The sequence below is a fragment of the Puma concolor genome, chromosome E1, assembly GCF_028749965.1.
Source record: "Puma concolor isolate L17-30 chromosome E1, mPumCon1.1.hap2, whole genome shotgun sequence".
NCBI classification, from domain to species: domain Eukaryota; kingdom Metazoa; phylum Chordata; class Mammalia; order Carnivora; family Felidae; genus Puma; species Puma concolor.
In genome coordinates, this window is record NC_141680.1 from 37,392,183 (window position 1) to 37,513,939 (window position 121,757).

Genomic DNA, 121,757 nt, shown 5'->3' on the forward strand with positions numbered 1-121,757 from the left:
CATGAAAAACGGTTTCCCAACAGACGGTTTTCCCAAAGAGAGCGGTGTAACTGGGCAGGCATCACCGCAAAACTCCAGCTCTTCTCGGAGGTGGCGTGGAGTGGAGGTTGCAGAGATACGCCAGGAGAGTAACCCACCCAAGTTCATTTCTGATTTTCTCCTGGCCCCTCCCGCGCCCTTTATCTGGGACTGTCAGCTTCAGCAAATAAAATCACAGGATGGGGGCGCCTGGGTGGCTCAGTCAGTTAAGCGTCGACTTCAGCCTCAGGAGTTCCAGCCCCCATCAGACTTCGGCTCAGGTCATGATCTCACTCTCCGTGAGTTCGAGCCCCACGTCGGGGGGCTGTCTGTGCTGACAGCTCGGGGCCCAGAGCCTGCTTCGGATTCTGTGTCTCCCTCTCTCTCTGCTCCTCCCCTGCTCATACTCTGTCTCTCTCTGTCTCAAAAATAAGTAAACATTAAAAACAAAACAAAACAAAACAACCCCCACAGGATGCCCAGCTGAATTTGAATTGCAAATAAGCAACAGGTAATTTTTTTAGTTTATGTCTCATCCATACTACTATTAAAAATTACTTGTGTGATATTTGAGGCATACTTCTATGTGTTTTTTATGTGAAATTCAAAGTTAGCCAGTGTTGTGTATTTATCCGACAAGACTGTGGCGTTAGTACTGAGTACACATGTTCTCATGGGCTCTTAGATACATCGCCCCTTGCAATCCTGTGTACTTCCGTTCAGGAAGCCTAACATTTTATTTATTTTTAAATTTTCCTCTTAATTTTTAGAGACAGAGAGAGAGCATGAGCAGGGGAAGGGCAGAGAGAGAGAGAGAGAGACACCGATTCCGAAGTAGGCTCCAGGTTCCGAGGCATCAGCACAGAGCCCAACGCGGGGCTCGAACTCCTGAACCGCGAGATCACGCTCCGGGCCGAAGCCGGCCGCTTAACCGACTGAGCCACCCAGGCGCCCCGAGGGCCAAACGTTTTGTAATTTCCCCTTTGGCCCAGAGGAGCTGCAAGCCTAGACTCAGTCGGCAGGGGGCACCATTTTCTCAAAATAGATCCCCCAGTGGCCTTGCAGGGGCCTCAGAATGAGGAAGTGGGGCATTGAATTGAATTCTATTTGCTGTTCCTGTCTTCCCTCTGGAGCTCACTTCACATCTCGCGCCTTGCCAGACTTCTCTCCGAAACAAGAATTGTGATCCTTCAATCACTTCTCGGGGTCCGTGGTTACGGTCATGACGTGGCATCATAAAAAGCGCTTCAGGTTCCCCCTGGAGTCTATTTTTCCCGCCTCAACTCCTGCCAGGTGCTCCCACCCCTACGTGATCCCACCCACCTCACACTTGAGCTTCCCTGTACACTATTTACTGCCGTGCCTTTGTGCCCACACCTCCCTCTGCTCGGAATTCCCTTTTCCACCGGTGCTTCTAGAGTCCCCATTCATTCAACACATTTTGCAAGCGTGTCCTGAGCCGGGCCGGGTCCCAGGCACTCCGCTGTGCGCCGGGGGTCGTGGGGAGGAGGCGGCCCACCGCCGTCCTTCCCCTCTGCAGCTCGCGATGAGGGGGAGGGGAGAAGCAATACACCGGGCATCGAATCAACCAACTCCTTAAAATCAGTTCCGGGGTTAACCCGTCTGACGTCTTCGAGCAGAATTGACGGTTCCTCTGATGGCTTTTCATTTGAAGGGTCCCAGATTCGAACACCTGCACCATTGTGGCAGGAAGGCACGAGTGAATGAAGCGAGAGCCTGGTTGAAGTCAAGAGGGAAGGGGGTGGGGTGGAGAGGTGGGGACACAAGCTGTGGCCTGCCACGGACCTAGAGGGTGTGTCCCATCTAAAGGGGACAGTGGCTTATCACCTCTTTCCGATTGTCGCCAAATCTGTCATTTCAAAAAGAAAGACAGAAGTACTCATTTTTACGTGAACTCTCCCAGCCAAAAAAAAAAAAAAGTTTTTTTTTAATGTTTGTTTTTTGAGAGAGAGAGACAGAACGTGAGCAGGGGAGGGTAAGAGAGAGAGGGAGACACAGAATCCCAAGCAGGCTCCAGGCTCTGAGCTGTCAGCACAGAGCCCGACGCGGGGCTCAAACCCATGAGCCGTGAGATGGTGACCTGACCCGAAGTCAGACGCTTAACCAGCTGAACCACTCAAGCGCCTGTCTCCCAATTTTTAAATTTTTTTAATGTTTTATTTATTTTTTTGAGACAGGGAGAGACCGAGCATGAACAGGGGAGGGTCAGAGAGAGAGGGAGACACAGAATTTGAAACAGGCTCCAGGCTCTGAGCTGTCAGCACAGAGCCCGACGCGGGGCTCGAACTCACGGACCGCGGGATCGTGACCTGAGCCGAAGGCGGCCGCTTAACCAAATGCGCCACCCAGGCGCCCCTCAATTTTTAAAATGTGTTGCTAAGCTTAACGAAACATGCTCACGGGGTAGATCTGGCCTGTGGCCACTAGTCTGCCGCGTACCCTGTCGTACCGTGTCGCAACACTGTGTCGCAGCCTCGCATCTGAGTAATATTTACGTACCGTTTCTCCCCCAAGACCGTGTCTTTGTGTCATCAGCCCCTACCCACGGTGACCGGTAGGCGGTAGGTGTCAACCATCAATCAGTTCGGGGAAGGGCCGAAAGCAGGGAGGGAGGAGGGGGACCAACCGGGAACCACAGTTTGTTGATGGAAATTCTCGTACCACTGCTTTAGGCGTGGGACAGATGGAACAAGGAAGCCTGAACCAATTTATTGCCGAGTGTGTGTGCGTGAGTGTGAGTTCCCATGTTGGCAGGTGTGACAGCTGGAAAATGTGCCTAAGGGCCATTAGCTCCTTTCTTGCTGGGCTCCCAAGCCGTCCCTCCCCATTCTTGGCGGAGGGGAGGGAGGGGAGGGAGGGTCGTCAAAATGACCCTTCACCCTGCAGGGGGGGGGGAGTCAAAACACGCAAGGCAGTGAGGAGGACAGGGGTGGCTTAGACTCCTCACGGCAGCCCCTCGGGGACAGAGCGGGAGCTTGGGAGCTTGGCCACCGGAGAGGTCTGCAGATTTCTGCTGATGGAATGCTGTCCTTTTTTTTTTTTTTTTTTTAAGCTTTATTTATTTTTGAGAGAGAGGAGTGTGAGCAGGGGAGGAGCGGAGGGGGGAACACAGCATCGGAAGCAGGCTCCAGGCCCTGAGCTGTCGGCACAGAGCCCGACGCGGGGCTCGAACCCACGAACCGCGAGATCATGACCTGAACCGAAGTTCAACCGACTGAGCCACCCAGGCGCCCCTGTCCCTTTTGTTTTTAATCGACAGAGGACATTGCCTTGGGACCCCATTGCGCATCTCGTGTGCATTCTAACCGCCCCCGACGAAAAAGGCCGTGTCTTTGGCAAATAGACACCCGGGGCTTAGAAAGTATATTTTGTCTGTATTTTCAGGAGAAGTTCACTAGATGGTGCAGGAATCAGAGCCTCCGTCTCGGCCCCCAAATCTCTCGTGAGGTCTGGAAAATGCGATTTTCTGAATCAAAGCGTGTGGAGAGTCCTGGGGACAGCCTGAAGAACGCTGGCGTCAGCCTTCAAGCAGGACTAAGGGAATTTCGGCCCCAAGATTCTCTCTGTGGTGAGACGTATCTTGAACACCAAGGTCACCTGCCAGCCTCCGGGCAGGGCGCCTCTTTCTCCCTACCAAGGGCTTGGCCAGGCAGGAGCTTTGAAGCAAGACTTCCAGGAAGCAACGTCTCCCACGGGCGGTGCTGACTCAGCCTGGACTCCAAGCTTTCAGTCTGGTCCCTGTCCCAGAGTAACCAGCAAAGCAGGGGTGCCTAAGGGACTGTGGCCCTGGGCTGCACGGCAGCTGCTGCGAAGAGGGGAACGTGGGGCACAGACAGTGGGGCACAGACTCTGAAAGTTGTTCAGGCTTTTGCCAAGGGAAAGAGGGAGGGGACCCAACGGTGGCTTGAGTCCTCCGGGTTCCAGCACCCTTTGATGAGCTCTATCTTTTCTCCCTACATCCCTGGCGGCAGGGACGGTGGCTAATCCAGTAGTTTGCATGTGGGAACGAGAACGTATCTGGAACGTTCCCTGGCCCTCGTTTCTAATCTGATAGGGGCGGGGGTGAGGTGACTGGCCATCTCTCGGACTCTCCAACATCCTCTTTCCCCAGATGACCCCACTTGGATGAAAAGGAGCTCCCTTCTCCTTGTAACCCTCCTGACCTTCCCCACGAGCTACCCAATTCCTTCTACCTACCTTCTCTCTCTCTCTCCCTTCCTCTTTCTTTCTCTCTCTCTGTCTCCGTCTCCGTCTCTCTCCCGGTGGTTCTGACAGCAAATCCTTTCCCTGGCACAGGCCCTCAACTTGTTCGCCAGCCCTGCTGGGTTACGCTCCTCATTCTGTGGTTTCTATCCAATTATCCCTCTGGCCGGGCTCGTTGGGAGCCCTCTCCTCTGGCCGCCCTGCCTCCTGCCTTCCTGCTGTCGCCGCTGCTATCACCCATAATTCATTTCCACTTGGGGATGGGGGTGGAAGACCGTTCGCAACAAACTGGGAAATGTGTGGCGATCCCATCTGCCTTCTACTCCGAGGGCCCCAGAAGAGGTCAGGGAACCTTCGGGGAGAGGACATCATTTCACGGCGCAGGAAGGGCTGCAGGATCTAGTCTTAACGAACGCGGGATCAAAAGGGTTTTTTTTTAGAGACAGACGGTCCTTCAAAACAAGGGCCCAGTGACAGGGCGGACCGGAGGCCTTTGCCACAGAAAACAAAGCTGTGACTCAAAGGCATCACGTAGACGCTTCCTTGCTCATCCACGTTCCTGAGTTGAATGTCTTTGGCTTGGGAATCAACTTGGAGGCTTTTCCAACATAGATAAAAATAGAGCTCATAAATGCCATCACAGGCACTTTCCGATAAGGTGGCCTTTTAAGGGAAGACTGAACTCCCAAGCGGAGGGTGTGAGTCAAAGAGCCTCTGAGTGGGTGCCCAGCGATGACCAGCCTGCTGACCGGCCTGTGGCCAAACAGTGGAGGAAGGAAGGAAAAGCTGCTGGAGGCGTGGGTGCCTGAGACCGTAGGAACCAACGTCCTGAGACAGCTGTTTATTTCACCCATCCATCCCTTCATTCATCATACGAGCATTTATCTGAACACCTACTGTGTGCTAGGAAAGCCGCTTGGCACTTGACACGATAGAGACAAAGAAAAAGGAAATCCCTTCCCCCATGGAGCTTACCACCCAGGGACACAGAGAGGGGCCGGGCAAGCACGATTCAGGGGTCGAGTGCAGTGGGAACGGGAGATCCAGCTCAGGGTTGGGGGGCAGGCACAGCTTCCTGGAGGAACAGAGGGTAAACCAGAGCCTAGAGAATCAGTAGAGAATTGGCCAAGGGAAGGTGGGGGTGGCGGCAGGGAAAGGCGTGGGGAAGATTGTTCTGGTAGGGAGTAACGTAACGGCAAGTGCCAAAGAGAGAACCTGGCTTCCTCGGGGGAATTGAAAGTAGTTCTGTGTGTGACAGGGAAGCGGTGCTGCTAAGTGGGGCAGGGAGAGCAAGACAGCCCCTAGAGACAAAGGCAAGGGTCCCTGGTAAAGACCCTCTCGCCCTATCAGAGAGTACGCGGCCTTGATCCTCCTGAGGGTGATAGAGAGCCGTGGAAAAGTTGCACGCAAAGGAGTGAGTCCATCGGATTGGCATGTTAGAAAGCTCACTCAGGCTGCAGAGCAGAGAATGATCAGGAAGGGGGAGACCAGAGGCTGGGAGGCCAGCGAGGAGACTGCCATGATCCAGGGAAGAATTGGGGCAGCGTCCGTGAAGATTGAAATAGGCGGCGCCGGGCCGCAACCGAGGTACGGAATTGCCAGAACGCGGTGTCGCATCGGGAACGTGTCAGAGGAATCGGGGACCGTTCCCAGTTCCCAGGCTTGCGCTACGTGGTGAGACAGAGAACCCTGGAGGAGAAGCACGTTTTAGACCCACCATTAGGTGCCTAGGGGGCATCCACCCGAGGATGTCAGACGGCCGGTTGGGTGTGTGAGTTGCAAGCTCCAGAGAAACACCTGGCTCAAGACGGATTTGGAAGATTCTTTAGCAGACGGGTGGTGGTGGGGCGGAGAGAGGGGGGGAGCGAGCCAGGGGCAAATGAAGACAGAGGCACTGAACAGAATCTAAGGAAAACGGATCCAAAAAGGATGGCCAAAGACAGAAGCCCCAAAGGAGACCAAGAAGGAACAGCCAAAGAGGATGGAAAATGGTCTTCTGCTGTGGGCCTCCTTCTGCTGCAAGAGGGCCCTGACCTGCCTTCAAGAATTCACCCCTCCCTGTTCTGGGCCCTGGGGTCCGGATCCTAGGGGAGCGATGCTGGCTCGCTCTGCCTGACCCTCCTGACCCACCTCCCACACCCCTACCACTTGCTTGCTGTGCCCAACCCACGTTCATTTCCCTTGAGTTTCACAAAGACTCCATGTTCCCTCTGGCGAGAAGCTTCATGTCTCTGGGCTCTTTTCCTTCCTCATTCGCCTTCTCCACACCCCTCGCCTACTGATCTTCCATGTATGCCACCAACCTCTGCTCAAGCCTTCCCTGACACTCATTCATTCATTCATATTTGTTCAGTGTGTACTCAGCACCTTCCACCCACGTGTCAGCACCGCGCTGAATGCTGGGACATTATGGAGAGCAGAACAGGCTGCTATGGAGCTGACAGGTGATTAGGGGAGACCGATAATAAGCCAATCCTCGAAGAATTAAAAATTGTTGTTAGGGTTACGAAGGAAGTCAACCAAGCGCCATGGCAGAGGGTGACCTTATTTGGGATAGGGTGGGTGGTCAGAGGAGGCTGTCGGCGGATGTGAAATTAAACTGAGACCCGAAAGCAGCAGCCATGCGAGAAGCGAGGGTGGAAGTGTTCCCCGCAGAGGGAACAGTAACCGAAAATGCCTATGGAGGCAAAGAGCTTGATGGGCTTTACCAGTTCTAGGAACTGACGCATGGCCGGCACGGCGGAAGCAGAGACAGGGGAAAAAGGGACACGAGACGTGGTTGAGTAGACTACGGCAGGCGGTGGGACCAAGTCTGGATTTTATTCTTGGTGCAACGAGAAACATTCAAAGGTTTCGAGCAAGGGGGGGCAGCACAATCTGACTTACGTTTTAATTAGATTGCCCCCGTTGCGGAGTGAAAGAGTGGATCGAGGGACGAGCCAAATGTTAGGAAGACTAATGAGGATCTCCTCGTTGCGGTTCGGGAAAAAGAGGGTGGTGGCCGGGTCTTGAGCGGGACTGGGAAGATGGGGAAAAGCAGGTAGCTTCAAGGGATACTTTGCAACCAGAGCTCCCAGGAATTCCTGATGGATTCGCTAAGAGGGACGAGGGGAAAAGAAGAATGATGCCTGGTTCCTGGCCTGAATGAGTGGAAAGGGAACCAGGCCGGCTCGGCTTGGCTGAAGCACATCTTCCGAAGCCCAGGGCTTAAGAAGCAAGTACCAACTGAAAACCACTGGGTTGGAGAGGCTTCGTGGTCCCTTCCGGTTTGGGAATTTTTTAAATTCTAAGCTGAGAACTCTAGGGGCGCCTGGGTGGCGCAGTCGGTTGAGCGTCCGACTTCAGCCAGGTCACGATCTCGCGGTCCGTGAGTTCGAGCCCCGCGTCGGGCTCTGGGCTGATGGCTCGGAGCCTGGAGCCTGTTTCCGATTCTGTGTCTCCCTCTCTCTCTGCCCCTCCCCCGTTCATGCTCTGTCTCTCTGTGTCCCAAAAATAAATAAAAAACGTTGAAAAAAAAATTTAAAAAAAAAATAAAAAAAAAATAAATAAATAAACGTAGAAAAAAAAATAAAAAAAAAATAAAAAAAAATAAACTGAGAACTCTATGTGAATAGGGAAAATATTTCTGTTTCTTTTGACTTCTCCTATAGTTAACGCTGGTAGAGCTCTGTACCCAGGGAACATTCATTAAGTGCTCGTTGACTGTTCATTTTGGCAGGGACCTTCTATAATTTAATTTTAGATTAAATTCTCTTCTTTATTTTTTTTTAAATTTTTTTTCAATGTTTTTATTTATTTTTTTTGGGACAGAGAGAGACAGAGCATGAACGGGGGAGGGGCAGAGAGAGAGGGAGACACAGAATCGGAAACAGGCTCCAGGCTCCGAGCCATCAGCCCAGAGCCCGACGCGGGGCTCGAACTCACGGACCGCGAGATCGTGACCTGGCTGAAGTCGGACGCTTAACCGACTGCGCCACCCAGGCGCCCCTAGAGTCCTAGTTTTAAAGAAGAGAATTTAGGGGCGCCTGGGTGGCGCAGTCGGTTAAGCGTCCGACTTCAGCCAGGTCACGATCTCGCGGTCCGTGAGTTCGAGCCCCGCGTCGGGCTCTGGGCTGATGGCTCGGAGCCTGGAGCCTGTTTCCGATTCTGTGTCTCCCTCTCTCTCTGCCCCTCCCCCGTTCATGCTCTGTCTCTCTCTGTCCCAAAAAAAATAAATAAACATTGGAAAAAAAAAAAATTAAAAATAAAAAAAAAAAATAAAACTAGGACTCTAACCTAGAGTAAACTTTCAGTTGAACCAAACCACCTTGATAAAGTAGAGCCATGGCAAGAATAAGCTAAAGCTGTAAAATCCAGACTAATTTCTACTTGAGTTGAGGCAGAGGGGGAAAAAATGTGTTTTTGCTAAACTAATTATCTACATTTGGGTACACATTATTTTAGGGCAAAGGCCAACAGGCGGTGCAATCCCATTCACAATAGGACCAAAAAAAAAAAAAATCACTGAAAATAATTCATAACAGTGAATGATCTGTCTTTGCTAACATGCTCTTTGTTGAAAACCAATATTAACCTTCTAACACTTCTTTCGAAGCAACACCTTCAGGGTATTTTCAGACCAGGTTAAAGATGCTGGAGGTGGAGGTGGCCGTGTTGCCAGCCCGAGGCCACATTCAAAGAAAAGCTAGGGCTCAAACTTGCCACTTCTTCTCTTCTCTTCCCCGCGGCTGCGTCTTTGCCTGGCACTCGGCTCCTCCGAAAGCAGGTTTCCCAGCCGTGTTTCCAGGTTAAAAACTCAGAACTTCAATTCATCTGTGAGCATATGGATCACATCCTCGGATAACTACACCATGATAAGCCTTTCATTTTATTAAAGAGGGACGTAAAGTAACGTAAGGCCTTTTACATGCCGAGCACTTTCGAACAAATATCATGTCGTCTGATACCACTTATTACCCTGTGATGAACGTCCCGCTTCACAGGTGAGATGGGAGAAGGGGCCGTCCGGCCTCTGACCAGCTTCCTGTTTGAGATGAGCCTTCTGCTGTGGATAACGTCCGTGAGAAGGAGTGCTAACCACGACACCATGGATGCCATGACAACAAGGCCTTTCTTCGCGGCTCCCCATGGTGATCAGGGCCCAGGATGTTGACCAGGCTCGGCCAACAGGGTGGCTACCGCCTGGGTTTTGGGTTTGCAGCGGGAGGCACGAAGACGAAAGAAGTTGCAGCAGCAGCAGAAGCCATAAGCCTGGCGGTGGCACTTTGTGGCCGTGCCCAGCCGTGGGACCTCTGGCCGCAGTGTCCTGCTGAGGAAAGTTGTTCTTCTTCCACAAGCCTTTGGTTTTCAGCCGGGTTTCCAAATCTGATTGTTCAGCTCCTGTCAGTTCTGGAGGCCAGAGGTATTTCTCCAGTAACTTCCAGTTGGGGTTGACACAGCCAGAGCTGGTACAGTTCCGGCAACCAGAGACCCTGACCCGTCTGTGAGGAAACAGATTCGAAGGCCAAAGAGCTTGTTCAGGGACCCCAGCTAACAAGTAGCAATGTTCTGGCTGAGAAATCGGTGCTGTTTCCTTGATTCCGTGCTTTCCCAAAGAATTGGAAAGAGTTGGAGAAGAGGAATGAGAGTCGTGTACGGGTCAGAGCAGGGCTTGAAGACCGGCACCTGTATGAACACTTACCCCCCCAAACCCACATTCAGTAACACCCATAAATGAGTGTATCTGCTCTATGCCAGGGACTCTGCTATGTTCAAATAGTATTTCAGTTAATCCTCAGATGGGGGACATTATTTTCTCCACCGGGTGGATAAACTGAGGCTGGCAGGGGTTTGTATTATAATAAGTGTTGGTGTTGGGTGTGAACCGGGGTCTCCAGACAAGGAGGCTGGAGCTCATTCATTAAGCCACAGCTCCCTTGCTGTGACATTTACTCAATCAATCGATACTTTCTCCACTGCCGATTTTCCATTAACCCCACTGTGGCCCCAGCACGACCTCATCAACGTGTCCTTGATGGCATGCTTCCTTGCGTGTGGTCTTAACCCTGGGTCCCGGAGTGTTATCATCTGTCTCTGTTCCTTTAGACTGGGAGCCTCCAGAGCACAGGGCCATGCCTCCCCACTAAGGATATTCCTTCCTGAACATACGTCTCTGATGTCCATGCGGGGCTCCGCCATGGCAGGCCACCGGCCTGGGGTCCGTTGACTGGCCAACCGAATCACTGTATCCAGAGGAGAGAAGGACTTCCTCTTGCCACAGCGCTCCCAACACTGTAAGATGCGAGTTTGTCCTCCTCTTCTGTTCAGCCCTGCCTACCCCCACCTCCTTTACAGCTTCAAGGGAAATCATGCCTTTGCTTACTGGACTGTAAAATGGAGCTGAAAATCTTCATTGGCAGAATAAATACCAGATGTCTTGCAGTCTTCTGAGGCAGAACCCTTGCCCAGACCTGGCTCCTGATGGCCAATGAATACTCTGTCATTTGTGTTTTGGAATTAAGAAAACTGAGTTCGGCATGTTTCCTACCATCACAAGGAGCAGCGAATTGAATCGGTGCCATTGTAAGCTTGATGGTTGTTGCATAGATAAAGCCCTCATTAAGTCCCTCAAGAGAAGAAAAGAATTTTATTTTGAAGATAGAGGAGTTGGGGGGGGGGGTGCTTCTTGCTTGTCAGCAGTTATAACAACAAAACAGTAAATGGAGTAAATAATTAAATAACCGCACTTTCCCCCCCCATCCCCCCACACCTCGTCAAGGGGCTGGGTGAGTTTTTAATTAGTGCTTCGTTTTCAATAAATCTGTATCTGTATGTGGTGCTGATTCTTTCTTGGATAAGGGAAAGATAATAATGAGAATCCTATTTTTCAGTACCACACTAAAGGAATGCCTAGTATATTTAATCATGCTGTAGAAATCCTGGCAGCTTTCTCTGAGCCCAGCCTCTGCTCTAATTACATTTCTAGATTTTAGTAAATTGAAAGGGAAAATGTAGGAACAAAATAATTAAAACCGAAGAGGAAGTGCATATTAAAAAGGAGAAGCTGTTTAAAATTCTTCCACACGGTGTTTCCAAGGACATCTACGGTCATTTAATCAGATCCACACCAAATCAAAGCCCTTTGTACAGAAGCTGGTGGATCACATCTCAGGTGGGCGGTGTGGTCCCCACAGCAGAATGGGAGCCTCGTTGCACCAGGCTACAGATGGGGATAGGACTCATGTCCTTCCAGATCTCGGGAGGCTCAGGGCCAGCCTGGACAAGCTGCTAGCACAGACTCACTAGCCCCGCGGGGTCCCCTCCCAGGTCCCAGGCAGAAACTGACTATATGACATTGATTAGCCCCAGCTGTAAGGGAGCTAAAGGAGGCTGTCGGTGCCTCCAGTTTCCTTTTTCTGCACCCCTTCCCCCTTCTATGCCTCCCCCTCCGAGGAGTACCCATTTTCTTTCTTCCTTTGCCCGCCTGTGAATCCTGAAGAGAACAGGAAGGGAACAGCCTCAGGGACACCCAGGAGTCAGTTACTTGAGCCCGGTTACCGAGTTACCTGCGGGGCACTCTTGAGTTTTCACCAGCACCAAAAAACCTTGCTGGCTTCAGCCGAAGGAATGAATGTTTGTTGAGGGTGGTGATGAGTGAACTCAGCCTAATAGGTGACACAAGCTCTTTCTGTTTCAAGCAAGGGAGGCCCAGTGGCTCACAGCCCTGCGGAATTGAGGACCTCTGTCTCTTGATCATGTCTGAAATACAGTCAGAGCAAGCTCTGGGAGCTTGGAGTGCTTTGTGGGTGATTTCTAGGACGGTTGAAGCTGGGGGACTGCGGGGCGTGCTTGTGTACTTGAAAGTGGAAAGCGGCCTGGCAACTGTCAGGGGTTTCTTTCCCCTCCTCCCCCCCCCCCAAAGCTCTGCTCACTGGCTCCCAGCCTTCCCTAATGAATGGACACACCAGCCACCTGGCACCGGGGCACATGTGGCAGGAAACAAGCGAGCACAGTCTCCTGGAGACAGTCCCACGGCAGCAAAGCTTCCGGAAGCTGTTCCCAAGGCAGGGCCCACGCCTTATCACCCCACGACCTGCAGGTTCATCTGGTTGCTCTTTTGGGTTCAATGCCTCTGGCATTTGAGTGTGTGTGTGTGTGTGTGTGTGTGTGTGTGTGTGTGTGTGTGTGATGATACTATCTCAGTGTGGAGAAGAGACAATCCCCGCTCCGGGTTACCTGGCTGGATTCAGGAAGAACAATTTTTGAAAGTTTAAGCTAAAGGAAAGAATTGTAGCAATAGCAAATATTCGTCATGGACCTTACCACTCTAACGTGGAGAGGACTTTTTTTCTCCCAGGGCCAAGAGGCTGAGGCTTTTTTTCTTTTCTTTTTTTTTATATTTCTTTATTTTTGAGAGACAGAGTGAGAGTGGGGGAGGGGCAGAGAGAGAGGGAGACGCAGGATTGGAAGCAGGCTCCAGGCTCCGCGCGGGGCTCGAACCCACAGACCGTGAGATCATGACCTGAGCCGAAACCGGATGCTCAACCGACTGAGCCACCCAGGCGCCCCAAGGTTTTTTTTCTTTTAGTCAACTCAAGAGTCGTTGATGGCCCTTGGGAGCTAGGATGTGGGGCCGACTGGGGACCCAGGTGTCCAAGACAACAAACTGTCATTGAATCTGCTTCCTTTCAGTTAAGCCACCTAATATGCCCGCCTTGCCCCAAAAGCACGGTCCCTCTTGATTGTTTCCAAAGGCCAAAATTTAAAAAGCTACTTAAAAGTCTTCAGCATTGTCATAAAGTCCAAAGGCGATTTTACTGACACAAAGTTGGTTGGAAAAAGTGAGGGAACGCAAGTTACGCTTGTTGCTGATCCATAAACTGGTTGCAAATACACGTCGCTACTGTTAAGTGCCTCCCTTGTTACGCTGCCCACCCTGATCCCCCGTTGGTAGGCCTCTATTTGGTCCTCGCACCTCCGCGCAGCCCGCCGAGCCGGGCACGTCACCCCCTCCGAGTTCCCGCCTCTTTCTTGTCAGGCCCCTCCTTCTCCTCAGATTCCCCCCTCCCCCCCCCCCCCCCCGTCCCCCCGGCCCTGGGGAGACGTCGGGACGCATGCGCAAGAGGGGAGGTAGGCGGAGTCTTGAGGAAGAGGGAGGAGGGGCAGGAGAACGCTGGGAGGGGAGAAGAGGGGCGGAGGCCGCGCGGGGTGGGGCCCGGCGGGTACGCGCTCGCTGCGTCGACGTGCTGACGCCATGACGCCCCGGCCGGTGTGTGTCGGTGTGTGTGTGTGTGTGTGAGTGTGCGCGCTCCGAGTGTGTGTGTATTTGTGTATCGGCGGTCCCGCAGGTCCCGGATGTTGCGGACAGTATGAAGCGAGCGCAGGGGGACGGGGACCAGCAGCTGTCGCCGCCGCTCTCAGGTGAGTGGGGGGAGGAGAGTCAAGGGAGAGGGTTGTCCTGTCGGAGTGGGGGGGGGGCGCCTCCCTTAAGAGGTGACTGACCCCCCACTACCCCCCCCCCCCCCCCCCGCCACACATATACTCTTCTCTGTCCCATATCCCACATCCTGGGTTACGTGGCCTGGGAATGCCAGAGCCTAATCAGCCGTTCCTTCTCCCAATCCCAAGCATTCAGGAGACACAAACGCGCCCCCTGCCTTCAGCCCCCCCCCCCCCATCATTTTCCCAGCCCCATCCCCCTTGCCAAATAGTGAGCTGTCGCCTGCGGCGAGATGGGTGACTGCGCATGCGCGAGTGTGAACGAGCTAGGGGTGCTTGCTGGCTGCCCCCGGGGCGCATGCGCATCGCAGTGTTGCAGGGACCTGCGGGATAAAGAGCCCCTTGACCATGCGCCCGCCTCTTTCCCAGGCAGTGGGCTGCCCGATAGTGAGCCTGTTGCTCCTATCCGGAAGGGAGAGTGTAAATGACTGGAGGGACTTACTGACAAAGCACCATTCGCATCTGGTGTTGCCCTAGGGACTCCCAGGCTACAAACGCCTTCCAGAGCCAACCGTGCCCCACGCTGACCTTTCTTTGGAAACTGTCACTGCAACTTCTAGTTCCAGCATTGCTTCCCCCCTCCCCCCCCCCCCGCCATCGTCATGTTGTACCTGTAATACAAACATCCCCTGAACTTACCAGTAGGTGCCTCAACCCATTCAGTTATTCTGGCAGGGGATTTTGGTAGCCTTTCTTAGGAGGACTAAGGGTCACAGAAAAGAAAGTAAGGGTGACTGCCTTTTAGCAAAATTCTTAATTATCTGCATAGAACTAGATAAAGATAGAGATAAAGAGAACACAATGTAAGGGTTAGAGCAATAACTGTAAATCAAGACATCAGGGTTCTCTCATCTCTAGCCATCCCAGTTCGTGTGACCTATTTGCCTCTTTTTTTTTTTTTTTTTTTTTTTTTTGGTATAAGATCTTCCTTTAAAAAAAAAAAAAAGGATCTTCCTTAGCGCTTTCGTTTTAGCTGTACATTATTGATGATCTGTGAACATCACATGAAAACAAAAGTGATCGGAACCTACTAGTGGATGATAACTTACCCAGCGGAGGTTTTAACTTTAAGCAGTGGGAGTGATAGTTCTTGCACATTTGCAAAAACAAAGAGCAACATAAAACAAGGAACTCAGGAATATTTCAGTGATCTAGGACCTAGGTTTTCGGTTGGCAGATTCTTCACGGCCCTTCATTTGCTGCCGTGTTGCCACTCTTGGCTACTTTGCTGCTGCTCACCTTTGCCCTCAGAACAGGGCGAGGAAATGGTAAACTCTTAAAAATAGAAGGTTTGCTGAGTAGCATTGAAATGAATAGCTGACTTGTTGGGAGGGGGCGGCTTTTTTGTGTTTTCTCAGTTACCTTTGCCAACCCTGTTTCCTATCTGGATAACGGGATGGATGGGCTATGTTAGTAAGCCTTATTTTCTATTTTCGTTCCTTTGTTTTCTTTCTTTGGTATTCTGTCAAGGCTTTTTTCAGCTGCCATTCTTAACTGCAGGACCTTATGTTTTGGGGCCTCAGTGTGTATATATTTTTTTCACTTCTCCTTTTAACTCTGGCCTTTGCATGGTTCAGTTGTCTTTTGTGCTGTTTTCTGTTGCCATCGTTACAGTGGGACCCAAGGGACGACACAGAGGAAGCACAGGAATTTGGGGGGCATAACTCATCCTGTTTCCAGGAAAGAGCTGGAGACTCATCTTCTATTTCTTGTGTGAAGAATGAGGGGTATAAGTTCTTGTGATCGCTCCACACTTAGGGTGAGGGTGGTTGTTTGCATTGGCACTTTGGTGACTTCCGTCAGAGCTCTTCATAGTGGTTAGTGTACTGGGAGATGTTTGATGTCGTCTGTGTCCCGACTTGCATCAGGTTTTGGTAAAAACCTTGAAACAAAACTATGGGGGTAGTTGGTAGGTATCCATCTCTCAGGAGGCGTCTGTCCTCTCTGATGCTTTGTTTTTATCTGGAAACATTTCATCTGGTTGAATTTACTGAAGCCCTGTTTAACGTTTTTGTGGAATGAAGGCATGATTGCTCTTAGGATTAAGAGGAGCATCGTTAATTAATTTGCATTGGTGCAGAGCCGTGTTTCCAAATGCTATGTGAAATGGGTAACGTACACATGAAACAAAACTCAAAAGGTACATAGAGGGTGAAGAATCTTCCTTCTCCTGCCCTCTTTTCATCTGTCTAGTTAAACTCACCCCCACCCCCCCAAGGAAACTGTTGTTACCTGGGTCTTGTTTACCCTTCCAGAGATAGTCATGGCTTTCAAAAGCATACACAACTATGTACTGTTTGAAGTTCCTGATTTTATTTACTGTTTTACACAAATGGTAAGACACTATAGCCATTATTCTGCATTTTGCTTTTTTTACTTTGTATATCTTGGCCATCATTCCATAGAGCAATAGAGTACCTCTTCCGTTTTGAAAGATGACAGATACTCCCTTGTATAGATGTACCATCATTCAGTCAGCTCTTATTGTTGGATACTTAGGCTGTTTCCAGGGCTACAGTTAATTCTTTGTATGTGCTTTTTGTGTACATGGGTATCTTTTGGGTGAATTCCTAGCAGAAGTGCTGGATCAGAGGATATATGCATTTTTAATGTTGTTAGATACTGCTGAATGACTCACCATAGAGGTTGTACGAATTTATATTCCTGCCAGCAGTGAGTCTGCCTCTTTCCTCACCAGCACTGTTATCAACATTTTTTTTTTCCTTTGTGCAGTCTTTTAGCTAAGATTTCAAGTTCATCATGTAGCTTGTTAAGCCTTATTACACCCAGGAGTTGTGGATACATAACCGTGGCCGTTTTTGCAGATGGGAGTGGCCGGGGAAGATACTGTTCGACTGAAGAGTCATGTCATGAGAATAAAGTCATGTGCCTGGATAACACGGCATGTCCATGACACCGCTTGGAGGACATGTACAACCTCTGCTTCCTTTCATTCTTAGGTGCTGGTTTCTTTTTGCAAAATCCTGCAAGCCCATAAGTGATGTTCCATGATCTTTTGATAGCTTTGACTCAAAATTGTTTGTAGAGGCGAACTGCCATTGTGTTGAGGAATTGAAAAGCTAACCCAGTTAGTTAAAGGTACTTTACCAAGTGCCTTCACAAAATACCGGTACTAACACTTTGTTTTTAACTGTTGGTTTATTTATTTTTGAAAGCGGGAGGGGAAGGGGCAGAGAAGGAGGGAGAGAGAATCCCAAGCAGGCTTCTCGCTGTCAGCGCAGAGCCCGACGCGGGGCTCAAACTCCCAAACCGTGAGATCATGATGTGAGCTGAAACCCAGAGTCGGACGCTCAACCGACTGAGCTGCCCTGCCGCCCCGGGTACTGGTACTTTTTAAAAGTCTGCTGATTGCAGATACTTCACTGTGAGCTGTGAGGAAATAGAAGCGAATTTAAAAATGTCTGTGCCTGAAGGAGCTCATAGTCTTGGAAAATCAAATCTACTAAGTATGTGAAATAGTAAGGGGACAGTTAGAATGGGAACAGTAATACACTGTGTTCCATGTTGAGAGGACTTTGTGAAAGAGCGATTAGAGGAGAATTCCTTTGGGAGGCCTTCCTGGAGGAAGCGCATTTTGAGCCCTCTCCCTCCCCTCCTTTTACAACCGTTTATGTAAAAAAATTTACACGTACAGAAAAAGTCAAAGAATTGTACAATGATCACCTTTATACTTATACCCTAGATTCCACAGTTCATTTTGCTGTATTGGCTTTATGTATGTGTGTGCATGTGCCTTTATATATATAATATATAAATTTTTATTTTGCAGATATCATGACATCCTAATACTTTTGTACTTTAAATGCTTCAGATGCATTTTCTTAAGGAGATCGTTTACCTAATTGTTCTTAAGATATATTGTCACAGATAAGGCGATTAACGGTAATTTCCTAAAACCATCTAATACCCAGTTAATGTTTAGATTTTCCTGGTTGTCTTGAAGATGACACTTTTTAGCTGTTGGTGTTTTTTTTCTGCAAACATGTATCTTTAGTCTTTTTACATCTCCAGTAGTTTGTTTACAAGCTACAAGAAATTGCCTTTGTGAAGAGACCAGGCCGTTTCCTGTGATTGTTTCCTCACAGTTTCATTTAATTTGCGCCTTTATCATGTATTTCCTACAAACTGGCATTGAAGTCTAAGACGTGGTTAGATGCATATTAAACACATTGGGTAAGAATTCTTCGTAGGTGTTGCTCTGTACCTCATATTAGGTCATGATAAGAGAAACATAATGTCATAATATTGCATTATTAATGATGCTGAGTTTATTTTATCATTTCTTTAAGGTGATAAATACCAGATCTCCGGTGTAGACATTTTTTCCCCTTTGTAGTTAGTCATCTGTAGAGTGATATTTTGGAGCCATACTGTTCCCCTTCTGCGGCAGTCTTTCACTTAATGATAACGATCCTTGTTTGGACCAGTTATTTCTTTGGTTGCTGCAAAATGCTGATTTTCTCATTCTTTTCCTTTTACATTGATTAGCCTTCAATCTTTCCCTCAGCAGTTAGAAATAATTCTAGTTTCTACCAAAAGTTAGGTAAATTCTTATTTTCCCGTTAACAATTTTCTGAGTAACAAGGTGGTATAATAATCACCTCTAATGGTGGCAAGCGACTTGTTTCTTTTTCTAGCTTTCTTTACTCTAGTATCATTATACATGCATGGACTTTAATTTATTTCTACATGTTACTGACAATTATAGACATTTCTTGGAGCTCAAAATGTTCCATATTCGCCCTGTGGGAACCTTTCAAGCTTGGTGTATGAGTGCCTCCTTGCCCTCTAGTCCAAGAAGTTCCTGCCTCACTTTGTGTTTTCCCTGTCCCAGTTGTGGAGCCCTCATCTTCTGTGTGCGTGCGTGTGCGCGCGCGTTTATGTGATACACACATGTGTGTGTATATACACACCCATATATAGGATATATGCATCTCACATTTTCTTCCCTTCTATTATGTTGTTTATCTCCCTATAGAGCTTCTGAAGCCACAATCTAAAAACTGCAGATGCCTTTATTTTAATACAGTGCACCTAGTGTTTGAATCACTTCTGTGCCACTGACATTGCTGGATTCTGGCTCTTAGACCTTTGTCTCGAATGCACTTTGTGAAAAACAGGTAGGACCTCTGAAACCGCATTTCTTCTCCCCACCTCCCCAGTATAAGGTTAGCCGTAGCAGAGACTGGGGATTTCTTCTCCGATGAGCAACCTTGCTTTTTTCCCCCCGAGATGAAAGGCACACAAAATGGAATTTAGAGACCGAAATTGTACTTGCGAGCTTTCTTGGAGATGTGGGGTTTTGAGTGTCCCATAAAAGCACCTTTGTGTAGATATACACAAGTATGTGTTTGTCTTTCCTCCCTTTTCCTCATTTATACGTTCCTCTGCACAGTTGGAGCGTTATGTAAGATTATACTGTGATAGCATATTTTTTTTCATTATCACTAGATTTTCATCATAAAAAAAAGGAATGAGACAAATTGTCCTTAATTAGGGAAATTTTTCAGTTAGGCCATGAACCCTGATATCTAGCTGTTTTAACTCAAGGTCTGCAACAGCACTGAATCCTGTGGATTTCTGTCATGTAGTGTAGACTCAGGAGAAATGTTGGTACATCCACAGTGTTTTCTTAAAATCCATCACCCTAATGAAGATTAATACAAACAAGAGATACAGTAGAGCTGCATTCTAAAGCTGGTTTTCGGGGCTGGACTAATTCCTGCCTTAGCAGAAAATGCTTTATTAGACTCTTACCATGTGGCAGTATTTTGAGTCATCTTACTGATTTCAAGTCACTCAAAGGCTGGCAATAACAGTATTCTGATATTTATCTGAAATCCTTTCCCTTTTTTTTTTTTTAAACCATCTTGTCGTATTTACTTCCAGACTTAATAAGGTTATTCTCAACCTGGTTTCGTAACAATACTGGCCCCATATTAAATTCTGGTCGTGTATTCAGGGAAGCGCACCTGTTCCTTGTGTTTGTTTTCGGGCACGGTGAATCACTCTGAAAGGCTACACTGACACGTTTGCTGCTAAGATCCAGTGGCTTCTTTTACTTTTGTTTTTGACAAGCTTCCATCATAGGAAAAAGGATTCTAAAGTATAGCCTCTTCAGGAAACGCTTGGGCCTTCATTCTTACAGCTGTAGTCATGTTTTAATAGAATTGGCAAGAGTTGCCCGGCTGCTCTGTGTGGCAGAGCTGGTCATGCTGCTTTGGGAGAGCCTGATGCAGACAGACCTCAGAGTGGGAGTTAAATGATCAGACAGTAACCCTTACTTGCCCGGGAAGACCTTTATTCCTGACTGTTGCTGTCTTTCCTTTTTCTTTATATGTTTGTTTATTTATTTTGAGAGAGAGAGTGCACATGTGCATGCAGCGGAGGGGCAGAGAGAGACGAGCGAGGGAGAATCCCAAGCAGGCTTTGAGCTGTCAGCGCAGAGCCCGACATGGGGCTCGATCTCACAGACTACGAAATCATGACTTGAGCCAAAATCAAGAGTTGGATGCCTCACCAACTGAACCACCCAGGCGTCCCTTGACTCTCTCTTTCTGACCTCGGCACAGATCTTCCTGCTGTGGCACCAGCTAAATTAAAGAAGGGCTTGCAGTTCTCTGAAAGCCTCTAATCCCTCTTGTCTGTTGCACCTGTCTGTCTGCCTGAAAAAAAGTATATGTAATCATTCATCTTAATTTGAGATTTACATAATTTTTGGTATTTAGAGACAGGTACTACTTTCTGCTTCTGTCATTTTTGACTACTTTAGATACTTCATATGAGTAGAATCACATAGTATTTGTCCTCTTGCATCGGCTTATTTCCCTTAGCATAGTGTGCTCCAAGGTTCGTCCACGTAGTGGCACGTGTGAGAATTTCCTTCCTTTTTAGGGCTGAATAATCCTCCGTCGTACGCATATGCCACATTTTGTTCGTTCATTTGTCTGTCAGCGTTCACTTGCGTTCCTTCCACCTTTTGGCCACTGTGAATCGTGCTGCTGTGAACACGGGTGTCCGGATGTCTCTGAGATTCTGCTTTCAGTCCTTCTGGGTATATACCCAGAAATGGAGCTGCTGAATCGTATGGTAATTCTATTTTTAATTTCTTGGAGGAACTGCCATACTGCTTAATATAGGGGCTGCACCATTTTGCATTCTTACCAACAGGACACAGAGGGTTCCCGTGTCTCTACATCCTCACCAACTCTTATTATCTTCTGGGGTGTTTTTGATCGTAGCCATCCTAAGGGTATGTTTAAATTTTTTTAACTTAATTTTATCCTTTATCGAAACTAAGTTTTAAATTTTAGCAGAGTCAGATTTATTATGTTTTTCCTTTAGCATGTGTGTTTTTTGTGTCTTAAAGGAGGCATCCTCCCCTCTACTGAGATAACACTTAGATCCTGTATTTTCTTCTAAAAGTTTTAAAGTTTCACATTTAGGTTTCTAATCCACCCAGAATTTATTTTGATGTTCGGTGTGAAGTAGGGATCTAATTTTTTTTTTTTTTCCATATGGATAACCCTGCAGGAGGGATTTAACTTTTTTTTTCCCGTGGGGATAACCCAGTACCTTAGCATCATTTATTGAATAGTCATGTCTGCTCCTTACTACTTTGTAATGCCACTTCCGTGCTTCTAATAATATGATGGTTTGTGTCTGCATTCCTTATTCTGTTACATCGGTCTGTTTGCATATCTTGCACTACAAGATTTATTGTTCATATTTAGTCTCCCCGTCTTGTTCTTTTTCTGTTCATCAGCCTCCTTGAAAAACCCTGTCAGGTTGGTATATTTTAATGAAGCCATTTGCTGTCTAAAATACATTGACATAATATATAATAGCCTTCTCCAAAAAGAAAAAAAGAGAAAACAAAAAACAAAAAAAAAAACCCAAGCCATCCTTAATCTAGCAGGTGACCATTAAGCTGTCTCTTGTTCTGAATGAGCCTATCGTTTCCATTCAAATTTTTGTTTTGTTGGAGTGATTTTCATTTTTGTAAAGGCACATGATTTTCAAATGGAGGGAACCTTCTTATAATTTGGTGTCTCAGATAAGAACACCAAATAAAACACTCTTGGTAACAGTACTGAAGTTCTGTGGTGTTAAGGCTTTCTTGAGCATAAGGAAAAGAAACCTATTTAAAATAACAAGTGAAAGACTTAACCAAAGAAAATAGTTGTCGTAGAATCCAAGGAAAAGCTGAACCACAAGACCTCAGAAGGGGCTGGAACCAAAACTGTTCCAAGGACTTCAGCAATAAGAATGAATGGACTCTAGTGTTCTGCCGTAAGTAGACCTCAGTATCCGTGAGGCTTAATTCAGATTCCTGAATGATGTCTGATTTGGTCAGTCTAAGGCATGAGTTTCCTTGGGCCAGATGCCTGCCCCAGGTTCGACTCTGGTTGAGGATCGGGGAGGGAAGATTTGGTACAAACAGCAGTTTTGGAGGTGGCCGGAATCAGAGACAGATTCTCTTAGGGCAGTGTTTGCCTAACTTTTTAGTTGCAAGGTTCTATACTTTAAAGAATTTCTGAGGACCCCAAGAGCTTTTGTTTATGTGGTTTATATCTATTGATATTTACCAAACTAAAAATTAAAAACTTTTTTAAAAGTTGCTTAAAAAAATCTATTTCACGTTAGCATAAATAATATATTTTTATGAAAAATGACTTCAAAAAATTAGAAGAGTGGTTTTTTTTACACTTTTGCAAATCTCTTAAATACTGCCTTAACAGAAGATAGATTTTCATATCTACTTGTGTATTTTCAATCTGATGTGATATTTTTTTAATGTTTATTTTTGAGAGAGAGAGAGAGAACGAGCACACGTGGGAGGGGCAGAGAAGGAGGGAGACAGAGGATCTGAATTAGGCTGTGTGCTGAGAGCAGAGAGCCTCATGTAGGGCTTAAACTCATGAACCATGAGATCATGAGCTGAGCCGAAGTCGGACGCTTAACCAACTGAGCCACCCAGGCACCCCATGATTGATAGTTTTCATTGAAGTATTTGAAGAAAATATAATCACAGGGGATAAGTAGTTGGAAAAGGGAGGAGTATTTGCAGACGGTTGTGTATATTCTTCTCTGATACTACACCAAAACTCGACAATTGGTAGTTTCTTATCAGTTAAGTTGTAGTGTGGAATCTGAAATCATTGATGTTACTGTTACACTAAAACCCACTGGTCTGTCTTGCCCTTTGAATGGGTTTTTTACCCATTCATGATTTGATAATATGCATTGGTTGTTTGGGAAATACTGACTCACTGAGTTAAGCGGGTTTTCTAGATGACACATTTCATAATGCGGTATTAAAAAAAAAAAACCACATTGCTTAGTATCACCACCCATCTCATTAGAAAAGTCTGTAAGTATTGGGAATCTGTCCTGCAGCTACAAGATTTCCAAAATTCTAACTTTTGAGTAAAAGCTCGGAACTTCATCGAGAAAATTTGTTGCTTCATCAAGAGCATTCTTAAGTGAAATTGACTTAAAAAAACCCAGCAGTACGTGATGGGGAAAGACACGTGACTCTAGTACAGTTTGATGCCGCCGTTAACCTTGATTTATGCTAAAGCACCAGTAGTTTTGCCCATTGTTGATTTTGTACCACCAGTGCAAATGTCAGTGCAGTGAAAAAGGCAAACAATTTCTTAAGTATTATGAAAATTGTTTCAATTTCCTGGACTTCTTGAAAGGGACCTCCAGGGATCCATGGACTCCATTTTGGGAACCACAGCCTTATGAGAGCGTGTGCATAGGGAAACGAAGGCCTGTTGCTCAAAGTACAAGTGTTTCATGGTAGAATTTTACTGCATTGCTACCGCTGTTACTTATCATTTAATATGGTGCAGAAATGAATAGAGTACTTTAAAAGATCATAAAAAGTTTCAGATTTCTTACTGAACAGAAATGTTTCCCTAGTAATTATGATTTTCAAATAGCAGAGTTTAAGGTACTCAGATTTTCAGGCAGATATTCTTTCAAGTATGTGATAATCTGAGGGTAACCCGTTTTAATGTAGCTTATGGAATTTATGTCCTTATAGTAGCACATGCAGCTTAACATTTTTTTTCAAGCAGTTGAATACATTACAAAATCTCAGAGCCAAAGATTGCACTTGGGAAGATCTTGCCTTTTCAGAAAAGGCATAGAAGGGGAGGTTAAGGCTGGGAATCTGCCATTCCAGCTTTATATCTTTTGGTTATTAAAGATCTTGCTAAAGAAAACCTCCCTCCCCCGCCTCCCCCCCACCCCCATTTAAATATGTTTTTTGATAGAGAAGGGAACAGTGGTGTTAAATGACTTCATTTCCACAACTGTCTATTGAATGACTCTAAACAAAAGCTTTTATAAAACGTGGGAAAGGGGTATGTTCTGAAATGAGTGAGGAATTGAACCAGTATACCTATTTTGGTGTTTAGAAGAGGAAGGGGTCATGCATTTGGGGAAGTTGGGGTGGGAGTCAGGACTGTCTTTGTGAAGGTTACCTTTGAGCTGGGTTTTGAAGGGTCGGTATTTTGAAGGCTGGAATTTTGATTGGCAGAGATGGGAAGGGAATTCGGGCAGAAGGAAGGTCGTGGGCCAAAGTGCGGAGGTGAGGAAATGCAGTGTTTGTTGTTATAGGGTGTGTACTGGCAATAATGAACGGTGCAGTGTAGCTGAAGCAGAAAAAGAGGCCTGAGATAATAGGAGATAAGGTAGGAAAGAAATTGGCCCAGAACAAAGAAGGTCTTCTACTAAGTCTGGGCAGTTAGGTGTTAATGTGGTAAGCGATGGAGAGACTTTGAAAGTTTTTGATTGAATAATAACACAATCAGAGTGTACTTTAAGAAAATGTGTTCAACCTCATTCATTTATTAATTCATTCATTGACTTTTTGAAATTGTTCCTCTGTGCCACTTAAGCATGAAAAACAGTGTATGTCACTGTGAACCAGACAGAAAATCCCTATTCTCGTGGAATTTCCCATCTAGGAAAGGAGCTTCAACAAATAAACACAAATGTAATTACAAATTACTGTAAATGTTAATGAAGGAAAGGAATAAATTACTATTGAGAAATAGTGGGGTACTTCAGGTTAGGAATCTGGGAAGGCCTTGCTGAGGAAGTTAACTATTAACCGAGTCTCTCTCCCCTCTGCCAAACGCTGTTGTAGGAACTGGGGATATACAGATATATAAGGAACAAAACAGACAAAAGTCCCGGCTCTCACAAAGTGCCTATTCAAGCAGTAAATAAGATGAAATATATGATATGTTAGAAGGCAGTACGTCCCAAGGAGGGAAATGAAGCCCAAGAAGGAGATACGGCATACTGGGGTGGGCACGGGGGTTACAGTTTTAGGTGGAATGGCCATGGGATGTCTCACTAAAGCACTACAAAGGTAATATTTGAGCACGTATCTGTAGAAGGTGAAGGAGTGAAGCAGAGCTCCAGATGGAGGGCATAGCAAAAGCAGAAGCCTTGAGGAATGACGTGCCTGGCATGTTCAAGAAACCAGCAAGGCCAGTGTGGCTGGAGTTAAGTGAGCAAGGGAGAAAGTGGTAGACACGGAGTCAGAGGTTAGTGGGAGCCCAGAACCTACAGAGCAGTGGTTCTCACCCATAGCTGCATGTTGGAACTACCTGAGGAGCTTGTAAGAATCCTGGTGCCCGGGCTGCAGCATGCACCACTTAAATAAGAATCTTTGCAGGCGGGACTCGGTGGCAGAGGCACTGGAGAAAAGTAGATGGATTTGAGAAGTATGTTAAAGAATCCATTTAATTATAGATTGAATGTGGGGGTTGAGGAAGAAGAGTGTCAAGAATGACTCCCAGCTTTCTGGCTCAAGCAGTTGGATGTGTAGAGGTGCCACTTAACTGGGATGGGAGTGGGAGATAAGAATGGGAGGGGTAGGTGTGGGATTTGGAGGGAAGATCAGAAATCAGGAATTCAATTTTAGACATGTTAAATTTGAGATGCGATTGAGGCTAAGTATAAATATGTTAAGTAGGCAGATAGACGAGTGGGGCTTGAAGTGAAGTCAGAACTTGAGGTAATAAATTTGTAAATCATCTGCTTATGATGGTCTTAAAAGTATCTAAATGACATCACATAGGATAGGTTTGATGGAAAGAACTGGAGGTGTGGAAACTGGTTAGCCTGTTCCAGCAATCTGAACAGGGATTGGTGCTCGTGTGAACTAGGATTGTGGTGAAGGGAAGAGAAGAGAGAGTTGGAGATTTGAGGCCCTGGGAGCCTGTGAGGAGTGGGGGTGGACAGTAGGCCAGGAATGCAAGACAGCTTTGAGATATCAAGCCTGGATGAATGATCGGTCTGTTAGCAGATATAAAATAGTCAGGAGGAGCTGCTTTGGAAAAAAAGATCGTGTTTGGCTTTGCATGTATTGACATTTAGGAGAGGCTGCCTAGCAGGCAGGCAGTTGAATCTATTGCACTGGGTTTTCGAAGAGCAGGTGAGGTTTGAAAGATACATCTAGGTCTCATTTATATGAAATTGATTCACCGTGGGAGCGGCAAACTTTATGAAAATAAACACCCAGAGTCTTTATCATAACCTGTTAGGTCCTCTGTGATACGGTTCCTGCCTGTTTCTTGTATAGTACTTTCCTTTGTTTACCGTGATCAAGCTGCACTGGCTTGCTTTGTATTTTTCCGGTATATCCAGCTAAGTCCTCCTTCAGGGCTTTTGCATTTTCTCATCTTGATTCTTCTTTTCCACTTGGTAGAGGGAAGAAGAGTTTAGAGAAAAAACTTCAGAAGTTGGTATCTGGGGAGCAGAGAATATTCCAGGAGATCCTTGCCTCGGTGTGAGAGTGTGGATGAGCATTTGAAGTAGAACGGCTGTGGGAGCCATTGAAGTTGAAATTCTGTCAACACAAAGACCCCGAGTCTTGTGTTGGTCTTAGTGTACCCCCGCACTCAAATCAAATTGGGTTGAGGCTCAGCCAGTGGTAGCTTCCCTCCACCTCGGTGGTCTGATGATGGTGTGGTGGTGGTGGTGGTGGTGGTGATGGTTGACCTTTGGAATATAAACTTGACCTGATGCTGACTCGACTCATACCGCCCCGTCGCCGCTTACAGAAATGCCCTCTGCATAGGTGAGAAACTTCCTCCAGTGGAAGCTATTGGTAAATTGTTTCAGAAACTTTTGGCTTGAAGAAACAACATGAAGACAGCAGGGAGGTTAATTGCGTGTCGACTTGGATGCATTGTTAGGGACCGCTTCTCTTCATGAGCTGGTGTGTCGCTCCTTAAGTGGTGGTGATCGCAGTAACTGTGAGTAATGCACCACGCACACAAATCCTTAAAAAGGCGTGTGTAATTTCAAAACCTGTAGTGTATTTTTATTTAGAATAAAAAGCTTTGCCTTTTCTGATTATAAAATAATGGGAAAAATATAAAAAATAGAAAGAAAATTTTAAAAATTTCATGTCGCTAAAAATCTTAAAAAATTTGTTTTTGTTTTTTTTTGTTTTGAGAGAATGAAAAAGGCTGGGAGGAGGAGCAGAGAGAGAGGGAGAGAAAGAATCTTAAGCTGGCTCCACGCTCAGCACAGAGCCTGACACAGAGCGCAGTCTCGTGACTGTGAGATCATGACCTGAGCCAAAGTCTAGAGTTGGATGCTTAACTGACTGAGCCACCCAGAGCCCCAAAAGTGATCTTTTAAAACTCTGCAGAATTCTTCTAGACAGAGTTTTGTTATATGAATGCACCATATTTGGCCAATTCCCTAATGAACTTCCTTTTTCTCTAGCTTTTGCTTATAAATTGTGCTATGATGAGCGTCCTTATACATAAATACTTATACACTGATCAGATTGATTCGTTAAGATGGATTCTGGAAGTGGAAGCAGAATTGCTGTGCTAAAGGGTATGCAAGCTTCCACTTTTTTCCTAGTTAGTCTTTAGATATTTTTAGTTGGAAAGATATTTAGACATATTAGAGGACATTTAAAAATCTATTTTATTGGGGCGCCTGGGTGGCTCAGTTGGTTAGGCGACCGACTTTGGCTCAGGTCATGATCTCACAGTTTGTGAGTTCCAGCCCCGCGTCGGGCTTTGTGCTGACAGCTCAGAGCCTGGAGCCTGCTTCGGATTCTGTGACTTGCTCTCTCTCTCCCCCTCCCCTGCTCACACTCTGTGTCTCTGTCTCTCAATAATAAATAAACATTAAAAAAAAATTTTTTTTAATCTATTTTATTATTCTGTCAGCCATTTCCCCCTTTCCATCTGATAAGCTGTTTTGTTTTGTGTTGTAACTACCTATTCTTAGGTCTCGCTAGACCTACCTAAAGAGAATTTGGGGGTAGGGAAGGACATACATGTAGAAGAATTAAAATACTTGGCATCCCACATTAATTATCAGGTTCTAAGTAACCCCTCTTAACTGCCAAGAAAGTGACAATAAGTATGATAGGAATTCAGAGGGAGCTGAGGTGATCAGGAAATGCTTAAAGGCAAGGCAGAACTTGACCTGGATCCAGAAGGGTAATATTTAAATAGGAGGTAGAAGAACATTCCTGGCTTTCAGAAGAGTATGACCAGATATGAGGAAGGCACACGATTGTGTGTATGAGCTGACACATGGGCTTGCAGTCTAACTGATAGACTAATTGGAGAGAAGCGTTCGTGTTGTGGTGTCGTGGAGGGGCTTGTATGGGAATTAAGTTATATCCCAGAGGACCAATTTTATTCTCAGCACATCTGAAATTACTCAGTATGGAACTGTCAGATAAAGCAGATACACAGATATGGCCCAACTTGAATGCATTAAAGTCTCTTTTTTTTTTATTTTAATTTTTTAATGTCTATTTTTGTGTATGAGAGAGAGACAGAGTGCGAGCAGGGAAGGGGCAGAGAGAGAGCAAGCCACAGAATCTGAAGTAGGCTCCAGGCTCTGAGCTGTAAGCACAGAGCCTGGCGCGGGGCTGAAACTCACAAACTATGAGACCGTGACCTGAGCCGAAGTTGACTGAGCCATCCAGGCACCCCTAAACTCTCTTTCTTACAAGAAGCATAGGAGAAGGTTATTTATTTATGTAAGTGAATTATTTAAATAATGAACTTTCTATAGATCTTAAAAGTTCTTATAATAAAAAAAATGTTTTTGTAACTGTGTGTGATGATGGATGTTAACTAACCTTATTGTGGTGATCATTTTGCAGTATTACACATACATTAAATCATTAGGTTGTACACCTAAAGTTAATACAATGTTACATGTCAATTATATCATAAACAAACTTCCCAGTACTTAAATATTTATTATGTAGTTTCACAGAAGAGTGGCAACTTTCATGGATCTCAGTTTCTTCTATAAAATCAGAGGTTTTTTTTTTTAATTTTTTTTCTTAATGTTTTTATTTATTTTTGAGACAGAGAGAGATAGAGCATGAGCAGGGAAGGGGCAGAGAGAGAGGGAGACACAGAATCGGAAGCAGGCTCCAGGCTCTGAGCCATCAGCACAGAGCCCGATGCGGGGCTCGAACTCACAGACTGTGAGATCATGACCTGAGCCAAAGTTGGACGCTCAACCAACTGAGCCACCCAGGCGCCCCTATAAAATCAGAGTTTTTAGACAAGGTGCTCGCTGAAGTACTTTCTGGTGCTGAGATTGCTATATAACCTTTCAAGAATACCTTGATTTTATGAAATAAATTGGCCTGCTGTGTGGCTGATACCTTCTAGCTCCTTAGGCACAATAATGCACCCCCACATCTGTGAGAGCAAAAGTCTTTGATTGGATGATTGTCTCCTGGCTTCCCAGGTCTAGAATGATTCACCTTTGGAAATTCAGTTGTTCTCACTTTTTATTTCTAAATGACACGTAGAGATTTTCATTTGAAAGAATTTTATGGCTAAGATTGAGCTTCAAGAGGATGCTGTGAGGTTGAGAGGAATTATTGTAATAGTCAGTTTTAAATTATCTTCCTGTAAATTATCCGTAGGGATTTATTTCATGCTGGCTTCCTCCTTTTATTTTGAATTCACTCCCATGATGACTTAAATGTATGGCTATGCTATGTAAATACATTTTATTATTAGTTTAGGCCAGATACAATTTTGGATATGAATCTATAGGAAAAATTACATAATGCATTCCAAAGTAAAATGTTAAGGATTTCTTTTTTACTCTCTGTTTTGAATTTCTTATACCACTTTTTATCTCCTTTTGTGTGGATAATTGAGAACTGACTAGGACTTTTTAAACTCAGAGACTTTCTGTTTAAAGTACACAATCATTGGGGTGCCTGGGTGGCTCAGTCAGTCAAACATCCGACTCTTGATCTCAGCTCAGTTCTTGATCTCAAGGTCATGAGTTCAAGCCCCGTGTTGGGTTCTGCACAGGGCATGGAGCCTACTTAAAAAAAAAAAAAGTAAAGTGTACAATCATCACAGGGTGATTGATGTATGGAAGTGTTGAATCACTGTATTGTATACCTGAACCTAGTATGACTGTATATGAACTAACTGGAATTAAACAAAAACTTAAAAATAAAGCGTACAGTGAGGTTCACAACTGATTCGTGGCATACTTTAAGTGTCTCCCACCTAGCATCACATTCTTTTCACTACGCTGTGCTACCTTGGACCAAAACGTCTTTTAGAGAGACTCAAGGTAAACTGTCATAAGGTGACCACATAGCTCTTCTGACAAGCATTCTCAGGATGCTTTTAACATGATGCAGCCTTCAGAATTCAGGATGCATTCTGCAGTTTTGCAAGTAAACTGATCAGTGTCACCAGAGTTGATTGATCTCCGGGAGGAGTGGCTAAATGATCTCACACGGGGCTGACACATAAACCAGAATGCCATTTTATTAATGTACATTGAGGGGCGGTCTTTTCTGTGACCTAGAAAAACATGTGACTGCTCAGTCCATTCTCCTTCTAGTGTCAGGGTATTAATAGTAAAAACTAATAATCACTAATGTTTACTGCACGCTAATTATGTCTCAGGCACTGCTCCAAGCATTATACATGTAAGTAAATCATCTGATCTTCATAATAACCTTATGAAGGAAGTATTCTTACCTGTATTTTACAGGTGAGGAGTCTGGGGCACAGAGGGATTTTTTTGTTTTTGTTTTTGTTTTTGTTTTAGTAACTCTCCTGAGATCATACAATTGGTAACTACTATGTTGTACTAAGCAAAAGGTCACTTGGTAAGCATAGAATCTTAGCAAAGGGAAGTAAAAATCCTTGAGGGAGGGCCATTTTATCTGGATCATGATATATTCACTCCTTCCTTTTTCAAACGTTTATTAAGCACCTACTGTTTGCTGGGCACTACTTTGACACCAGGCTTATCAAGGTGAATATAACAGTTAAGTGCTACCCTCCTGGGACTCCAGTTTGGTGGGAAAGACAGATAATTACAGCAGCAAGAGATTTACACATTGAGAGACAGGAGCGTTTAAATCCTACTTGGAGAGATTAGAATAGATGTTACAAAGGTGAAGTAAAGGCAGAATGGGTAGAGGAAACACTTTATGCAAAGATGTTGTGCCAAACACAAGCTTACTTCGCAGGAATGAAACAAGAAAGCATTGCATTAATTAAGGTAATTATGTCTTGAACTAATCCAGCTGTTCATTGTGGGGATTAAGAGAAACAGATGAGTTTGAAATATATTTCTGAGGTAAAATTGACAAGACATGGTGATTGACTAAATTAGGGCGTGGGGAGTGGAGGTGGGGGTAGTGAGAAAGAGTGGGGAGTTAAGGCTAACTCCTCTATATCTAGTTTGAGTACTTGGGTGAATGGTAGGATCACTGAAGACAGTCAGGTTTTTGGAGGGGAGGATGGGCTTCTGTTTTGGACTTGCTGAGTTTGAGATGCCTATGAGATGGGCATCTGATGTCTAGGAGCAGGAAGCTGGTTTGCAGTAGAGAAGAGAGACGCATATACATGGTGGCTGAAGCCATGGGAATTAATAAATTGGGGGCAGTTACAGTGATCTGGATTGGCTAGAAGGCAAGAGCAAAAGTGGAGAAGGGCCAGTATTTCTCTGTTTTCAGTAAATCCTTATTTAAGTTTTTAGGTCCTGTTTTGTCTGCTTTTGACTTGGTAGAAATCTTGTCTTTTGAAGTAAGTGCTCTGAATAACTCTTTTATTTATGGTTGTTGTCTTACAGTTTATACAAAACCTGTTTTGTATTTTTATTGCAGTGATGCTTACATGTGAATTTTGTCAAAATTTACAAAGTACGAACAAAAAAAAAAGTGTATCCAGAGTTTGGATCCTTTTAAAAGGATCTGGTTAGAACTTTTTATAATCCCAAAACCTCATTTTAACAAGTTTCTCAAACTTTATCACCAGTGCCTTAACCAAGCTCACAAATAGTCAGATGGGTGGATTTAAATTTATTCATTCTCCTCTTACTTGATTATCACTACTTGAAGGCAGAGAGGTAAGAAAGGATCTGAAGAGTCTACAAACTGGATAGTGAGCACGGTACTGACTCCAGTCTCCCCTGCCCCCATACATTGTGAATGATTTCACTATAAATATCTGTGGTATTTAAAAAAAATAATTAAAAGTGTTTTTCTTTTCAAAGAAAAGAAAGTTTTATTCATCTCCTTCAAGTATTGTAGGAATTGAAATAGAGGTCATAATTTCATTCTAGAATAAGTAAGAGAACAGTATCCTCTTAATTTGCCAACTGTAACATAAAGATATTTTGAATTAGCGAACTTAACATCAGTTGTGAAAAGTTAAGAGTGTATAGACATATGAGACATTTAGAGAAGTGATTGGGTTAGTTATAAATTATGTGGAAGTCTCAACGACATTGGACATGAGATTTTGGTAATTTATTCACCAATAGCAACCTAAGACACCTCCCTTTCTCCACTGGTCGGTGCCTTGACTACTGTGCCTTGTATAGTGTTCATTAAAAACTGATACAATGAAAAAAAAAACCCAGACTGCTTACTTTTGGAAGTTATTTGCATTACATGATCTGATTGGATAAACTTTTGTGCCAAGTATGGGCAGCAACCAATAAATATGTACTTTGGTTACCAGACTGTCTGTAGCCAGTCATAAGCCATTGCTTTCTTTTATGTCATAGTAGTTTGCCATTTAACATAGCAACTCAACCAAATACTGCTTCAGTTTGTTCTTGACAGTATGTGCAAGCTCAGTTAATTGAATGTCTTTGGATTTGATTTTTGGATTAGTTTCAAGTAGTCATTTGTTTTTCTGTCCTTGATTCATTGCCACTTAATACCAGTCTCAAATCCAAGAAACATATTCTTGTGTGTCTTGGAAATAGTAGATTGCCGTGGAGGATGTAATTATTTTGTCTCAGTATGAGATCTGCCTCTTTAATTATGTGATTAGAATATTTGCTTTTGTTTGGTTTATAGTTTTTATTTGAAAGCTCTTAACCTTAAATTTTTATCTCCTAATCTGTGGACTTCAGTCTGGTAGATGGGACATTGAACTCCATTAGGTGGAATTTGCCAACACCTGGAAGACTTTAATTTTTCTACAGCTGCAGTCTTAAAGGGCCTACCCAAATCACAGGCCCACAGGTAAGGGCTTCTTTATTAGTAGTAGAATTTGCGGACCTCTCGCCGGATTTTTTGATAGTATCATAGGCAGGACCCTTGCCAGATAACCCTTGTATTTGACCTTGTGGTTCCATTTAGTTCAGCTCTCCCCTTCCCTTTCCCAGTTGATGCCTTGTTGGATACCTGGAGCTACCTGCTCTGAGTCCAGTGTCTGGAGTTGGGCCCCATTGAGCATTTTGTAGTGTAGTCAGAGCAAGGGCTGGGAAAACCACCCTCTTTTTTTTTTTTAAACCCTCATTTTGAAAAGGATGCTTCTGGCCCTCAGCGTAGGAGGTGCTGGCCTTGGTTAGTTTTGTGTGGGGGTGTATGTAAGGTTGGCCTTGATTTTGAGTGCTTCCGATTGATGCTTAAGATGGTAAAGTTTTGTGTGGTTCTCGTTAGTGTTCCCCTGGAAGTATAGAAACTGGGGGCAATTTTCTTGAGAGATTCAGTGTTGGGTGTGGTGGTTTTATTGGGTGAGGAAAGAATGTATTGAGAATTATCTCATAGTAGGTGTTCCTAAATTGTATTTCCTGAGTTCTTATAAAAGTAGAGGGAGCTCCTGCTGAATACGAAACATACTACATTAGATATACTACATTTCCCTGATTCTAGAATAGAAACGGGTTTTTTTTTTTCACATTTCAGTGGGGTTTTTTTAAGGTTTTATTCTTGAGAGAGAGAGAGGAGAGGGAGAGAATGCGAGCAGGGGAGGGGCAGAGAAGAGGAAACAGAGGATCCGAAATGGGCTCCACACTGACAGCACAGAGCCCAATGTGAGGCTCAAACTCACGAACTGTGAGATCATGACCTGAGCCGAAATTGGACGCTTAACTGACTGAGCCACCCAGGTGCCCCAAGTATTTTTTGTTTTTCCCCCTAGATGTGATAGCATACCATAATTGAAGATGTAATGCTTATAATAACAAATTATAAGAAAGTAAAATGAGAACTTTTGTATATATTTATTTTGTTTTAGAAACTTATGTACCCTACCCCCCCCCCACACACATTTCGAGAGTTGCCTGGTGTCCACACGGTCCTTTGCAAATACTTTCTATTAAACTGCAGATGATGATTTTCAAAGTGGGTGAATACTTTAAAAATACACCAAGAGTTGCTTCCTATGTGCTTTATTAACAGTTTTATCACCTGTGGAATCAATACTATCCCATTTAATTCATAGGGACTCTTTGCCAGTGACAGAGATAAGGAACTAAACTGATCTCACTGTTTTCATAAGCCTCTCTGGGTGAAAGTAGCCAGGTTACATGTGAAGGAATTTAGCCGCACGTTATTCAGTCCACATCCTGGTCTAAGAACTGGGTGTCCTTGGGATTCATAGACTCTGTAGTGTGAGTTGCTCACCTACTCTCCTTTTGTTCCCTACCCCAAATTTATTTTCTATCAGTATCTTCTTACCCAGGCATCTCAAGGAAATAGCACTTAAATCTTATAAACAAACAAGTACCACATACCATGTTTGCTATATTTTTGGCTGAAGTTTGTCCACTTAATTCATAAAAGGTATTTCTGACCTTTTTTTTTTTTTTTTGTCTGAGTCTCACTGACTCTTCTGCTTAAAGGTTTGTTTATGTCTTTCTGTTTGTATCAAGTGGGTAGATGCTCAAAGGTACAAGCAATTCAGCAATCACTCGGGGAGCGTGTATATGAGTAAAATATTTGTAGGGCAGGGTGGTAATGTCTATCAAAATAAACAGTGTACAGGCTCTTGGGCTTGCTTGCACATATGTTCAGATACACCTATTTGCTGGATGGTTTGCTGCAGAAAACACCTGGAAACCACACATCAGAGTACGTTGCAATTCTTTGCAACCTTTAGAAAGAATAGGTCTGTGTGTACCTCCAGGGAGTGTGTGTGTGAGAGAGAGAGAGAGAGTGTGTGTGTGTGTGTGTGTGTGTGTGTGTGTTTGGTACATGCCCTTTTTTTGGTTTTGTCCATTTTTTTGGTTTTGTTTCTAAAGCTACAGAACAATGGTTGTCTTTAGGCTTTGGAAAAGGAAATTGGGTGTTTGGAAGGAAACTTTTACTTTTCATCTATAGCTTCTTACAGCTTCTGAATTATTTGTTTTACATATATGTATATCTTTTAGTTTTCAGAAAGCATATATGAAGAGAAGCAGATATCATTTTAACATTATTTCCAAAGGGCATAGAACCTGCACTCTAAAAGGGACCTTGGGTGGGGGGTGGGGGGTGCCTGGGTGGCTCAGTCGGTTGAGTGTCCGGCTTCTGCTCAGGTCATGATCTCGCAGTCTGTGAGTTCGAGCCCCGCATCGGGCTCTGTGCTGACAGCTCAGAGTCTGGAGCCTGCTTCGGATTCTGTGACTCCCTTTCTCTGCCTCTTCCCCACTCATGCTCTGTCTCTCTCTGTCTCTCAAAAATGAATAAATGTTAAAAAAAAAAATTAAAAGGAACCTTGGACAGTCATCCTTAATTTAAGGACGAGAAAACACAAATTTAGGGAAGCATGTGCAAAGCCTGCACTAGAATTCAGGTCCCAAGGACAGCAGAAGCTTATGAATATATTGACTTGTTCTATTCTTATTCTATTTATTTAACTGATGTCCATTTCTCATTGTGAAGAATTGATTTTGGAAGCCCTAATAAAATGCTGACCTTTGTAAGATAGTTCTTAAAATAACTACCTCTGGCAGTAAAGAAAAAGCGTAGTGGTAGCTTACCCACATTTTGTAACTTTGGAGACCCGATTCCTTAAAAGTTAATTTATACATTCTGTAAGTTTTTAATATTTGATTGAATTGGTGTTTAGAGTCCAAAGTTTCCCTTTTTAAATTTTTTTTTTTTTTTTTTAATTTAGAGAGAGAGGGAGAGAGAGAGAGAGAGAGAGAGAGAGAGAATCTCAAGCAGGCCATACTCAGCACAGAGCCCGACACAGGGCTCAATCTCATGACCATGAGATCACGACCTGGGCTGAAACCAAGAATCGGACACTTAACCAGCTGAGCTACACAGGTCCCCCGAAGGCTTCCCTTTTTGATTTGAATACTTAGCTGACGCTTCTAGATTCTTAAAATTGATTTCACTGAGTTTTCATTCCATCTGGTATCTAGGGGTGAATAAATGGAGAAATAATTTTTGTGACTTCAAAATGTTTGGCTTGCTATTTAATTTTTTTTTTTCCAAACGTTTTTTATTTATTTTTGGAACAGAGAGAGACAGAGCATGAACGGGGGAGGGGCAGAGAGAGAGGGAGACACAGAATCGGAAACAGGCTCCAGGCTCCGAGCCATCAGCCCAGAGCCCGACACGGGGCTCGAACTCACGGACCGCGAGATCGTGACCTGGCTGAAGTCGGACGCCCAACCGACTGCGCCACCCAGGCGCCCCTGGCTTGCTATTTAAAGGCAGAGTGTACTGTAAAAGATGGCAGGAAAATTGTTCAAAGGATGAAAACTTCTATACTGGGGAGAAGCTCTCAGTTCCTGAGAATATGTGCAGTTCTTCTTTTAACTGTAAGCTGAGTCTTTTCCTGGCTCCTCAAGGCCAGAAACATTTTCTCTTTATTCAAACCAAACAAAGAAATTGGTAGTGTTAAGGCTGCTTGGTAAGTTCCCCGTGGGACTGGACGTCCAAACTGCATTCAGTGAACATTTTTTATGGTTGACTCTAGGACTCCAGCAATAGCAACATATTTAGTAGTGTTAAGATTAGTAATTGGATTTAGGATAAATATCTGTCTTTGCTTGTATAAGTGGGGAAAAGTTACTCTTCCAAAATATAATCCATAGGCCTCTCAAAATGGGCACTCTATTTCATAATAATTTGATTACGGTGATAAGATAAGTCTTTTCTTCAAAGGAGAGGGTTTTCGGGAAATAAAGGAGCCTTTTAAAAACATCTGGAGGATCAGAGTCAAATAATGTCTGTGCAGTTTTAATCAGCAAAGGTTTGGCTGAATTGAAAGGGAAGAGGTTCATAGAGGGCCAAGAACAAATAGAGTGGCAAATATTTCTTTGTAACCCCACATCCTTAGGGAGGAATGCAGTCTGTATAGCCACTGTAGTCCTGTTGTGAATGTAGACTGAGCAGTGGGATCGGATAGTGTGATAGTTGATTTAATTTGAACAGTCACATTAGGTAAGACTAGAAAGCTAGATCGGGGGATGTCAATGTTAGGTGTGTTTCCTGGTTTGTTTCTAGGATCCTTTCTAGTAATGGAGATCAGTGAGAAACCAGTTAACACCAGTTCAGGTGAGAGAAAACTGCACAGAAATGGATGAATGTGGAATGTGTTAGGAAGCAAGACCACTTGACAGGACCTGCTGATAGATGGGCCGGGAAAAGAGGGGTTTGGCTTGAGCAATTGGGTAGAACACGGTGCTGTTTCCTATTTTAGTCATGGTAGACATCTCAAATAAATATTAGGGAATGAAAGAAATTGTGCTAGCTAGCTATTTATTTATTTAGACAGGTAGGATGTCCTACCTGTTCTTTTTTTTTTTTTAACTTTATTTATTTTGAGAGAGAATGAGAGAGCAAGCAGGGGAGGGACAGAGAGAGAGGGAGACAGAGAATCCCAAGCAGGCTCTGCACTGGTAGTGCAGCGACTGATGCAGGGCTCAAACCCACGAACCATGAGACCATGACCTGAGCTGAAATCAAGAGTCAGATGCTTAGCCAACTGAGCCACCCGGGGACCCTGAAGCTGTGCTTTTTAATTCATTGAGCTTAGAGGAGAGTTTTTTTGGATTCAGGCTACAAAATTACTCTGGCATGTTAGAACATGAGACACTTTATTTAAAAAAAAAGAAATTATGGGGCTGCTGGGTGGCTCAGTCAGTTGAGTGTCCAACTTCGGTTCAGGTCATGATCTCACAGCTCTTGAGTTCGAGCCCTGCGTTGGGCTCTGTGCTGACAGCTCAGAGCCTAGATGGGGCCTGCTTTGGGTTTTGTGTCTCCGTCTCTCTCTGTCCCTCCCTTGCTTGTACTCTCTGTCTCAAAAGTAAATGCATTTAAGAAAAACTTTTAGAAAAAAATTATGATTATTAGGTGCTAAAGTATGGAAAGTCATTCTTTTTTTTTTTTTTTTTTGACTTTTTATTTTAGAGAGAGAGAGAGAGAGAGACAGGCGTGGGAGAGGAGCAGAGGGAGAGAGAGACTCTTAAACAGGCTCCGTGCTCAGCACAGAGGCTGACACAGGGTTCGATTTCATAATCCTGGGACCGTGACCTGAGCTGAAATCCAGAATCGGACACTCAACTGACTGAGCCACCCAGGTGCCCCTGGGAAGCCTTTCTTAAAGTGTAAGGACGTATGATTTGTTCCCAGGGTCCGGCCTTGAAAGTTGGCATGAGACTATCAACGATTAGCCCAGGTCTCCCTTAATGGTACTCAGAATTCATTAGATAAAAGAGCATACTTTTGCGACAGAGTTGCCACCTAAAAAATGAAATGAGAATTGAAGCTAGGGTATATAAATATATCTTCTATCAGTTATTTTTCTAGTTCCTACGTGTTGAATAAAAGACCATACCTGATCCAAGAATCACCCAGTCACAGGAATTACGAAGTTTTGGATTAGGAGTTGAAAGACTTGAGTTCTGAATTCAGACCCCTTCATAGCCATGTGACCATGACAGATTCTAACCTCCGAGTTTGTGTTTCCTTATTTGTAAGATTACTCGCTGGGCATGCCTCACAGGGCTGTTAAAACTCCCAAATAAGATCAGGAATGTCCAAGTACTTCGGAGACCGAAGCACACTGAATAATGTTTGTGAGGAAATGGTTACGTAGCCTAAAGCATTAAACACAGGAGGATCTTGGAGGTCTTTATAACGAAGACCAGGGGGATGGGGTAGTAGTGTGTGGGTTGTACCTCTGTTGTGAATCTTGAGGCTGTGGTTTCCGCTAGGTTGTCGTACCTAACTGTGTGGACTCATTGAGTGGCCTTAGAATTCTTAACCCGAGTGTCTTGTGAAACAGACGACCCCAGATATATTTCAGTGCTATAAAGACAAAATGTAAAAGGAAGTTTGGTTTCGCTGTCTTATTTGGTAGTTCAAACCGTATTCCTGGCCTTCGTTCCAAAATGAAAGGCAGCAAAATATGGTTCGTATTTTTGACTTTTAAGTTTTCTCCCCTTTAGTTGACCTTTGGACGATGGCGTGGGGGATTTTGTTTGGTTTACCTTGGGGTATCTTTTCCTTGAGAAGTGAAAAGTAAAAATATGCCAGAGGCTTGCTAGCAGTTGAGAGCAACTGTTGGGCAGCAAGAGAATGGAAGGGGGGAAAAAGGTTGGGGAAGGAAAAAAGCAAATGAAGAGGGAGGAAAAAATGTAATTGAAAGAGGAGAAAAAGCTTCAAGTCTCAAGTTTTCTCTTAAAGAATCTGTCTTTGAGTTCAGGCACTAAAATTGGAGGTGATTAAAGAAGAGGGGTTTGGATTAGTCCCTTGAGGGGAAGGAATAAAATTAAGGAAGGATGGAGGAGGAGAAGTGTTCAGGAGGTTGGAAGGTAGGATGGTGGGGAGGAAAGAGAAGGTCCTTGGTGGACACCCGATTCCTTTTATATAAGGCTTTAGTCTCTGAAGATAGTCTGGATTACTATATCAGTTGTATTTAAAATGTGCTTTCTTGGGGCACCTGCGTGGCTTGGTTAAGTGTCTGACTTTCGCTCAGGTCATGATCTTGAGGTTCGTGACTTCGAGCCCCACGTCGGGCTCTGCACTGACAGCTTGGAGCCTGCTTGGGATTCTCTCTCTCTTTCCTATCTGTCTGCCCCTTCCCCACTTGTGCGCACACACGCACTGTCCCTCTCTCTCAAAGTAAATACTTAATTTTTTTTTTTTAATGTGCTTTTGGGGCGCCTGGGTGGCTCAGTCAGTAAAGCGTCTGACTTCGGCACAGGTTGTGATCTCGCGGTTTGGGAGTTCCAGTCCCACATTGGGCTCTGTGCTGACAGCTCAGAGCTGGAGCCTGCTTCAGATTCTGTCTCCCCCTCTCTCTGCCCCTCCCATGCTCATGCTCTGTTTGTCTCTGTCTCTCAGTAGTAAATAAATGTTAATTTTTTTTTTTTTAATGTGCTTTCTTGCTGTCAGGAAGTCAGCTTCCTATATCCTCTGCTTAAATAGGCCCAGTGCTATGTAATTCCCATCAACTGGGAAAAGTACTTTACCAACAAGAGCTCGATTTTTCAATATTAAGATCGGAACTGAATTCATTGGCTCTTTGGGCTGGATTCAGACTACATTATTATTGTCTACTTAAAATATTTCTCCAGTGTCGATTTTTAAAAATCTTTTCTAATTTACTTTTCCTTCTGAATTCATTGTTTCTGAAATGTCTTTTAAAAAGGCAAACAAAAAGTATAGATTATGACAAACATCTCCAGCTGAAGTCCTCTTTATTTATTTTCTCTGTTCTTTTGCCCACCCTCACTCCCCAGAGACAACCTATTACCACAAATTTAGTGTGCATCCTTGCAGTGCGGTGTGTGTGTGAGAGAGAATATATAAATTCTGTTGTAGTGTTTTCGCTTCTTATTGTTTTTCAAGGCCTATGCGTTTGATACATATAAATCTAGGTCCCTCATTTTAGCCATTCAATTTTTATTTCACTGTGACTATTTCAGTTTTTCTAAACCTTTTGATGGATCTTTACCTTGTTTCCATTTATTTGCCATCACAGACAAAACTCCAATGGCCTCCTGTGTATCCTTCATGGTTTCCTTATCCTCCTCCTCCTCCTCCTCGTTATTGTGGCTGCTTTGGTGGTTTGATTCTTTTTTTCCCCTAAGTATCTTATTTGAATTCTCCCCCTTGGCGAATACCACTTTGGTATTCACAGTCATTTGGGGGAGAAGGAGCGATGAGGAAAACTTTTCATAACTTGGAATGCCAGCTTCTTTTATTAGAGTTGGAGGCTCTGAAAATTTCTTTTCCTATAGATTCTTTTTGGAATCTGATAAATTTGGCAACTTTTGCATTTCATTATTTTGTATTTTTATTGTCTCATATCCAGTGGCTGTTTTCCATAAACGTCAGTAACTCCTCACTTTTTCCTTTTCTCTCTTCCTCTTTAACTACTTTTTTACGGAGTGCTTCCTCCCTACTAAGGGTAGGACTGTTTAATGATCTCCAATCCAGTTCAGGCAATTCTTGTGTTAGTTTCTAAGTTCAGCATGATCCAGACATAGCTGATATTTATAGAAGAGTTTCTTGGAGCATTCTCAGCCAAATTAAACATTAAAAAATAATAAGCCTTCACCTTGTATTAGAGTTATTACCGATAAATTTTGTTGAGGGACCATATGTTTCAATGATCAGTGGTTTTCATTTGTAATGTTTTTTGGTCTGGAGTCTTTAATCCACTATACTTTATTCATTATTGCGAAGTTGAGTACATTTTTAATTTTTATGTTCCATGTCTTTCCCCCTTTAAACGTGGATGCTATTCAGAGCTTCGAGCACTTGGAATGCTGAAGTGTTACAAACGAAAACTGTTACTCTTCTCTAATAATACACTCTGCCTCCCGCAAGTGTTTGAGTAGGACTTCCTTGCTTGACAACTAATTTGGGCCGCCACCTCCTATATGAATAGATAGTCATGATATTTTCACCTCACGAGTATGTGAACTATCTTTAAGAATTTGAGAAGAATTTATATGCGAAGGATTTTTTAAAACTTTTTATTTATTTTTGGGGCAGGGAGGGGGGTGCAGAGGATCCGAAACAGGCTCTGCACTGACCCCAGAAAGCCCGACGTGGGGCTCGCACTCACGAACTGTGAGATCCTGACCTGAACCGAAGTCAGATGCTTAATCAACTGGGCCACCCAGGTGCCCGCAAAGTATTTATTTTAAACGATTGATAAGACCTTAATGTGGAAGCCTCAGTAATAAGTATAACTATAGAATATCAGATGCCTGTGTATCTTCTCTCAGGTTTGTTCATGTCTTACAATATGGTTCAGGTCCCAAGTACTGTGTTCAGAAAATAACCTTTGGATCTAGATTTACTCCAGCTTTAACTTGGGTGAAGTATTCCATCAAAAGTATAAGCTCCCGTCTGAGTGCTCAGACGTATCTGTCATGTCACCCAATGGGCGGTTTTGCTTAGAGAATTATTTCCCGTATGCCACTGTAATCACTAAGTTTGAATGGAGTTCTTTCCCCGCTCTTTATCACATCAGTCCCACAATTTATGCTGGGCAGAAGTGTTCTTACTTAAAATCTTTCTTTAGAGTAAAATTATGTTCTTACACGATGCACTAACACTATGGAGTTTTGTTTTCCCCTTCGCTTTGAAAACTCGGCCATAAAATATTTTGGTATCTAAACCAAAAGTAATTTTTTTTTTTTTTCTCCAACTGTAGTCACCTTCTTGGGATATTTCATCTGGATAATAACAGAAGTCTTCTGTTTCTGTGGGGGTAAAAATACAAAGAACTTTCTTCTTGAAATTGTATCTTGTTTACATAATTCTTTTTCGAAACACCTTACTTTCAGGGTGCCCGGATGGCTCAGTTGGTTAAGCATCTGACTCTTGGTTTCGGCTCCCGTCATGATCTCACAGTGTCATGAGTTCGAGTCCCACATCCGGCTCCTGTGCTGGCAGTGCGGACCCTGCTTGGGATTCTCTCTCTCCCTCTCTCTCTCTGCTCCTCCCCCACTTGCACTGTCTCTGTCTCTCTCACAATGAATACACTTAGAAGGAATAAAACATACTCGTTCAAAAAAACCCAAACGACGTACCAAGCATAACTAAAGGCAGCAATCGGTCTTCAAGCTATGCTCCGTCTTGTCAAGGAGTTCCCATGCGGGTATGCCAATGTACAATTGCACCGGCAGTATGAGAGGGTTCTTGTCTCTCCGTGGTCTCCCAGCACTGCTGTCATTAAAACAGGTACTACACATTTGTTAGGGAAAACGACAGCTTAGTTTGTATCAACTGTCTATAAGTTTTATCTGTGAGTCAGTAAACCTGAAACTTATTAGTAAAATGAACTTTGTTATTGAATTTGGCATGAGGGGGGGCACATTCTTCTTTTAGTGTATCTAGTTACGGTCTAACCTTTCAAGAATAGAAATCCAAAAGAAAAAGAGATTAATTCAGCCATTTATTAAATAAGTGTTTATTTCTGGCCTGCCTCGTGCCAGACACAGTCTGGGTGGAAACAAGACAAGAGGCTCCCTTCATACATTCCAGATATAGTAGGGTAGATGACTTTCTGTGCTAAAGAACAAAATGAAGTAATGAAGGAGGAATAGGATTGTGGGCTTGGGGGAGGGGATGACATCTTTAAGAGTGTCCAGGAAGGCCTCATGGAGGTGGTGACTGTTACAGAAGAACATCTAGGGGAAGAGTTACCCAGGTAGAGAAAAAGGCAACTACAGAGTCCTGCGGCAGGAACAGGCCTGTTCTGCCTCAGGAACAAGAGCAAAGAAGGGCAGTTTGGCTGGAACATAGTGAGCTCAGGAGAACATAACGGGAGGTGAGGCCAGAGAGGTAATGAGGTCCAGATTGTGCAGGCTCTTTTCAGCCATTACAAGGATTTTTGGCTTTTACCCAGAGTGAGATGGGAAATCATTGCCGGTTCCATGAATACCAAACAAATACTTGTATCTTGGCTTTGCTTTCAAAAGCTTTGGGTTATTTCTTGTAATAATTTGGGTTTTAACTAATGGCTGCTGCTGAGTAGCCATACATAGATTTAAACATTTGTGTAAGTACTGCAAATTTCCCTGAAATACAAATCTTAGGTATTGCATTTAAATTCAAAAAAAGAAATCATAATAGAAAAGATTGTCTGTAGGTGTTCATTCCTAGGTGGCTCTGTGTTTTTACTGAGTTCTCATTATGAATTGTCTTGAGAAAAAAAATCAAGGGACACCTGCCTGGGTGGCCCAGTAGGTTAAGCGTCCACCTTCCTCTCAGGTCATGATCTCACGGTTCTTGAGTTCAAGCCCCGCATCGGGCTCAGTGCTGGTAGCTCAGAGCCTGGAGCCTGCTTCGGATTCTGTGTCTCCCTCTTTCTCTGCCCCCCCCCCCCAAAAAAATAAACATTTAAAAAATTTTTTAAAGAAAAAAAAATCAAGGGTATATTCTGTGGAAAACATTGTAGTCACCCTTAGATGTAGGAAGATATATACATGTATATGTATGTGTATATATACATATGTAGCTACTCTATTAATTTTAATATATGTGTTGAGCATTTTTATTATGAAATATAAAACTTAGAAAATACATAAGATGTAACTATATAGTTTATTTTTAAAGTGAGAGTGCGAGCAAGGGAGGGGCAGAGGGAGGGGAGAAAGACTCTTAAGCAGGCTCCACGCTCAGTGTGGAACCCAATGTGGGGCTTGATCTCATGACCATGGGGTCATGAGCTGAGCCGAAATCAAGAGTTGGACACTTAACTGAATGAGCCACCCAGGTGCCCCTTTAACTGTATAAAGATGAATTCTTGGGGTGCCTGGGTGGCTCAGTTGGTTGAGCGTCCGACTTCGGCTTAGGTCATGATCTCACAGCTTGTGAATTCAAGCCCCACGTCGGGCTCTGTGCTGACAGTGCGGAGCCTGGAGCCTGCTCCGGATTCTGTGTCTCCCTCTCTGTCCCTAACCCACTTGCATTCTGTCTCTGTCTCTCTCAAAAATAAATAAACATTAAGGTGAATTCTCAAAAGCAGGTACAGTACCTATATAACCACCAACTAGACCTTGAAATATATCCTTGCCGGCACCCAGAAGAAGCTTGCTGTATCGTGTGTTCCTTCTAGATCATAACCCATACTCTTGTGCAGAGTCTGGCATTTGTGATGATCATTTTCTTTATGATTTTACCACCTAGGATTCCTTGCAGACCATTATGGTTTGGTTTTGTCTGGTTTTGAACTTCATATAAAAGGACTAATACAGGGGCGCCTGGGTGGCGCAGTCGGTTAAGCATCCGACTTCAGCCAGGTCACGATTTCACGGTCCGTGAGTTCGAGCCCCGCGTCAGGCTCTGGGCTGATGGCTCGGAGCCTGGAGCCTGTTTCCGATTCTGTGTCTCCCTCTCTCTCTGCCCCTCCCCTGTTCATGCTCTGTCTCTGTCTGTCCCATAAATAAATAAAAACGTTGAAAAAAAAAAAAAAAAGGACTAATACAATATGTGTTCTTTTGTGTCTTCTTCCAGAATCTAACAATACTTTTGTAACTTTCATCCATGCTGTTATGTAGAGCCCTAGTTTAATTTCATTGCCATATAGCATTCTGTTATACGAATATACTGTTACTTGTGTGTCCATTCTACTGTTGACGTTTTTTGGCTCTTGAGAGCATGTTTGCCTGTTATGCTGCTGTGAACATTCTTGTTTATGTGTGCTGATGGATGTGCAGGAATTTCTCTGGGCTATATTTGGGAGTGGAATTGCTCGATCTTTAGTTTTTTAGATGATAAACTGTTTTTCAAGACTGCTTGTATTAAATTGTCCTCCCACCAACAGGGTGAGAGGTGTCCCTGTTCTTCCCAGTCCTCACCAGCATTGTCAGACTCCTTAAATTTTGCCAATCCATTGGGCCCGAAAATGTTCACTGTAGCAAATTAACTGGGAAGCCAAAGCCTGAAACTTAAAACAATATTTTTAATGTTTTTACTTATTTTTGAAAGAGAGAGACAGAGACCAAGTGTGAGTGGGGGAGGGGCAGAGAGAGAGAGGGAGACCCAGAATCTGAAGCAGGTTCCAGGCTCCTAACTGTCAGCACAGAGCCTGATGCGAGGCTCGAACTCCTGAACCACGGGATCATGACCTGAGCCAAAGTTGGACACTTAACCAGCTGAGCCACCCAGGTGCCCCAAAGCCTGAAACTTTGAGAGAGAGAGAGAGAGAGACTAAAGGTATTGGTTTCTGTTTTAAGAGTCACCGATATTTCTTAGAGTTCGTTACCATCTTCTGCCGAGGAGTACTTATGAAGTCTTAGGTGTTTGTCTGTGTACCCTTAGGGGGTCAGGAACCCTGTCTTTTTTTTTTTTTTACCGTTGTGTGTGAAAGAGTGCCTTTCACAGTTGGTGTTGAGTAAATATTTATCAAACGCATTCATCCTGACTTGCTTACTCTTAAATCTTCTGTTCAAAACTGGCCTGTTCTAGTGTCAGTAGTGGAGGACCGTTTTTTGGTGAGGGCTCCTTCCATTATTGATAGTAACCAGACTGGTTTAGGAAAATAAGAGAAGCTTATTTGTACCAGGGTTCCAGTTAAAGTTAGCGTTTACGTTTTCAAGCAAAGTTTCTGTTTTTAAGGAATCACCCGCAGTGTAGGCAGTATTCGTGTCCCACAAAAGGGGGAAGGTAGTGCTAGAATTTTCTGCTTATGTTAGGCCCCTAGAAGCCTGGCAACTACTCTTATCCCTGTTTCTGTTTTCAGTTACTTTGTAGGCTGTGATAGATTATTCGTGTGGTGGTGGTTAGCCAAGATGTCTCCCCAGTCTTCAGCAGGAACCTTGTGGCCACTACTTGTTGAAACCATAGGATACGTGGCTTTGTTTAAGTGTATCTTGCTTTAGTGTAATTGACCCACAGAGCACTTTTTATAAAGGGTATTTTCCATGATCACAAAATAAGTCTTTCAGCAGTTTGTGAGTACTGACAAAAGTGGCAGTGACCCCCCTCCACCCTCCCTTGTACACGCTGACACGGAGCAAGCCGCTTATCTCATTTTTGCTGCACTCATAGGCCAGTGGATGAGAAGAATTCGTTTGGATTTTTCGGACTTTTGTATCTAAGTATAATCTTTTTGAGAGATGACTTAAAGATAGAATAGCCAGAACTAGGATAAAGTAGAAGAATGGTAATTTTAACTAGTAAATCCTAGCAAATGTATCACCTGCTTTTATAAGATTTTCCCTTTCAGAACAGCCAAAGTAAGTAAAGACTTGTAGGAGATTCAGAATCTGGTTAAGTCTGATTCATCATCTCTATTTCCAACAGAGATTTCCTGTTAGACAAGACAAATTACACTTTCTACTGACTTAACTTTGTTGAGTTTTTGCATAGTTTTATTTTAAACATCATGAGGCAAAAAGCAGAATGAAATGCACAGAAATATTTACCAAGACTTTAGAAAATGCACGTGTTGAGTGCAATCTACTGTTTCATTTCAGTGCAAATGGTATGTAGAATTGGAAGTTGTATAAGGTAAACATGTAAGGTTTTTTGTGGGTTTTTTTGTTTTTTCTTTTTTTAATAAGGAGCATTACAGTGTTTAAAAAAAAAAACATTTTTCACAGGTGGCTTCAAAAGAAGTTTTATTCTAAATATTCTTTCCTGGAGTAAACCATGGCTATTTGTTCAGATCTCTGGTGACTGTAGCATATAATACAAGGCTTTACACTAATGGTGGAAAGGAGAAAAGATGTTTGGATTTAAATTTGTAATCAGTGGTTGATAACACATGGTACGGAGACCTTAGAGTGAGATTATCTTTCTCCCTAGAAAAGATCTTCAGGGAGATTAAAATTACAGTTTATAAAAGGAAATACCTTAAAGCAAGTCTTGGGTTTCATTTTACTCTGTTAAAGGCGTTTGATTCTGAGCAGATTGCCTTTGTGTGTGAATGCAGAGCTCCTCTCTCTATGGGTAACTTAAAAAATGCTTCTGTCATTCTGGCTAGCATCTTAAAATTTTTACTTTTTTGTATGAGATTCATGCCTCAAATGTTTATGCATGTTTTTACAGAGTTTTATTGGGTAAAATGGGTATTACTACATTTTAGTCTTTTAAAATCTGACACACATTGTTGGGAGCCAGGAAATTCTGTTAAGACAGACATTCTGTCTAACTTTCCCCTGCTTTGTCTGCCTGTGTGGTTTTACTTTTTCCTTGTGTCATGAATTTTGGAATGAACATTTATTTAAAGCTGAGAACTTCCTGCCTGTCCTTTGTTCCGCTTAGTTTAGTTAGAACCTTAATGTTAACATAGGGATTGGCTTATTTTTAATAATTTTAGAAGAAGAGAGAATTTATGTTCTGCAGATGGTTTGTAGGTAAGGAACATGGACGTGGATCCATGTGAACAGTCATCAGATTTAAGACCACAGTTAAAGGAGATTAAAGCAAGAATATACTTCAGTCTCTCTTCTTCTTCCTCTTCTTCTTCCTCTTCCTCTTCCTCTTCTTCTCCTCCTCCTCCTCCTCCTCCTCCTCCTCCTCCTCCTCCTTCTTCTTCTTCCAGAAATAATTTTCCTTTTATTTCAGAGGAAAGGAAATAAAGTCAGCCACTTCCCAACCCCAACCCCTTAGCTCGGTCTCTCTTTCATAGTCGAAGGGAGGTCCAAGTGCCTCTCATAAGGAACAGTATCTCCAGAGAATACTGAATTCTGTACTTTTGGACAGTAGTAGTTAATGCTGTGCTGAAGAGAATTGGTTGCCCTTGTAGTATACCAAATCCCCTGGGGGTGGATAGGCCTTTTCAGCTTCTAAGTTAATGAACGTATTCCAAATAGTATACCCTACGACCCCTTTGGACGTTCTTTGGTATGTATTCCGTGAACTCTTTCTGTGGCCAAATTATGTTAGCAAGAAATATTTTTAAATGGCTTGACTAAAGTATAGGTGGCCAAAGAGAACTGCATGTTGAATTTGGCTTCTAGAATAGCCAGAGGACTCTGTGGGGTTACACAACCTCTGCCTGTTTGTTTCATGAAACGAGTCTTCTGTTTTTGAATTCCTTGCAGATTGGACACACTTAAATTGTATTAGGGCCAAGCCTTTCATCTGTTTACTATTGAATTTTATAAGGTTCTTCATAGTTTGTAGTTGAGGGGAGAGGGTGAAAAACTAGAACCTCCCAAATCTCGAAACAGCTTTGGGAATATAATTATATAATAAACATATCTTCTTAGCCATAAGGTTTTTTCCCTCTTCCTCCTCCTCCTCCTCCTTCTTTTTTTAAATTCTGTTCTGGCTCTTGTTTTAGAATGAATTTTCTCAACCTAGAGAAGAAATCTTTGATAACACGTGGGATGTGTTAAAATCTTCATCTTTCCTAAATTTGCTCTTTGTGGCCCTAGAGGTTTTTGCCCAAACCATCGGTGGAATCATCACATTAATATCATTTGCGAAAAGAGAGAAACTGCTGATTATTTGGTTCTGTCTATATAACTTCATTTCTAAAGGTGTTTTCCTTTAGAACTGAGACCCACTTTGAAGTGAAATAGTCCTTTTATAATCAGGTTTGTTTGCTGATTTGGATTCGTATCATTCCATTCTCCGAAATGATGGATTTTGAAAGTGATGTGTGGAGAAGTTTCATCTGATGAACCCTATCTGCCTGTTTCTTTTTTTAATTTTTTTTTTTTAACGTTTATTTATTGAGAGACAGAGAGAGAGACAGAGCCATGAGCATGGGAGGGGCAGAGAGAGAGGGAGACACAGAATCGGAAGCAGGCTTCAGGCTCTGAGCTGTCAGCACAGAGCCCGACGTGGGGCTCGAACCCACAAACCGCAAGCTCATGACCTGAGCTGAAGTTGGACGCTCAACTGACTGAGCCACCCAGGCAGCCCACCTTTTTTTTTTTTTTTTTAAAGCAGTTGGAGGAACTGGTGGTGATTGTCCCCCACCCCCCCACCCCCAGCAAGGGTTCAGTAATTAACAATAGCAGCACATCACCTGACAGTATTAGCCCAGACCTTGAGAAACATGCTTGTGGCAGCCGTGATTTGTTGTGCTGGATCCCTATCCAAGTGGAGGCAAGATGTTGCTATGTAGATGCAGTTAGCTCAGTAGTCATTTTTACCTAAATTAAAAACAAAAAAACAAAAATGCAGGAAGTCTTTAAGGTCTGAAAGGATGCGGTCCTACAAGGCTGTGAGTGGCATCTGCCCCTTTCCAGGACAGACCTTTGTGTTTGGAACAGAGCGTGCGTTGCATTCGCCCTGATATAGTTTGGGGATCGTGAACTATGCTAACATGTCTATATCAACAACTCTTACACAAATGATAGTTTTTAGGAAGAGGGATTAATTCCTTGGCCCTTAAGTTAAATCGGCAATAAATTTTTTTTTGCTCTTTTTCTGCCAAGTGGAAGAGTTTCATCCAAAGTGAGAATAATTCCATATTTTATTTATTTTTTATTTTTTTTCAACGTTTATTTATTTTTGGGACAGAGAGAGACAGAGCATGAACGGGGGAGGGGCAGAGAGAGAGGGAGACACAGAATCGGAAACAGGCTCCAGGCTCTGAGCCATCAGCCCAGAGCCTGACGCGGGGCTCGAACCCACGGACCGCGAGATCGTGACCTGGCTGAAGTCGGACGCTTAACCGACTGCGCCACCCAGGCGCCCCAATAATTCCATATTTTAACCTTTGAGCTGGCTGCTAAGGTCTCCTTGGGGACAAGGACACTTTGCAGTTATTTATAACCTGTAGAGAAGGGCTATAAGGCTGTAAACAGCCCCCACACACCGAGATTTGGAAATCAGTAGGAGCTGTCTGTTGGTTATCCCACTGCTTTCCGCGACCTGAGATTCTTTCATGTACCTTCTTGTTCGTTTATCTTCATCGTGGCTTTGTCTGGATGAACCTTACTAGCCAGGCTACTTCTGCAAACCTCGATCTTGTAACACTTAGATGGATGAGAGGGCAAAATAGCCTTTTTATGTTACGACAGTGTATCTAACTCTTAAAATCATTTCAGCGTCTCTGCTTGCCTAAGATATCTGTAAACTGGGGAATCTTAACGGTACTGACCTGCATACATGCTAGTATACTTGTTTCTGAGTTTTTCTTAAATACACAGTTGCAAGAATAATTCAACTCTTAATTTAATAAATATTTGGCTATGGAAGAAGATACGTTGTACAAATTAGTCTGGCACAGAAAAAACTTAGTTATGTGTCTAGACATGTTTCAGAGATAGCTCTGTCTCTCTATATTTATAGATGTACATGTTTATATGTGTATATATTTAATGTTCAATATCTTTTCTCTACATGCCCGTTTTAAGGGAATCAAACCTCATGTCAGATATGCAAATTTAAGATCAAACTTAAGTAAATGTTAAGGATCTGATTCAGTTTTATCAATATATTGAGATTTTATTACATAACAATTTAACCTGAAAGAACGTTCTCTTCAAGGTCTAGCCTGAGTTCCTGGCGGCTGCTATAATGGTATTTTCTGTAACCAGGATTGACTTGTTCTGGAGAATGTGCTTACGTTACTATTGTTTTGTGGATCTAGGAACTCCCCATTTAGCTGTACAGGCTTATGTTTTCTCCCAAGTTTTCTTGGACTTTTTCTTTTCTTTTTTTTTTTTTAATCAGAGGAGGGTATAGTTTTGAGACATATTGAATGAGTTCTTTAAAATTGGAGTGAGATGAATCAATACTCTTCTTTTTGAGAAGGTTTTATTGTTTTAAAAGTGTTCCTGGATTCCTGTAGTTCCTATTCACTCAACAACTCCCAAACTTTAGCCTTGTAACTAGAGCTCATTAAGGAAAAATAGGATCCCAAAAGACAGCCGTCTAGTTATCAACAACAATTTCATTGAACAAATATTTACTCAGTGCCTATTATGATACCATTTTCGGCACAGAGGGATGCTGTTCTCTGATTGAGCTAAACTTGCGGTGGGGAAGACAATAGACTAGTGAAGAACTTAAAACAAGATCATTTCAGGTAGTGATAATGATGAAAATAAAGTAGGGTAATGTAACGAGCAGGCGAGAAGTGAGGGCTTCTTCGCATCGGGTGGTCAGGGAAGGCCTCTCTGAAGATATTACTTGATAGGACACTTAGATGACAAGGAGTCAGCTATGAAAAGATGTGGGGGAAGAAGGTTTTCCAGGCTGAGGAAAGAGGCTGATACGCTCACTAAGTAGAATTAAAGGCCTGAGTGACTAAAGCACCGTGACTGTGAAGGGTAAGTGTTAGATGAGGTCAGGGACATACACTGAGATCTTGGCAATCATGACAGAATGTAGATTTTATTTGGATAGCAATGGAAGCCACTGAAGAATTCCTATCTTACCTCTCATAAGGGTCTGATTTATAAGCCATCTCATAACCTAGAAAAATTAACTGGAAAGACTGCTAATTTCTTTAAAAATTTTTAAGTTTTAGGGGTGCCTGGTTGACTCAGTCAGTTTAAGGGTCCGACTCTTGACTTCAGCTCAGGTCATGATCTTACCAGTCATGAGATTGAGGCCCAACATCAGGCCCCACGCTGACGGTGCAGAGCCTGCTTGGGATTCTTTCTCTCTCCCTCTCTCTCTACCCTTCCCCAAGTTGTGGGGTCTCTCTCTCTCTGTCTCTCTCCTCTCTTCTCTCTCTCTCTCTTTTTAAATTTTATTTGAAAAGGTAACATATTCACATGGTTTAAAATTCAAAAAGTACAGAAAGGGAAATATGATGGAAATTCTCCTTCCCATTCAAGTATCCCTGTTTCCTTCCTTGGAAGTAACCAGTGTCCCTAGGGTCTTGTATAGTTTTACAGAGAAATTATGTGTATGTTAAAATAAATAGGTATTTTTGCCTCTTTAAATAGAAAGAACCTCCCCATTTTTTAAACAGATGTTTATTAACTATATTGTCTATTTGTATCATAATTCATTAATCAAGCCCTTGTTGATGGACTTTTGGAATATTTCCATTCTGTGATTACAAATAATGCCACAGTGAAAAAACCTATTATATTAATCATGTTAAATATATCAGTAGTAGGGTACATTTCTAGAAGCAAAATTGCTGGATCAAAGGGTATGTATATTTCTTATCCATTCTGATATACGTTCCTTTTCATAGAAAGTATAGCAATTTATACTCTAATCAGAAATGTTCTCCTTAGCCTGAGCAAGTGTTATCAAACATTTTGATCTTTGCCAATTCACTGGGTGAATCAGTATGTGATTTAATTTGCATTTATCCTATTATGAATGAGAGTTGAACATGTTTTCATATATTTCAGAACCATTGGTATTTACATTTCTATAAACCATTGGTTGTTCTTCACCCATTTCTCCATTAGACTGTTGACTTTTTCCTCTTGATCTTTAGATTCATTCAATACTAAATCCTTTGGTTAAAGAATTTGAAAAGAAACAAAGATAGTGTTTGTATGTCTGTTATATCTCAATAAAGACAAAAGCAGTCATCTTTTGCCTTGTACGTTTTATAAAGCATGAACCTGATAAGGGATATAAGAGAAACCCCGGTCTTTCCTTTGTTTACTGAGGCCTCTCTTGATTGTCCTTAGTTTCATTTTAAGAAGCATCTCTAAATTTAATAAAAGGTACATTTAGTATTTTGTTAGACTAGATTGAATTGCAGTAAGTTTACATATGACAGATTTTCAAAAGTCATTCAAACCTTGCAACAGAGGAAGTCAGTATGACCTGTAATAATCTGTCCTTAGAATAATGAGAAAAAAAGTTGTTACCTCACAGGCTGTATATTATCGAGGACTCTGTAACAAGAAATATAAACATTACCTTGAGATCACATCAGTTTCTCAGAAAAATGAATATATCCAAGTCTTCCCGTAGTTTTGTGGATTTTTTTTTTTTTTTTTCTGGTAGTGTGTGTGTGTGATCGTTTTTTTGTTTTGTTTTTTTGGGGTTTTTTTTGGTCTACAATCTTTTTGGCATCTTCTGTTTTGGAGAAGGCAGCGTCTCTCAGGTTTAAAATAGTTATGACATTGGGATTTTTTCTTACTTGGAAACTGTACAAGGCTTTAAATCAAAAGAAAAAAAAAGTGATAGGCTTTTAAAAAGTCCCTAACAAACCATTCTTTTAAGGAGCGATGTTCCCAGCCATCTAACACGTGCATGTTTGTGTGTTATGTTGAACCACATGAAATTGCCGACGTTTTGACAATTTTTGGCTTATAAAACAGTTTCATGGTTCAGTCTATTATGCCACAATCTTACTCCTATAATTTTAAGACTGATGGATATATGGCTAACTTACAGATACCATGTATGTGATATGCCTGTGTTGGTTGCTGATTTTCTTTAATTCGCTGGATGACTGGATTAGATTGAAGATGGAGGAATGCTTACGTGGAATAAAAGAAAGATAAAAAAACCGCAGAAGCTGTCTCTTTTTCTTTCTTTTTTTAGAAAGAGAGAGCATGAGCTGGGGAGAAGGGCAGAGGGGGGAGAGAGAATCTTAAGCAGGCTCCACGCTTAGCACAGAGCCTGATGTGAGGCTCAGTCCCATGACCCTGGGATCATGGCCTGAGCTGAAATCAAGAATCAGATGCTCAACCAACTGAGCCACCCAGGCGCCCCAGAAGCTCTCTTTGCAACACTTTTCAGAGAGTGTTCTAGCCTTGCTCTGCATATACTACAGGTTAAACTATTGGGACATTTCCCTTTATTGTACTGGGAATTCATCTTCTGTCCTCAAAGAATCCTGATTATGTACGAGTTTAGTTCAGATTACTGATAACCTGTTTTCAAAATGAGGGAAATTATATCCAGTCTCTCTCCCCCTTGTAGAGCGAAGATATACTTGATAATGGATGAGAACCTTACTTTTACCGGGACTGATACTTGAGAGTGCCAGGCTAGGAGTTTTTGGCTTTGTGTGTAAATCATCCAAAAGAACAAATTAATGATTCTCATTACATTGCAAATCTAATATACTCAGCACTGTTCAAAGGGCTCTTTTAGAGATATGTGAGAGAAACAAGCAGAAAAGTTAATGAACTTGAATGCAACTGGATAAATGTTTCAGTCATCAAAGTATTTTTGCTGAATGTCTTGTTTTAGGCAGGCTGTGCTAGGTGATAAGGGGACACAAAAAAGAGTTGCAGGTTCCTTTTAAAGAGCTTCAAGTCTACTGACAGCAACAGAAGTGTTTGTAAGTGTAAAAGAAGACAGAGAAGAAGTGCACTATGTACGTTCGATTGAAAGCTTTGTGCATCATGACAGCATTAATACATTTTCTTTTTTACTTCTGTTTAATGTTCTAGTGAGAAATCATACTATATTGATTGACTTGAATCTCTTGTCAAAAATGATTAACTTTATGGTCTCCTAATACTTGCTAAGATGCAGTCTGTTGGTGATTGCTGTTGGTTGCTAACTTGGTACTACCTTCATTGGAATTTGAGCAGTATTACAGTTGACAGATTTTCAAAACTTTATTTATTTTGAAAGAGAGAGGGAGAGAATCCCAAGCAGGATCTGTGCTGTCAGTGCAGAGCCTGATGTGGGGCTCAATCCCATAAACCATGAGATCATGACCTGAGCAGAAATCCAGAGTCAAGACACTTAACCGACTGAGCCACCCAGATGCCCCAGTATTTTAAAGTATATTTTTTGGTGTGACTCAGAAGTGTCACCTCATGGTTCAGGACTTAATAGAAAGAACAGGAAAATAGATGGTATATAGTAGATATGTTAAGCCTCAGAGTTGTCAGCATACTGGGAAGTTTGCAAAGCTTTGGAAAAGAAATTTTTCACTAGAGAACTTGGATGGTCTTGTCCTAACTTGTTTGAAGCCAGGGACGCTATATTTTGGTGCTAGTTGTCTCCTACAAAGGTTCTCAACCCATGACCCTCAAATAGATCTCCTCTTTTCTCAAATTGTTTTTCTGCTGGGCATCTGCAGCAGTTGGCATGAAGTGCTAGAGAGTTCATGTAACACCAGGCTACTTTGCTGATGAACACTTTGCCCTCAGTGCCTGCTAGGAGTGAAATTAATTAGACTGGTGCTGTCCTAGTCAATTTCCCTCTCAGCAGGTTGTGTGGTTAGAGCTCCTCAGAGTCTAAGGCTGATCTTACTAGCTGCTGGGTTGGACATTTCTTTAAAATTGGAATAAAGGTGATATTATTTAAAAAAAAAAAAAAAAAAAAAAAAGCTTGGCTACAAAATAAATGAGAAGCAAAAAAGATAGAAAAAAAATGGCCAAGACCAAAGTAGTACTTTTTTTTTTTTTCTGGTTGTAATAATGGACCATGGTTCAGTAACAACTAAGCTATTAAAATAAACTGGTTTTTAAACTTGTCTTTTTTCTTAGGCTTAGAGAATTCTTAAATGAATTGTTAGATAAATTTGAAGTATTTTTTAAAACTTCAAAATAAACTTGTTAATATTTCATGATTCCCTCAGTGTAGAGATGCACCACACATCTCTAGAGCCAAATTTTATGCTCTTAACATGCAGAATTCACGTCTTTGTTGCCAGTCTGCCCAAAAGATAGTTTTAAGTGGGAATTTTTAAATTTCATTCTGGCTCCTACTGGCAATAATGATAATTGGGATTTGTAAAATTGCCTAAGGTGCACTTACTCATTACGAGAACTAGACCAACAGTTCTTGAGAATATGTTTTCCATCCAATGGAAGCCCACTTTGATCATAGGTGATCAAGTGTAGCATCTGGATTCTTGAGTGTATCATGGAATCATGAATTGCACAAATCGGGGAGGCCAAAATACCACTGCATTGCTTAGTTTGCTAGCTTATGTGAAATAGCGTGTCATGTGTATAAAACTGGTAACTCCATCTGTGATTACATGGGATGCTTTAGTTGTGAATTGCTGTAGGATAGTGTTTAAAACCGGTGGGGACTCTGGTAATACCAATGGTATTACTCAGGATGCAGCTGTATCTTTTTTTTTTTTTTTTAATGTTTATTTATTTTTGAGAGAGAGACAGAGACAGAGCATCAATGGGGGAGAGGCAGAGAGAGAGAGAGAGAGAGGGACACACAGATTTCAGAGCAGGCTCCAGGCTCTGAGCTGTCAGCCCAGAGCCCAACGATGCAGGGCTCAAACTCAAGAACTGCGAGATCATGACCTGAGCTGAAGTCAGTTGCTTAACTGACTGAGCCACCCAGGCACCCCACAATTGTATCTTATTAATCCATGCATATTACTTAAGTGGCCAGTGAATGTGTATGAGCTGAGTGATTTCTTTGTTCATTTATCCCTCTTTCTACAAAGGATTTGAGACAGTTTCCAGAAGTGGTTAACTTCTATATAAAAGAGTAAACAGTTGAGGCAATTATGGCAAAGCGAATTACAGTGTTAAGAAAATAATAAAGCTATTACAGGATGAGCATATGATCTGATCCTATAGTGTCAAGAGATGGCTTACACATTTGTCTCAGAGCTTCCTAGTAGCCAAGCAAAGAGGGCAACATTGTGCATAGCTGAAAATAAGCCAGGTGTCCAGGGAAGAAATGTCTGCCTTCGATATTATAAACCAGTGTTTGATATAATGGAGTACATCCTTATAGTATTCTTACAATACAATATATTTTAAAAAATGAAGCAGAACAGTAGGAAGAATGGTATAGACTCAAGTGGCTGTCATCCCAAACATCAGATATATGTATTGTCATATTTGCCTCAGATCATCCTCATTTGAGAAGAAACCAGAGAGAGCAACTTGAGCTGCCTTCTGTCCTTGTCCCGGCCTCATTCTTCTCTCCTGCTTTCCCATCGCGAATCTGATGGATAGCTTGTCACTGTTTTTTCCTTTTTGGTTTTTTAACCTCTACTGAATGTATATATCTGTAAATAATATATAAATCTTAAATTTGCATAAATAAGGTACTGCACATGCCATTCCAAAACTTGCTTTTTTTTTTTCATTAGCGTTGTGTTTGATCTCATCTCCGTGGTGCTGCAGATCTAGTTCATTAATTTTAAATCCTGAAATATGGTTTTCCATTATATGGAAATAACCCAATTTAGTTTTCTATTTCCCTCCTAATGGATTTTTAGTTTGTTCTAGTTTTTCACTGTTACAAGCAGTGCCACACTGAACAGCCTTCTCTGTGTCGTCTTCTGCCCACGGGCAGAGTTTCTCTAGGGCAGTGGTTCTTAAAATGTGGTTCCAGGACCAGCATATCAGGATCACTTGGGAACTTGTTAGAAATGCAAATTCTTGGGCCTAGTTCAAACCTCTGACTCAGAAATTCTGGGGATGGGGCCCAGCAGGTGATTCTGCTGCACACTAAAGTTTGAGAACCCCTCCACTAGCTCATATACAGTTAATGTAGAATTACGAAGTCTTAGGTTGCATGTATATTCAATGTATTGCAAACAGCAAATTCCTATCTAAAATATACATACTAATTTACAGCCTCACTGGCAGTGTATGAGAGTCCCCATATCCCCATATGTGATATGGTTGATTTTTTTTTCTTGCTGGTCTGAAAGATGTAAAACTATTTAAGAGCTATTTTATTTCCTTTTTTGTGAACAATATTTTTATATAGGGTCGTTGGCTTTTGTCTTATGGATTTTGTCGAAAATGTATATATCAATTTGTAAATTATCCTTTTGTCACACACTACAAGCTCTTTTTTTTCAGTTTGTTTTTTGGCTTTGTTTATTGTACTTAAAAAACAGGAGCTCCTGGGTGGCTCAGTTGGTTGAGTGTCCAACTTCAGCTCAGGTCATGATCTTGCGCTCCGTGAGTTCGAACCCCACGTCGGGCCCTGTGCTGAAAGCTCAGAGCCTGGAGTCTGCTTCCAGTTCTGTGTCTCCCTCTCTCTGCCTCTTACCCACTCATGCTCGCTGTCTCTCTCTCAAAAATGAATAACCAAATTCACCCATGGTCGAATGGTTTTGTGCTTTGAAAAACCTTGCAAAGGGAGAACTTTGATTTAGATTTTATTTGCTCTGGGGACACCCTGTGATGTATACACCCTGAGATGTATAGCAGTTACTTGAAAATGGTCTGAGGCTTAGGAGACGGGTCAAAGTTAGATTTGGGCATCATTTGCATAAAGGCAGAAATTTGACATTGGGGATGGATAAAATGAAAGAGAATGTAGATTGAGAAAATGTTTGAGAATGAAGCCATGGGAATAGCACTGGAGAAAGAGAATCTAATAAGAAAGATTGAGGAATGATCAGAAAACAGCAAGGAGAAGAATTTGGAAAATTGGGTACTGACGGAGTATGTATGTGAGCTCTCTACTGCTGCAGAGAAAGGAACACATCCAAGAAAGTAAATGTTGCCCTTTGAGAGAGCAGCTAGCAATGAGGTGAAGAACGGAAGACTACCCTTAATAAGTTTGCACTGAACTGTAGAAGATGCGGTAGTAGTTAGAGTGGTAACAAGGTCATTGTCTTTTAGGAATGCGGTATTTTTGCCCTCTGGGGAAGGAGCCAGTGGCAAAGTTGTATGTGGTGGTCACTGTGCTGGCTGCTCTTTGGCTGCCTTTTCATGAATGTATTTTCTGTGCCCTTTGAGTAAATTCATTTGTAAGATAATATTAGGGATTGGGCAGAAGATTAAAATAGAGTGACGGAATCGTGACTAGTAGGCTGCTTGAGATTAGGTGATCTTCTCTGAGGTTAGCATTGAATGCCAAGGAGCCATTTGAATGATAAGGTAGAGCATTCCAGGCAGGAGACAAAGTTTCCAGTCTGCAAGGTCAAACGGAAATAGGAGAGTATGCCATTAATCTAATAAAATCCTCATGCTTCTTGGGTCAACCAGGGTGAAGAGAGTAACAGAAATCTTTGTCCCCTGACTTTGGAGATCTCGTTTAACCTTCAAACTGGCGATGTCAAGGGTTCCAAGTCCTCCACCTCCGGCAGAAATGTCGAGTGGCCCCGTAGCTGAAAGCTGGTGCTACACACAGGTAGGTTCATGTTTTCACTCTGTAAATCTTGTACCTTGGGAGGATTTTGGTGCATGAAAAGAATAAGGTTTCTTTTCTTCACTGGGTTTCCTGCTTTCTCTAGGACATAACTGTCAAATAGCAGATAGAAAAAGTACTTGTCAGCTTTCCATTCCTTGGTTTTCCTCATGAATCTCCATGTCCTAGGCCAGTGTTTTTCACTGGAGCTTGAAAGAGGGGTGGGGGGGAATCTTTGAAACTAGATCCACTTCTATCCACCTTGATGGAAATGTGTTCCTCTTTGGGCAACTCACAGGAAACCAGGTTTGAGATTTGCAACCCCAGGCAGTGGCATCAACATCTCAATTGTCAAACGCTGCTCTGAGCAAAGGCTCATTTTAGGTACGGCTTTATTATCTGCTTTCCCACCCCTGTCCATGTTTTTCTCACTTTCCACCCAGTGTTTCTCAGAAGTGGAGAAATGTCATGAAAGCAGTTGGTCACTGTGAGATTTCTTAAGATGTGGGTGAGGGACAGAAAAAGCTGAGCCTCCATGCTGGCCAGACAGGGCTATCTTCCTATCATGCAGAGGGAATCATGCAGAGGGAGGGAGGGGAAATGATTATTTGATCTTCAGCCTGTGTTTTAGGTTGCCTCCTTCCTATTTAATTGCTTCTTGGTTTTCTGTCAACAGATCAAGGTAGTGAAATTCTCCTACATGTGGACCATCAATAACTTTAGCTTTTGCCGGGAGGAAATGGGTGAAGTCATTAAAAGTTCAACCTTTTCATCAGGAGCCAATGATAAACTGAAATGGTGAGGAAGAACATATCTAGCTATAAAAATTTTTCTAAAAGTTGCCCATTTTCTTGGTTTTACAACACAGCCTAGCTAGGATATAAGATCCTTGAAGGTGGAGACTTTGTTTTGTTCCTAACGTGTTCCCCGGCGCCTAGAACAGTGCCTGGCCCATGATAGGTGTTCACTGTACATTTGTTGAATTAGTTCAATGACTATGTCAGGGACCAGCAAACTCAAATGGCTGTAGGGTAATATAAATGAGTAAGGAGGGCCAGTGTTGTAAATGATAACTCATACACGATACGGTATGAGCGTTGACCCCTTGGCAGATGAGTGAGCGTCCTTCTGAAAGGGGTGGTGGCCGCTCAGCTCCAGCTGTCTGTAGCTATGTGGGAGTAAGGGCCGACCGTTGACATATTTTCTGATTCGAGAAAAGCAAGAAATTCAGATGTTAGCCCAAAAAAAATCTCAAGTTTTAAATTGCCTGCTTTTAACAATAAAGGAGATGTATTTGCTTAGGCAATCAGAATGCCCGGGGTGTAGGATGGTTTGGAAGGTAGTTGGACCCAGCAGCCCAGCAGTGAGTTTAAGGACCCCATCTCTCTCTGCTGTCCACGCTATTGAACATCTGAAGTCTGGCTTCACCCTTGTGGCTGAAGGATGAGTGGCAGTGGCCACAGGTGTAACACCTGCCATTCGACAAAAGTCTTTGAACTTTCTTTGAATTAACTGTGTGGCCAAGAATACGTCAGACATCCACTGACTGGTTTAGGTTTGTGTTCCCTCAATTAATCTTTGTGGCAAGAGGAATATGATCGGAGCGTGGAGGTCAGCCCCATCCAAATCACGTGTCCCCTTGAGGCAGCTAAGGATACAACCATATGCTCGCTGCAAAGACCGGAACACGTGTGCGAGCCACCAGTTTTGATCTCTGATAACCCAGCGAAGAGTTAAACAACTCTCCGTCCATGCATTGTTTGTTGGCTGTGTACATTAAGCAGTGTATTACTAGGTGATACTGAGAGAATGCTTTATTCTTAGGCGTTGTGTTTAAATTTGCATCTTGAGCACAACATACAGTGATGTATACGGCATATGCACACCCTAGAGAGGCACTGCATTGGGCCACCTGTTTGAGAGAGGTGCCATAACACTGGCATGGCCTAAGGATACATCTGGCCTATGGATTGTATGTGGTAGGAGCAGTGTGAACCACATGCAGATCAACTAATGACATTTACAACTTAACTCAGTCGAACCTATTAAATTCTGTCTGAAATTTGTTTTGATTCAGTGCAACAGATTGTCATCTCTGACTCTCTTTGGAAGCCTAGCTTGGAACTCTATCCTGTGGAATGGGAGTTTGCTTTTGTCTGTGCTTCCTCCATACTGCCTTCTTTATTTCAGTCTTAGAATATTATTGCCAGATTGATAAAATGTCCGTAAAAGATTATGTGCTGTTCACACATTTCTTTGCAATACTTTTTCTCTCCAAAGGTGATATTAAAGGGCTCAACAACGTTGTGTTTTTCATGGCTTCACTATAGTCCTGACCAAAGAAGGGGCAGCCTTTCCTGAGACTGAGGATTAGAACAGAGTGGAAGTAGGCTCAATTTTCAAATGTTTTCAGGGGAGAAAAGAGTGATTTGGGAGATTATGAGGAAAGAGGCAGAGATGTAAGGGATGTGGTGTCAGATTCTAGAATGCCCTTCTATTTTTATTGTTTACTCCTTAGAAGGTGACTCAGGTTGCTCCCAAATAGTGGTTCCCAAAGTAGTCTTCTGCTGAATCAGAATCTCCCACTATGGGGCCTGGATTGGTTCTCTTAACATCTTCTTCTCTCAAGAAATAGATGTTTTGTATCTCCTGTCACATCACAAAACCTACAAACATGGATGCTTTTGACCTATATTTTTTTCCCTGTCTGTTTTGGGCAGGTGTTTGCGAGTAAACCCAAAAGGGCTAGATGAAGAAAGCAAAGATTACCTGTCACTTTACCTGTTACTGGTCAGCTGTCCAAAGAGTGAAGTTCGGGCAAAATTCAAATTCTCCATCCTGAATGCCAAGGGAGAAGAAACCAAAGCTATGGGTAAATGTTCTGCTCTTCATGCAACTCTTTATTTTCACATCAAGCAACTTCATACACAGACAAGTTGTAGATTTGATCTGTGTTCTGAGTAACCCTAAATATGACTTTTTTTTTTTTTTTTTCCTACTCCAGAGAGTCAACGGGCATATAGGTTTGTGCAAGGCAAAGACTGGGGATTCAAAAAATTCATCCGTAGAGATTTTCTCTTGGATGAGGCCAACGGGCTTCTCCCTGATGACAAGCTTACCCTTTTCTGTGAGGTGAGTCCTTTTACCCCACGGTGAGACAAGCAATCCCCAGACCTGCTGGGAATCGGTAGGCTTCATTATGTTGTTTCAGGGATGGAGAGTGAGAAAAATCCCCAAGTGGTGTGGCGCAACCCAAGCGTTACTTCTGTGATTGAAACTGTCGTGATTTCGGGCTTGTTGGGCACCTCAGCTTTCTGCTCGTTGCCATTCTTAAAAACAAAGATGGTGCGCCATCTTGGTAGGAGTGATTTTTGACTTGCTTGGGTCAGGATTCTGGCTTTTTCATTGCGGGTGTTTGCAGATAGAATTTGGAAGGGCCGGTGCTGCAAGACGAGGAGAAGGGCCAGCAACTCAATATATATATTTGTCCCGTTACCCTTTCCGACTTCTTAAGTGGGAAGGCTACTTGTGTTTGACTCCAAATCACTTTCCTTTTCTGCTCTACTGGATGACTCTTGCCAGGAGTTGGGTATATCACTTTGTCTTGCTGGAGTGGTTGTGAAATTAGGAAGGTGAGAACCATTTTTTCCAGGGTGAAGGGTAGGTATAGCTCTCTAACTTGTGGTTGGCTAGGCGAGTTCCGTGTAGTCAGCCAGGAGGGTCCTTCTTTCACCAGTGACCCAGGAGCCTTTCTGGGTTTACAGGAGAAGCCTTGAGGTAAAAATCCCAAAGTGAGAGTGAGGCAGAAAGTGGTTTCTTTAATAAGCATATACTAGTCAGTCATTTCATGCCATTATCAGTGTATTTAAGATCCTCACAAACTCAGAGTCACAAACGAATGAAGCCTCCAGTCGGATGGGATCTTTGTGTTCCCTATGCGTTGTATGGTCAAGAACCACTTGCTGAGCGGCACCACTTGAGAGTGACCACTGTGTTTTCACGGGGAGGGTGCAGGCAAGTTCCCCGACTGCCAATGTGCTCTGTCATAATGGTAGGTTCACACCGTGAGTTAACGACAGGTCCAAAGGCTTATCACCACCTGCGCAGTGGGGCAGGGTGTCCCTTCGGAATCCTGCCCTTTTGTGGAAGAGGCCTGGCCAGCAGTCGCCAGCTTCTCTCCCCGGTCACAGCTTGCGGAGTGTTTCTGCAGAGTAGTTGCTGGGGATTAGAAAACTATGGACGCATAGTTTATTAAAGGACTGCACTAAATACATAAATAGTCGCGTAATAGCTACCTCCTCTCCTTTCTCATTGCTAAGTAAAAGAAGGAAATACTAGAGTGATGGCCTCTCTGTAAATACATAAAATGTTGCAGTTGTTTTTGTCTGTGAACTTGAAATTTGTATTCTATGTAAGTCCTATTATTTACGGATCGTGCTCAGTTGCCCTGGTGAAAAAATGAGAACAATTAGGTGGTTTTGTATGAGCTTTGATGTTATGAAACGTTAAGACCATCAATTTAGTGTTACCTCTCTTAGAGACCTATATTTCAGAAAGATTTTAAAATAGTGGAAAATTCTATTTTCTTTTGGAAACGAAAGCCAGTCTTTGAACTGTTCTCTGAAAGAAGAGAAATCTCTAAATATCGCCTCTGGTGTTCTAGGCAAAGCCTCAACCTTTATTGCCACATTTTCCAGTCCACAGTCGGTCCAGCCTCTTCTGCTTTGCTCCCCCTTCCAGCCCATCCCCCCAAATCCCTTCCAGCTACTCCAACCCCTGTATCGCCATTCTCGATTTGGAAACCAATTGGCCTGCCCTCACTTGGCAGTCTCTTACCCTGTGGTTAAGTCCAAGGCTTTGCTTCCCCATATGAAATTCTCTCCCTTCACTTCCCCATATGAAATTCTCTTAGGAGAAATCCTGTGGTTAAGTTTAGATTTGTCTTACTGACTTCGAAGGGAAGTGAGATGACACTTTGGAAATGAGGAGATGTTGAACAGGGAAACGTCTGCTGAGTTCTGCTGATGCCATCGGTTTCTTCCCATCGAACCAGGTGTGCCATCTGTTCCGCTCACACTTCTCTGTTGGCCACAGGTGCTGAGTGTTGCTTCTCATACTTGGGCTTGTGCCTAGTGAGACTCGTTTCTGTTCCCAGGCTCTCCGCGGACTTAGTAGCATTCAGCATTGCAAGACGGTTGCGTGGGGGGGGGGGGGGGTGTTGGATGTGTGGGTTTTAAAAATGTCTGCAGCTCATCTGAGTTCTTAGTGCTTTTCAAAGCTACATCATTCTTTGCTGCACACTCTATCCTTTTGACCTGTCGCTCCCTTTTGTCAGTGGATTATTTATAAACCGGTATTTGGTTCATATTTTTATTTTATGTATCATTGGTTTAGTTAGTATTTTTTTATTATTCAGAGGCTTTTATGCAGTCGATGTCCACATACAGATTTAGGTTATGAGTCTTCCACCGCTCCGTTCGTCACTCAGCCTTTGGCCTGGGTACTTCCCTCCTATCGGTCAGTGGATTATTTATAAACGAGCTTATTGCATCTTGGTAACAAAAGTACGGTTGTTCCATGGGTTCTTTTGGCTGTTCCTAGAGGCCACACGAGGGAATCCTGAGGTGAAAGGCTGAGAATCACGTTTGTCTTTGGGCTTTATTTCAGCGGTTAATGAACATTTAAATGAAACTAGATCGCTGAATGAGCAGTCTCGTTTATAATGCGCCACACTGGGTTCACCTCTCAGTGATGTTCTTGTCTATTAGGAAATGGGACGATTCTTGCAAGTCGCTATGGCTTAGTTAACGCATTTGGAAGCATTTTCAAAGCATTCCCTGAATTGTCTCTCATCACAATCCTCGGAGCCGGATTAGTTCTCTTACCTTCATTTCGCGTTACTGGGGGGAGAAGCAGTGCCTAGGGAGGTCAGGGAATTTTTCCTAACCTTGTACAGCAAATTAGTGTCGGGCCGTGGCAGCTGCACGTTCCCCCCTCTCGTCCGCCACGCGGCGCCACGCGGAGCCGAATGCCGTTTGGCCGAGGAAGCGTGGGCTCTACCACGTTTTCTTAACAGAGACGGTCTACTTTGGCGATGAAAGGCTCGTGGAGGCTGTACGCTTTTAATTTTCCCTTTAATAATTTGGTTCACAGTAAAATCTCCGTGAAGTGTTTCAGCTTCTATTGATTCTTCTCTCTGTTTATATTGAAAACGGATAGCTATAAACCATAAAAATGCATATATCCCTCTCTCACTGTGTGTGCCTCTGACAGGCAGAAGATTCCGGTGTCTGTCTGTAATGTTGCAATTAAAGTTGAAATGTGAAACACCATATGAATGAAATACCAAATATGAACTATCTAGACCCTAGTGGAGTCTTAAAATAGCACTTTCCTTCTCAAACATAGAATATCCTCTCATGGCCCGGGAATATGTATTTTGACCAAATTTTAAATTATGTGGGTCTGTTTTTCTTTTTTATCATCTTATTAGTGGATGGTCTGGAGATATTGGTTGAACTGTATGATAACGCCAATATTGAGTCCTCTTGACCTACGGAAATGATTTAATATGTAACGTTATTACAGGTTATAAACATAATGTTGTAAACCTAATACCCGACCCAACAGCGTCACCAGTAACTCGGAACTGGCCTGTGTGCTTCTCCCCTCTCCCCTGGGCCTCATCCCCACTCAGAGGATGATCTGTTTCAGATTGTACATTATCATCCCCTTGTTCATTTGTGTGCCTGAACAGCGACCTGTTTAGGTTTGCTTGTTTGTGCCCTTGATAAAAATGGTGTCAGAATGTACGCAGGTCACGTAGGTCACGTTGCTTTCTTCGCATCGTGTGTCTAAAATGTCTTTATGTGGCGGGTATAACTAGGGTTCTTTCATTTTTAGTGCTCTGTAGTAGTGTGCTGTGTGAACGAATATGCAACAGTTTATTTATTCGTGCTCTTCTTGGCGCGTGTCTAGATTGTTGCCAGTCTTTTGATTAGAAGTAATGCTGCTGCTACAGACCATCTCTGTGCGGCAGCCTATTGTTTCCTTGGTTGTTATCATTATATAGAAGCTTCAAAATACATTTCCATTGGTCTCACCTTGGCTTTTTATGTTTAGATAAAATGTACAAGAATTGGCACAGCCTTTAGTCTTTTATGGAATTTTCTTCTCTAAGAAGAGAAATCGACTTTAAAAGTGAGGCCCGTTTACAACTTGAAACATAGAGGGGTATATATTCCTGAGACATTTTCATGCAGTCATTTCTAAGACGACATAAATGTCACCGTCACGTCATCTTCACAGCTGCAATTCTGAATGAGTCTCCATAGTCGACTTCACAGGCATTAACAAAAAAAAAAAAAAATCTTTAGTTTTTCTCAAAATGGTCTCATTTTAGCATCATCGTTTGCAGAGGAAAACAATCCCTTCCTGAGTTGAAAGTTTGGACTCTGAAGACTCATTTGTGAATGCCATTTAAAATTTATTTTTAATTAAGCGTATTTAATGTTGGTGAGAGGTGCCAGACATTCAGAGCTCTGGAGACTCCAGGCATCCATATATCTACAGCACAAGTCTGGCTCAGACAGTAAAGGTACATTCTCCTTCCTGCTGTGTTCCTGTCTGTGTCTGGAGAGAGGAATGGCCCCAGCGAGACAAGTCATAGTCTTTGGGCCTCCCTCATTACCAAGCGCACATCCAACCAGCAGAGGGTCCGCCGGTAACGGTAGCTCGGAATTCAGCTTAGCTCTAGCCAATTCATTTTACCCAGTCTAGTAAATCGCCATCAAGTGTGAATGACTCTGGGCTCCTGTCAACCTGGTTTAATTTAAGCTTAGGAACCCACTGCCAGAAGCGTTCTCCGTTCCCTTCATTGACCATCCCAAGACGTTCCAGCCTTTCCCAATGAGGAAGTCGGATTTAATTGGTCTTTTCCTTTCTTTTTCCTTTCTTTTTTTTTTTTTAAATCTGTATTTCCAGGCTATGACTGGAAACAGGAAACTTCTACTTTTGGTGTTAGTATGAGAAAGTGGCTAGACCAAACTAGAGGTCTTAGGGCAAGAGAGAATCTCTGTGGGGTAGTTTGTGCTGGGTCCTGAGCTATTAAAATAACGTTATAATCTGGCTCTGATAAATGTGCTACAAACGTTAAGTACATTCATAATTGATTAACTTGGCTGCTTCATTGCTGGAGATCACAATGGCTAGTTTTAAACAAATGACTAAATTTCTTGAGCTGATAGTAAATATCTCACTCCTGTGCAAAAGAGACTACGGGTCACCTGGATGGGGCGTTCATTTTACCTCTGGGTTTGTGACTGCATTTAAGGGGTAACTTGCATCTTGAAGGGTGAGAGAAACTTGGGTCATTTAGGATGTTCCTTGAGCTGTCTTTCTCATCTAACTCATAGCAGTAGCAAGAGTGAGGAGCCGATTCTCAAGGTTTGTGAATTCGGCTTTATATTAACATTCCTAACCGCATACGATGGAGATGAGGCATAGCAGTGGTTGTTAGGCAGAAGACGGATCTGCTCGGTCTTACCTTCAGTTTGGTAGCTTCCGTTTATTTTGGGATGCTGTATGATGTATAGATTCTTGTACTTGGTATCCTAACAGATTTATCTGAGTTTCACTGACCCATTTGGAAGTTACTTGGGTTTTTATCTAGGCCGAACAGTTCATTCAGCTAGTTAAAGCACGCTGCTGTTGAAGTCGTCGTGGCGGGTTGGATCCCTCCGTCAATCTGTGGTCCTCATTCTGTTCCAGAGCAGTAAGTGCATGTCTAGCTGGAGCCAGCCATCTTGTATGTCATCGTCACAAAGGACCGAGTAAAAGCGTGTAAATGGTGTGGGCTACCCACCCAGCTATCACTGCTGGGGAAGACCTTCCCAAGCCCAGTTCTGTTTATTAGACTAACCTCTATGAGGAAGCGCCAATTATTTACCAGGCCCAATAGAGGCTGCATTTTATTTTCGTGGTCCAGACCTCATTAAAATAAAGTGCTTTCAGGCTTATCAGATTCTTGCTTCTCGAGAGTTTTAAGTGGTAGTTTCTGTAGGAGTTCTTTGTATTTGACCTTTTGCTTAAGGCAGAATAAGGTAAATACTTGAGGTTTAATACATGTTTAGGTCAGTGTCCCCGTTCCCCCGTGTCTTCTTCCCCCCGCCGCCCTGTGGCTTTGCCCAGGTTTTCAGGGCAGGGGAGGTGGAGCTTATTAGCAGTTGGAGGAGAAGGAGATTTGTGGGGCTTTGTGCTTCTCGTCTTAGGATGGTGTAGAGTAAGTATGATCGCGGCAGATTGGAAATTACTTGATCCACAGGATAAAGCCTTCATTTGTGGAGGTGGTTTCAAGAGAACATGACTAACGTTTGTATCTGAATGTACTACAGCATCGAGGTAAAAGTCATCTCTCTTCCTGCTGGGAAGAAAATTCCTGGTAACAGAACCTTTGGACTAGATTTCCTTGTCTTTCACAGGTGAGTGTGGTGCAAGATTCCGTCAACATTTCTGGCCAGAACACTATGAATATGGTGAAGGTCCCTGAGTGCCGGCTGGCCGATGAGCTGGGAGGACTGTGGGAGAACTCCCGGTTCACAGACTGCTGTCTGTGCGTTGCTGGCCAGGAGTTCCAGGCTCACAAAGCTATCTTGGCAGGTTGGTATTTATTCATGGGAAGCTTTAGTTTTGGTGAAACAAAGAAAAACCGTGGCTGCATAATCACCTTTTGAATAACATCACTTTTTCGAACTGGTGCAGAAAAACTGCAACTAGATGTATTTTTTTATGGTGGGGAACGTGAGTCGTCATAACCCAGAAGACTACTGTCCATATTAGGTCACCACTGTCGAGCAGTGGATGATGATGTGTATTGAATGCCTTTGTACCTAGAGGGTAGATGTCAAAACGCCGGTAAAGAGCAGGTGTTAGCCCCTAGATAGGGACTTAGGATGTAACGGAGAAGATTCTGGACCCAGGACCAAACCACCGTCTGGCTAAGTCCCCCAGCCCTGGAGTGTTAGCCCTCCCTGCAGCACAGACTATGCTATAGGAGAATGAGAATGACATGGAAGATCAGGTCTTGCTCTCATAAGAGGCCCTTGGTCCTTAAGACCAGAAAGACTGACACAGAACGGCCCCTGATAAGGCAGCACTGACTTCACCTCCCACGAAGGCATAGCAGTCAGCCACAAACTTCTGTTCAGACCATAAGCCATAAGAGGAAGTCACGTGAACTTTCAGGCAGCAAATTTCTTACCAAGACTCTCGGCAGTATCATTCTAAAACACACACCTGGCAAAACCTCAGTCTGGCTCAATCCAGCCGTCTTCCTGTTCCTGCTCGCAACTAGGTGTTACCGTGTATTGCCAAAGGAAGTCATTAACTCTTAGGTTAGCGTCTCCACGCTCGGCTAGGCTCTTGGCACCGTCAGGAGCTCTTCTGCAGATACACCGCTCCCTTTCTTTTTCATAACAATAGATACTTCAGACTGTTTACTGGTCTCCTTCGATCTCCAGCTCCTAAAAGAGATGCTTGCCGCTGCCGCTGCTGCCGCTGCTGAGAGAATATTGAGGCCCTTCTCCCTCCGCTTTTGTCTGTCGCCTTACCTGCCTTCTCCCTGCGCTCTCCGTGGGGGGGTGTTCTTCCTTATGGCCAAAGCAGCCTATCTTTTCAACTTCTGTTTCGTATCACAGGCCGCCTTCTCAGAAGCCTCACTCTGCCAGTCATACCCTTGCTGGGTCTCTCTTTCTCCAACTGCCTGTTTACCCCCAGCCTGGAAGCAGACAGGCTCGGGCTTCTCCTTCTAGTTATTCATTCATTTATTCTCTCTCTCTCTCTCTCTTTAAATAGAGCTGAGCTTCTTGAGTTAGCACATCTACTGTCTCAACTTCTTTCCTCCCACTTATCCTCAGTTCACCTCCATGCCACGAAAGCAGTTTTCCAAAGTTCTGTGACCTGCTAGTTCCTAAATCTGAGGGATTCCTTAGTTCATATAGTACTTGATTCCTTTCTCCTGGTTTTTCCTCCTGGTGCTCTGGCTACTTCTGATACGTGGCCTCCCTCTTCTTCACGCATCCCTGTCAACACTGGTGTCCCTAAGGGTCCGCCTCAGTTCTCTTTTCCTCTACTTACTTCCCCCCAAGTGATTTTATTTATTCGCATAGCCTCAGTTTCTGTCTAGCCACCGAAGACCCTCTAAGCCTGTTGCTGCTCGGACCCTTCCCTTTTTACTAAAAGCACCAACCCTTTAATCTTCAACTTCTGTGAAGTATTTTAGTACCTTACAGTTGATGAGCCTTCTGAAATAAAAGCAATGAGAACGAATATCTCTTTGGAATAGACTAAAATATTGAGTCTCAGAGGGTTGAGTGGTTTGCCCAAGATAATGTGGTTAGAAAATGACAGATCCAAAATTAGTTCTTGTGGACAGAAACTGTAGGCCAACGTTCAAGTAACCTGTTAGCTCAGAGTTCTACTATATATTCTGTCTGGTCCTCCTCTCAGGTGGAGATTGGTAGTCTCAGCTTTTGCCAAAACCTCTGATTTATTGGGCAACATGATAAAATCTGAGTTTTTTTAGGCCTTTTATCACTTTCATGGTTGAAATTAAGTGGACTTGTTTGTCCACGTTCATTAGACTACAGTGGGCATGGCCTCGAACACCGTTTCTCACCTTTTTTCATTATCCCCAGTCCTCCAAGGGGAAAAAAAAAAACAAATTATTCCTAATGGGAGACAGTAAATACCAAAGATTAAGATTTTGTCAGGAAGGGTTGAGTTTTGAAGGGCCACAAGTGGTTGTAAGATTGTTTTTGCCTCTTTGGGGCATTATCGTCTCTAATGTGAGTGCATGGCTTGAAGGAACAGACAACCTGCCATCAACAAGCATGCACTTCTTCTAGTTAATGGATGCCTTCGAGCCCTGTTCTTGACCTCCTTGCCCGCGTGATCCCTGGAACTGGAGAAAGTCGGTGTCATGGTTTCAGGCAAAAATCCGGGTATTAAAACATGAAGGATCTTCCATTTGAACCCCCACGTCTACCCAGAGGAGATCGTTGTCATCCAGCATAGGTCATTTGCTTCAAATGAGTGGTTGGAATGGAGCTAATGAGAAATTATTTTGCAAGTCATTTCAGGACACTCGGTTGGCTCAGTCAGTAGAGCATATAACTCTTGATCTCAGTGTTGTGAGTTCAACAACTCACAACAAGCTTTAAAGAGCAAAAAAAAAAAAGAGTGTCTGGGTGGCTCAGTTGGTTGAGCATTCGGCTCAGTTCATGATCTCACAGTTCGTGTGACCAAGTCCTATGTAAGGCTCTGCGCTGATAGTGTGAGACTTGCTTGGGATTCTCTCTCTCTGCCCCTTCTGCATGCATGCATGTGATCATGCACTCTCTCTTTCTCTCTCTCTCTCAAATAAACAAACATTTAAAAAAGAAAAAGAGAAGAAAGTATTGGTTTCTTTTTCCCCCTTATGTATTATTATTTGCTTATTGGTATAATAGAAGAAGAAAGGAATTTTATTATTCTGATACAATTTGAGGCTAAGACCCTTTTCCTATAGCAATGGGACAGGAAACAGAGTGGTCTCTTCATAACAGAAGAGCCAAGAGGTTTCAGTGTGATAACCTTATCTGTCTCTGTTCCCCTTTCACTTTGTAGCTCGTTCTCCAGTTTTTAGTGCCATGTTTGAACATGAAATGGAGGAGAGCAAAAAGGTATGTGACGGAATGAAGATATGTCTTTGTAGCTAGGTGGCTAGATCCAGATGATTTCCTAATTTGACACCAGATTTATTTTTCCAGTCGTGTTATTAAAATGGCGTAGCATTCTCACTTTCTCAGAGCAGGGAGAGGTGGTCCGGAAGCATTCTAAGTAAAGCAAACTCACTGTGTCCCAGGTGGATCATCCAGTTTGGAGGGAGGGTTTTAGACAGGTGTTTCCACTCAGAAAAAGTCCAAAAAAAAACCAAAACAAAACCAAAAACAACTCTTGTATTTGAGAGGGTAAAGGTGGTGCATAGGATAGGAGGAAAAGCTGTTCTCATGAAGTAGGGCAGAGAGAGATTGCCCATTCGTGTTAGGTTTCAGATGATACATGCCTTACTCCCACCGGAGCTTAAAGTCATGAAAATTGTTTGGGGGTTTTGTTCTGTTGGAATGTTTCTCATTTTTAGTTTTTCTGGCATAGAATCGGGTTGAAATCAATGATGTGGAGCCTGAAGTTTTTAAGGAAATGATGTGCTTCATTTACACGGGGAAGGCTCCGAACCTCGACAAAATGGCTGATGATTTGCTGGCAGCTGCTGACAAGGTGAGATAAGAATAGAAAAATAGGGGCGCCTGGTAGCTCAGTCGCTTAAGGGCCTGACTTTTGATTTTGGCTTAGGTCACGATCTCATGGCCATGAGATTGAGCCATGGTCATGGGATTGAGCCGTGCGTCAGGCTCCGCTCTGGGTCTGGACGGAGCCTGCTTAAGATTCTCTCTCTCCCTCTGCCCCTCCCCAGCACATGCACGCATGTGCGCGCGCTCTCTCTCTCTCAAAAGAAAAGAAAGGGAAGGACAAGAAAACCACAAGAGGAGGAGTTTTTTGTGACCTTTTGAGTTCATCACTGGGCGGCTGTGTTACATAGTACATCAGATGAACTTGTGTCTGAGTGTGGCCAGGACAGTCCTGCGTTACACGTGGGTGCCAACACAATTATTGGTAGAACCCTTTTTATCTTTCAAAGTGTCCTGCTTTGAATGAAGGAAACTACATGGTCACCCTGATTATAAAAAAGGATAAGTCTGATGTTTACCTCTCTTCCCTTCACTGTTGTGATTACATATAAGCACAGTGATACTGAAGTTTTAGGTAACGCTAACATTTGGATTTATGATTTGGCCTTATAATTTATGAAGTGTTCTGGAGTTTGTTAACTTTTTTTTTTCTAAACAGTGAGTGATTTTATTTTCCTTTTAATTCCAGTTAGTTAACATACAGTGTTATATTAGTTTCGTGTGTACAGTCCCATAATTGAACACTCCCGTAAGTCATCCTGCGCCCATCATGACAAGCAGACTCTTTCACCTCTGTCACCGGTTTCATCCTTCCACCCACCTACCTCCCCTGAGTTCCTTAACTTTCTTTGCAACTTTGTCAGTAAGAGAATAATCTTTTGCTCAGGGTCGTGGTTGGCATTTTCAACTTTTACCTAGGTATTTATTGAAATACACCATATTCAGAATTACGAGATGATGGGTCGCTCCTTGGGAAAAAAGAAATACTACTGTAATAAACATGTGTGTCGATTGTAAGATACACTTCAATTTGAGAATTATTGAAGTGTGAAAATTAAAATATGGATCTTCGAATCAAGGAAATAAGGTGATGACCAAAACAGGCCAGTGATTCTCAAAATAAGTTGGGGGGAAATGTTAATGAAGCACTGAGTTTAAACAAGTCAAATTGAGGTTTTTGTGTGTTGCTGTCTCACTGCAGGATTTCTCAGAATGTTTACTATGTTAATGTGCGCTGTGAGTTATCTAAAAGAATATGATAGCATTTCTCTAATTTAGTTAACCCTGGAATCCTTTCCTTCAGGGACCGGTGGGGATTATTGGCCCCCAAAACACACTTTGGGAGACTGACTTTCATTGTGTAGATACATCAGAAAGAGCTCGGTAACCTGTCCTCCAAGGCCCTGTGGTCTGAGGAAATACAAGCTGGGGGGTTGGGTGGCTATTCATCCTGTGAAAGTTTTCCTTAAAAGGCCTTAAACCTGGCCAGCAGTAGACCCTGTGAGAAGGACAGTTCCCTGCCGGAAGTGCTGCCGCTTCCTGCCACAATGCTGCAGCACCCATCCGAGGGCAGAGCTGGTTCAGACCGAAGGGCACTAGAGCCTTCCCGGGATTGGCCCATAGGAATAGTCTCCTTCCACCTTGCTTTGCACCTTGGGAACAGAGGAAGTACTTGTTTTTACAGTGGAAGCTTTATCTTTATTGATCAGCTCTTCGGAGTGTTTGTAGAGGATGAGGCCTGTAAACCCAATCGGTGCTACTGATGAAAACGATTGAATAATAGCTGTATCCTTCTTATCAACCTTTCGAGATTTTATTAATACAGTTAAGCACTGTGAACATGCCATGCCCTCCCAGTCTAGCCAGCTCAGCTCTGACCACAGGAATCTTGCTTTCAGTGGAGGCAATAAGAAATACACACTGTGAACTCTGGGGAAACAGAAGACACAGCTTTTAATACACATGAGTTTATAATGAGTGTGCCTCACCCGCCCTCTGATTTTCGGTGAAGTTTACACGCACCAGATTGTTTATCCCTCTCGTCTTCTAGCTCCCGTAAGGACGAGTAGTATCAAAAGGCCCACTTTTTAGATGGAAATACCAAGGCTCAGCGGTGGATATTCTCAGAGCCAGGGTTTGACATCTGCGGCATTCCTGGGGTGTCCGTTCCTGCTCCTCGGCCAGAGAGCCGACCGGGGAAGCCCCTGTGAGCGCACGGAGCGTGGGGATCAGCCTGAATTGACCTTCTGTGGATGGTATTTTCAGTACAGTGCCGTTAACTTACAGTTTTAAAAGATAAAGTAATTGAATCGCAGCAGTGCTTTAAATTTGTGAATGAGAAGTAAGCGAAGGTGCATTTTCAAATTCCATTCAGAATTTCCCATTAGACAGTCTCTGCTCCAAGCTTATTTTAAAATATTTTTACCTTTGCCCCTTGTTGTGAGCTTCAGGAAAACAGAATAAGAAATCCTTCATGGAAGGATCTAAACATCTAGAATTTACCCAAGAGGCTGAAACAGCTTCTTCTGAGCCTTTCCAGTCTCCTGGGGACATGTGTAATTAGACCAAAAACAAAACAAAACACGTCGGCCAGGCCTGGGAGACACAATTTCGATCTCTTGGGTAAGTACAACCATTAGGCAGGTTTTTCAGAAGCATAATTAAGAAAAAAAAAAAAAAAAAAAAAACTTTGTCCCTTAAGGGACAAGAATGGCTACTTTTGTCTAATTATGCAGTAGGGATCAGAATTGTTCACGGTAAAAGTCCTTTTTAAAAGAAGGCATCGAGAAAGGGTAAGAGGAATGTTCTGTGCAGCACTGTATAAAGACTGAACCATCTACTCAACCTTTTGCAGCCTTTTAAAACAAAAACGGCCACCTCATTTCTTGCTTGTCTAGTGTCATTCCTGTTTTCCATGGAAACTGTTTTCCAGTTACTCAAATGTAAAAAATTAAAGCTGCACCAAAACCAATAAAACTCTCTTTTGGCTGCAGGAGATCACAGTGCCAACAGATATGCCTCCTCACCCAGGATTCGTAAAAATGAAATTGTCTTGGTCTGACTGCCACGACTCGGCCTCAAGGAGTGTTGTGTCATTGCGTTCTGAGGTCCTCAAGGTGGGACCTATACGGAGACTGTGGCTGCCCGTAAAGCAAACCATTCTCCTGTGAACTGATTAACTACACTTTATTTTGTGCCTCCTTTTATCCCTTCCTCCTCGCTGCTGAAGTTCCTTAGTTATGTTCATAATCTCCTATTTGAGAGCACGTAGTCCAGCGGCATCAGAACAGATCAGCTAGGTCAGATGTGCCCAGTATTAACCTAGACCTTCACTTCCGGGAAGTGAATTTATACCCTTTACTCTGGGAAGTGAATTTATACCCTTTACTCTGGAAAATAGGAAGCTTTTAGATCGGAACAGGATCCAGGGTCTCTGTTACTTTGTCCTTCTGCCCTGAGAATCTTGACTTCAGCCCCAGTAAAGAGGACCCATTTATCCCTTTCTCTTTCAAAGGAGGCCTTGGGTTGACCCTCATCGAGGCCCAACTAGTGGTGCAGACGCTGCTGAAAGTCACCGCAGGGCTCCTTTTCACAGCCTGATGGGCCCGTTGGGCTTCCCCGCCGGGCTGGTGACAGTGCCCGCGTAGAAAGGGCTGTGCCTCGCCCTAGTTTGGCTCTGAATAAAGGATGGCAGAAATGCCAAACGTGATGTCCTGTTGGCCTGAAGCAGAGTTTTATGCCTCGTGGTAAGGGAGGGTGGGTGGCGGTGGTCTAAGGAACACTTGCATCCTACTCGGGGCAGGGTGAACTTGAGGTTGGGGGTCTACTCTGTAATTGCCATCTTTCTAATAGGCAGACTTGAGGACTTGAATGGCAGCCAGGCACATTTTTTCAGCTGTCTTCATTCCAGCCTTGGGGGCATGGTTATGTCTTATAATTGCAGTAGTAGCCTTCTCACGGGCCGTGCGGTTTTATTCAGGAATCCATGATGGTGCAGCTGAAGAAAACGGCTTCAGTAGCGGCAGCCGGAGCCGTTCCCGCTCTGACGGCCGCGGCACTTGTGTTTTACAGTATGCCCTGGAGCGTTTGAAGGTCATGTGTGAGGATGCCCTCTGCAGTAACCTCTCCGTGGAGAACGCCGCAGAAATTCTCATCCTGGCTGACCTCCACAGCGCGGATCAGTTGAAAACTCAGGCAGTGGATTTCATCAACTAGTGAGTTGGCATCTTCAAAGATGTTCTTTCAAGATAGTTGGGGTAGCTAGAGAGACGAGAAAGACTTTGAATTAGTGAGGAAAACGGGCAAGTAGCTTCATTAACCCCTTTTAGTAGTAAGTAGAGGGTTTTCATCTTTCCCTTCAGCTTGACAGTTTGGAAGATGGTTTTGCTCTCCCGGGGCTAATGCGATTGGTGAGTGAGGCATCTTACTTCCTCGCAGTGATGGGAAATGATGAAAACGATAAGTTGCTGGCCTGGAAAAGCTGTGTCCCCCAAACAGCAGTGTCCTCGCTGCACACTCAAGGCTTTAATAGAGGGCATGTAGATCTCTGGGAGGACCCCAGTATGTTTTGTAGGAGTTAGTAAAATGCATCCAACAGTGGATTGTGGAATGGGGACAAACGGAAGGGGTAATCAGTAGTTGAGGTTGTTAAATACCGTTTAGAGAAAGAAGTGTTCGTTCCGGTACATCTGTTCCTTCACCCGAACGATAAGTGACCTGGCCGTATTACTTTCTGCAGTAATTCTCAGTGGGGCATGTCCTGGCTCTCTCACCCGTTAGAGAACAAAAGTTAGGGAAAACCCAAAGAGGGGAAGCAGGCCTTAAAAAACCCTCACAAACAGCAGTTCTGGGCTCGGGCATGTCTAAGAGGTTGCCGGGTAGATGAGTGAACGTTACTCGGCACAGAAAATGCCCCAAAACAGGAATCCGCTTCCACTAAGTCTGTTTATAAGATTGTTTCAAAGGAGTTGACCAATCGTGACAAAAGTGGGAGAGAAGAGACCCTTAAATGTTCCTTCTAGGGACCGCTCGCTCTGTGCTGGACACTTGGCGTGGTGCTTTTTAGATGTTAACCGGTCCGTAGAGTGTGGTTATGATCCCCTCCTTTTTGAGCCATCGGGCCCCAGGCCGTGATCTGCTCTGTGGTCAGGGACTAGAAAACGGCAGAGCCACACGGAAGCTCAGAAGCTCAGAGCTGCCTGACGGAGAGAGTCCTTGCTCTTTCTGTGTATCAGCAGCGTCACCAGGCAGTCTCAAGAGCATTGATAAAGCAGAGAAGAGCCTGAGGAACATCTCACCTTTTGTATCTGAGAGCAGAGGGGCTCAAAACCCAGGATTTCAGAGTCGCAGCAGCCACAGCCCGGTCACCCGTCGGCCCGCTGTCTGACGAACTCAGCGTACATTAAGGGTTCTGCCTAAGCGTTCGGCAGAGACAGCCTTTGCGGTGGCCGCCGGGAAGTTAGACCGCCCAGGTGGCTGTTTGCTCCCTCTTGCTCGCGTGCCCTTGGTAACCCGTCTCTCCACGTTCCTCCTAGTCATGCTTCGGATGTCCTGGAGACCTCTGGGTGGAAGTCGATGGTGGTGTCACATCCCCACTTGGTGGCTGAGGCGTACCGCTCTCTGGCTTCAGCACAGTGCCCTTTCCTGGGACCCCCACGCAAGCGCCTGAAGCAGTCCTAAGATCCTGCCTGTTGTAAGACTCCGTTCATTTTCCTGAAGCAGCAGCCGCTGTTGCTGCCCGTGACCACCGGGTAGACAGCGCGATCTGTGGAGCTTTTACTCGTTGCGGGGGCGAAAGACTGCATCGTGGCCCCCAGACTTTTAAAACAGCACTAAGTAACCTTGGGGGAAACGGGGGGAGGGAAGGGCCCGGGGCCTGGGGCTGTCCAACCTAATGAAAACCCTGTTGCTGCGTCACTGTGTTCCCTTTGGCCCGGCCGAGTTTGACACTGTGGGGATTCAGTTTAGGCGCCGACCCTGAGGACGTCCCGGCGGTGGCACTTCGGAGAAACCTGTCTGCATCTGACTGAGCAGAACAAATCGTCAGGTGCCTGGAGCAAAAAGGAAAAAAAAAAAAAAAAAAAAAAGACATTTAGTTTTAAGAGAAGGGAAAAGAAAAGGCAAGAAGAAAGGATCTTTGCAGAATTTCTCAAAAATCAGTTTGTGGATCCCAGGTAGTATTTATGTTGAGAGAAATCGTAGTCCATCCAACTGTGCGGAAACTCGGATGTTTGTGAAAGCTCTTCACCACCGTGTGAGTGTCAGCAGAGCCCTCTTGTTGTTAGCACTTACTGTTTGCGAGAACGGAATACATCCTTTTATCCTTTCATGAAAAACAAGTGAAGGCGAAAGGGGAAGGAGGTTATCTGAGCTGGAAGATGAGTGTCTGATGTGGTGGCTTTTGCAAAAAACCTTTATTGGTGTTGGAAACTGGAAAAAACAATTCATCCAGAATTCCTACTGTCTTGACAAGAACCGTGGTTCTCGGTTTTTAGATATTGTGGAAAATGTTTTTTGGCCTTTTTCTCTGATTTTATTTCTCCTCCCTCCCCCCCCCTTTTCTAAAAAAACAAAACACAAAACAAAAACAGAACAAAAAGAAGAGGAAAGGAGATTTTATTATTAATGCCGTGTGACAAGAATCCCAGCCCAGATTGCTCAGCTGTTTGCACCTGACTTGCCACCTGCAGAGGAGCCAGTCCCGTCCCTTCCACTTCACCCCTTTCCTACAGGGGACAACTTCCAAATGTTAATTTTTTTCTTTTTGAAAATATAAATAATTACTATTTTGTACCGTGTGGTATCTCTGGTCTTTTGTTCCACTCACCTGGCTGGTTTCGTGGGTCTGAATTCCGTAAGGGATTTCGAAGGCCTCGTTTGATCCTTAACTTGCAGAGATATTTGAAATGTCCGTCGATGGGGATTTGTCGCGTCTCCCTGATCTCGAGCTTCCTCCGTGAGCTCCCGGCATCTCCTGGTGTCTTGTCCGTCTTGAGTATCTGTCCCACAGTCCACATCCTAATGAGGGATCAGGCTCCCACCTCTGCCGAGGCAAGTAACGGGAGGGGGCTATGCCCTACGTGTTCTAACACCTGAGTCCCAGTCTCCCTTCTCCTAGGTAATTCTAAAAAGATCAAGGGGACACGAACGTGGAGATGAAATAAAGGGAAGTTATTATCGCTGACTGGTTCTGTCACTGCCTTGATGTGTTTCCAGAAGAGTTAATGCCCGAATTCCCAGTGCGCTCACAAGAACGCTCCGGGGCTCCTCTGCCTTTCTGACAGCAGTGTCGGACAGGCCAGGACGGTGGGATTCTCTGGAAAATGCATTGGCCACGTGGCCGAGGTGTGTGCTGTTTGACCTTAGACGGGCGACTCAGCATATCCCACCCTCCCTTTCCCTCCAGTGACTTTGGCCCTTGCAGGTCTCGCAGTCTCCACTGACCTTGCCAGTCCGAGAGTGGACTGGCTTTGCTCTGGTATCGGTATAACCGAGCACAGGATCTGCTCGTTAGAAGCCACTCCGTTGTAGGACTCAGCTTCCTCCTGAGTGTCACGTGAGGAAGTGCCCAGTTCTCCGTGTTGTGGCCGCTGCCCTGTGCCGCCTCATCCTCACTTTCCGGGTCGGCGCACGGGCCCAGGGGTCCAGCACACCTCTACCCACATGGCCTCTCGGGCCACTGCACTCGCTCAGCTCTCCTGTTCTCGCTGAACCTTCACGTACAGCATTTCACTTCCCATCTGCCACGTGATGATAGCACCTCCCCGTTCTATAGCAAAGAGGAGTGGACCCCCAGGGAAGTCAAGTGACATGCCTCAGAGCGTGTCTTGGCATGAGCCACAATTCTTCTGATGTAGTGCCCTGAAGAGCTTATGTAAGTAACCGGAGGAAGTTCCATTTCTGAAAAGTTTAGGTACGAGATCTGAGTGAAAGCTTCCTTCTTAGGGAAAAGCGAGAGCAAAGCTCTAGAAAGAGGCCTCTGCCGGCCTGTTCTTCAGAGAGTCCAGGAGGACCGGCCCGGTTTCAGATTTGCTTTCCTCCTGGTTCGTAGAAAGCTGGGGGGCTGGGGGCCGGTGGTTCAGGGAATATGTCCTCGGGGAGGAGGCAGTCCCGGCACCGAGCTTCTGTCAGGACAAAGGTCTCTTTGGGATTTCCCAATATTCTTGGAATTTCCAATGTGGGCTTTACTGTGGGCACACAGCTGTTAGGATTTCGGGTACAGGTGAGGCTGCTCAGCGCTTCTCCTGTCCTTATGATATTATTTCTGGACGTGTTTGTTTTTGTTTAACTGATACAGTTGAAGCCATCTGGTTATGACAACATCAGAGCCCCAGCATACTGTTCATAAACCTCCCACTGCCGCCACCCCCTCCCTTAGCTCCCCCACATCTGAAATTTAATTCAAGTTAACTCCACAATCTGGGGCATGTGCTGTCACCGCAGAGATGTCCGTGCCAGTGGAACAGTTGGAGATTTCAATTCCACAAGGGTATAGGCTTATTTATCAAAACAATATTTCAGGCAAGTAGTTTCACAGAACCTTTGGAGTTATGGTTTCAGGCCCAAATCGAGTATCTGGCATCGCTCCCCACCTCCCCTCCTCCTCCCTGTTGTCAGCCCCCCTGTATCTCGCCATCCGTGGAAAATTTTCCCATTCCCTCTGCGGAGATGAAACCTCTCCGTGTTGCCGTGGGGCCTCTCCAACACCTTTATGGGTTTTAACAATTCAGGTAAGAGAGGCCTCTCTTTTCTTTGTCACTGGTAAGTCGGCTGGCCTTTCAGGTCCGTAGAGAGACTTCTCTTTGTTGTTGTCGTTGTTTGTTTTCTTAATTCTAGCCGGGGACATGGAGACCCTTTCTTAGGCCAAAAGATCTCTCTGGCTTCCCCATCCTGCACATCCATTTGTAAATCTGATTGAAACCTATTGTGGGTTCTCCGTCTTGTGTGAGCCTGTACAGATGAAAGGAAACAGCTTGTATGTTTATGAGCAGAAAAACAAACAGAGGGGGAGTCGGGGCCGCACTTTGAAACTGTTGCTTTGTTCCCGCTCCTCAACTCCTCCAAAAGCACAGCAGCTGACTCCCCCAACACGACTGTACTGGATCCGTCGGTTTATTTTCGTCAAAGACAAAGTCTTGGCTGGAACCCAACCTTATTTTCCACAACCAATTATCTTTTTAATCAGCCCGGGCCCCGTGTGTTTCCTTTATCTCATGACTTCTTGCTGAACTCTGCCCTACATCATTTAGATTCATTTCTAATGGCCTGCTGACTAATCTAACATTCAGGTGAGGATCGTTGGGCTGCTCTCTGTGTACGCGTTTGCATAAGGTGGAGGTGTGTTCCCCCTTTTAATTTCAGAGGTGACCGCACCACGTGGGGGCCTTTGACCCAACAGGGAGACACCTCACGGAGGCAGTGAGCGAGAAAGCAAATGGAGGAAGATCAGTGTTTGGGATAATGAGCTGGGAGAACCAGAAGCTTTGACCTCCGGATGAGAGCGGAAACTTGAATGTTGTTGACTGATGGGATCTTTATGCCGCTAAGCCATTAGCAAGATGATCACTCCCCCTCTGTAAATCCTGTAATGTTGGGAGTGGAAAGTGGCATCTGGAATACTGTTTGCTTCCGACTCCTGCAGCTCTAGGAGAAAAGAATTTTAGACTTGAGGGAATTCAGCACGAGCAACAGAAATGATTAAGGAGTTGAAGGGGATCAACTCTAGGGGGAACACGTTATGAAGATAAAATATGCACAACTCAAGTATGGCAACGTGGCATCGGGACCCACAGTTTACAGATCTCACAGGAGTTTTGAGCACTTGCCAGCTTGTCTCGCACGGTTCCCCTTCATCCCAATCGTATAGCTTGCAAAGGTGATAATGTGGCTTCCTCAAGGTCACTCAGCCTGGCTCTGAGCCAAGAAACAACAGAAGGCAAAGGAGTAGCTTTGGGGCTTAGGCCCAGGGCCCAGAGAGGAAGTGGAAATCCAAGAGTCTGCCTGGCAGTGAAGGGCACACACACCTGCTCGTAAGGCCCAGTAGAAACGGGGAGATCGTTGGCTTTCTTAAACCCTTACAGGTGAGCTCTTGACAAACCAAAGGGAAAAAAGGGCCCCCCACGCGGTTTACTCTCTTGATGTCTGAGCAAACAGGCATCCAGCCAAGTAAAGAACAGTCACGTCCAAGGTCCCAGGGATGAACACTCAGGCCAGTGATTCAGCAAACAAGGGCCGAGCACCTGGAAGGTGCCAAACCTTGTGCTAGGCTAGGGTTGGGGTGGAGGACACTCTGTGAGTTCCGTCTAATGGAGGAGGCAGGGGAGGGGCCCTCAGAAACAACGCAGAGCGGTCATGACATTGAGGACTGAACAGCAGACTAGAATTGGGCGGTAAGGAAGTCCTTTGTTACCTTAGAGCAGCTTCTGTCAAATGGTGGAGGCAGGAGGCAGAAGCCAAGACTGATGCGAAGGTAAGCAAATATAGAATGAGTATAAGCTGCTCTTTGCAGAAGTTTGGCAGGGAGAGAGAAGAGGAATGTCTCCCACCCACTCTTAAGGACTTCCGTCTCAATTTAGTCAACACGTTTATTTTTGTCTTGAAGTTATGGTGTACAGGTTGTTCCATAAAATGACACTTTAGTAACTGATATTTGTAATAAGATGTATGCGGAATAACTGCAGTTTTAAGTTGAAGAAGAAAACAATCACCTTCAGCCCTTACACAATTTTGAGGATGGTTTCCTAAATTTAAATTTTTTTTTTCAACGTTTTTTATTTATTTTTGGGACAGAGAGAGACAGAGCATGAACGGGGGAGGGGCAGAGAGAGAGGGAGACACAGAATTGGAAACAGGCTCCAGGCTCTGAGCCATCAGCCCAGAGCCCGACGCGGGGCTCGAACTCACGGACCGCGAGATCGTGACCTGGCTGAAGTCGGACGCCCAACCGACTGCGCCACCCAGGCGCCCCCGGTTTCCTAAATTTAGACACACATACGTTGCTATACTTCTTCCACCTATCCGTCTTGCAAGTAAAAGTTTGCTTCACACGCCCTAGACCTTTCGGATGTTTTAAGGAGCCAGTAGTTTGGTTCAGTGGTGAGCTTACCAAAGTTACAACATTCGGTTCCCCAAAATGTCATGGTAGCTTTGCCAGTTTCCATGGCCTAAAGACTCCCACCGTGGCCCGTTTCAAACGTCCGAGGTGACGTTACCGGACGCGGAGCTGGAAAGCACGCAGTTCACCGCTGCCTCGTATTTCCGCCATGTAGATATGGTGGACGTCTAGAACCTCAAGAGCGTAGGCCATGGTAAAGCACGAAAGAGCTAGGAAGACATGAATTTTGAGTGTTACCTTTGCTGTTAACTGTACAGCAGTGTAATTTAATTGTTAATTGGCTCTTTTACAGCCAGGTCTCAAAATTCCTGAACGTGCAACGGTTGGCCCTAGAGAGCCAGTGTGAACCAGCTCCAGCACACCACTGGTGTGGTTTCCAGTGTGGCCCGTCATTTCCTGGTATCCCATAGCACTGGAAAATGCTTTAATGGCATTTAGCTTCATGGCAAAATGAAGTGCGGTTGACCCTTGAACAACAAGGGATGTAGAGGCACCCTGTGTAGTAGTCAGAATGTTGCATATAACTTTTGACTCCCCCAAAACTTAACAATTAATATCCTACTGTTGCCTAGAAGCCTTACCAATAACATCAACAGTTGATTAGCATGTTTTGTATGTGTATTATATACTGTATTCTTACAATAAAGTAAGCTTGGGCAAAGAATATTATTAGGAAAATCATAAGAGAAAATATAGGGGCGCCTGGGTGGCTCAGTCAGTTGAGCGTCCGACTTCAGCTCAGGTCATGATCTCGCGGTTTGTGAGTTTGAGCCCCGCGTGGGGCTCTGTGCTGACAGCTCAGAGCCTGGAGCCTGCTTCCGATTCCGTGTCTCCCTCTCTCTCTGCCCCTCCCCTGCTCACACTCTTGTCTCTCTCTCCTTCAAAAATAAACACTAAAAAATTTTTTCAAAGGAAGAGAAAATATAATACACTGTATCAAAAAAAGATCTGCATATGAGGGGACCCACGCAGTTCCAACCCATGTCGTTAAGAAATCTATAGGTAGGGGGCGCCTGGGTGGCTCAGTCGGTTAAACATTCGACTTCAACTCAGGTCATGACCTCTCGTTCGTGGGTTTGAGCCCCTCGTTGAGCTCTACGCTGGCAGCGCGGAGCCTGCTTGCGGTTCTTTCTCTCCGCTTCTCTCCTGCTCATGCTCTCTCTCTCTCTCTCTCTCTCTCTCTCTCTCAGAATAAATAAACTTAAAAAAAAAATCTATAGATAGATTGACATTAATACATGGACCCATAGTCATATGACACATTTGAATTTCTCTGGGTAAACATTTTTTTCTACCTCTTGTCAGTATTGTAAGTATTTTACTGAAACACTAATGAAAAATAGGCATATCCCCTGACAACATTATCTCTTATAATCTTCCATCATTCATGGGGATGCGATCTCCACTGAAGATCCTTCCTGTCCCCATTACCTCTGAACAAACAAAGCTAAAGAGAGAAAAAGGCCTTTGAGAGCGGTCAGCATACCAATGGGTGTATGGGTATAAACCCCGGGTGTAAACCCAGGGTTTCCCGCGGTGACCTAAGTTTAAGAACCTTGCCTTGGTTTGGCCTTTAAGAATGAATTTTCTTCTGTTTTCTTTGCCAGTAATTCATTTATACATTCCGCATACGATGTGCCAGGGACTGCGCTGGTTTCTAGGGGTGGACAGCAGCACAAACTGCTCCCTGCCCTCCGTGGAGCTTAGAGTCTCTGAGGAAAGAGTGTCCTTACTAGTCTCGCAGATAACGTGCTGTCAAACTATGCCGAGCGCTGTGAAAGAAACGTGTGGGGCACTGTGAGAGCCTGTGAGTGGGGAATTAATCTGAGAGATCCAGAAGGCTTCCCAAAGCAGCTTTTGAAGCGAAAGCCAAAGGATGGAGCGCTGGAGCCTGGTGAGGTGGGAGAGGGAGGCAACATTCCGCACCGAAGGCACGAAGAAACGGCACACAGCAAGCCCTGAGTCGGGAGGGAGCTCGATGTGCTCCGGGAGCACGGAAGGCTGGGGGGCCGGAGCGTGGGCAAATGTGGCAGTGAGTTAAGATGCCAGAGCAGGGAGGACCTCCCCAGGTCACATTTAGGATTTAGGCCCTTAATTGACACCGGTGGGCAATCGTGGGAGAGTCTTAAGCGGAAGGGGGTGACAAGATTTCATTTTAATAAGATGCCTGGCGAGAGTATAGAAAAGTTAATGCTGGCAGTGGGGACGGTGGAAGGCAAGAGCTGACAGAACGTGCACAGGGAGGCGGCGGACTTAGAAGATCTGAGATTTAGAGGGCAGGTTTGGCAGAACCCGATGATGGCGTCGGACAGAATAGAGATTAAGAGGTGAGCAGGCTGGATTCGCCAAGATAGAGGCGGATGGGAAGATAAACAGGCTTGAGGGAAATAGGATCGTTGATTTCATCTTCCTTGTTGATCATGAGATGCCTTGAGAAATCCACATGGAGGCTGTTGAATGTATGAACCCAGCACCCAGAGGGGAGATGGGGACCGGAGAGAAGGTTCTGGAGATACTGGTCTATGGGTGGAACTGAAGCCCTGGGTGTGTTGGATCCAAGGAAGAGTACAGAGTGAGGAGAGAAGGGGGCTGGGGACGGAGGCCGCCGGTAAAGGAGGGTAAGTCACGCAGGAGACGTGGCGAGAGAGAGGAAGAAGAAAATCAAAGTCAAGAGTACCAACATGAAAGAGTTAAAAGTGTCAAATGCTGTCGAATAAGAAAGAATTTTAAAATGCCCCCTGGGGCGGGGGGGTGGCGCCTGGCTTCAGATCAAGCCATGATCTCACAGTTCATGAGTTTGAGCCCCGTGTCAGGCTCTGTGCTGACAGCTCGTAGCCTGAAGTCTGCTACTGATTCTGTATCTCCCTCTCTCTCTGCTCCTTCCCCACTCATGCTCTCTCTCTCTCTCTCTCTCTCTCTCAAAAATAAACAAACATTAAAAAAATTCTTTTTTCAATTTTAAATGCCCACTGGAGGTAGCAACATGGAAGTCATTGGTGGCCTTAGGCAGGAACACTCAGGGAAGGGACCTGGAGGGGTGCGGTGGGGAGCGGGTGGGAGGTGAGCAGTGAGCCTCGAGAGCAGGCTCGTGTTTCAGGCATGGCTGTAAAGAGAAGGTCCTGGCAGTGGCTCCTGGCAGGAAAGGAATAGAGGGAGGTGGGTTTACCAAAAGATGGAGCCTGTTTGGTTAAAGCTGATGGGAAAGCTCCAGGAGAGAGGGGATGATCCGTGCCCTGAGGTTCTGAGCACGCAGAGGGTTGGGGGGCTTAGGGACGCCCTCCCTGGGTGTGAGGAGAGTCCTGCAGAAACAGGTGCATTTGTGGGAAGGGGGGGAAGTTGAAGGACTTTGCACCTGGTGACTTGTATGTCTTCCAGGGTGAGGTAGGGAATGAGCTCAATGGCTGAGAATTCCTGGGAGGGGGGCAGGGTGGAGGAGTGATCTGGACTGGCAGCTGGGAGAGAGTTGGTAAGAGGGCAGCACTGAGGGTCCAGCTGGGGCCCGTGTTTGGTGGCACAGCATCTGGAGTTCGGGAGCCTGGCCCTGCCCTCCCACCACCACTCACGGTCCTGGCCGAAGTACTTGCCGGTGTAAACCTCAGCTTTCTCCCCTGTAAAATGGGTATGCCACATAGGGTTCTCTTGGGAACTTAATGAGATGACACATGTCAAGTCCTTAATACAGTGACTGCCTGTTGAACGAGGGCTCCAGAAAGGTAAACTGAGGCTAACGTTAATGCGATCGCTACGTACCATGTTGGTTCCAGCCGAAGCCGTATATATGTATACACCCTTTGGAATAGAAATCTGTGATGAGACACTGAAATGGGCACCTTTGGGCGCACGGGGGATCTTCTGAAGCAGAATTACCTGTGGAGCGAGAACCTGCACAGAGCGGCTCGCCTGGCGTCCTGTGAGCTCTGAGCTCTTACCCTGCTGTCATGTGTGGAGGACGGGGAGTCCACGGGGGTCTTGGGAAGGAGTCAGCCTGCGCCAGATCTTCCAGTCACCTGGGATAGCGCAGGTATGACCACCCCTGTCACCACTATCACAGTCTCCGAAAGTGAGCATTGCTTGACATTAGGCATTCCAGAGAGGAAGGTAGGAGGCGGGGCAGAAGCCCTTGGCCTACAGATGTGGGCAGGGGGCTTGGGGGGCGGGCGGCCGTAACTCGGGGACCCAGAAGCCCCGTTTCTTGGGCTGTCGCCGGCTTCTGGGAGGCCGGGGCAGGGGGGAAGATGGACGATGCGTAGCTGCTAAACCCAGCCCATCTCCTCTACACCATTTTTGCTTCGCGGGCTTCTCTCCTTTTTTCCTTCCCTCTCTCCTCCGTGCCCTTCCCTCCTCCCGGAGCAAGGAAGCTTCCATTTATTTCTCCCGTTTTCCTAGATATTTCTCTCTCTCCCCCCACCCCCCCCGCCCCATCTCCAGTCCCACTCGCTGGAGTGACATCTTGAGCCTGATCCTGCCGCATTAAAAAAATAAAAAGCCCTGCCTACAACGAGCCCTCCAGTGCTGATCTCTGCTGAAATGAGGCAGATGGCAGAGCCTGACTAAGCGGCGGCAGGGCCCCTCCTATCCCAGGCCCTTGGCGCTTCTCCAAGTGTAGAAGTGGGTCACTCAAGGCCCGGTCCTCGGGGACTCGCCCTCACGGGTACAGCCCCAGGTGGGCATGTTTCACACGCCCAGGTCCCAGGGGTACCAGCAAGGGACCACAGGCCATCCAGGCTGATGAGAAACGGATCTGTAGGGCGGGGGTGACAGATGGAGGTGACGGGTGGAGGTGACGAAGACAGGCAAGGTCGGGGGTAGGGACGAGGTAAGGCAGGAGGGGCCCTGGGCAGGCGGCCTCAGTGCGCTTGGCTGGCTGCTCTATAATTCTGTGCTTCTAAATAAAGACCCTGTGGCCACCTGCACTCTCTGAGCCTCGTGTTACGTTTACCAACAGAGGGCCCGGGCGGGGAATACACAGATGAGCCTCCATAGCGCAACCACAGGGGCTTCTGGAGTGCAGAAGTGGGATTCTGGGCCCAAGGAGCAGTAGTCAATGCAACCAAGGGCCGCGTTTCTTAGCCAGAGTCAAGGAAAATGAAAGTTGTTTCCTTTGTAGGCATCATCTCTTGTAGACGGTGACAGACTTCTGACCTCTCCTATGGGGTCTTCCCCTGCACCTTCTCCCTGCGGTGAGAAATGAGTGTGCCTGCAGGCCATTCTTCTCCCTCGCCCCCTCCCTCCCTGCCCGGCTTGGCCAAGATCGGGAGGGCTGTAATGTGGGACTCCACTCAGAGCAGCTCACAAAAGCCCTCTGACAGGTAAAGAGTATCCCCATTTTACAGATGGGGACGTTAAGACACAAAGGTGTTCGGTAACTTGCCCAAGGTCCACAGTTAGGAATTGGCAGCCCGGCTTCAGAATCCGTGCTGTCAACCCCTGGGCTACACAGCCTCCCCCCGAAAAGCAAGACAAGCCAGCTTTCTTCCCCCGCCTGTGAGGCTCTGAGATGCCGGTGGGCCCCAGTAGGTGGGTGGGAGGGCCAGGCAGAGCTAGATGGCAGTACCCTGACATGGCGACACCATTTACAGGGACAGTTTGTTCCTTACAGTAACCAGAGGAGCGGGCGGGGGAAAGAACTGCCATCCAAGGCCCGGAGAAACCAGGGGAGCCTGGGTAATGATCACATGGCAACTAAGACCTAAACCCAGCCCTCTTCAAACACATAACTGGGACATGGCCTTGCTTTGACCCCAAGATGGGTGAGCCCAGGCTCCCTGGGACTGAGCAGACCATTGTCCCCCAGGTGGGGGCTACCCCGTAAGCCATGGAGGGGCTCTGGGGAAGCTTGTTTTGATGGAAAGAGCAGGTACTAGGTTAGGATCCAGAAGGCCCTGGCCTTTCCCATGACGCTCGGTGATTCAAGGCAAGACCCTGTGCCCCGGGAGCTAACCTGGGTCTCTGAAGACCTTTCTAGAGAAGACAACAATCAATACTGAGGACAGGTGGGAGGAGGGGTGTGCCTCTCTCCCAGCCAGGAGGTCAGGCGTGCTGGGTGGGGACAGCGGCTTGCCCTCCTGTCATCACTTCCTCTCCCAGGCTGCGGTCCTGCCTCGGCGTGGGGCGTTTGCTGTGCAGGATGCTGGGGTGCCGACGGTTCATTAGACGGGCCTCGGAGGAAGGGCCTCTGCCTCTGGGGAGCCTCCAGGCCAGGGGCACGCAGCCCGTACCCCTCAAGGAGTCTCCACTCTGTGGCAGCAACAGCTCCTGTCCAGTCTCTCATTAGTCTGGGACGGGGGACATCCACATTTCCTATTGTCACAGCCCCCCAGGTTGGCGGGGACACAGCACTCCAGATTCAACCTGAGTCAGAGGTAGGAGCAGGGGCCTCAGAGGGAGCGGTGGCTGTCGGGACGGCAGAGGACATGAGGCAGAGCACAGAGCGAGGCCAAGCACGGGAAGGAAGGGGAAAGGATGGGAAGGGTGGGAGCCAGAAAGGCCTGGATCCCGGGGAGCGTGTTCGACTACCGGTAGAGCCTCCCCAGCTCGGCGTCAGAGGTTTTATCAAACAATATTTGTTGAATGAATGGGTACTTAGGGAGAACAGACAGGTATTAGGGGATGAGGTCCACAAGGCTTAAGAACCGTGCGGCTCCCAGAGCCTGGGTTTCAGAATCTGCCCCTGCCAAGGCTCGGCAGGCTCCGGTCTGGCCTGGGCCCCTTCCTTCTGCCTTCCCAGGGAGGAGCCAGTGGAGGCCCAGTGCCCCGGGGGTCCTTTCTGGGGCCCGGGAAACGACGTGGCCCTCTGTGGCCCACCTGAGCCACTCGCTCGCGTTCCCCTCCCCGGGGTGGATGACACCTCGAGGAAAGACCCTTGTTCTCAGGGGCATGGCTCTCCTTTGGTGGACGTGGAGGTACCCCTGTTTCTGAAGCCGGGCCGTTTGGGGAGGTAACAGAACCACGCCTGCTCTTACCCAGAGCATCCTGGGCAGGGCCAGGGTCTCCGGCAGCTCAGGCCTGGGCTCAGGCGGCCTGTGCCGGTCCCAGTGCAAGCACAAAACCAGCACGGAGAGCGTGGGTTTCAAGAGCCTGCCACTCTGCCCGCCTGTCCCCCCCCCTTCCCCACCCCCCCACCACCACCCGGGGCCTGGTTGGCCCGGCTCCCCGGCTTGGCTGCGGACCGAGCCAGAGGCAGAGGCCGCACCGGCTGTTCCGTGCGGTTTGTGTCCACCGGGTGGAAGAACCATCCTGAAAGCCCGGGGTTCACTGAGTGGTGGGAGGGCAGCCACCACCCTGCCATGCCCTCTCCCCTCCCGTCCCCGGGCCCCTCCTGCCCTGGACTTCCAAAGCTGTGTTGTTGCAGGTAATTAAAGGGTTTTAATTAAATTAGGATCCCATCTGGCTGGGATCAGCCAGGCCCTTAACGAGGATTGTGTGTCACCAACATCAGAATGTGGATGGGGACTCAAGACGTGCGGGGGTTGGATTTGGGGACGGGAGGCCTTTCAGAGGGAGTAGAGAATCCTTCTGAGCCCTCCAGGGGCCCCCCACCATGCAAAAGCGACACGCTCCACCTCCCCAAGTGGAGTCTGCGTGTCTCCGTGCCCGGCAGGCAGTCGGGGGAGGACCGGAACTTTTCCCAAGTTCATTGTCGCCTGCAAGCCCCTAAAACGTCTCCCGTGCGCGGCAAGGTCTGGGCGCATTCTCTTATTGCTACAGATGAGGAAGCGGGTCCACAGACGGGAACTGCTCAGACACATCCATTGAGTCAGGTGGTGATAGATTTACCTGTAAGAGATAGAGATCGAAAGCACAGCGGCTTAAATGAGGCAGAAGTTTGATTTTTCTCTCACGTAAAAGTCTGAAGATGGGCAGCCTGGAGCCCGTATGGTATTTCCGGTGCACAAAATACGCCCTCACACCAGGTGTTTGGGACCCAAGCCTTCCCCGCCGCCGCTCGCTGCTCTGACCCTTCTAGGATGTGACTCTGACGCCCATTGTCTGAGATGGCGGCCAGAGCTGTCTTATCAACTGTCTTTCTAGAAGTTGCCAAATAACCTTTGGCTTACACCTCACTGGCCTGATCTCAGTCACATGGCCACATCTAGGCGCAAGAGAACCAGAGAGAGATGTAGTGTTTCATCTCAGGCAGCCCTCGGCCCAGCTAAAAACGGAAGATTCCGTTCCTATGGGAAAAGGTGCAATGTATATCACAGGACAGTTAGCGGGCTCTGCCTCGGGTGTTACGGGACAGAACCAGGCCAGGAACCCGGGTCTCCCAGCTCCAGCCCAGGGCCATTTCGCCCAGCTCCCCCAGGGAAAGGCCGAAGCTAACGTACACCCCACGCCCCAAAACCCAGGAAGGAGGAAGGAATATTGTCGAGTGAATCATTTAACTTTTCCTAACGATGCTCCAGGGTGGGTAGATCCCTAGGTGTTCACCCAAGGGCATCTGGGAGATGATTGATGCTCTTTGTCCGAAGCCACCCAGCTAATGAATGACAGACCCGGGACCGGCGCAGATCCAAACTCCTGCACCACACATGTTGCCAGTGCAGTGGCAAGTTCAGGAGGTGCCAGCTCGCCCTTTGGGACCATCTAGCCAGGTGGCCCCGAGAGGACGAACCGGAAAGCTTCGAAGTGGCCATCCGTCGCTTGGATTTTCCGGTCGGCTTCTGAGCTCGCCAGGCCAACCGGAAACCGGGTCCCCCCGTGTAACGGGAGCCCAGCCCCCGACGGCTGAGCACCAGGTCTCTTCTGCCATTTGTGCTCAAGGATGGGGGCAGCTGCCACTCCGGGGCTTTGGCATAACTGGCAGGTGCCACCCCCGCCCGATCTTGCCTCCTCCCGGGGGGGGGGGGGAGCTGGTGGCACCTCTCTGCGCCTGTCACCCCAGCCCCTGGTTCTCCTTGCAGGACCACAGGACTCAGACTCTGTGGAAGTAACATTTCTCTCTCCCACTCCCAGCCGTGGCATTGGATCGCTTCCCAACACAGAGCGACCGGTTCGTTGCGTCTCCCACAGCCCCCTACACCTACTCGACTGGATAATCCAGGTCCCTGGTCACCCCCTGACCTTCAGCCGCCTCCACCCCCATACACACCCTTCCCCCACTTCCCTACCCACCCATTGCCTCCTGCATCTCTGAGCAATGGGCCTCGCCTCAGGAGAGTGCCACATGCAAGGTCACCAGCATCCCTGCCAAGGATGGGGAAGGGGGGTGACTCAGTCCCCGCTTACTCATCCCAGGGAGGAAACATGAGGGGGAAGGAGGACAGAGGAGGGACCTAGACCCTTGCCACTCGACCCAACATGAGCCCCACAGACTGCTGGGAAGGTTCACCCCCTCAGAGGTGGGGACACCGAGGCCGAGGCAGTACGGTGCACAAAGCCGAAGGGCAGACCCGAAGGCCGGCTTTCCCCGTGTCCATATCACGGTTCCTGCCTTCAGGGAGACTCTGGGCAGATGAGGGAGGCGGATGCTGTCCTCACAGGGCTCTTCAGTCAGTTGTAGAGGGACAGACCCTGCTTCCTCAGTCTCACAGGGAGATACGGGCTGTGACCTCAAAGGGCATCCAGTCTGGGAGGCTTGTTCCAGAATCTCCCCTCGGATGAAGGAGACGAGGCCTCTGCCCTGGGGCAGCTCCCCAGCTAGGCGGAGCGGATGGGGAGCTGGGCCACAGGACCGAACGGGCAGCGGTGGGGGAGCCAAAGGGGTGGGGTGGGGGTAGGACCTGGAGCTTCTCTCTGGGAGAGGAGACAGGCTCCTTCTAGAGGGATCTGCTCTCCCGTGAGTGCTTGAACGGCAAGATCAGGCGACCGGAGAGCCCTTTTTGTAGTCCTTGGGGGAGGTCACAGACGTTGCTCGCCAAGGGCGCAGAGGTTGGTACCTTCGTCACCAGAGGCAGTGGGACAGACCCCTTACCTTCGCGAGGACCAAGGGGGCGTAGACAATATCTGGTGATGGCAAGACTATCAGGGCCCAGAGGTCTATTGCAAAAGAATCACAATCCGGGAGAAAAATCTATTAGCAAGATCCTAGCCGAGGAGAGCAGCCAGGTTACTGGGGAAGGGCAGAAAAGGAGGGGATGAGGCAGCGGAGTGTGCGCGTGGGTGAAATGAAGTTATTAAAATGAACCCCCCCGCCCCCCCCCCCCCCCTGCTCAGGCCGTATGCGTGCCAAGCGGGCCAGCCCTCCAGCTGTCAGCAGCATCTGGCTCTCCGCAAAAGAAGAGCCGGAGGGGGGGTGGGTCAGAGTGTCCCCCGGTCCTGCTGATCGTCCAGCCAGGGCCAGGTGAGGGGGGCCCAGGACCACCCCCCTCCGTCTCTCCCTCCAGTGCCCACAGGGCCGTAGGCGGTGCTTGCGTCTGGGAGGCATCCGCAGGTGAGAGAACCCACCAGATCTCCGAGGCAAGCCCCCCAGGGCAGGGCCTGTCTGAATTCTAAGGACCTGTGCCACCTTCCCACCCACCTGTCAGGGTGGGAAGGGAGAGTGTAGCTATGGTGGAGGGGCGGTGGGAGGGGGCGGGGAAGAAGGGGTGCGTGTCTCAGATCTCTGCTCAGGAGAGGTGGCCCCGGGAGGCACGGTGCGGGGGAACGCTGGCATAGGAGTGTGAGCCTGAGTCATGTGCCCTTTCTGGGTCACTTCATACAGCAAGGTGGCTTCTAAGGCCTCGTCCAGCTCTGCTCTGCAGCGAGAGGAGCACTGGGCCGTGCTGAGTGCTGGCGGGCAGGGGAGACAGGCTGCGGGCGGCAGGACTGTTGTCTTCCCCTCTCATGCTAGGACTTTCCTCGCTGTGGCTGCATGGCCGAGAGGGACCCAGGGGACCTGAGTGCTGCCCTCCCAAGCGAGCAGCTCGAGGATGACCTTAGAGAGGGCCCTGTGATCTTGGTCCTCGGGGCTCAGCATCCCGCTCACCGAGCCCCAAAGGGCCCGGCTGGCCCTCCCAGGCAAGGCGTCACCGGCTGACAATCCATCCCAAGGCCCTCCTGTCGGCTGGGGGTGGGGGTGGGGGATGGCTGCTTTCAAGCCTCCTTCTGTCCCCGCTCCCCCCCCAACCCAGCCTGTTCCTGCACTGACTGACACATGATCAGACGGAAAGCCCGACACCCTGCCTCTCTGAGAGGACCCTTCCAGGAGATTTTCCTAGGAGAAGCAGCTGGAAGGTAGTCGGGAGGGAGCCTCAGAGGCGTCTCTTCATCTTAGGGGGCCAGAGCCAGAAAGGAACAGAGAGGTCACGTGAGTGGTCCTCAGAGGGTGTCCCCTCAGGAGTGTCGGCATCTCCCTGGCTTCTCGCTAGAAGGGCAAATCATCTGGAACCCAGAACTCCATGTCTTAACCGACGCTCCTGGTGGGTCCGATGCCCACTCGCACGGGAGAAGCTCTGGGTTGGGCATATTCCTCATGTTACAAAGAAGCGGAAAGAGACCCAGAGAGGAGAATGGACTTGTCCAAGGCCACGGGGCCAAACCCTGACAGAGCGAGGGCCCCCGCCCACCCAGATGGCAACCCAAGGAGACAAGGAACACAATGGCCCATCCCCCCCCCACCAGCTCTTCCTCCCCAAGCTGCTTTGCAGGGGCCACCCCCACCCCGTGGGACCACCGAGCAACGTCTACCCAGCTTTCCCAACAGCTCCCGAAAAGGAGGCTGGGGAGGGAAGCCCTGAGGCCCTCCGTGAGCACCAGCCCCAACGGCTGTTGTCGCCCCGCAGCTCTGGTCTCCAGGGAACATCTTGCCGCCATCTAGCTGAGCAGCGCTGGCTGGACGGCGGGGCACCCCGGGCCCTTTCCCTCCCTGGACAATTCAGAAAGCAGTGCCCTGGGAAAGCTTTATTCCCGGCTCCAGAACAAGACTCTGCACACAAGCTGACAATCAGGGGATCGCACACCCCGCCCTCCCCTCCCCCACCCACAGACACCACGGTAACAGGTCCAGCGCCCTTGTCAGTCTGGCGTCACGAGGCCCCGAGCTGCTGAAGGCCCTGTATCCATCCGGGTGGGTCCCAGGCTGACGGGCAAGGCTTGCTGGCTGGACGAGGACGCTCCCAGAGGAGCCAGCAGGGGGGTGGGGTGGCGAGGGGACACAGCGCAAGGGTGGGCTCCCATCTGTGGCCTTGGTGGTGGGAGAACCACAGTCACCCTCTGTTGCAGCTGAAGGATGGGTGACCCATCGGCACAGGGGTGGACAGGGGCGGCGGGGAGGGGAGGAGCGGCAATGGCAGGAGAGGGAATTTTGGAAAGGTTACGGCCTGGTGGGGAGCAGACGGTCTATTGGTCAAGACGTCAAAACGACTCCAAGGGTCACCACTTCAGCCTGAAGCCAAGTTCAGTTCACCGTCCAGGACAATGGGCTTGCGGGGGTGGGGGGTGGGGGGGCTGACTCAGCGGGGCTCAAGAGTTCCTCCGGCCCCGCCCCTCCCCCCACCCAGGGCTGGCTCCCGGGCAGCCCCGTCTCGTCTCTGCCATCCTTCGGTGCCCTTGCTGATGAGAGACCCCTCTCCTTGTTGTTCTTTCTCAGGATGACAAGGAGGGAGCCAAGGCTTCGGGCTCTTCTCCGTGACCTCATCTGGCCACACTGGTCTGCCTTCGCCAGCGGTCTCCTGGGCCCAGCACCTTCCTGTCGCTCAGCAGGGGAGCCCCGCGGGGCTGCCCAGAGACCCCACTCCTCCTCCAGTGCTCCTATGCCCCAGCTGCTCCACAACCCCAGGCTGGGGCCCCGCACTTGGGACCCCTTCCCCACCGCCACGTGAGACCTGGCCCCGGCCCCACCTGGCATCTCCTTCTCTCCACCCCCCTCTTCCCTGCCTGAGGTCCCTCCCCGTGTCCCTGCCCAGTATCCAGCCAGATGGCCTCCTCCTCGGGCAGGCCCGTCCTTCCAGCCCCGGCCCGGCCTCTGTGGCCTGCCCAGGGTCACCCGGAGGGGTAGTAGGGGGTATCACTGTGGTAGTTGTAATCTGGGCACACCTTCTGGACCAGCCTATAGTCCGTGCTGTAGAAGGCGATGTAGACGCAGACGACCTTGAAGGGCTGGGAGCAGCTCCAGGTGGCTGAGCTCTGAGCGTGGTCTCGGGAGCAGGTCTTGGCCGGGTCGTGGGTGCAGAGCGAGGTCCGGCGGCCCCGTTCCACCTTCTCCCACTCCATTCGGCAGTTGAAGATCTTGGAGGCCTTGGCTTCGATGAAGATCTGCCGCTCCTGGTGGAACTCTACAGCTTTACTGGGCGGTACGAGGCTGATGGAGATGTTGCCCTGGCCGGTGGCGTTGTGTCGGAAGTGGACGCTGAAGGTCCCGTTGCCGTGGTCCACGATCTTCCCCGTGACGAGCAGGTTCAGGGCCACCGTCTTGATGTTGGAGTAGAAGTCACCCCAGCCGAAGATTTTCTTCACCTTGGCCGACGGTGGGGGGCTGTGGTTCGGGCGGTTGGGGGGCTGGCCAAGGACGCCCCATGCCTCCCCGGGGGGAGCCAGCAGCCCTAGGAGAGTGGAGTTGGCCACGAGGCGGGACTTAGGTGAGAGGTGGCCTCGCTTCCGAGGCATCCGGGGCCGGGGCTGGCTCTCGTGGTCATCATGCTCCGGGTCCTCGGAGCCGGGAGGACCGTCATCCTGGCCGTAGATGACCTGTGGAGGGAGTTGGGAGGACAGTGACAGCCCCGTCCCCAGAGGACCCAGGAGTTCTGGTCACTGTGTCCCCCACCAGCAGCCTCAACTCCCTGCCTGTCCCTTCCGCTGACTTGAGGCCGAGTGATGTCTCACCCGTCTTACTCTAGGGGTTGGATGCATACTCCGGCTTGTGCCGTGGTCCCATCTCGCCCTCTGACACTCGGGCCGCCCCCATCTCCTCACCCCACTGTCCCGTCTCTGGCTACCGCTCAGCATCTGGAAGGATGGTCGAGAATTCTCTCCAGTGAGCCATGGCACCAGAGGGACACAGCCCCTGCCCCTGAGGAGGCCCCATTCTGACGGGGGAGGCCCAGCTCCCGATCCCGGGAGAGTCCTCATCCGATGTCAGAAGCATAACCTCGTGCTGACAGAGCCCCCGGTCTTACAGGAGAGGTTATGAGGTTACAGTTTCACAGAGGAAAATCCCCCCGCCTCTGTAAAAGTCCCAGGGTGATATGGAGGCATAGTCACGGCCCTCAAAATGCGCCATCCCTCTGCTGGGAGAGCCCCCCCCCCGTTTGACAGGGCTTTTTGCCACTTCCCAGGCTGTTTAGATGAGACCCCCACCACCCTTCCCCTGGGGTAGTTTTGTCCTCTGAGACTAAGAGAACCAGCAGACAATGGGATAAGAAAGCTGGGCCCAGTGACCTTCTCTCTCCGGTACAAAGGCAGCTCAGGATTGGGCACGAGGAATGGGGAGGGGGGAGCCCTGGAGTGAGTTCCACACCCAGGATGGCCCAGCCACGGCCAGTCAAAACCTCTGGGGACCACCGAGGGTGCCATGCCAGGACACTATCGCTCTACGAGGCAGTTTTTCTTATTCCCCTTCTACAGATGAGGCCACCAGGTTACGTCCCTCCAAGGCCAGGTCGCACGGGGTCGGCCCTCCCATTCTACCACACACTCCCAGCCCCTCGGACCAGGTAGGTCCGTTTATGGAGATTGAATCCAAGCCCCATCCCCACCCGGAATCTTCTGCCAAACAGCCAAGGCTCGGCCAGCCTCTGCTGGACCAGCTATGGCAACAGGCACCACCTGGGAAGGCCTCCTGGAGGAGCCGTGGGGGAGGGCCGGCAGGACGGAGTGACCCAGCTCAGACTTGGGACAGCTCTGGAGGGCAGTAGGGAGTAGGCAAGGTTTCCTGAGGGCAACTGCCCGGTGTGTGCTTACTCAGCTTCCGGACAGAGTACTCACCCTCTGTGTCTCCTTACCAGTGCTAGGGACACCAGCTCAGAGTGGGGCAGCATTTGGGTTGCTGGTGACCCCTGGGGTGAGGATGGGGGACCCCAGAGGGCTGGGCTCTGGAGGGCTCCCAAGGGGCCTGGGGTCTTCACGCCCCCTGTTCTGATCCCGGCCATGCCTGCAGAGGTGTGCTTGGGTGGCCCTGCCTGCTAGGCCCCAAGGGTAGTGGGAAGGGACAGCCAGGAGGGGAGACTCCGGGGTGGGGGGGGGGGGCGGGCTGGGCTCGGTTCTGCAGACCTGTGTTTACTTGGTCCTGGGGGTCGAAGCTGAATGGCTGGAGGGTGGGGAGAAGGGCCGCAGGTGGGGATGCGAGAAGGGGAGGGTGCTTGTACACAGTGGCAAAGGGGAGGTGGCACGCTCGCGGGGGGGGGGGGGTTGTTTTGAAGAAACGGGCAGGTCCAGATGTGGGGCCGAGGCTTCTCTAGACAGGACTGGGTTGGGGGCGGTCGGAGAGGAGTTAAGCCCCTGGCGGGGGGGGGGGGGGCGGGGGGGGGGGGAGAGGGGGAGTCCCGGGCGTCCCGGGCCGCAGGGACGCGGCGAGCGAGTGCACGGGGAGCGGGCTCTGGGCGCTCCGCTCAGCTGCCGCGGGCGCCCGGGGCGGGAGCCGCCTGCCCAGGTCCTGTGGGGCTCCGGCTGCGCGCAGCCGGGAGAGGAGAAGAAAACAACAGGCGGGGAGGGAGGGAGCGGGAGGGAAGGCGCGAGCGGGGTCCGCGGGGGCCACCCCCCGCGCCCCCCCCCCCCCCGCCTGGACAGCCTCCGCGCGCTGGCGGGACCCAGGTCCCAGGCCCTCTGGGTCCCCGAGGTCGGAGGAGAGCCCACGCCCCCAGACCTGGCAGGTCGTCAGCTCCGCCACCCACCCCCACTCCCCTTCCGCGCGTCCCGGGGCGCCGGGACGGGGTCGAGTAACCCTCGGCGCCCCGCTGCTGGCCTTTTCCCTCGTGCTGGTCGCACCTCCCGCCACCAGCGGCCGAGTGGGTGGGCCAGCCGAGCACCCTCTCCCCGCCCCTATTAACCCTTGCGGTCCAGTCTCCGTCCTCGGACCCGCCCTCTCCCCCTCCACCCCCCACCCCCGGCCTCCGGGCTTCCCCTCCATCCCGGCGATGTCGGGGGGTGGGGAAGGGAGAAAGTTTCCGGGCTCTCCCCCGTCCTCCGGGCCCCCGCCCCTCCGCGCAGCTCCCCGCGGGCCACTCACCAGATAGAGGCTGCCCTGCACTAGGAACACGAAGCAGCAGCGAGTCAGTTGCATCTTCCTCCTCTGCTCTCGGGTCCCTGTCTCTCCTCTTTTCCTGCCGGGCGCCCAGGCCCCTGCCTCGCCCCTGCTCCTTCAGGCGCGCCGTCCCATGCTCCAGTCCCCGGCGGCTCGCGGCCCTCCCCTCTGCCGGCCGCCCGGGACCGACCCCGCCCCCTCCGGTCCAGCTGTGCGGCCGCCGCCGCCCCCCTCCCCCGGCCCGGCTGCGCGCGGCGCGGCCCCCTCTCGAGGTCCCAGATGGACGCCCCGCGCGCCTCGAAGGGCCCCAGCCGCGCGGTGCCTCTGCCGCTCCAGATCTGCGCTCGGCGCCCCCCGCGGTCCAGCGGCGCCGCTCTCGCCCAGATGTGCTGGGGACCCGCGCGCGCGCCCGTCCCTGGCGCTAATTCCCCAGACCAGACGGCCCCTCCCGCCCCGTCGCGGCGCGCCCCCTGGCGGACGCCCCTGGCCGCGCCGGGCCCCGCCGCCCGCTCCCCGCGCAGCACCCCGCCAGACTGGAGCGCTCCTGGCGCCCAGGCGGCTCGCGCTTCCTCGTCCCTCCCACCGGCGGCGGCGGCGGCGGCGGCGGCGGCAGGTACGGTGAGCCCAGCCGGTACCTCCGGAGTTAACTCCTCCCCTGCCGGCCCGCAGCGGGGGGGACCTAGGATGAAGGCGGCCGGACGCGGGGGCGGAGGAAGTCTGGGCGAGGAGGGGAGAGGGTGGTGGCCCGGGGATAGGGACACTACCCTTTCCATCCCTCCCTCTGGCAGGGCGCCCGTTCCCCCCCCCCCCCCCGCACCCCCACCCCCGCAGCGGGCACTGGGAATCTGCTGCCCTGTCCTGAACCCCAGGAGACCTGGACTTTGGAAAGGTTATTTTTTCCAAACCCATGCCAACAGCCAGAGAGAACGTCAGTAATGAGTAGCCTATCCCGAAGCTGAAAGTGACTTTCTCTCTGCCAGACTTGCTTCTGTGCCGAGGGAAGTTCTTCTGGGTGTCTAGCCCGTACTCCTTGTGTTATAACGTCAGTTTCTTTCCTCTTCTACTTTACTCGGGGGGGGGGGGGGGGGTTGTTGGGATCACCACTACCCCACCCCCACCCCCACCCCCGCGCCGTCCGATTAATGTGATGGGAAACTTTGGCCAGAGCCCTGGGCTGAAAAGGTCACCGGGGGCCAGGCTGAATTCTGGGGCTGGGGTCAGGCGGCAGCCTCCTGAGAAGCTGAAGGGCGAGGCGGGCAAGGTTTCCTTGAAAGCTGTGCCTGCGTTCTTCACTACTTACCCTCCCTGTGACCCAGGGAGCCACCAGGACAGGGTGCTCCTATCCCATGGGGTCCTTGCTTTTCTCCGACCTCTGCAAGCCCCCAGGGCAAGGAGGACCCTTATTTGGAATTCCCCAAAGTGGGGCCCATCCTCCGTGGTCCCACGCACATCCGTGTTTCCTTCCCGGAACTCCAGGACCCCTTCAGTCCTTAGAAAAAGCAAAGGTCAAGTCCTTAGCACCCCTTGGAGGTTGTGAGGGTGAGGAGGTACCCCGGTGGTTGGAGTGGTCCCAGTCCGGGGCTGGGCCGAGGGAGCACGGTGGGTGGGCACTCTGCTCTGTGGCCCTCCGAGCCTAGCTTGGTCTCTGGCTGCAGCCCCCAGCATGCACCCAGCCTCCTCCCCCACCATCTGCCAGGCGGGTGCGCGGGGAATGCAGATGAATCTTAATATCAGCCTGGGCCAAGTGCGATGAGGGAGACAGATTCTGCAGAACCCAGACAGCATCGCAGAGCCCCCTGCATTCCCCCAGGCGCCCTAGGCAGTACCAGGATGCATAGGAGCCCCACCCTGGTGGTGGTGGCGGGGGGGGGGGGGGTGGGCACGTCTATCAGAGACCCCCAAAGTCCGGGGAAGAAGGAACAGACAGATCCTTGTCTGGCCTCCGAGCCTCGGGTCCGGCTGGGAGGAAGAAGCTGTTGGCCTGAGCGTGGGCAGCTGGTTCTGGAGCTCAGCTAGGCAGAGGCGTGGCGGGGCCCACTCCCGGTCCGTCCCCAGAAGGTCCTATCCCCAGGAGAACCGTGTGGCTCAGCAGAGAGGGCACAGGTTTTCAGGCCAGACAATCCTGGATTCCGCTCCAGGCCCGGCTGTGTGACCTTGGGCAGGTTGCTTTGGTTCTCTGATGCCAGTTTCCCCGATCTGTTGTTGCAAGAACCGAAAGAGACAAAATGTGCAAACAAAGCTCATGCACAATGGCTGGCGGGCAGTCGTGGGAGTGCAATCAAGGGAAGTTCTCGCTTTTCTACTTCCCACACATTTGCTCTGGCGGCGCCTCCTGCCAGGCTTGCCCTCCCTGCCCTCTCGGCCATTTCTGGCTCTCACTTCCTTCAAGTTTCCCTTCTGCATTCGTCCGCCAACCCTTAGTCGGGCCTGTCCTCCGTGCCAGGTGCCGGGCCGGGGTCTGGGATTCAGAGACGAACGGGACATCCCTGCCCTCAAGGGTCTCACTGGCGAATGTGCAACCGAGACGTGGAAACTGATGATTCTAATTCAGTGTGGTGAATGGATGATAAGGGATCCCTGTGACAGGCATCACGGATGCACAGAGTATGGTGCAGGCAGGGTCCAGGAGGCTCGGGGAGGGCCTCCTGGAGGAGGGGATGCCGAGGCCTTGAGGAGGGGGTCGGCCAGCAAGGGCCATTCCTGGCAGAGGGCACTGACTGGTCACAGGGAGGAGGCTGGGCGCAGAGGCTGTGTGCTGTTACTGGAGCGCAGAGGGGAGGGGAGGAGAGGCTGGAACAGGAGGCTGTCACGCGTCAGGTCATGGGTTAAGACCTCTGAAGGGTTTTCGGCGGGGGGGGGGGAGGGGGGGGCGCTGGTGATTGTAGTCAGCTTGCATTTTGGAGAGCTTTTGGAGAACTCCCTGGAAGGAGGAGAGACTAGAGCGAGGGAGGGCGGTGGGGGGGGGGGGACCTGTTAGGGGATAAAGGCAAGGGTCTGGGGAGAGGGGGACACTGAGGACATCTTGTAGGAGGCAAAATAACCAGGATGTGTTTGTTGCTGAGATGAGAGAGGAAGGCGGAAAGGGGCTTGCTGAGGTGAGCACCAAAGGCGTGGGGGAGGAAGGTGGGTTCTGGAGAAAGGATGGCGGGGTCAGCTTTGGTCATGTCAAGCCTGGGTGCTGCGGGCCCCCCGAGGGCGGAATAAAGTCTAGCCCGGGGCGCAGGAGGCATGGATGACAAGGGGAACAAGGGGCTTGCTGGATGGGCAGAGGAAGAGCGGTGCCCAAAGGACCCCAGTAAGGAGCTGGCAGGCAGGGGCAAGGACGGAGGCAGGCTGGTCCTGGAAGCAGTGGGGCGCCGTGGGGCTGTCACAATCGTATGCCACGCAGCGTGGGGGTTCTTGCAACACATGCAGATTCTAAGAGGGCCTCACCCCCGGGAGGCTTTCAGGAGATAGGAGCCCCCCCCCCATGTATTCTTATAAGCCCCTGCTCCGTCCCACGTGATGCCAACGGGGGTTGCCTCTGGACTTCACTTTGATAAATTCTGTCAGGAGGGTCAGGAAAGAGGGAAACGAACAGCAGCTCAAAGGAACACGGTGGCCGGGGCGGGGGGGGGGTGCAGAAAAGCGACCGCTGGGGTTGGCTGATTGTTCTGGCAACCGCACCCCACCTTGGTCCTTCTAGCTGCTCCCCCGGGTGGGAAGACAGACCACAGATTCTGTGAGCTGGGTGCACGGCCCCGTGCTGGAGGCAGCACCCCCCCCACCCCTACCCAGGTCTGCCATTCAGGCTAACCCTCCCACACCCTGCCCTGCATACAGCAGCAGCTCAGGAAGGGGGCAGCAGCCGGTGCAGGGGGCCCACCCCTCGGCCCCCAGCCTCCTCAGTGCACCCGCCGCCAGGTGCAGTTGGCATTTGCTTATAGCACCTCTGCTCCCACCGGCTTCTGCCTCGCCCTGGGAAGGATCCTGTCTGCATCCCTCTCCATCCCTCCCCTCCCCTCCCCTCCTGGTGAGGGGGGGGGCCCAGTGCTGCGGGGAAAGCAAACAGCCCAGTAGGTGCCAGGTAGGTTAGGTCGGTGCTTATTGAATGAATGGGAAGTGGGGTTCCTGATGCTTTGAAAGGCAGAGAGTGGATGCCCTTGAGCCAGCCAAAGCCAAGAGGTCTGGGGGGGGTGGGGGTAGCGGGAGGGGGGGTGGAGGCAGCCACCGATCATGATTGTCGATAATCTCTCATGTTTACCAGGCAGTTTGCACTTTGCAGTAATTCCAGCATCAAGTGTTACGACGGATGCTACATCCAGGGGACTGGGGGGAGCCCCGAGACAAGCCCTGATCCAAATGAGGGGGCCAAGGACTAATCACAGAGAACTCAGTCCTGTGATCCTGTGATATGAGGATCGGCCTGGCCCCGGCGGCGGGGGGGGGGGGGCACGGTGGAAGGGAAAGGAAGGAAAGAACCCTTCCGGAAGAGGAAGCAACTCCTGAAAAGGCCGGAGATGAAAGCAGTGGAGGTGGGTTTCTGATGAAGGCGACATGAAAGGGTGCCTTGTCCCACACAGAGTCGCGGGGCTCCGACTTTCATGTCCCGGGCTGGGTGTGGAGGCACTGCTGTGATGGGCAGTCCTCGGGCGCACGGAGAGTTTGGGGTTTGGGCTCCGAGAGAGAGATGGAGATTAGCCAGCCGAGACAGGGCAACAGAAGCTCCCAGATGGTGGGCAGTGGTGTAAAAGTGGAACCCAGCAAGTCCCCAGTGAGAGGGGAGACTAGGAGGGGCCGGGGGGAAAAACTCTGCGAGACATGACATTTCAGCTGGGATGTAATGACCTGGAGGCCTTGGCCCCGCCGCAGAGCTGGGGAGGGGGCTTCCAGGCAGAGGGAACAGTACACGCTAGGACCTTGGGACGAGGAAGCGTTAGCACCTCGGACAGACTTGAAGGAAGTTGAGTGTGGCCACGGAACGGGGAGGGGGCGAGCCAGCAAGGCGGGCAGGGCCGGGTGGCCCAGGGCTTTGTGGGTCTGGTTAAAGATTTGGGGTTTCATCCCGTGATTAAGGTGTTTCGGGTCTATTACAAGTTTTAAACAGGGGTCAGAGGTGCCCTCGCCACGATCACTAGAAAGGTCACTCGGACAGCAGTGCGGAGGGTGGAGAGGGGAGGGGTAAAAGTGGAGGCTGGGAGGTGCCCGTGGGCTGAGTGAGGACAGACGCCACGGGGAGAAGGGCGCGACGTTCAAGGGGTGCAACGGAGAGAAGTTCGACTCCGGGACACGCGGTTGAGGAGTCAAAGGTGACTCCCAGCTTTCTGGCCCGGAAGACAGGGCAAAGAGCCGGTTTGCGGGGGGGGGGGGGAGGGGGGGGGAGATGCAGCGCCCCCCACCCCCTCCTCAACAGGAGGAGTGTAAGGTGCCATGGGGTGGGTGCTCAGGGGCAGGGAGTAGCCGGGGGCAGCGTGCAGGACCCACTAGAGGGACGAGACTGGGAGGTGCAGGAGCCCGGAGGATCATCGGAGGGGAGATCGCGAGGAGCTTGCAGAGAACAGAACATGGCAAGGGTGCGGGGGGGGGGGGGGGGGGGGTGTCTACCAGAGCCAGGGGTGGAGGCAGGAGGGAGGGGGGAGGAGGGAACCGGCAGGGCGAGGGACAAGGGAGCCAGGGAGGCAGGTGGGAGACCTCTGGCCCCGAAGGCCCTGAGGGAAGCCGCCCACGAACATCCTGAGTCATTTTGTCCATGCCCCTGCCCCTCGCGGGATCTCACCAGCGGACAGGGACCTTCTCCTGGCTGGCAAGGCTCCCACGGGGGCTCTCGCAGCGTGGAGAGTCCAGCCCGGATGAGGGAGCATCTCTGAGATCTGCTGTCTGGGCGATCTTGGGTGAACCTCTCCTCTTCTTTGGGCCTCAGCGGGAATCATAGTGCCCACCTCATGGGGGGTGGGGGGACTGACGGGTGTGAGAGCATCTGGCCCTCTGCTGGGCGCCTAGTACCACCCCTGGTCTTTTGTCCGAACCGAGCCAGTGGCAAGTGCTTTGTAAACACAGAAGCGCTGAAGAAAGGGATTCTGGGCCCGACTCCTCGCTGCCACCTCTCAGTATCTTCAAAGGCGAGGAACGAGGCGGGGAGAAAACAAGGCCTGAGCGGGGCCGCTAAACTGCAGGCCACCTGGCCCGGAGCCGACACCTGGCACCAGGTCACCTGTCCGCCACCTGTCGGCTGCACCCGGGTCGCTGTGGTCAACACCAACTCCCGCAGGGGGCGACGGAGAGACTGCGCGGGCGTGTCGCGTCCGAGGCGAGTGGGGTCAGCGCGCCACCTGGCGGGCGCTTGGGGCGCCTCCTGTAGGCGCTTTGCGGGTTGCCCTCCGCCGGCAGCGTCCCCACCCCCGCGCTCCGGCTGGTGCGCCCACCCCTCCGCGCCCCGGTGCCCCGCGCCCAGGGGTCTCCTGGAGAGCCTTCAAACGGCCTGTGGCCTGTGCTACCCAGAGGCGTCGTTCCGCGCCCCAGTCCTGGAGGCAGATGGCCTGGATCTCAGTCCTGGGGCCGCCGTGTCTCGGGCAAATGACTCCACCTGTCTGTGCTCCAGTTTCCTCGTGGGGGCAATAAGAGTATCCACGTTATAAGGTTGTTGAGAACAGCGTGTGGTACACAGTAGGTGCCCCATAAATGCTGGCTATTGTTACATTCGCCTTCAGTGCCTCGTTTAACCAGAATTTCAAATGCAGGGAGGGGCTGGGGCTGGGAGGGGGGGTTCGTACAACTTGGTACCCGGAAATGAGCCTCGGGCTTTTAATTTATGAAATGGGTCAATATAGCATTGGCAGTGGGAAGTTCCTGCTTCCTTTTCACGCCAGGGGCGCGGGGTGGGCGAAGAGGCGGGGCACCCCCGGCATCCGCATGTTCTCCCGCACCCCTGCTCCTCGGGTTGGCCTCCTGAATCCCGGCCACATCGCCCCTCTGGACCCCGTCCTCCCGCACCCCCCACCCCCCCACCCCGCGCCCAATAGACACTGGGGCCTGAGCACCGCGTGGCCCCATCTTCGGAGCGCCATCCCCGGAGGTCCGGGAGCATCCCCGCCCACCCGCAAAGGGCTGGCCGGGCGCTTCTGCCCCTCACCCTCACCCGCCATCTGTCGCCAGGGCGTCCGGACGCACCAGGCTGCGCCTTCCATTTCCAGGCCGGTGGTGACGCCTGGTGGCGGAGGGAGGGACAACCACGACCTCCGCTCCGCAAAGGAATCCCTACTGAGAAGCTCTTCTAGGCGCCGCTGGGGACCGCTGGCTAGGAGTTGGGGGGTGGGGTTGGGGAGCAGGCGCCGTCAGGGGGATCCAGGAGCTAGAAGAGCTTCCCAGGGCAGCCTGGGCCTGCGCTTCTGTTAGGGAGATGGGATCTCGCGTCTTTCGTCCAAATCAGATCAGCTGTGGGGCAGGGGGAGTGGTGGGGGCACTGAGTGGGACTGGGGTTCGTAGCCAGATGAGACACCGGAGAGTCCAGAGGAAGACTCCCCTAGCTTTCTCCGTCCACCCCACTCGGGGTCATCATCGTGCCCCTCTGGTGCCTCAGTGCCCCAAGATTTCAATGGGAGCGGTGCAGGGCAGGACACGGGGGCGGGGTGGGGACTAAGCCTGGGAATGGCCGCAGCCTGCAAGGGGCCTCCGTCTACAGCCCGGGAGGCCTGACGACCGGGAGAGGCAGCAGGAGGGATGCCACCTGGAAATGCTTTCCTGACCCTCGTTGTGTCGTGGACCACCAGGGGAGTGTGGCTGCCCGCACCCACTTCCGGCCAACTCAGCACCAGCCTTCTCCTGCCCGCCCCACCCCCCCTCCCCCCGAGGTGGGCGGGGCCGACCTCAACCCAAAAGCATAGCCTACTCACTGCTGAACGCCAGGCCTGAGGTCAGCCACCTCCGGGATTTCACAAACGATGCCAGCTCAGGGTGTGCAAAGTCGTGCTCATCACATTCTGACCCACAGACACGTGGCCTCCTGTGTCCCCCCCCCCCCCTCCACGAAGGGCCCCACCCTCCAATTCCTTGGAATCTCGGTGCCCGCCTCGCCTTGGGCCTCTCCCCAATACCCAATCGCATCCTTTTCCATCCCGATGCAGGCTTCGTGACTCCACCATTACTCACTGGACCACAGCAGCCCCAGAATGGTCTCTCCCCGCCCCCACCCCACCCCCCCGCCCCCGCCCCCACTCCTCACCTCCCCGCCCAGCCAGAGGGAGACTGGTTTCTGAGATGCTAACAGGATCGCGTCCCTCTCCCGTTTCAAATCCTTGCAAGTTTTGCCACAACCCCAAACTAGCCAAGCCACGCCGAGAACACTTTCTAAGCATTACCCAAACTCTCTCATTTAATCGCACTACCCAGCGATTAACCCAGTTTCTATGATTGCCACGTTTTACAGACGAGAGCACAAAAGCGTCTAGAGATGAGGTGACTTTCCCCCACGGATCATACTCATACTCTTCAGAGCTGGGATTTGAACCCAGAAGGTCTGGCTTTTAGAGCCCATGCTTTTACCCACCCACCAGAGCGTCCTGAGGTGAGGCATTTGTTGTGTTGGGTGGGAGATTCCTTTTTTCTTTTAATAGCACCGATGAACGATTTGGATTTTCATAGAAATGTTTCTTTTTTTTTTTTTTAAGGTTTTCTCTTTATTTATTCCATAGTTCTTTAATCAAGATTCTTAAAAAAAAATTTTTTTGGGGGGGCGCCTGGGTGGCGCAGTCGGTTAAGCGTCCGACTTCAGCCAGGTCACGATCTCGCGGTCCGTGGGTTCGAGCCCCGCGTCAGGCTCTGGGCTCATGGCTCGGAGCCTGGAGCCTGTTTCCAATTCTGTGTTTCCCTCTCTCTCTGCCCCTCCCCCGTTCATGCTCTGTCTCTCTCTGTCCCAAAAATAAATAAGCGTTGAAAAAAAAAATTAAAAAAAAAAAATTTTTTTATATTTTATTTTTGAGACAGAGAGAGACAGAGCATGAGCAGGGAAGGGGCAGAGAGAGAGGGAGACACAGAATGTGAAGCAGGCTCCAGGCTCTGAGCTGTCAGCACAGAGCCCGACGCGGGGCTCGAACTCACAGACCGTGAGATCGTGACCTGAGCCGAAGTCGGACGCTCAACCGACTGAGCCACCCAGGCGCCCCAGAAATGTTTCTTTTTAAGGCTTTTCTTCTATATTTTCCTTTATTTATAGCAAGGGCTACTGGTTTCCCATTTATGGGGGCCAAACAACATGTCCCTTGAAAATGAATTTAATTTTAGGGGGAAAAAAGTGGCCAGTTGAAAGGTACTAAGTGTGTAATAGCACAGGCAGAATGTGGACACGGAAAGTGGGTGTCGGGGCGCCTGGGCGACTCAGTCGGTTGAGCTTCCGACTTCGGCTCAGGTCATGATCTCACAGTCCGTGAGTTCGAGCCCCGCGTTGGGCTCTGGGCTGACAGCTCGGAGCCCGGAGCCTGCTTCCGATTCTGTTGTCTCCCTCTCTCTCTGCCCCTCCCCCTCTCATACTCTGTGTCTGTCTCTCAAAAATAAAATTGAAATAAACGTTAAAAAAAAAATTCAAACAAACAAAAAGAAAGTGGGTGTCGGCATACTCACTAGAAAGTACTATTGCTCAGGAGACAGTGCAGTCTTCAGCTCGCTTCCGGGTCCTCTGGCCCTGCTTACCTCACCAGCTGGCCTCTCCCTTTCCTTTCCCTACCCTCAGCCCCTTGCTGGGGCCTCAGACTGTATATGCAGCTCCCCAGATACACCAGGCTTTGTTTGGGCTTTTTTTGTTTATTTATTTAGTGTGTGTGTGTGTGTGTGTGTGTGTGTGAGAGAGAGAGAGAGAGAGAGACAGAGAGACAGAGAGAGAGACAGAGAGAGAGAGAATCCCAAGCAGGTTCCACACGGGGCGGGATCTCATGAACCTCGCGACCATGACCTGAGCCACAATCCAGAGCTGGACGCTTAACCGACTGAGCCACCCGGGTGCCCCATTTGGCCTTGGTGCCTTTATGCACACTGTTCCTCCGCCCCACCTCCCAAACACCTGCAAACGCCTCTGACCCGTGCGGCCTTCCTGGCTCAGGCATCATTTCCTTCTTGAAGCTTTCCTGAAATGGAATTGCCGCCTCTCCTGCCCCTGTTCCCCTAGCGTCACCTGTCCCCACCGACTTTGCACTCTGCACTTTGTTATCCCCCCCTCCGTCCACTCCCCAGAAGACAGGGAAGCTTTCTCTGAGCCTTGTGCAATGCTGCCCTGCGGACAGTGGCTTTCAACCCCCTCCCGGTGGGCCTCCAGTGCCCTCCAGTGGAGATCCACTGGTAATGTCCCGCCTCAAGGATCCCCTGGCGGGCAAGTGCCCCCTCCAGCAGCCTGGTTCCTGCCCCAGAGCCCAGCACTCCCAGCCCAGCACCCCCACCATGCCCCCCCCCCCCCCCCCCCAGAGAATGCGTCACCATCTGAAATGTTCTCATCTCCTCTCTATGGCCTCCCCTCCCCGACTGGGATGGAAACCCCGTGAGCGTAGTGGGTACCACCGCCGCTGTCCGACTCGCCCGGGGAGCCCAGGCTTCTCGCAGGGGTAGGCAGTGGACACGTAGTGGGTCTTACTGCTTCCAACTTGTTGGGCAAATGGCCCTGGAGAAGCAAAGAAAGACGACACTTCTTCAACCCTGTCGGTGACCTCAGAGGCGCGGGGCTGCGAAAGGAGAGAGGAGATTCTCAAAAGTTTTGTCTCGATCCCTCTGGTTTGTGTAAGGTGTTACAAAGAACGTGTAGTAGTACTATGGCTCATAATTAAAAAGAAAATCCAATAAAGTTAATAAAAACAAAAAAGAAAGGAAATAAATTACAACTTTCATTTCCTGGGGGACAAAGCGAGAAAAAAGCAGAAGGCTTCGTGTGGGGGATGGTCTGGGGCGTCGGCGAGCACAGGTAGTCTCCTGAGGCTGGGGGTGGGGGGGAGCTGAAGAGGATAGAAGGTGGGGTGGCAGGAGGGGTTAGTGGGGAGACAGGGAGATTCTAGAATTGCTATAGAAAGGGTCTGGGTAGAGCGGTGGGAGGCCGAGGAGGGGGCTGGGGGCTGGGAGGCCTGTCTAGAGTCATTCGGTTGTGGGCGGATTTGGGATGGTTGGTGGGGTGGGGGTGACTCGGGAATCCGTGGCCGTCCCTTGGTGCTGCCTCTGGGATGTTGCCTGTCCCAGATCCGGCCCCTGACCCAAGCCCCTTTTGGGGACTAGTCATCTCCCCTCTCTTGGCTTCAGTTTTTCCAATGATGGCATAGGGATTGACATAGGAGTCACCAAGGTTCTCCCAGCTTGGATGGCCGCCTCGGTGGGCGCTGACTCCTGGGACCCAGGGAACTTGGCGTCGCTGGGCCAGAGCGGCAGCGGCCCTGGCCGCCCCCACCCCCGCCAACAGAGCTCTCAACGGGCCGCCTCCGCCTCCGGCCAGCAGAGGGCGCTGCGGCGCCACCGCACCTGCCCGGCTCCGCGGGTCCCGGAGCCGATAGCTGCCGGCTGAGGTCCTCGGTGCGCCCCTGCGTCCACTGCCTCCCCGTCCACGGATCCTGCTCTCTGCCGCCCCGGTCACCCCAATGTCCACAGGGCTCGGGTGTCCGGTTCTCTGGGCCTGGGCCGAAGAGGGCAGGCTGGATCTGGAGCCTGAAGGGGCTCAAGAAGTCATTCCTTCCATACCCCTGCCTCCCCCTCCCTCCTTGCAGCCAGCCCCAAATCCAGAGCTGGCTGGACCCCAGCGTTGACATCTGTGGGCAGGATCAGCCCCGGGCTGCAGGCTCGCCCTCCTGTGTCTCGATTCATCTCATCCCAAGAAAGTTCCTCCTTCCCTATTTCATGCCTCATGGGCTCTGCCGTCCCTGGCCTGGCAGGCTTTGGGGCGGGCGTTGTCGCAGGATCAGAAGACGTGCCGCAGCCGCTCAGATGCCTCATTTGTCCCTCCTGGGATTCTGGCCATCCGGGCTACTGTCCCTGGAGCTGACTGGACACGCAGGTGGACCAGGTCCCCAGCAGAGCCAGAGAAAAGGGGGGGGGGCTGGCAGGCCCAGACTTGCTGTGTGAGATAGAGGGATCGCTCTCTGGCTTGGCTGTTGCCCAGCCACCAGAAGGGAGGGAAACCCACGTGGCCTTGCCTCCCCAGCCGTCTGTGGCCCCCAGGATCGCTCCCCAGCAGGACTGAAGTACCCTGTTAACCGACAGTCCAGGGTCTGTGGCGGGCCGGTGATGTGAGCGAGGCCTGGCCGATGGGGCTGCAGGAAAACAGATTCCAGGGCAAGCTTCACCATATGACATGGGCGGTGGACAGGGTCTCTCCAGGAGTTCGGGGCTGGGATGTGGAATGAATGTGTGGGGAGAAACTGAATGATCAGCACCCTGGACCAGGGTGTGGACCAAGACCCCACACCCCAAGCCCGTCCCCTGTGTCCCCTTCTCCACGTGGACTCTTTTCTCAGGATATGCTACTCATGAACCTCAGTTAGCTGCGGGGATCGGGCCAATGGGCAGCTCTTTTTCAGGATCGTCCTACTCTTACGCTGTCGTCGGTCCCCGAGTCCAGATGCAGTGCACGCCTATGTGCCGGAGAGACACGGTGAAGGATGTGGACGTGTGCAGATAAGCTGGACCAGGAAGTCCTGGGCTGGCCATTGGATCAGCTTGCCCGGAACTGTCACATCCTGAGCCACGATGGGGCGGCGGGAGGGCACGGTGGTTAAGGCTTTGCCAAATCCAGGTTCAAATCTGGGCAAGGACAGCCCTAAATACTTAGCCTCGCTTTCCCCACCTGTAAAGTAGGGATAGTAGGATTAAAAATATTTCAGCAACACCAGCTTGCTGTAAGAAGGAAATGGTAGAGTGTGTAATAATAACCATCCTAGCAGGCTCTGAGTCGTAACGGGAGTTCGTCTATACTCATTACACAAATTAACTCACTTAATCCTTGCTATAAACACCTGAGGTTGGTCCTATTATTATCCCCATTTTCTAAAGGGTTTTTCTTTAATGTTTATTTTTGAGAGAGACACAGAGCATGAGTCTGGGAGGGGCAGAGAGAGGGGAAGGCACAGAATCCGAAGCAGGCTCCAGGCTCCGAGCCGGCAGCCCAGAGCCCGACGCGGGGCTTGAACTCACAAACCGTGAGATCATGGCCTGAGCCGAAGTCGGCCGCTTAACCGACTGAGCCACCCAGGCGCCCCGATAATCCCCAGTTTTGAAGCTAGAGACATAGCCCTTGCTCCGAAGGAACTTCTAGGGGAGACGGAGGGGTAAGCAGAAATCCTTGGAGCCAAATTAGTCTGTACTGTTTGATGAAATGAGAATTCGGGCCTTCAATGTTCAAGCACTAATCCCAACGGGCGTGGATAAGAGTGCACAGGTATGGGACCCAGGACTCTGCTTATTTGCATGTGAGTGGGGGCTGGTATATTCTGATGCATGTGTATAGGGGCAGGTGTATACTGTGTGTGTGTGTGCGCACGCGCACGCGTGTCTTAGGAGGCATCTGGATGGGGGGAGGGAGTGGAGCGAAGCAAGGCTGTAGAGAAGGCTCACCATCCTGTGAGATCAGAATTCCGGAGTCGCTTGGAAATGACTAACCCGGAGGCACATGTAAATCAGATGTATTTGATATGCAAATGAGCAGACTTCTTCCCGGGCTGGGCTGAGGCCCCAGGAGTCCTCCGGGGCAGGGGCAGTGGAAAGAGGGGGCTCTGGGGGTGCTGGGAGCAGAGCTCTTTGTCACCTGGGTCCCTCCCAAGTCGTGGATTAAGGCTCAGAACCCCAAGAGCCTTCGTGGCCAAGGGAGGCCTCCAGGTACCAGCAGCCTAATTCCCAGCTGTGGGAGCGCAGGGGGAAGGGAGAAAGGTGGGAGGGAGGGGGGTTGGGAGCTGGGTGGGCGCTCCCGGGGACCTCCGAGGAGAATGGATGTCACAGTGACAGCTGGCCCGGCCTGCATTCGATGGTCAGGCGCAGTTGCTGGGCGCCAGGACAGGGATCAAGGGCAGACAGAGGGCCTAGAGGGAGGCGTGCAGGGCCCCCGGGGCTTTCTCTGCAGCTTAAGCACAGATAGTTGGAGCTGGGGAAGCCTCACACAGCCCTCTGACCCCCTCTCTGTGCGCAGGGGGCCCCAGGCCCGGAGAGGGCGTGCAGAACACCCAGCATGACTTCACGGGGCCCAGACTGGCCCGGGCTCCCCACGTCACCGGGGCTCACATCCTGACCCATGCACCTGCACCCCAGACCCTCCGCCTGGCGCTGTGTGCGGCGTCCTGGCCAGCATCTGGAACCCTTCGCCTGGGCACACCCAGCCCCCAGGCCTGAGCCCAGGACAGCTGCCCACAGACGTGCACACGGCCTCCAGGCAGGGCCTTCACCTGCCCAGCCTCTTCCCTTCCGCCCACGCACATGTCTCCAGACGGGCGGGGGCCAGAGGGGCGCACGGTTGCCTGGCCCCCACCAGCCCCCCAGCACTCACTGCTGGGCACGCTGCCGTCTCGGCTTCCCGGATCCAGTTTTAGACTCCCACACAGTTGGGGGGGTCCAGCTGCCTCCAGAGCGGCGGGGGGGGGGGGGGGGGGGCTTTGGTGTTTGTCTGCCTCTCCCAGAGACAGCACTGGGCTCTACACGGTCCTAAGGGGGGGGGGGGGGGGGGCGGGTGAGGGGACAAACAGCCTTGCTGTGTGACTCAGCCAAAGGCCAAAGGTCAAACCTCAGAGTGCCGGGAAGGGCGACCCAGCCTGACCAGGACAAAACCCTGCCATCCTGGCTGCGAAGGGCAGGAGGTATCGCCCCGATGCTGCCTTGGCCAAGGTCCCTCCTGCTAGTCAGCCAGGTGGGGCCCTAGAAAGCGGTGACACAGGACCTATCCAGGGACTCACTTCCAGGAAGTTCTTTTTAGTCTCAGCCCCAAGCCTCTCATGCCGTAGCGTGTCCCCTCATGGAGGGCTCACGTGAAGTCCCCGGCCCTCGCAGTTTCCCAAGATGTATTATCCATTTTGTCATAAAAAAGGGGAGAACCGAAGACCGGAAGGGCCCGCAAGGACCATCCTAGGCCCATCACCTCACGGGAAAACAGGCCAGCAGGACAGAAAGGGCTTGCCCAGGGCCCACAGGAACTCAGGGCAGGGGCTGGAGGCCATGTCTCCCAGAGGTTGTTCCTAGGCCCTCCATGTTCTAGCAACTTCTCCTGGGTCTTCTTCCAGGCCCGGTCCTGCCCTCAGGCCCCTCCTAAAGGTGACTGTGGACCCATGGCGTCAGCCCAGTGCCCTGTTTGGCACTCGCCCCTGCCGTGAACAGCTGGGGGACCTTACAGCGGCGGGGAGGGCAGGGAGCCGCAGGGCTGAGCCCCAGTGGGGACTGTGGGGAGCTGACTGGCCCTAGGACCGGCCACACCCCTGAGGTGTGCCTGAGGTAGGTGGGTCTCACGGGGAAATCACTGTCCTGACCTCAGGCATCTCTAGTGTGAGGGGGAGACACAGCCCCTGCCCTCAGGGAGCCCAGGTCGAGAGCAGACGGCCCGCCCCACTTTCCTTTAATAATTATTCCGTCATCCTTCCCAGTGCGGTTTGTTTAACGTCTGTCTTCCCCGCTGCCGGCTGGGCTCTCTGAGAGATCCCCCCTCGGCTCGTTCACGTTCACGGCTGTCTCTGGCACAGCACAGCACCTGGCCCCCCTGCAGGTGCTCATTGAACAGTGCCCGCTTCGGGACCCGGAAGTCTTGGGCACAGGGCCCGGTGCCTGGTCCCCTGTGACTCTCTGTCCACACATCACGACACAGAGTTGGAGAGATAGGGGAACGGCCTCCCTGGAAACGCCCAGCCCTCCTCCCGCCCCCCCCCCGCCCCCCCATCCAGGGCTCTGCTCACCGTCCTCTTCATGCCTTCCTTTCACCTGTCACAGTCTGGGATGATCTCGCTGCCTGATTGCTTCCATGGTCAGCGTCTGCCTCCGCCACTAGAGCGTGAATTCGAGACGGTTCCGACTTTGTCTCCCCGGGCCCTGCTGTGGTCGGAATGGCAGCCGACGACACTGCCTGAGCAGTTACCGTGCGCGTGGGTCTAGGGGCTCTGCGGGGATGCCACATGAGAGGCACCTTAGCAGAGACCTCAGCAACCCGTCTGGGGACGTGCTGCTAGAGGGTCAGGAGGACTGTAACGGGGGCCCAGGCCTCGGGGTCCCGTGCTGAGCTGCCTCCAGAGCAAGGCAACGCCCTCGGGTTGCGGAGGCCCCGGAGGCCTCCTCCGGCCCTCGCCACACTGCCGGCTCTCTGGCTCCTTCTGTTCCTAGCCCCGGTTCCCGATTCTCCACTTGGAGGCAGAGGGGAGGCAGTCTGGGACAGCTGTGACCAAGTCAGAGCGTGGGAGCAAGGTCAGACAACGGAAGGAACTTCCAGACCCTGGCCTCCTTGGGACCAAGACCTGTGTCTTGCTTCTGTAAAAAGGAGGGAATGAATGAATTTGTTTGCTGGAGAAGTCAGACGAGCTGGCTGGGATGGTTAAGGAGTGGGGGCAGGGGAATGGCGGAGATGAGTTTGTGGGGGACTCCTTGGGGGCCGTGCTGGGAGAGATGGGGTTAACTGCCCCCCAACCCTCCCCAGCCCCCCCTCCCCAGCCGGCTTGCTCAGGCCTTGACCGGTGTGTGCTTTGGCTCAGGGAGTCGGCTCTGTTTGTCTGAGGTGTCCCCTCTTTGCCCTCCTTCCCCGGGGCGATTGGCAGGCCCGCTGTCCCCCAGGCCGGCCGGCCAGCTGTGCAACTGTCTGGGGCCCGTGTCTGGGACGATGGGGCGTGAGAACATCTGGGGCTGGGTGTGCAGAGCTGTGAGGCTGTGAGGCAGGGCCCTTGGGGCTGCTGTGGCGGCACAGAGGGGCTCCCAGAAGCTGGGGACGCACAGCTGTGCTCCCCACTGGCCCGGGGGTGGTCTCTGTGCCCGTGCGGGAGGGGCGGCACAGCCGCTGAGGGAGGGTGTGCATGACAAGATATCATTATGTCCTTCCCCTGCTCACAGAAGTTCACGGTCACGGCTCCCTGCTGCCTCCCCAGCTGGCCCGTTCTCAGCCCTCCCTCTCGGCTTTCTAGTCTGATCTTTCAATCTGAAGCCCTGTGGCCAGCAGCCACATTACCCCCCAAATTGCCTTCTGTCAAGCCGACGCTGAGCCAGAACAGCCCTTCCCTCGCTCACTCCCAACCTCGGTCGCCTCCAAAATCCCACCGGAGCCAGCCCAGGGTATCTGTCCTTTCAGAAGCTCTCCTGGACTTCCCTAAAGGTATAAGGCGACTTCTTTGTGTGGGGTTGGCCTCCCCCTGGAGGATGGGGGTCTCAGCGGTCAGGGTCATGGCCTCACCAAGCCGCACGCCTTGTGGACGTTCAACTGCCCTTTGCTGAATGGAAGTAAAAAAAGAGAAAGGGTCCACACCTGGCCACCTGCCCAGGCTACCGGCATGGTCCCCGTCCCATGGCCCAGAAATGGCAGAGGGGTCTGCGGAAGGAGAGGGAGATGAAGAGGTACCTGAGTGGCTCAGTTGGTTAAGCGTCCGACTGGTGATCTCATCAGGTCTTGATCTCAGGGGCGTGAGTTCAAGCCCCAAGACGGGCTCTGCGCTGGACGTGAGGCCTACTTCTACAGGAAAAAAGAAAAGGCACTCAGTGGATGGTGTGGCAGAGGCAAGGCTAAGGTGATGCCCAATGAATCCTGCCTCCATATAATCCCCTCCCTTGAGTGTGGACAGACCTGTGACTTGCCCCTAGCCGATGAAATACGACAAAGGTGAAGGGGTTTTGCAGATGTAATTAAGGTTCTAAATGACTTCTGCCTTATCAGAAGGGAGCTGGTTCTGGGTGGGTCTGGCTTAAGCAGGTGAAAGCTCTTAAAAGTGGGGGTTGGTGGGAGAGATCCTCTCGTTGGCCTTAAGGAAGCAACCTGCCCTGTAGTGAGAGGGCCTGGGAGAGAGGGCCCGGTGGCAGGGAGCTGAGGGCAGCCTCCGGAAGGCAGCCAATCCCAGAGCCCCAGGACTGAGTTCTTCCAAGAAAAGCGGGATCTAGGGGCGCCTGGGTGGCGCAGTCGGTTAAGCGTCCGACTTCAGCCAGGTCACGATCTCGCGGTCCGTGAGTTCGAGCCCCGCGTCAGGCTCTGGGCTGATGGCTCAGAGCCTGGAGCCTGTTTCCGATTCTGTGTCTCCCTCTCTCTCTCTGCCCCTCCCCTGTTCATGCTCTGTCTCTCTCTGTCCCAAAAATAAATAAACGTTGAAAAAAAAAATTAAAAAAAAAAAAGGAAAAACAGGATCTCGAAAGAGGATCCTGAACTCAGGAAGCAATGCAGCCCGGCCATCACCCTGACTGGGAGACCCTGAGCAGAGCACCCAGTGAAGCTGGACCCGTGACCCGTGGAAACCAGGAGATGAAAAATGTGTGTTTTATAGGCTGCTAATTTCGTGGTCCCATGTCACTCAGCAGCTAATCCAGGGCGCTTGAGAATAACCGACCTCAGGAAGCGATGCCTGGGGGGGGGGGGGGGGGGCTCATGGGGTATGAGGGAACCCATGACCCCGCCCCCACCCATTTCCACCTCCGGACCTAGCCTGGCACTATCGGGACGTGGCCCAGTGAGCCTGCGTGGAGTCCAATGGTTCTCAGTGGAGGATTTGGGGGGGCGGATGGTACGTGGTTTAGGGGTCCTCGTCTCTGGGTTTCCTTGAATAAATTCAAAGTTGGGGTAAGGTTGACTGTTCCCAAACACACACCCCCACCCTAACACCAACTGAAGGCCCCAAATTCCCATAGAGACAGGTGAAACACGGATCGTCCCCCCCCAGCACCCCCTCCCCCCCCACAGAGCCTCGGCGTCTGCCGGTGGCCCAGACAGCCCAGCCCAGACAGCTGCTGCGCCCCTCGGCAATTCTGCCGTCGTTGGGACCAGGCAGGCTTTGGGGGGGGGGGGGGGAAGAGTTCACAGCCTCCATCGTGGGTCGGCAGCTGGGGCTCCAGATGTGGGGGAGACCAGAGCCCGGGGATAGGGTTACACCCAAGTGGCTGTTCTGCTCTCCCAGGAGGGACAGGGGTGTCGGGGGGCGTCTGGGATTGGAGAGTTTGGGAGGGCTCTCTTCCCTACTTCACGGCCCCCTCCCCAGCTCTGCTCCCGTGCCTCCTCCGGGCCGTGAGTAACCTGGGTCCCCAACCAGTAGGGATGCAAATGCCACCCACTTTGGGTCTTTTCTGCCCCTGAGGAGAACCCGACCCACATGTCCCAAGACGTTGCCGGAAGCCTCCAGCCAGAGCAGCTGGTGAGAGGAGCCTGACCCCCTCTCCAAGCCCTTCCTTTTGTCCACAGTGAATACACCAGGATTTGGTTTCTCCGCTCACAGCCCCCTCCCCAGCCCCTGGCCCGGGGCTCCCACTCATCCTGTCTCTGGCCGGCCTCTCCGGGATACAGACAAAGAAAGCCTCTCAGATTCCCTTGTCAGGGCGCCTGCCCTTTGATCTGCCTTCTTCTCCTGCCCCGGGGGATCCCGAGGTGCCCCAGAGAAAGCTCTACCCGGGGACAGGCACCCAGAGATAAGATCTGGGATGGGAGGGAGTCCAGGGTTCAAGGGACTTGAAAGGGATGCGGGCGGGCTTACCTCTGCCTGCCTGGGCTCCTTCCCGCCACATCTGCCAGCGCTCTCCCCAGACCTCAACTCCCTGTTGGGCCCCTGCCTAGGAGACTCCCAGAGGACTGAGATTATGAGGACTGCCATCTTTTCCGCAACTTTTTTGGGTGGAAGATACCCGCTGCATGGAACAGCGCTTCCCCAGATGGAACCCCTGACCACCGGCTGCAATGGAATCACCTGGGGCTCAGAGGCCCGGCCCCACTGAATCCGAATCTCCGTGGGGTGCACAGTCGGCCAGTTGCCAGGCTGACGCTATGGGGCCACCCTCAGAATCTTCAGGGGCACAAAGAAGTATCTACCGTGGGCCACCCCCTGTCCCCCAGCCCTCGGCACCACGTGGGGCACTGGGTGGGCGCTCTGGACTCCTGTGAGATCTCAGACAACGGGGGGGGGGGGGGCTCCCCTCAGCCTCCTGGAGGGAAGCAGCATCTCTGGGCTCAGGAAAACCTGGTTCCACCCTCCCTTTCTGCTCCTTCCGGGAGGGCTGCGAGCCTCAGGCCGGGTCGCTTGGCCTGGGCACCATAAAAGACCCTCTCTTCCTTCTCTATCTTTCTTGCAGGCTCTCAGAGCAGGCAGGGTTGCGAGCAGTTCAGAGTTTGAATTCCTGGGTCAGACAGAAGCAGGTTCGGCCGTGACCTCACCCTGCACCTGCTTGTGCCTCCGGCTGACTCCCTGACGCCCCCCACCCCGGGTCTCATACCTCAGCCCCTCCCTGGGTCCCACCTCCCAATCATCTGTTCTTTTCTTTCTCCAGGCACATGATTTCTCTCCCCTGAGTTCTCTCCTACTTCCTATATGCTGTCCCCGCAAACACCCTGTCCGAGCCACCTTGCCCTCCTGCGCCCTGGTAGGGTCGCCTTAGACTTAGCAAAGAGACCTATGTGGCACAGGGAGATCAGCTGGGAGTCTTAATTAACTGCAAGATTTAAAGCTGGAAGAGACTTTAAAATCCCTTGGCTTCTGCCCGGGATGGAGTCGCAGGGACCGTGTTAGCCCTTCCTCTCAAAACAACCAAAACGACCAGACAGAATGGGTGAAACAAGGTCAGGCAAGGAAGGACAGTGATCCCCGAGGGATAGGCAATAAGGAGCCGGGCCCTAAGACCCCCAGCTTCCTGCCAGAGAGGGTTTCTGGACTGTGGCCCAGGGAGAGAGACTGAGGCAGGACCCCAGCATTGTGTATGTGTGTGTGGGGGGGGGGCGGGGTGGTTCTCCCAGAGAGGAGGGGTAAAGGTGAGAGTTGGGGGCAGAAATGAAGGTCCATGGCGTCTAGAGTTGACAGGAGGAGAGGTCTGCACAGAGGGCACCCCCAGACCTGCAGAGGGGACCCCTTGAGTGTTAGGCTGAGTACCGATCAGCACGCATGGGCGAGGAAACCATAATCCAAGCAATATGGTATTGGTGTAAAGACAGACAAATAGACCAATGGAACAGAATAGAGTCCAGAGGGGCGCCTGGGTGGCTCAGTCGGTTGAGCGTCCGACTTCGGCTCAGGTCATGATCTCACGGTCCGTGAGTTCGAGCCCCGCGTCGGGCTCTGTGCTGACAGCTCGGAGCCTGGAGCCTGTTTCAGATTCTGTGTCTCCCTCTCTCTCTGCCCCTCCCCTGTTCATGCTCTGTCTCTCTCTGTCTCAAAAATAAATAAAACATTAAAAAAAAAACTTTTTAAATAGTAAAAAAAAAAGAATAGAGTCCAGAAATAACCCACACACGCATGGGCCACTGATTCTTGACAACGGGAC

The 121,757-nt window shown here is 48.9% G+C and overlaps 2 protein-coding genes across 6 annotated transcripts; one reads left to right on the forward strand and one right to left on the reverse strand.

The window, feature by feature from the left end:
- Nucleotides 1-13,453: 13,453 nt before the first annotated feature.
- SPOP (speckle type BTB/POZ protein) lies at nt 13,454-80,353 on the forward strand. 4 transcript variants are annotated; one of them, XM_086687039.1, is made up of 10 exons: nt 13,454-13,641; nt 59,743-59,887; nt 60,561-60,682; nt 62,605-62,756; nt 62,889-63,016; nt 69,364-69,541; nt 72,548-72,603; nt 73,076-73,198; nt 77,242-77,384; nt 77,532-78,675. In XM_086687039.1, exons 2-10 carry the CDS (start codon nt 59,810-59,812, stop codon nt 77,569-77,571), a joined length of 1,020 nt encoding a protein of 339 aa, XP_086543165.1. In that variant the 5' UTR covers nt 13,454-13,641; nt 59,743-59,809; the 3' UTR covers nt 77,572-78,675. The 4 variants fall into 4 exon arrangements, with proteins under 4 accessions (XP_086543165.1, XP_086543166.1, XP_086543163.1 ...); XM_086687040.1 differs by lacking the exon at nt 77,532-78,675 and adding an exon at nt 80,288-80,353 and having other exon boundaries at nt 13,455-13,641; XM_086687037.1 differs by lacking the exon at nt 77,532-78,675 and adding an exon at nt 78,705-79,962 and having other exon boundaries at nt 13,455-13,641.
- Nucleotides 80,354-96,088: 15,735 nt separating this feature from the next.
- On the reverse strand, nt 96,089-100,831 carry NXPH3 (neurexophilin 3). Of its 2 annotated transcripts, none has more exons than XM_086687042.1 (2): nt 100,365-100,831; nt 96,089-97,888 (listed from the first exon to the last, which is right to left on the reverse strand). In XM_086687042.1, exons 1-2 carry the CDS (start codon nt 100,416-100,418, stop codon nt 97,184-97,186), a joined length of 759 nt encoding a protein of 252 aa, XP_086543168.1. In that variant the 5' UTR covers nt 100,419-100,831; the 3' UTR covers nt 96,089-97,183. The 2 variants fall into 2 exon arrangements, with proteins under 2 accessions (XP_086543168.1, XP_086543167.1); XM_086687041.1 differs by lacking the exon at nt 100,365-100,831 and adding an exon at nt 99,142-99,646.
- Nucleotides 100,832-121,757: the final 20,926 nt, after the last annotated feature.

Coding starts and splice junctions, on each gene's coding strand:
- SPOP (XM_086687037.1), top strand. CDS start 59,810: ATGTCAAGGGTTCCAAGTCCTCCACCTCCGGCAGAAATGTCGAGTGGC. Junction 73,199..77,241: donor TGCTGGCAGCTGCTGACAAG/GTGAGATAAGAA, acceptor TGTGTTTTACAG/TATGCCCTGGAGCGTTTGAA. Junction 77,385..78,704: donor GCAGTGGATTTCATCAACTA/GTGAGTTGGCAT, acceptor CGTTCCTCCTAG/TCATGCTTCGGATGTCCTGG.
- NXPH3 (XM_086687041.1), bottom strand. CDS start 99,288: ATGGCCGGGATCAGAACAGGGGGCGTGAAGACCCCAGGCCCCTTGGGA. Junction 97,889..99,141: donor AGCTGGTGTCCCTAGCACTG/GTAAGGAGACAC, acceptor CTCCCTCCACAG/GTCATCTACGGCCAGGATGA.